At 38.1% G+C, this 144,179-nt stretch overlaps 1 protein-coding gene and 1 long non-coding RNA gene across 3 annotated transcripts; one reads left to right on the forward strand and one right to left on the reverse strand.

The window, feature by feature from the left end:
* Positions 1–42,877: 42,877 nt before the first annotated feature.
* Positions 42,878–83,032, reverse strand: LOC144247727 (uncharacterized). Its single transcript, XR_013341286.1, has 3 exons — positions 83,006–83,032; positions 63,935–64,046; positions 42,878–43,078 (listed from the first exon to the last, which is right to left on the reverse strand). It is a non-coding gene; the product is annotated as an uncharacterized LOC144247727 (long non-coding RNA).
* On the forward strand, positions 52,658–103,847 carry VIPR2 (vasoactive intestinal peptide receptor 2). Of its 2 annotated transcripts, none has more exons than XM_021526532.3 (13): positions 52,658–52,822; positions 55,977–56,079; positions 68,506–68,613; positions 72,308–72,405; positions 81,453–81,550; positions 84,604–84,745; positions 87,416–87,566; positions 88,375–88,435; positions 90,694–90,763; positions 93,745–93,836; positions 96,378–96,507; positions 96,594–96,635; positions 98,245–103,847. In XM_021526532.3, the coding sequence occupies exons 1-13, from the start codon at positions 52,778–52,780 to the stop codon at positions 98,416–98,418; spliced, it is 1,314 nt and encodes a 437-aa protein (XP_021382207.1). In that variant the 5' UTR covers positions 52,658–52,777; the 3' UTR covers positions 98,419–103,847. The 2 variants fall into 2 exon arrangements, with proteins under 2 accessions (XP_021382207.1, XP_021382208.1); XM_021526533.3 differs by lacking the exon at positions 52,658–52,822 and adding an exon at positions 54,006–54,040.
* The last annotated feature ends 40,332 nt before the right edge of the window (positions 103,848–144,179 follow it).

The raw sequence follows: 144,179 nt of genomic DNA on the forward strand, positions 1-144,179 counted from the left end.
TAGCTAAGCAAGTAATAGTTGAATTTTTTACATTGTTTGGTTCATCTTTAATTAGCCCAGTCTACTGGACTTTTCAGCAATTATTGCTAATCTTTGATGTAGCACCTGAATGATCTTGTGGAAGGACCTTGCACGTTTCAGAACTAATTGCTGCCTTACAACAGAAGAGAAAAATGGGACTCCAGCTCCACAAGATAAAGTTGAATGTCAGCTTTTACAGAGCTTCTGATAAATAGCACTCTGAGTCTCTATTGTGTTATAAAGGCCATTTGTCCACTTAAGAAACACTTTGAGAGCATCTGTTGCTGTCTTTGTTTTGCTTCAGTGCACTATGCACTAAAAGCTTTATTTCCACAAGGGAAATTAGAAAATCCACATACAGTATTATCCCTACACCTCCAAGCCAGCTGTAGAATATTCACAGCAGCCTCTTGTTATTTGATTTAGTTCATCAAGAATGCAAAATAAATCCAAACAAAAATAATTAAATAAACCTGTGGGGGTTTCTTGCCTTCCTCTTTGACTGACAGTTACAATAAAACTTGAGCTTCCTCTAATGCCTTTTGCCTTGGGACAAGTCATGTATACTTTTATAAATGTAAAATGTATGCTCTAAATTGACAATCTCTTCTGCTCTGTAAGTGAAACTTCTGCTGGGAAAAGAAATAACTACTAAAAAATCAATTCTGGAAGTGTAGATACTTCATGAACATACTGGTAAAAACCCTCATAGTATTTTCTGAAATCTTGTATATTTGCTGAGCTAGAGGAGATATATTCTACTTGAACACATGTCCTGGGACCTTGGCGTTTCCAAAAGTCTCACAAGTGCTTGTCAGCAGGAGAGGGGACAGCTGCTGAAGGAAACTATCAAATAAGCCAAAGGTCTGTTGAAACATTATGGAAAAAGATGTTTTAAGAAAAGAGTTTGAAGACATACTGGGCAGTTCTGCACATACTTTAAGAGGTTGTTCTTGAACATTAGCAGGGACTGGAAAGAACTAATAAAGCTGCTTTTTGAAAATCTAGCTAGGCACAAGCAAGCCACATGATCTGAACAAAGCCCAAAGCTGGCTTCAGGGCCAAATCAGAAGAAAAATGCTGTTGTTGGCTGGGAAAATTCTAAGTAGCCTTTCTGTCATATGAAAGAGAGGAGGAACCTCAGAGAGAAAATTATCCTTGCAAAGATCTTCTGGTTGTTGAGGGGAGGCATGGGATTTACTCAGTCCCAAGAAAGCATGCCACATGCAGGACAGCAGAGCCTGGATATGTCTGAGTGAATGGATCAGAAACTATTTTAGAGATGTCAGAAGGCAGTGAAGGCCTCAGGTTATGTTCCTGTGTGATCAGTGGCTTAATAGTTCTGTCCACGAGAAATGACAAAAAATATGATGAAAAATATTACTTTTATAGTGGCTATATTGAGCTTAAATGTCTACAAAGAAGTGTTAGAGAGGGTCTAGAACTCTAGTTTAGACAAAAGTATAGAAATTATCCTATCTAACTTTCAGTAGCTGTCATGTAGATATTACCCTTCATAGTGAAAGATGCACAGTTAGATCATCATTCAGCTGCCAGAGAGGTTGTTCTTTAGCACTTGGATTAATTCAACTCTACAGTTCTTTAAATATTATTGGTTTGCTTTTCAGACTACACATACACCCTACAATGGGTTCTTTAGAAATAAATACCTACTTTCAGATACCTGAATCCTAATTGTGGACACAGAATACAGGGTAGACACAAGGGAGAATTTTTGTTTGTAGATGACATTTACATTAAAAAGACACACAGAAATAACAGAGCTGTAGGAGATCCCCAAAGGGGGATGGAAAAAGGCAAGGACACACTGAAGAACACACAAAAAGTATTGTTTGAGAGATAGGAGTGTTTACTTACTTTATGTCAGTAAGTAAAGACTGTGGAGAAGCACAGGAAAGAGGGTTAAGGATAGTGGGTTGAGCATACATGGAAAAACACATTAGAATTGGTCAGTTTTATCTTGGAATAAATAAATCAGGCTTTTTGGGGAAGTGAGAAGCAGAGGCAGGTAAAAGAACATTTTGAGGAATGTGTCAATTTGTTGATAAATTCTTCTTTTTTTCCCCAAAACTTAGCCTCCAAAACTCAATTTTTTTCCAGTACTCTTCCAAACCCACCTGTGAAATGGGACCACAGCAAATACTGCATTCAATCTTGAATCATCAAGCAGAGCATGCAGGTACTGTTCCTGGAGGTGAATAACAGCTGGAGCCAGAGCCACTCCAGGTCCTTAGCAGAACTTTCTAATTCTTTTTGCTTCTCATTGCACTGCTCCAGGTACTTTCTTTCCTCCAAGGCCACACTTTCTAGAGTGTCCTGCTCCTCCATGAAGAAAAATATGGCAAAACAAAATCTGGTTCGTTCACTTTATGCCACAGCTCACACATGGTTCACATGAGCAATGGTGTTTCTGTGAAATTCGTCTCCATTTCTTTTCCATCTCTTCTTGTCCTGCGTATCTTCCAGCTCTGGAGCGTGGATGTCACAAGAAATGAGGAAAGGTTTTCCAGCAGGAAAAATTAAAGTGCTCAGCTCAAAACAGGCAGCACAGATTACAAATCAGGATTCTCTATTTTCAGTATAATAATTAATAATTCATGATTAAGTTTGGAACCAATGGAAGTTGCTGATCCAAAGCACTATCCATTAGTCTCTGAGTTGTCTGGGGTGGGAAGTCTTGGTGGTTTTCTATGATTTTTAACAGACATCACTAATATTTCCTAACACTGACATCTTCATCACTGCAGTGTGAATAAATAGTTTTGTTTCACTTTGATCCAGGCAAACGGGTCTTTTGTACTACAACAAGAATGAAGGATCCAGAGGAAAATTTACTACTTCTCAGCCTGGGGAAAACTCAAGGCTTGCATTGATTCTTGTCTTATAAAAATACTCTGTAGCTGGCTGTAAGCCTACTTGGCAGGGCATTTGTAGGCATTTTCAGATTTGAAACTCTGCTTCAGGTGTTGAGTGTCACCTGCAAATCTTTTGGCAAAAAACATACAGAGAATTTGGATTTTAGGAGAAAGGGGCTTGATGGAATTCCAGAAATAGTAATTTACTTGTATGTGCAGCTCCATTGAAAATTCAGAAAACCATTTAAAAGTCTTCTGCCACTTCAGGGGTTACATTTCCAGTGTATTTTAATTCCAACAAGGTTCATGTGTCTCTTAAAATAGAAATACTCGTTTTTCTTCTTTAGTTCACCAGTGGCCTCTCTGGTTAGATTACTGCCTGTAACATGGACAATGATAAGAGAGTTTTCAGGCAATGTAAGACCCAGAGTTTTAGATTTCTCCCTAAAATGGACTAATCAGGATAGGAAAATTTACAAAGTTTTTGAAAATGTGAATGAAAACAATAATATTTTTTTTAATTAAACCTGCTTCTGCCATGCTGGATACACATACCTCAGAGTATCACACAAGTGCATGAGAACTAACTGATTTACGTCACTTTGGGCTCTAAAATGAGGGCATAATTTTCTTAAAAAGCCAAAATGCATCTATTTTTATACTCATGACTGCTCATGTTATAAATGAAGCAAATTTCAAAATGCTTTTCTAATTATAAAGGAACAGATTATTTTGTTGCATCACAATAGCACTTTCCTCCAAATTTTTCTGCACACTATTATATAACACTGAATGACCTGTATTTCTAAGGAAAATGTTTCAACACATTTGAATCCAGTTCTGTGAATTTCCTACATTAAGATTTATGGCAGTAATTTTTTTTTCTATCTTGTGATTTATCTACATTAAGGTGTCTTTGTGCAATTAGGAATACATTGTTATTACATGTACATGAGGGTAAAACACCATAATAAGGTGCATGTTGTGACTTTTTCTACAATAACATTCCTTGTTTTAACCCTCTTGAGCTCAGATTTCCCTGTTGGTCTGCTTTGGAGTTTTCTGTCACTTGGCTGCAGTGACCTTTGTGATCCTCAGGATTTTAACTGTTTTTTTTTCAGGCTGAAGTAGCAAATCTGGGAGCTGATGCAATGCACACTGCATATATATTATAGGGATAATACAAACTGGTTCACTGGCTGTAGCTGCTTATTTCCTCTTTGCACTGAAATAAAAACAAATCTAGCTAACTTAGGTCACAGAATGATCTTGATCCATTGTTATGTGCAACCATCAGAAATGAAAGTCAGGATTGTTGTAGGCTGAGTCCTTTCTTTAGAGGAAAAGTAGTTTTAAAGACCTGGTGGAAGGTATGGCTGGACCCTGATGGATTATTACACGCAAATTTAATCACCTAAGTTCAAGTCTCCATGAAAAGAAAGGAAGCAACCAAGAGGGGGAAAAAAGATCACAAGAGATTCATCTTCTTTAACTACGTGAAGCAAATGCTGAGAGGGAACATCATGGGTTTGGAAATATATCAAAAGAGAGTAAAAACAAAGAGCTCTTAGGATTACTTAATATAACTAACAAGAGAAATTATGAATCCAGACTGTCTAGGAATACAGGTGGGCTGGCAGTCAGGGTTCCTTTTACTCATCAAAGCAGTGTGGTCTGGAACAACTTTTCAGTACAATAAATATAGCAAAAGCCATAGAGAGCTTACTCTTGGTCAGTTTTAAAAAATCATGCCATAAAATCTGAGGTCTCCAAGTGATATTTTATACAAAGTTTTGAATCTTTAAAATGTCAGCTGGGGCCACTACACAACTGTAACTTCAGACAATGTTTACTGAAGGTTTTTGAGTTGGAAGAAACATCACCTCTGGCTCAGAAAGCCTGTTATTTCCAGTGGTTAGGAAAAGACTATATTTTATCACAAACTAAATAACTTAAGAGCAGAAAATATATAGCAGAATGTAGAAGTACAATCCTATGGCTACACATTTATAGAATCACAGGATTCATAAACATTCTGTGTTAAATTGTTCAAACACTGTAGCAGTTGCTCATTTCTATCTACATTTATAAGGTTTATAATTGGAAAACTTTTGCCAAACAAATACTTCTGAAATGATCTGTGTAACTAGAAGTCTCTAAGATTTTTCTTTTCTTTTCATGGAACACTAGCTTCTAAGTTAAACACATAAATCCTTTCCTCTAAAATTTCTTTTTATTCTCAGTAGCCAAATGTGTATCACTGTTGATACTTTCTTAACATATTACTTTTATGACAAAATACCTCTACCAGGAAGATGTATGGAATGTACAAAACAGGTTGAAATGAGGCCTCCACATGAACAGTATACTTAACAGTATACTTAATGCCATGGGCCATTGAAACCACATGGAAACCTCCTAAAACTAATTTAAGAATAGCACAAATGGGATTTTGGGAAGTTTGAAAGGGCCTCTGAATTGTGTCTCATCAATGGTTCCAAGGGAAAGAAAGAAGATTCTGTATTAGAGAACATATCTATTCCATGAAAAATAGTATGGCGACCACTGTACCAAAAATCCTTATTATTTGAATGCTATTATCCTGAGCATTCTCCTCTCCTGGTGGCAAAGGGAGAGGTGGAGGCTCTCCAGTCATTTAAAGACTTTCACAGTCTTTGGAGCTCAACCCCAATGTGTTGTTTTTTTTTTTTTTTTAGTGTCTGCAATGGGCATTCTGCTTTATAATTTTGAATATAATCACCTTGACTCTCCCAGGTGCCTCCCTGTCTCTCACCACAGAAGTTTTACAATGTAGTCCCAACCACTCTCATACATTTTGCAGTTAGAATTGTCTCTCTTCTACATGGCAAAACTGAATCTCTCAAGAATGTAGTATATACTTCATGCTGAGTTTTCTTAAACAAGTTCTCCCTGCATTACCAATGCATAATAGTCTCAGATTAAACTTTAATTATGCTGCTGTTGCTTTAATTTGAAATAAAGAGATTTTATTTACATCTTTCAATTCCTTAATTTATTTAATCTCTGAGGAATCAGTTATTTTTGGGCACTGATTCATACTTAAATTATCTATGAGAAACACATTAATATTATTATAATAACACTAATACTCTGATTAAGATGGTAGTTTTAAATCACAAATATAAATTGCCTTCAGCCTGAGATTCCATGCATTAACTTTTGGGAGAATATACACTTAGCACAGCCAGATTAGCTCCTTTACAAAAAAAATATTAGTATAGAAAATCTAAAGTGAAAGCCTTAAGTATTTTTTAAATAGTATTGATGGGGGTTTGCAGCCAAGAAATATCACAATGTTGGATGTGTTCAGTGTTTAAGTTCACTAATGCATGTGAATAGACACAAGTATATGCTTATAATAGAATCTTGCTTCAGAGCTGGGAAATGTGTTTGTCTGCATGCACAACAGTTTAAATAATTCAAGAGCAGAGGAAAATGCTGTTACTTGAATAATAGATAGGTCAGAAGACTAGGAAGAGATATAAAATAAATTTTCAGTATCTGAAAATCCCTGTTCAGTGACAATGAAGATAGTTTTGATGACTCAAAGGTTCTCTGCCTTCAGAAATTAAGTGATATGGCTGTCTCAGTAAACAGTGAGCATTTGAGGATTTATAATGGAACCATTATTCTGGCTATTTCACCACTTTTCCAAATGGGAACAAGCCTTGACTACTGATATATTTATAAGTTTAGCTGTTGGTGTTATTTAAAGTTGACGTTTGCAATAGTGGGATTACTTACATGATTAATAGCAAAGTCAAGGATGAGACAGCTACAGCCATCCCAAATGTTTCTGGATAGTCCATTTACCTTATTAGCACCATGCTTCCCACAGCTGAGGTGTCAGCACTATCTGAGACTGGATAGTAAAAATATTCTTGTCATAAAGAAGGTAAAGAGCTTTTTCTATCATAGACATTACTAGCAGACTTCTAATTTAATCACACATGCTAACACAGCTGAATAAAATTGCCATTATATACTGAGCTACCTGACTATGGAGAAGGATCCTCAACACATCTCTGGACATCAGCCCAGGGACCCACAGCTCTGGGGAGGTTTATCTACTATGCTGCTACTTGGTGTGGCTGCTGTTAAAGGAAATACTGGAAAATGTAGGTCTAAATGGGAGAAAATTGTGACTGAAGGATTTTTGGGTTCTCCCACCAAGGAGACCTTTATCTTTATTCTGCTGGCAGGAGACATGTAAAATCAGGCTTATCTACAGAAAGCTTCCACTGACAGATAAAAGCCCAAAGTGTTTAGGTTGGGAAGGCCGGAGAATTTGGTCATGTATTTTAATAAGCACCCACATACTCACTTCACAGCAGTTAGTACTGGGATACAAATGAGTTATTCCCTACTTCAGCGAATTATTCCAAATTGTTCTCTCCTCTACATGTATCTTGAATAACTCATCATTCTTTATAGAATTTTGTAGATCTCTTTGTCCAAACTTTAAACAAGTAGCTCAATGCTGATTCTTATGTAATATCACCAGCCAATTTCTCTCTTCTTAGATTGTTTATGATTTTTCATTGTCACGAGTTCACAAGCCTGCTTTTGATTGAACCAATTTTCTTGTTGTCCAAGCCAAACTGATTTAATTTTCTCTTTAGACTATCATATGCTTCCTTAGCAAATGCCTAAGTGTCTAAAATCCAAGTATATCCATGACAGCTTCTGACTCCAGTTTTCTGCCTAAAAACTATCAAGTTTGTCTGGCCAGCTTTATTTTTAGTATTTTGATGCCATTTTGTTTCCATGACAACAGTCCCATCTATAGTTTGGTGACAGCCCATCACCTGTCACACAGGGACGAGGGGGCTCTGGGACATCTCATGACATTGACAATGCCCAGCCTCACTTGGATGTCCACCCAGGCCATGAGAGTGGGCTCAAGGACTGCTCTCAAAGCACCAAGAATAAACAAAAAGCATTGTTGGCTCCAGCCCAAACTCCAGCCACTGAGCCCGAATGTATGGTGAATGGTTCTGCTGGAACATGCACAAAGGGACATTCTCTCCAAACATGGGAACAGTGAGAGAGTCAGGACTGGGAATACCAGAGGCACATTGCTGCAGGCAGGACCTAAGGGGTCCACTGGGAACAGGACACAGCCCTTAGAAAGGAGGTTGTGTTAGATCTGCTGCCATCCAAGGTGCTCTCCCCATGTTTTTGCCCCCATAAAAACTGAAACCTTACCCCAGAGCCAGGGTGCCTGATGGGGCTGGGTGATTTCAGCTTGGTCTTTCAAGGAATTCAGGTTTGGCTGAAGTAAAGCTCAGGTTTCTTCATGACATATTATGCATTTGGAAAAATAATGAATACTTTTGTGGTATATTTTCTATCATGATTGCTCAAATATGGTAGGGTGTCACTCCACAGTAAGGGAGAGTGTGTTTATCAGACTAATGCAAAGTAATTTAAAACTGCATCCTAGTATATTTTCTGACTTTCAAATATCTCTCTTTCTCACAAAGAAAGTTCTCTGTCCTTTTAAAAAAGGAACCAAACTTTGTATAAATCATATTCAAAAAATGTGAATGTGTATTGAAGCATGTTAAAACCTTCTGTGTTAATGGATTAAATATAATGAACTAGCTGTTCTGTAACAACTGGGCTTTTTCTTCACTTAAACAACTTCAAATTTTTCTTTTACCTGCCCTCTCAACACCATTCTCTGTCAAACACACATACTGAAGTGAAATTCAAAATAAGAATAACAACAAAATACAAATAAAATATAAGATGCTTTTAAAACAGCTTCAACAGCTCAAGGAAGAATGAAAATATATTTCTTCCCATGCATTAGAGAAATAAGCTTTTCTCTTGAGCATAGGTCATTAATGCCTAGCTCTAGTCATATGAGCACAGACCATTATATTTTAGTGAATTTTTTTCAAGCTGTTGAAGTCCTCAGAGGAATTTTAAGTGAAACGTTGACCCAATCTGAGTATTTCACAGTCATATGCCACCTTGTACACAGGAAAACCAACTCTACCAGGTTGGTCAACATGATTGTTTCCCTGATTGGTGAAAAGACAAATTATAACAGTAAAAAAAGTTTGAGCCCAGTACAGTCTCTTAGACATGAAGGAGAAGTGCCTTGTAAACTGGGGGGGGAAACATTCTGAAAGGGCAAAAGTAGTAAGGTCACTCTTTTTTTAATACATTTTTTGAAGTGAAGCAAAAGTCCCTTGTTTTCTAGCCCACATATCATCACCCTGTGGGATTTTCAGTTTCTCTTGAGATTCAGCACAATCTCAAGTCTTCTCTGACTATCATTTATGTGTCTTGCATTTCAGTGTGACAAAACCAAATACATCAGTGTTGACGGTACATACCTGCAAGATGGAAGACCTTGCTTTGAGTTTTCATTGTTTTCAGCCACCTGAAGAGAGAGAACAAACTCAGGACTCCCATTTACCCATGCAGCCGTGTCAGCCCCATCTTCAGGTGGGGTCTGCATTATGAGAAAGGACTGAACAGATACAGCTGGTTAACTTGGTTATCTGCAGGAGAAGGGGCTGGCTGTGAACCCCAGAGTAGCTGTGATGCCTCACACTGTTGGGGAACAGCACAGCCAAACAGGAGAGCTTTGTCTGTGCATTGTAAAGGGAATCTTGAATTTTGAATTTTCCTGTAATCAGGGTCCTCACAAGAGTAAACTGTAAGATTTAGCTGTAATACTTGAATGGTGAAACCAAAGATTAATCGCATTATATATCTTCCACAGAGAGCCCTTATATGCATCAGCCTTTTATGAAAATGAAATGTTTGAGGTGTAGAATAATCTAGCAAGAGCTAACTTATATGATATATTTACAAGAATTATTGCCACTGAAGAGTAATCAGGTATGGACTCATAATGCTCCTCTTACTCATCTTCTATTTAGAAAATTTGTTGTGTCCAAGTTATGTCTTTTTATCTGTACTTGCTGTTATTAGCTCTTCTATGATTTGTACCTTTTATGTTTGGAAGCTACTTTTTCCAGACTACTAGTGAGAAGCCATGGGTCAGACACATTTATATACAAAACCACCACGTGTGGGATGGATAATGGCAATGAAATTACCATGAAAATAATTTAGTCTGAAAGAGTGAAATTACATCTATTGTGCTCCCAAGGAAACAATACATGAAGTGCTAAGGGAAGTGTTATAATCAGATACTTTGATTAAGCTTATCAAGGGAAACGTGAAAAGCTGCTATTATGAGTACCCATTCCCACAGCCATGGGCAATTTTCATATGTTTTCAAACAAACAAACAAAATAAATAAGCAACCCCCTCAATTTCTCCTCTAAATTAGGAGAACAAGTAGTACCAGTTTAGGTCAAAGATAATGTTTGTTTCCAGTACTTGTAATGAGTTAGGTATCAAAATTTTGCCTGTTGGTTTTGTCTTAAACTGAGCATGCAAAGTCTCAGAGGCTTCACTGAGCTTCTTAAATCTTTAAAGCAGATCTGGAAAGACTAAAATAAAATTATTGTATTCATGTTTTGCTTTTTTTTCTGTATTTCTGTAATTCTTCTAATCAAATTGAGAATGTGGCTAGGTCATAAACATTTATCTAACTCTGGCTATTCATTATCTTTTTTTTCATTATGTGAAAGACCTTCTCATTCCCAAGCTGCCCCAAAATGCCACCGAGTTATTTTAAAAACAAATGTTCCTCTTTCCTGAGAACTATTTTCTCCCAAAAAATATGAAGCTGTGTTATCTCTTGGGTCCACTAAATCTCTTTCTGCATTAAAGCTCAGGAATAAGTCACGACAGACCTTCATGTTCTCAGTCTTTCAGCATGTCCAGAGAACAAATGCAGCCTGATGGTCCCACTGAAAGTGGCAGCACTCATTTCTGGAGCACAGCGGGCTCTCCTCTGAGCACTGTGGAACATGGGAAACCTCTGCCTTGAACAGAACACTCAATTTCACATTGAAATTGAAAAGCTGGGAGTGGAGCAGTCAGGATCAGACACGGAGTTGCTTGACAAATTCTGTATTTTAAAGACTTACTAGAGTGTTATCTAAAAAATGGATTGTCTTTCCCTTCCAAATTCTACTTTGGTGTCTGGCTACTAAGTAAACATCTATGCGATTTGTCTAATAATCCAGCCTTAGACTTTCCCCTAGTTTGAAAAAGTCTCGAGTCCCCTAAATAAATCCCCTAAGTCTTGAAGATAAAATGAGAAATTGCAAACGTTCTAATAACTTCTAATATTTTATTTTCATCTTTGTATAAGGCAAAAACATTTAATCTTTCTGCTTTTGCACTGCATAGAATAAAACCACTTCCCAGCCTATTATAGGTCTGACTGAAATTAGGATTCTAAAATTATTTTATTTTATTATTTTTATGTGTAATACTCAGCTGAGTTCAGTAAATCTGTTTTACAGGTAATTCAAATAAAATGAAGTCCTTCTTGTTCTGCCTTTCAGTGGAACCTATCAGAGCAACAGGAAGGTGTAATAACATTGAATAAGTTGACTGCAAAGAGACTCTCAGCCCACTGCTCTGCTTTGCAAGGCCTTTTATTGCTGGGAGCCCACAGCCAAATTTACAGTCCACACACAAATTTACCTGTTTCAAATGCTGGGCAAGTACCAGGTGAAAATTCAGCAACTATGGACTGGTTATTCCTTGGCAGGTCCTTCCATTCTACAACTTGAAAGTTACATTATTGATAAAATTCTTACATACATAATACTAAAAACAATGCCTGCTTGGCTCAAGTGTTTGAAGCAATAATTTTGCTTAATATAGAACTAATCAAGGCTCCATCTTGATGTGATCCAAGAAAATAACTGTCTTCTAACCATCAGCTCCAATGGCATTAGATAATTATGCTTTCCTGCTTTCCCTCTTGCACAATGTGTATTTATAGTGTAGCAGATAACTGCACTGGGTATATTCTTGGAAACCAAGATAATGCCCTTACTTTTCTGCACAAATAATCTGGTTTTCAAAAGCATTAAGATGTAAAAATGATTTTAATAAATATGTTGAAGTAACCTCCAGAGGCAATATTGTGGTAATTTATCAAGTAGGATTTTAAGATGCTTACATCCACAATTTTATTATTTTAAAAAGGCACATTTTGACCTCAAAGTGTTACTCTTGACTAAAACAGCAACCTATGCTTGAGTTTTGCTGAGTCTTCAGAAACTGAGGAAAATTTTAATCTGAACTGAGACAGCCTTCTCAATTCAGGCAACTGGTTTGTCCGTCTCTTCCCAACAAAGAGATAATAACCTTCTGTAAATGTAGTCCATCATCTAGGCTGGAAACCAAAGTGTCCCTAGGCTCTGCAGTTGTTGATTTCAGCTGCCAGGAGATCAAAAGAGGGAAAAGGTTTGCTGCTTTGAGTTTTTTGGGGTTTTTTTTTTCCTTTTGAGGCTTCTCTAAAGAACAAACGGTTAAAATGTCTCCTTTCTGGCAGGAAAAAAAAAAAAAAAAAAAAAAAAAAAGAATGAATTTTTTTTCCTACTGTATTACAGTGCTGCAACATTCAGGAGCTAACTATGGTTATATGTATTGCTATGGTTATATATGTTAATAAGCCCTCATTCACATCAGCAACATAGTATTCAGTATTATTAAATGTCATGGCTATGGAAATGGTTCTGTTTTTCTTCCTGTCAATGGAAATATTCTTTGCTTAAAAGCTTTAATTTCTTATGCAGGAGGGAATTTCTCCAGGGAAAATTGTACACGTTAGTTAGAGGGAAGGAAAAATTTGTACTCATAAATTTTAATGTGTAATTTATTTGCTTGTTTCTGTGGATTAGTCTGAAGAAAAATGTGCAGGGCAAAAGCCAGCATGGCTTGATTAATGGTCCAAAAGGCCTTTCAGGGATTAGGGATTTGGATGAATTGTTTAATAACATCTAGGGTTTTAAGAAGGCCCTTCTAAATGTTTTAATTTATACCAATACCTATGAAAATTGCATAAGAATAACTCATACCATATGGTGAATGTAACTGTATTCCAAAGACCTCTTTCCAATTTGACTTGCTCTGCTTTAATTCTCTCTTGAATCCATGGCAGTATATTCTTGTCATATATACAGGAGGAGATGAAAGACAAATTGGTTACTGGAGGTAAGAGAAATAAACACATGTGCTACTAACTCCTAGTACATATCAACAATACTGCACTAAAAAAATTATTAAATATTTGAAATTAACATGGTTATGGTAATGTCACCCCTCCTGTCTACTGCTTATTGTAACTGGTTGCATCCCCTAGATGTCACTGATTGTAAGGAAAGTGAGATCTCCCTCTAAATTCTAATAAAAATTACATTTCAGTTAAGGAATTGGCAGCATTGGTTGATTTGGCTAAGTATAGATGTACTTTTACTTTCCAGGTTTAAGCATAATTCAGTAGAGTGGGATTATGGAGTGAGGCTCTGTTGGAAAACCCCACATAGCTGGTCCACCATGAGGATATGCCATCTCTTAGTAGCACAGTCTGGTGATTTGAGAACCTCCTGATTACAAACATTGTAATTTTTTAAGTTATGTTTTAAAAAATGTACTGTCAAAGACATTGTGGGAAATAATTTAAAGAAATTTTTAACTTATTAATGACTGACTCCACTCCTGTAATTGTATCTAAATCTAACTGTAGGGAGTTTTCATTTTTAGATTAGGAAAAAAAGAATTTACAAACAAATAAAAATAAAGGAAAAACAAATCTGAACTAAGCAAAGAATCTAGGCAAAAACTTTTCCTGTTTTCACATAAACTCCAAGCCCAGTTTACTTAAATAAATCTCCAGTGAGGTTAATGAGGAACTTCAGACCCAGTGGCTGGGAAAACAACTCAGAATAAATGTACAAATATAGCACGATTTTCCAAACTAGAATGATGCACAGAAATCTGAGTTGTTTCTGGCACAGAAGCTCATGAATTGCATTTCCTCATTAAGAAATACATGAAGTAATTTGGAATTCTCCCAACAGAGCTACCAGGTACCATGCATGTATTGGAAAAAACTTACATGAATATCTGGCTTTGCCACAATCCTAATCCTCAGAACCAAATAAAACAAACTATATGTGATAAAAAAGCAGATGGAACATAAGGAAAAAACCCAAATCTGGAAAAGAGTAATTTGACCATGGAGGACTAAGAATAGCTGCTTACTGCACATTTTCAAACTGAATTAAATATTTCACATGAAGAAAGCTTTGTTCATCACAGGCCATCAACACTGACATCTTGAAGCCTTTTCTCTATGACAGTATCATAAATTCAGGAAAAAATAATAGTTTCCACAGTGGCAATCCTTCAGCATGGGTAGATATCGAGCTCTACTAAAAGAAATCAGCCAAAATACACTTTTCAAAAAAATGTTTTAAAATTCCAACTCCCAATTCTTTACTGTGAAGCAAAATCAACACAGAAAACTCCAAGAGGATTTACATGAATAGTAAAAAATTTATATAAATGTTAAAAGATGTGGTAGTAATTCACAAGGCTTACATACTTCTATAGTATTAAGTTATAAGAGCTAAATAAATTATAGAACTCAATCTAGGAAAAGTTCAATAACAGCAGTTATAAGACAAATAGGTTACTTACAAAAGCATCTTAAAAAGAATGAAAAAAAACTTAGCAAGAACAAGGCTGGTCTTCACCATTCTTCAAGCACATTTTCAGCCATAAAAGACTATGTCAGAGATATATCAAGCAGCAACAAATACATCTTGTTGGAATACTGTGTAAGCAGGAAGAATATTAGATGGTTTTATACCAGGGCATATCTTGCAGAGATGAAGTGTACTCTATGTCAACAACAGTAGCACTGATGTCAGAGAGGTTCTCTCAGTGTGGCATTTGGCTCCGAAAATACAAGTTTTATGCTGAAGTCAGACAGAAAGTGAGAACAGAGTGATCCAACAACAGAACACCACTTATGTTTTCTAATGTCAATCAGCTAACAGGAAAGTGAAACAGCACAATAAGAAAATGTGGCTTAATAAGTAGTCGTAAAAACAATGCAGTCAAACCCAAATATTTTCTGATTTTGGCACTGTGCTTAAGGGCACTGAGTATTAAGACAATTTGCTTTCATGTAGATATGAGAAATGATCAGATGAAAAGCTATGAACTGGAGTTGCATCATTCATTGAGTCAAAAGAAATGTGGTCACTGCAAATTTAGTAACTCAAGACCAAACTAATCCTTGTTTTGAAAATAATTTCCAAATTCATATCTGGATGATTCCATAATTTTAAAAGCTATAGAAAATTCGTAAATACTGAGCAGAGATTAATTTACAACAGATTGATAAGTTTATCCTAAAATTCCTTAATTCCAGCACGTCCTGAAATGAAGCTACAGGGAATATGAGTGCCTGACAGGAAAACGTGGAAAAGGGTCAGAGAAAGTAACCTCCCATGCAGGAAGGTTTGGTGGAGAGAACATAAATGGGATAAAGGAATGGGGAATAGAAAACTTTTTTCTTCTTTTTTCCTATTTTCTGATTGTATGGGACAAAAGCCATTGACTATTTTCACAGTCAGTCCTTTGCAGTTACAGTTACCTTTCATGCCTTGAGGAAAGAAAGAAAGAAAGAAGCTCTTACTCCTCACAAGATCCCTCATTATAGCTCTGAAGTTACTGTTGATTTTCATGAATGCAGTTTCCTTTCACTTAATAACTGAGAAATATTGACCTTGGGTATTTTGAACCTGCATTTGTGAAGCTGATGATGCTGACAGAATGAATCACACAGGCTTGCATTTCCATTTGATTCATATGTCTTTTGAATTGGGCTCTTTTCACACATCATATCCTGAATTTAGACCTTGGAAAAATTGAATTGCTAGTTGAATTATAGTTGTAAGTGGCACTTTGGAATGCCTATAGAAAGTTCATAGCTTTTTCTTTTGGTGATATGGAGTATTAATTTTTGAAATTCATTAGGGTTAGCTTATCTTTCCACAGAACTATTTTTGTACATGACAAACACACCCTCCCTCCCCTCTCCCCACGTACAGCCCAGAATAGTTGTTTTTCCTGGTGAAGGGATAGAGGCTGAGCAGGAGAGAGCCTGAGCCTGCAGGGACACTCAGCTGGTGGATGAGATCCATCAGGGCACTCAGACCAGTTCATTGCAGAGTGGCACAGGCAGACCCACGGTCCTCTAAAGCCACTGTGGGACCAAAACCTGTTTGTTTTGCCTTTGAGCCCTGGGAAGTTGGAGGCATTGCTGTCTTGACAGGACACTGCTGGGTACAAGTCAGGAGCAGGGGTCCTGGTAAGCCCTTCTTCCACCAGGAGCCAATGCTCCCACCTTCTCTTCTTGGCAGGCAAATCTTTGTGCTGCTCTTTAGTTTGCCTCTGACCTCTGACTTTGATTTCTCATTCTTCCTTCCCTCACTTTTCAGCAGGAATCAACAAGTCTGAGTCCTTGTTCCTCAAACCTGGAGCAGGAAAGTTAAAATGAAACGGTGTCTGCCCTGCTGAGGGGCCCTGAGCTGGAGCTGTGAGCTGAAATTGTCTGTGAAGGCACTGCAGACAAGCCTGGCCAGGCTCAGGGCAGGATGGGCCAGCCATGTAGACGATCTGCTGGAGCAAACCGTCCTCAAATGATCCCAGCCTGGACTAAGCTTCATGCCCAGCCAGCTCAGAGCAGCAAAAGCACTTTGAGAATCACCCCCATCCATACCAACCATCTGCTGTGAGGTGACTTGACATTCCACCCCTCACACAGGCCCCTGAATATCAGGCTAGCCTGAGGTCCGAGGCTGTGAGGGGAGGAATATCAGGAGATGGCAAAGATTCCCAAAAGAGGCTCTTACCCCGAAATACTTTGGTTCAGCTCTCTTTATTCTGTAGTGTCCAAGGGGAGAGCGGGGCAAAAGAGCACGAACAGGAAATGTCAGGGGTCTGTATAGACTTTGGACAGGGTGGGCTTCCCTGGCTCTCCGCCAGCCCCGTTGGGGCAGGAAGGAGGGGTCCAGGGATATCTTGCTCAGAGTCACAGGGTCCCGGGGAAGGGGGCACAGAGTGCCCATGAGCTCACTGTAACAGTGACTTCCAGAGAAGCTGTGGATGCTCCAACTCTGGAAGAGTTCAAGGCCAGGCTGGATAGAGCCCTGAGCAACCTGGTGAAGTGGGTGCCACTTTTGTCTGGGGAAGGCGCTTTGGAATTGGGTGATCCTGAAGGTCCCTTCCAATCCAAGTGTTTCTATGATTCCTGAGATTCCATGAAACCTATGTATCAATGTATACATGTCTCACAGGGCAAAGTAGGAGAGCACAATCCTGCTTTTAGCTGTGTTGGAGTAAGTCTGAGGTGGTACCACAGCCCCTCCTGGAGCCACTCCAGTGTCCCACCTGCACAGCTCTGTGCCCAGACCTGGGTGGAATCACTTGAGTATGCTGCCTAGGAAACCAGAGACCTTGTTTCCACTGTCTTTTGTGTCTCTTGTGTCTCTATATTACTGCTGCCATCCCTAAGTGCATCAGTGATTGCTTTGCTAAACAAAAACAAAAACAAAAACAAAACAAAACAAAAAAAAAAAGAGTAGTCTAGTGTTTCATTTCTTAGTACTGGAAGAATTACGGAATAACTATAAATATATATACCCTGCTCCAAGGCTAAGTCCTTTCTGAACATGATTAACCTTGAAATATGTGGAAGTTCTCAGTGCTTTTAAACCATAAATATGTCAGAATGAATCCTTTTTCTGACTTTCTACTATATGAGTTGAATTTGAAAGGATTACTTTTTCAATCTGCCTTTTTCCAAACTGGAAAGACATTTCTGGATATGCATTTATTTATGTACTTGAGTGAACGAAAATTCATTCTCTCATTCTTGATATATGGTTTATTTTATGATTAAGGTTACCATAGAGGGCATTTTTGAAAAGTTTTGCTTTCTTCCTGATAGCTTTTTAAATTTTTTTTTCCCTGTGAAAAAAATTACTTTTAGTTCAGTGAATTCTGTAATTTCTATTGTCTTTTCCATTAAGCTATTTTTTAAAGTGAAATGAGGGAAAGGGAATTCAAAGGAAGAAATGCCAGTTTAGTCAGAAAAAAAAAAAATATTAAAAATTTTGTTGAGCTACCATGACTATCTATCATATTTTTAGTGTAATCTGTTCATAATTTCCTGATCAGCTTGTTTTAAGATTGAGACCTTGGCAGTTATGTCCTGGCTCAGATATGGTTCTTAGAGATAAGCAAGTCAATTTTTTTCCCTCAGCTGCAATCTGTTCCTTCTGCTTGTTCATGTATAAATTCAGATATTATAGATTAGAAGATGGAAGAAGGAGAGAACTTGATTCAGATAAGTTACTTCTAAGGGCTGATCTAAATTACAGTTCCAGGAAAAAAACTTTATATTTTTAATGTTTTAGAGTAGGTATTCTAGATCTGCATAAGGGAATTAAAATAAGCTCTTAAAAAAATCCCAAACCAAAACTAAAAACCAAAAAAGAAATCAGTCAATCAATACTATGATATCTCGTCCAACATTTTCCACCAAGCTCCAAAACGGAAGGTTCACAGAAACAAATTGTGTTGCTTTGCAGTATCATCACATAGTTCTAGGCTGCTTCTAATGTACATCTTATGGAGCTTCCTTTCTTAGCAAAAAACTGCAAAAGGATTTTTGTCATATAACCAACACTCTAGGCTTTCTGAAAGCAAAATCCTTTTTTATTCTTAAATAAATAAATAAATAAATAAATCTAAATGAACTGCAAACAAAAGAAAGTATGCATACACAATAGATTGTACAATATTTTGATATATGGATTTTAATTCATAGGACAAAGGAATCTTGAAGACATTCTAAGCAAATTAGTCTAGGAAATCAAAAGATCCTAGGCAAGAAAGCAAACCCTTCTGGTTGGGTCTCATGAGTTGGTGTAGGATCTTCTTGTTCAGGTCTCTGAAGGAACTCAAGTTTAACAAGTAAATTATGCAGTTCAGGGTGGTTTTCATATCCAAGCAAATAACAAATGTTCAGGAAAAATATCAGCATAACAGCTATCTGTTTCCTAAATTACTAGGTATATTTTAAGAATATTCTCACATCAAGCATAATTTGATGGGAAGACTGGCCCATATCCTGTGTATTATGATTTTGAAAATAGTAGATGAGACAAAACAATAACTAAAAATATAGGGGAAGTAAATATTTTCAGATGTGGCAACTCTGGAGTCAGTACGGAGCATTTGTCATGATGAATTGGTTAAATGAGTGCAAGAAAGCAACTAAACGAGTTAAAGTTAGTAATAGACAGCTGCAGGCCAAAAATTTGTCCAGTTTCTGGGAAGTGGAAAGATGAAAGACAGCACAAACTTTGTTCCTGTACTGTGTGTGTTTCCCTCAAAGAGAGTTAAGAGAAAGAAATATATTCATACATACTTTATTGCCCACAATTCTGTTGACAGTGTGGACAGCTGGCAGATGTCAAGAACCTTAGGAGCTTTTTCTTTCTGCTGTGTGTCCCAAAACTCCAGATTTCTGCCTTTGCATCAATATGGCAAAATCTGTGATTTTCTTAGAAACCTCCTTCAAAAAAATTTTGGCTATGTATCTCAAAACATAGCACCCAAATGAAGTTTATCCACTCTAAGTGTAAGAAAGCGCTTTGGTTTACATCAGGGTAATTCAGAGCCAAATTCAGCCAATGTTTTAAGTATTTCTTTTGCTTAGTTTTCCTGCTTTTTGGAAAGGTCCATCATAGTCTGTTTAGTTACTGGAGTCTCAGTAAGAGAAGATGTTGCTTCATCTGTTTTCTACAGAAGGTTGGTGTTGTTCAGGGATTTAAACAGGGATAGATTTACAATGAAGCACTGGTGGATTTGCAAAAGCAAAATGAGAACTGGATACCCTGCTTCTCCAGTAGTGCTTGCCACCAACACTTTGAAAAATAATAAAAATCTACTGTAGTAGTCTTCACCTAAAGCAAGGATCTGATTATATCATTGCTTGTCTCATCAAAGATTTTGTGAGTTCCAGGCACACAGCCTTGTATACTGAAACATATAGCCCAAGTGAAATGTAGCCACACAAGATGTCCACAATCTTTGTGTTCACAAGATAGAGGCAAAAATTTTAATGAAAATAAAATTTTAAAATAATAATAAAATGGTTTTTAATTCAGCCAATCTTCCCACGCCATCAGAATTTCCAGGGATCCAAGTTCTTTCCTCTTTCCTTACACAGGGAATGAGCAGCTATACAGCTATGATTTAATGCCTGGGCATCAGAGCAATTGGTATTAATGCCATTGTTGTACCTGGTGGCTGGAATTCATCTACTTCTTTGTCTTTTGCAGATAGGAAGTGTGCTCCCCTATATGCATCAGAAAGGGAAAATTAAAACATCCTCTCTCCTCCAACACCAAGTGAGGTCCCAGAATGTCAGAGCTGAGGTCTGTGTCTGGATAGAGTCCAGTCCTCTTGCCACTGATAGGAAATCTCTCATTTTTTCTTAACAAGAAATAGAGGGCCAAACATACTTGACAGGATTTTTGTTTCTTTTCATTTTCAATTGTCTGGAATGAAATTCTGCCTCATTTAGTTGCATGCCTGGTCCTTGTTCTGTCCCATATTTGGCTTCCATATTGTCAAAAATCCCTTTGTTATCCAAAATACTTCAATATTGGCATAGACATTTTCACATTTAAAAATAGGGGATAGAGGACACTACTCTGACAGGACTGTGAATGGAAATTCAGCACAATTAAAGCCAGAACCAAAACACAGAAAAAAAGAGAATGCACTTGATATTCTTTTTGTAAGTTTGTGTAATTAAAGTTACCATTAACTCTTTTTTCCTTATATTAAAATACTTTTTGATACAATAATTGAGAGCCAAGATTTCATATTAAAAAAAAAAAAAAGGTTAAACCCCTTTAATCAGAATCTAAATGCAATTTTGATATTGGTCAGAATATTACTTAGAATGAATGAAGTATTTTTGTAAATTAGCAGTGAGAGTTCACCTCATTTAATAAGCACCATTTAAAAGGTCAGCAGGACACCTAAGATCCCTCCATCTCAGTGGTGGGTCAAAGACACCTCCTGAAAAGAAGCAGACATCCCAGACTGTTGGGATGAGCTTCTTTTTCCCTGCTGTCTGTTTCTATAAATTGCTGGGAAAAGGTGACACAAAAGGTTTTACTCAAATATTTTCCTCTCAGGTGAATTGAGTTCCATTTAAGATTAATAAATTCAGTTAAATACTAAAGTGGAAAAAAAAACCCCAACAAACCAGGCATTCTGCAATGTAGGGTATTTGTGTGCCTTCCCACAAGTAAAATTATGGTTAAGATAATAAATGTGCCTATAAATATCAGGTAGCTATGGGAATTTTTAAAGATTGCATGTTGTTGGAAAGATAAATAGGGACTGACTGCTGGATGGATGGTAATCTTTCTCACTACAAAATACTTATAAGTTGCTATTCACACATGAAACATTGTAGAGGAAAATATTTAAGAAACAAATATAATGAAAATTGGATAGGAGTGATAAGTTTAGCACACTGGTAGGTTTCAGTAGTTAACAGAAACTAGAGCCCATCAGACCCTGGGAATTCCTGAATGTTCTTTGATAAAGTTCATTTTCACCACACAGCAATTATCGCAACCTTAAAAGGCAATTTGTTTCTTGCCTCAGTCTCAAATAATCCTTAGACTACCAAGGCTGTTGGATGACCTTATTTCTTCACACCTCCTGGGATAATAAAATATTATGAAAGCTTTAGAGATACACCTAAAGATTTAGGAACTCAATAGTTAAATGCTTTAATTTTGATCTGCTAAACCTGATCCCAGAACAGAGTTCACTGCACTCACCAAGCTGCCCCAGAGGATGAGCACCCAACTTGTCACACCCACCATGGAGACCCCTCGAGCAGACCAAAACTGAGCTCTGAAGTTACCTGTGGAACACAACCCACCTTGCAGCACATTTCCCAGGGCTGTGCACTCTGTATTCTCAAGTTCTGTAGTCTATAACCACTCTGAAGAAGCATGTGTAGGTCACTCTTCCTTTCTTTTTCTTCCTGAGTAAAACTTTTTTGCTTTTCAAAACATAGGAACCTTCCCTATTTTACACCTTTGTACTATAGGATACACAACCCTAAAAGAGAGAAAGAAATCCAAGCATGTTTTCATCTCAGCACTTCTGCACCCATCTTTCAGGACAATGTCCTCCCTGCAAAGCTGTGAGCTGCCTGGAGGAGTGGTGCAAGCTGCTCCAGCTGAATTTACTCCAAGACACAGAAAGCAGGTAATTAGAAACTACTATATCTTCCATTTTCTCAAACTGTATACTTGGGGAAATTACAAATTTTGGTGCTCCAGGTGTCTTCATCAAAGTTACCAAGAGAGAAAAAAAAAATCTTAGTTGCAGTAAGATTAAGCACACTTAAATTTCACTTGTTTTGCTACAGTTTAGTAACTTTTTATTGTCTTGCCCTTTTGATTATGAAGAAACCTTTTCCCCAAATTTGTGTTTTTCCACAGATATTAACTTTTCCCATAAAAGACACCAACATCTGCTCCCAAACCTTGTCCTTGATATCTTGAATACACTCAGATAAAAGTGTTTTGATGCAAAGTAATATGAGCTACAAATTTTACAGAAACAGGTCTGTAACCGCAGGGGTGATGTGTGTGCTCCTGTCCTGCCTGCCAGGAGTGTGTATGTGTTAAAAGATAAAGGTTGATAAGACATAGATATGTAAGATATCAAATTATATAGGTAAAATATATTTATATCAGCACTTACACTTCTCTTAAATTACCACTCTAGAGTCCTGGCAAACTTTGCATTCCATTAAATAAATCTTTAACCAGTATTTTGTTACTAGAAGTCTGGGAAAATACTGTCAGATAAGGAAATTCCTCCATCATTATTTCTTGATATATATATATATATATAACACTGTCCTGAATTTGTCCAGTGTGAATTAGAAGCCCTTGTGCCAAATGATTTTATCTCTTTCCTTACCAGGAAATTTCTTTATTTTCACAGTGAAAAGCAAAGATAAATACCATTTTCCCTCCCTTTCCATTGTGGGCTTGAAGCTTATCAAAGGATCAGAGAAAATATTAAAAGAAGACTATTGTCCCAGCATTTGCTGTGTATTATTCATAGGTAAATGCAGAGAATGGGAATAACCTATAAACTCAGAAAAAACAAACAAACAACAACAACAACAACAAAAAAACCACCACAATATTTTGACACTCTTCTCTCTCAAGACATGTATTCAAGAGGATTGCTACTCTTCAAGAAGGATTACAATTTTTCCATTCACTTTTTCTGTTTCCTAGGAGTCACCTATGCTGGGGGGCTGAAGTGGGACCTCTCAGCCCCTGAAGGCTGGCTCTGTGTTCAGTGAGATGGTTTCTTTTTACCCTTACCCTGACCTATGACATGAAAATGCAACATCAAGCATACAGCTCCAGACTCTCAGTTACACAACTCAGTCTGCACCCCTGCAGCCACGAATCATTGTACCAGCAGCAGGAATAAAACATCAATTTCTGGTATCTAATATTCAACAGTCTTGCAGAATATTAATATAGTCTTCACTGACCATTTAATAAAAGAATAATATATATACCACATGGAAAATCCAAGTTTTGGAATAAAGGATAAGATTTTATAGACTGAATTGCCATATCAAATTAATAAGTAGCTTTAAAGTCTACCAAAGTAAATTCTCTTCAGGCACAAATGAAAAATATATGGCAACAGCAAAAAAATAAAAGTTTTCCCCTAAAAACCTGAGAAAATAAAGGTCCTTGACATTACCTTACATATAACTAATAACCTGCCAAAATAAGCTTCCAATATAATCTTGTCAGCAAGGTAAATGATTTGTACAAATGGTGTTTGGCTAATGGACAATTTATGTTCCATTTTCTGGAATGAGTCTGGCAGGACCTGGTCCTCAGCAGACACTCACTTGGTTCTGCCACTCTCTTCCCAACAAACTGTTGCACGGAATCCTGAATGTCAGTGTGCTAGGGACAATAAAGACTTTGCACAATGAAGACTGGTTATAATTTTAGTTACCATGTATGCTTTGAGCAGATGTTAGTGGTGATTCTTGTTTTAGCTTACAGGTGGGGGCTTTGGAGAGGTCTGATCTCAAATGTCTGCACACATTAATATCTGTACTGGGACTGTAGTGTGCAGTGAACACTGCTCAATCAGTGTTTATGAGATTGCTTATGTGTGAAAGGAGAAATTTTCTTTCATTCTCACCCACTTTAAGAAATTCCTTATCCTAGGAATGAGCCCACTGTTTACTTCAGAAAACACTGTTTCCAGGCCTGCCATTCCTGCCATTCTTGTCTGCAGGATCTCTGGTAAGGCAGAGCTTGGGCCAGCTCATGTAGTGCTGCAAAAATAGAAAATCCCCTATACCCAGAAAGGAGCAGGATCAATGTGGCTGAAGATCAAAAGCTGTAGTGTCCCTTTTTGATCACAGACCATCAAAATGAGCTCTTGAGCACAACAAGAAGGGTGCTGAACTTCACCTGTTTCTCCAAATCCTGGAGCTGGTGATGAATTCCCTTCCCAGCCTTTCACTGGCTGCACACACAGTGACCATAGGTGTGACTGCTGCCCTGAGCTCTTCAGGCTCTGCCTAAGCCAGACTTCACTGCAGTTTAAGCCAATTCCTAATCAGAGTACAACTGATGCATTTGAATGGGAATCACTACATTTGGCCAGAACTACCATGGAAATAATTTCATTTACATTTTCCAGGCTATGCAAAAGTCAGTAGACAAGAATATTATTTGTGTAGAGATTCTTGAATTAAATGGATGGGTGAGTCAGCATGTCCTTTAACATGGCATTCAAAAAGTTATTTCTTAGACTGTCTTCCAGCTGTTGTATAATATTCTGATTTAATTTATAATATGTGCAGTCAAATTCAGCTGACATCAGTTGTAGTTCATTCCTTATAATTAGTGTATAATGCTCATCTCATGTTTAACACAGAGAAGTGGAGTAATCATTAATTTTTCTAAAATAATAAAGTTGTCACCAAAATATAATGAAGATAAGAAAATTAGACAAACTCTCTTATGAGTCTGAATGAAATTGAAACTGAAAAAAAAAAATTGACAACAGTCTATGTCTGAGTTTTTTCCCAGAAGTAAATAACCTTATTAAAATAGTAAAAGACACTTCAGCTGGTGCCTTGACAAGAGTGTACATCTGTCAAATTAAGAGGAATCCCTAAAACCTTAAATAAATAAATAATTAAGGATATCATAACTCTTATGCCACGCCCATAATTATGTCACTTTAGTAATGTATCACTGCATAAAACAGTAATCTTGGAATGGATTCCTCTGGTGCAGAAGACAGTGCTGACATTTAGCTTAAAGCTACCTTTGTCCCCCATCAGCCCTTCCCTGAGCCTCAGAACAATGAAATTCACATTGGAATCAACAGAAAAATTCTTTGTGATGCTAAAAAGCCTTAAAATAATGCAAACCTCCTCACGTCTGTTCATAGAATGGGCTTGATTGGAAGGGGCCTTAAAAATCATCTAGTTCATCCCCCTTATCAGGAGCAGGAGTAATAATTGTAATGTCTCAATAAAAACAAAACAAAAATTAACATTCTGGATTACTATTACAGTGAAAAAAAAATGAAATTAAGCCTGGGAAAAAAAAATAAAGAGTGAGCGTAGTCAGTTCATTTTAAAGAAGTGGATCAAAAACAGCACGGTCAATGCATCCCTCATGATGCAAAAGCTTCCACTTGTCATTATTTGAAATCTTTTGAAAATCCTCTTTGATAAAACTGTACCTTAGAAAGAAATTTATCTGATTATACCAAGACTAAGCCATGGATGCTTCTTTTTATTCAAGTTGGATTCATGAAGAATATCTATTTTGCAGAAGAGGATCTGAAAAAGTTTTCTTCAAAATTTCTTACTCCTAAATTTAAAAAAAAAATCCACTACTTTTCATTGTTGCAGAAGACCAAATTTGTATATTCTGGCATGTCCACAGGGATGGTTCCATCTTTGCAGATGACAACTGCAAACCCTGTAATGACAGAAAACCCAATGACTAGGAGCATTATTTGTTTGTCTGACTTTGAAGAAGCCAATGATCCGTGAACAGACAGAAACAAAAGACTTATTTACAAGGTAGAGCCCTGTGCACTGAGTTTCTGGCCCAGTTAGTCCAGCATATACAGCTGAGAAATTGCAGCTTATTTTCCAGCTTCTAAACAGGGAAAGACTTGGGACCTGATCCAGATCTCAGTGAAGTCAATGGGCATCTTTCCATATCCTCCAATGGGCTTTGACCTGGGATCGTTGTTCCAAACACTGCTAGTAAGCAAAGCTGGGAGAAAGAATTGTGAGTAGTTTCTCTGCTGAGCAGCTTTAGGAAAAAACTCATCTGTGAGACGTGGCTTTGCACGTGTGAGAGTGTGGGTGTGTATACAAATTATATACAAACAGGAAAATGCATTTTCATAAGCAAAATGCTTTCCTTAAATGACTCCCTCCTGGCCTGGCTATTTTTGACTGAAAGTACTATAAACAGAGCAGAGCAGATATTTGTATCATCCAGACAAGGATTTCTCTTGGGTCAGCATAGCAGCAAACACAATTAAGTCACCTCCTGACTGAAGCACTGGATATGCACAAGCAACCAAAGCTTTCCATTGTTTTTGTGCCAGCTTTTCACATTGACATCACCCATACTGGCCTTACATTCCTTCCTCACCACCAAATGGCCAGTGGCTCCTTGCCATTGCTCTCCTCCCCACCACTGCCCCCAAATCCCACCCACCTTGTGGAAATTCCTGCCTGTGTCCTGGAATAGCTGTCTGTTTCTCCTGGACATCTCTAATTACTCAGAAGGAGAGGAAGAAAAAGCCAATTAGAATTTGTCATTATTTCTCAATGGACTTCCATTGAATCTGCCCATATCTCTCCTAGTCTCTTTTAGCTGTTTTTGCTATACAAGATCTTTGCAAATGCAGACTTAACCTTGTCCAGCTTATTTTCTCCTTTCACTGCCAGGCTCCCTTGATCATCATAGAGTCTAATTATATTTTGGTCAAGATATTCATCTATGCAAAGAGACAGTTTAAGGACTTTGAATTAGCTTAGCAAAGCATTTTGAATTAACTTAGCAAACCATAGCATATTATGCCATAGACACAAAGTAAACATTATCCACACAAGTGATGTGCAAAGAAAACAGGTCCCCAAATCTGCTGTTAGGAAACACAGTGATAACCTCCTTGTGTTTGTCTTGCTGAGCTAGCTGGTAGCTATAGTGTTGCTGCAAATACATAAGATTTGAGCTGTAGCCTAAAAAGGAGATGATCTTTCAGCCTCAGTTTTTTATGCAGGAAATGATGCACTGTACTCCACCAAGGATCTTGTCATTCAGCCTGAAAAGCCCCAAATCCACCAGTTTCATTGCTGCTTCTCATTTTATAATTTTGTTGTACAACTACAGCCTGCTTCCATAAGGCTAATAGTCCAATAATTTCTCCTTCCTAATCCTCTTTAGATTTATAATTAATGGTGATGGGTATGACTACAATGATGGGTATGAACACAATGCAGACTTCTCAATATGGTAAATCAGCCTTTGTTAAGGTCCTTCATACCAGAGTGACTCCACTGAAGGATACCACAACACTGCTGAGTAGGCAAGAATTCCTCTGCTCAAAACTTAGGAGCAAAAGCTCATTTTCATATGGGATTCAGGGAATTAGGGTTGATTGGTCAGTGGACAGGTTTGGATGCTCTTTAGAATCACATCACTGCTTCAAATTTCTGTAAAATTAATTTTTAAAGAACCTAAGGGAAAAACACCTTTCTTGACAAGCTTTTCTGGGAAAAACCTGACTGCAGCTAAAGTCAGTGGGAGATCTGCCACTGAATTTACTGTGACCAACATTGCACATCAGGGACTGTAGATATCTTATAACCCTGCTGGATCTGTTCTTATCACATAGGGAAAGCCTAGAAACTAAAGCACTGGATCATCTCCAATACCAATTCCCCTTTAGCTTCCAAGCAAGGCATGAAATATGAAAATGAGCATTCTTCTTACCTTCTGGACAGCCTCTGAGCCATGTGTCTGAAAAGCCACTACACGGAAGCTTGAAAATTTTCTTTTTTTTCACAATTAACTTTGCTTATGGCCTGAAAAGCAAGTTTTACTGTTGAGTGCAACCATAATATTTAGACTTTCCACAGTGAAATTTCCTGGTTTAGGGCAAGATTTTTTTCCTTTGAAGCTGAAGGGAATATTCAGTACCCTAAACCTTAGGCATGGAGTAGATGCCTAAATCAGAAGGCCAAGTCTAGTGTGTTATCTCTGCTATGGCTCAGAAGAAGATGCAAAGCATGTAAGTTAAGCACCTGTCTCTCTTAATTGACTGTGAAATTCACTGTGTTCAAAAAGAAAGGTAAAATCTACTTCCATGCAGGCAACCCAATCTTGAGAAACGAATCTTGATGTCATAACATCGATACTAAATAGAGATGGTGGTCAGTAAACTATAAACTGTTGAAAAAGCTCAGGACTGAGAACCAGGCAAAAGTCTGGATAGTTCATGGAACTATTAGAGTCTGTTTTATCTGCTAAATTGGGTTAGGCAGTCTTGTGAGAACTGGTTTTTTAGGATTTTTTTCAAAGTACTTTCTGCTTCTGGATAAGCTGTAAATAGCCCAAGAAAAGGCTTTCTCATAGAGTTTTGGCTATTCCCATTCTAATCCCAAGAGAGCTGGGGCAGTGTGAAAACAAAGATGGAAAAAGATTGCCCAAAAGCTTGAAGTTGAAAGAGAGGTGCATTTAAGAAAGTGGAGGAAAGAGGAGTGAGATAGATGATGTTTAGAAGATAGAAGGTTTTTGACTTGAGATGCCTTATTATATCCTAATATAAGAATATAGGATGATAGCTGACAGGACCACAGAAATAAAAGGACAGACCTACTCAGACCAGAGGTTTGTCTGGCCTGATACCTGACCAGATGCAGAAGCCAGGTTAAAAGTATGAGAACAGAACAGGCCCATATCTATCTCTGCTCCCACTGGCTCTTGTATTTTAGGGCTTTCCTGTGGGCATCCCAGTGCTGAGCCCTACTTATGCAGGATGTGAGCTATACAGCCCCTTCCCATGGGATGAAGAACTCCCAGCCCAGAGACCCAAACATGTCCTGGGCTGCATCCAAAGCCCCGTGGGCAGCAGGTCAGGGAGGGGATTCGGTCCCTCAACTCCTCTCTAGTGAGACACCAGCTGGAATATTGCATCCAACTCTGGGGTGCCCAGAAGAAGGACATGGACCTCTTGTAGCGAGTACAAAGGAAGTCACCAAGATGGCAAAATGGATGGAGAACCTCTCCTACAAGGGAAGGCAGGGAGAATTGGGATTGTTCATCTTGGAGGAGAGAAGGCTTTGGGGTGACCTTATTGTGGCCTTCCAATACCTGAGGGGAGCCTGCAAGAAAGCTGGAGAGGGACTTTTTACAAGATTATATGGGGACAGGACAAGGGGGAGTGCATGCAAACTAAAAGAAAGTAAGTTTAGATTAGACACTTTGAAAAAATTTTACTGTAAGACTGGTGAGATTGGGGGTGCCTCATTCCTGGAAGTGTTCAAGGCCAGCTTGGACGGAGCTCTGAGCAACCTGGTCTAGAGGAAGGTGTCCCTGTCAGGATTTTGGAAGTGGATGATAATTAAGGTTTCTTTGAACCCAAACCATTCTATGGTCCTGTGTAATATATCTGCTTATTACAACAGCTTTTTATTGCTAGTAAGGCAGAAATTATGAAAAGGCCTGTAGTAAAAAGAAAAAAAACTAACTTATTTGTTCTCTCACAATATGTCAAATGGTCTCCATGTAGAGTGTGAGGTGGAAAAGGTCTTCCCTAATATGCTGTAAGTGTTAAAGAAGATTAAAGAGTATATATAGCCATAAGAGGTACAACTTTTATCCTTGCATACGTGACTCAAGAAGGGAAGGCCAGCAGAATTAAGAAAGTGCATAAACTCTATGGCATTTATAAAACACCACTCAGCCACACAGTGGGGTGCAAGACCACTGTCCTGAAAGACAAATTGTCCTTCCTTTAGCAGCTCTGCCGCTGGCCAGCAGGGATTACGAACCTCCTTAGTATCTCATGCTTAGCTCTAGTTTATAAATAGAGCCTCAATTATGCATGAACATGGTCTATTCAACTAAGTATCCTTATCGTTTTTCCCTTCTGTCCTCTCCTCCAGGCTCTCCATTTATTTTATTTGTACACTGTGTCTGAATTCAACCTGTTAGCTCTAGAGATCAGAAATGTTTGTTTGTACAATTAGCATAAGAGAGGAGGATCTTGCTCTGACGGGAGCTGTGAAAATAGAAATGTAATACAAATGCTGCTAATTTGTAATGTTAATCTGGTTGACAAAATACTTTTGCAGCTATTTCACTAACAAAGGAATAAGCACTCACTACTGGTGAGTAGTATATGGATTAGAGCACTAGAGACTCAAGCCAGAAATCACATTTCCTCCGAACTTCCTTAGATGATATAAACTGCAATCTCAGCATTCCTTAACTGTTTTTCAGTTCTTGAACTGAAGGTAATTCCTTATTCCTGAAAGCAGTTCACTCCATGATTGCCTCTCCTGCTCTTGTGTATTGAGGAAGACATCAAAGATATAAATGTCCACAGTGAACATAATTATTTCTTGGTAGAGCTCATAAAATCAAGCAATCAGTAGGAAAGAACAAAAGACAAAAAAATTATGCTCTTTCCTTCTTCAACATAAAAAAAATGAATTAAATTTTTTAACTATCAATAAAATGATAGTTAATGAGGCCTGAATATCAGGTCTCAGCCTCTCCTGTGATGAAAATATGAGTGTGATGCTGAGCTCTGTAAACTGAAATTAAGTAATCACCCTTTGTTAGAGCTCTAAGATTGGTTCCTCTGCTATTTTTAAAAGGTTCCCACATTTCCTACCACGTTCCTGCCCTACTCTGCAAGAAGTATAAAATATCAATATTGTCACTGAGACAAAGACTCACTTCACAGGGTGGTTGTTGTTCCTTCCTGTGTGTGGGCATGTTTTGGTGACATAATTTCTGTGATTAGTACAGTATAGTTAGTGGCAGGCTATGCACAGGGGAGGGAGATGCTTGGAAAGAGGAAGAGGTGAATCTAGACATCTAAAGAAGAAAAGGAAATTCATGTTCTCCATTCCTTGGGTGAAATCTGTATCAAAGGATTCAACCTCTTCCAGTATTTTCTGATTCTAACTGATGATTTCTCTTTCACTGTTTTGATCAGATTATCTTAATATAAAGAGAAAATAAGTACTAATAACTTTTCATAGTATGCAATAAGGGAATAATAAGTAATATTTTTCATGAACATCTTCTCTCTGATTTCGGTATGCAATTGTAAGTGTTTTAGATTACTTAAAAACATATTTTCTAGCTAATAAATAGCGGACGTGGGAAAAGTCATCCAATGTTACGTTAGCTACAGATGAACATAATTCTCCCTCTGAAAAAGGGAGACTGTTGTCGAACTCTTCCTGACTCCATGTTACAGTTGTAAAAAAATGACTGTAGAAAAGTAGTTAAATCATAGAATCATAGAAGAGTTTGGGTTGGAAGGGACCTTTGAGATCATCTTGTTTCAATTCCCCTGCCCTAGGCAGGGACACCTTCCACTAGAACAGGTACTTCAAAGCCTCATCCAACCTGGCCTTGAACAATTCCAGGGATGGGACAACCACAGCTCCTCTCAACAACCATATCCTGTGTCTTACCATTCTCACAGAAAAGAATTTCTTCCTAATATCTAATCTACATTCACCTGTTTCATGCTATAGAAACACTTTGTAGCTGTGAATTTACACAGTTCACTAGTGCTCATCTGCACTGATGTCTTTTGCCATATCACAATGCAACCCTGAGATTTTGCAGACAGTTCTTGATATATAATTAATACATTAATACTTCAGAGCACCTGAAGATGTTTTCTACTCTACATTAAATGTCAGAAGAGACATAGTATGCAACCAATGACCACTAGCAGTCAGCAATCCAATATATCTATTTTGTTGTGATTTTTATTCCTTTTGAGAAGGATTACTATAGCTTGAAATAAGTCTTGTAACAAAACTGTTTCATATTACTTCAGGGTATCAATTTTAATTCCTTTTTAGCCATCCTGACTTCTTCCTATAACCCTTCTTTTGACTTCAGGAAGGCTGTGAGAGAAAACTTTTGGGGCCAGATAGCATACGTCTTCATATAAACCTTCACCAGGGCAACAAAGAAAACACTTTGGTTGTGTATGCAGAAACAGCTTGGCACATTCTTGAACTCCAGCAAGTGCTTTAAAATGATTTGAAGTAGTTCAAAAAGCTCATTAATTCACTCAAAACTTGAGTCCACCATTCAAGCTCTGCTTTTTGGTATTACTGGACCCATGGTGAAGACTGAAGTCTTGGCTTGCCATATGGCCATGAAGAGCAGCCACAATGCTGGCTTTCATGGGGAAAACCCACTTCTCACAGACCCTGTGAACACACACTCCTGCTCCTCTACATCCTCTTCTTCTTCCACCCCTGACTGCACTCTCACGCCAGGGCTCAGGACTGGAACAGGCAGTGAGACAAAGTGCTTGAGGTCCTGCTGGCACCTGGAGCTGCTCCATTGTGCCTACAAATACTGCACCATTTCTAATTTGTCACATTTGTGTTCTGCCATGACACTGCAGATACTTTTAAAAAATATGTATATTTACAAACATTCCATCAGCTTAAACCAAATAAACAAGACCTTCCATCAGGCATATATATGTATTCAGGTTTAGTGTAGAGGTGGGAAGGACAAAGGGAGTGGATTTCTAGAGTAACATTGACCAGACCGACTGTGGTAAGTTAGAAATGCATGATTCCTCAATAAGAATGAGCCTGAAACAGACATGGTTTTGAAGACTTAACTATAGATGTAAAAATATTTTTACTCCCTCAAACTAATATGGAATTTACAGGAATTAGCATACCAATGTCTATGTAAAATTTCAATGCAATTTAATTGCAATTAAAGAAATATTAGGGAAGATTATGTGAAATAATTAACTTTATAAAAACATTTAAAATATATAGTTCAAAAAGTACTAAATAATTATGCAAAATTAATTAGATAATCATATCTCTATGGTTGTGTTCTCTGGAAAGTTTTAAATAAATTTATAAAGCTTATTATTCTCTGTTCATAAAGCATAAGGAAAGATTCAGCATGGATCTTTTGCTGATTAATAATGTTGTGTGCTTGGCAATTTCAGAGAGTTCACTGACACTGCATAGGTTTGATGACAATGGTTTGATACTCAGAAATATCAGCTAGAGATGAAACCAAATCAGAGCAAACCCAAGGAGGGAGCTTTGTGCACTACCCTTGAAATGAGAAGATAATTGCTTTCTTGAAGTATTTAGGGATGTTGATTTTCCAGACTCAGTACAAAAAGCCTTATTTTGCTCCTCTTTTGAGCTGCCATGTAATGTGGGTTCACCACTGCAGTCTCTAAAATGCTGAGCATATTCAAGCATTTATGAAACAAATATATTAATAACTGTGAAGCTCTTAACCTCTAGACTGCAGTTTCTTTGTTTCATTTAATTATTCCTCAAAGAGGTACTTACTGTTCCCAAGTCTCTGTAACTTGCCAATTTCCAATGAAACAGTACTACAGAGAAAATATTCAAAACTCGCTTGATATTATTTTGTAATACTCTAAGAGATGGTTCCAGCACTTTCCTTGTCATACACAACTGCAATTATTAACTGTTTAATAAAAAGTGCAGAATACTGCAGATTAATAGGTTTGCTTCCTAAAAGCCAGCAACATGATGATAAGGCTGAAGTAGCATTACAAGAAATGTTTTGAGCACCTCAGGGCTGATCACAAGTAAAATATGTTGTTAAGGGCATTATTCAAATGACTCTTAAACTTTGACAGGCTTGGGAGGGTTGTGAGTGGGTGTAGGAGGTGTGCATGTAACAATTGCACATTAAAACAAACATGAATTCATCAAACTGAATGAAATTAGGGGACCTCTGTGGTTTGGAGGGTTATCCTGGCTTCATTCCTAAGTAAATCTTTCAAAATTTTGTATGTTGTGAAGTTCTGAAAAAATCAGTCAGCAATATAATCTTGTCAGTATTTAATAACTGGGTAAGTATCCTGGGATTTTATTAACACTTGCTATGCTGCAGTCCACACCTGCACAGCTTGAGCTGTTCTTTCCTTCAATTGCTCTTTTTCATGGTGGTGCTAAAAGCATTAAGAAGGTTTTGCTGTTCTCTCCATGTACCTATTGTATGGAAGAAAAAGTAAAGGCATGGGAACTAGGGGAGAGATTGTCTGCATGAAGCACATAAGAAAGAAAGAGAAGAAACAGAGAAAAAATATTCAGGACATAATACAAAAATTACATATAATTAGTGAAATCAGGAATCCTGGGCACATTACAGAAGAGCATGGTGAAATCCATGATAAATACTTCAACCATTTTAAGAGGAATAATCCAAGCTGATGTTAATTTATCATTTTCAGAAATTCATAACATCCAAACTTAAGTAGAGTAATGGATGGAAATTCAGCCATTCAAAAATAAGAAATACAACAAAATGTGAAAAGGTGTCATGTGCACAAGTGTTATGTTGAGGTCCTTGAGACCTAAGTGTCATTGCATCTCCTGCCCACCCAGAGCAATTTCCTGGGCTGGTGGGAGCTCTCCCACACACACCTGTGATGGCTCCAGAGCACTGCAGACACCGACAGCAGGGTGAGGATTTCTCCTTTCTTTTGGCTCTGGTAAAAGCATCTGGCTGTTTTTACTTCTCCACCCAAAAACTTCTCTTCCCTAGCATCTCCTAAATTTGTTGTCACAGTTAGCTCTGTCCTGGGACTTCACAACACCAGGGAGGGAAAAAACATTTCTTTATATGAATTAGTTTCTTCTCTATTTCACTGCTTACATTCTGATGACAAGCTGTACAAATCACCTGTGGACCCTTTGTTATATTTATCACAGGAATATTTAGGCTCAAGACCTTCCTCATGCCACCACTGACACCAGAGCCATGTAAGCTGAATGATGACAACAATTGAGAGTTTGTATGTGAAGAACAACCAGGGGGGTGAGGCTGTTGCATGCTGGAGGTAGAGGTGTGCTGGAGTTAATTTGGTTATTTTCCTAATAATGGTAGTTTTCTACTCATTCAGTTTTATGGGACAAAATAAGCCCTTACTTTGAGCTGAAGGCTGAACTACAAGGAAAGGGAGGCTTGAGATAGGATTTGGTGTCTTATTTATTTTGTTTTCTTAGGTAACAGAGGAAAGTGCTTTTCTGGTGGAAGCAAAGGCCTCAATTAATATTTAAAGATGGTTATCAGGGCTTCTATTTCTACACTCACTGGGGAGATCAGAATTGCTCTGTCCTGAATAGTGTAATAATGGTTTATGTCCCAGAGACCTCTCACATTCACAAAAAGCCATGGAAGCTTGCCCAGCTGCTCTCATTGAGGGACCCTGTGAGGTTCTGATGTGTTTTTTTTTGCTTTACCAGGCATGAAGACTTCCTGCAGGAGGTGGCATTCTCTCCCCAGAGGATGACACACCTGGGGCATGTTGGCAGGCCTGGCTTGGAGTCAAAGCTCTCTCTGTGCTGTCCCTCCAAAAAGCTGAGACCACGAAGGAGTTCTCCTCTCGCAGCAGCCCTTGGGGCAGACAGGCCAGGGAGATGCAGCGGAATTAAGCGGCACCACGGAGGCTGGAGCCCAGCCTGGCTTCCCTCTCTGCCACCAAAGTCTGGCAGGAGCAGGAGAGGCTGAGCAGTGTGGGCATGAGGGGCAAACTCTGCACGTCCTTGCAGGATGCTGGTGAGATTGGTGCCCTTCTGGGAGCTTCTGCCTGGAACCTGGTGTTGATTTCATTGGACAGGCTGAAGCACTCTCACCAAAGTATCTTAAAATTGCAGTTTGTAGGTTGCTGGAAAAGTACCATATGAAGTCCTAAACAATTAAGCTGCAGGCATTTTGGCTTGGAACACAAAATTAGGTAGTCACCTTTTGATCTTCATTTTAAGGTCCCTACAAAGGGCTAATAATGCACCACCTCATCTGGGTGCTGTGAAAATTAATCCATTCCATTTGTGAAGTATCCAAATACTCTGACACTGAGCATAGCAGAACAGGCATTGAGAAAATTGAGAAATCTCTGTTCTAAGGAGGGTTTGGATAGCACAAATTAAGTAAGATGGCTAAGGTCACATACTGAATAAAATAAAAGAAATTATTCTATGTACATGAACTGAATGAGGGATAGACAACTGGGGGGGAAATACCATTATGTAATGAAGGTCTGAATTGTAATGCACACACCCAGAAGGTCAACCGAAAGTTAGATGTAACCTTTAGTCTTCCCTTCTGAAGCTTTTAAATCCTTGTCTTTGCAGCTTTAGTGCTTGGAAATGCATTTCAAACATGCTTTGTTTTCATTCTTTTCCATGAGCCAGGTTACCTGGTTGAACTGCACCTTCCAAGGTGCAATGTGGTCTTTATTCCTCTCAAAAGAATCATAGCAGGTCAGTGGAGAAAAAAGGGAAGTAATCAGTCTCAAAGTAATACATGTCTAGTTGTCAATATAATGATTTTACCCAACCCAAAATATTTCCTATGTGAGTATTTATATTCAAAATCATATTAAAAACAGAAACATAGTAAAATATAGAAAACTGGATATAATAGATAATTTTTTACTATTTTTCTTTATTTTATTGTTATTTTACTATTTTATTTTTGTGTGTGTGTGTCTCGCCCTCCCTATGAAAACAGACATATCAGCTGAGCTTAGAAAGCAAAGGCTATGCAAATTTTAAGTCATCACCTTTGCCAGTATATAGGATCATATAATTTAGGCTGATGCTTAAAATAAAGTTAGACCTGAGGATATATTCTTAGAACAGTAGAATTCAATTTTATCACTTAAAAACTATATCTAGAATAATATTTTTGTTAAATTCCTTTTTTTCTTTGTTTACAGTGGATTTTATATGTATTACCATATAACAAGGAGAGGTTTCTGCATTCAAGTACAACCCCCAAAAAGCCAGATTACCCTATTACTGCAGAAGCATAAATCCTAAGTTACCAGAAATTTTATGAAAATGGCTGAATCAAAAGGGAAGTATTCCATCAGTTCATCCATCCCCAGAGAAAAACCAGTAGTAGTTTGATATGAAATAGAGAATTTATGCAATACAGAAATGTTAGAAATATTCTAAACACGGGAAAAATGTCAGTGGGAACTTTACCCTATTAGGCACTGATGAATGCATTCCTCCCTCAAGATTTTTCTTCCATGTGAGTTCCCTTCACCAATGTTCTCATTTAAAGCTGAACACACTGAACACACATCCTTTAAAATGCTGTTCTCTTCCACTGGTCTAGCAATTACTTTTTTTCTGGTTGATCCTATTTGGATTTAAGATTCTAGGAGCTTATAGATGTCTAAAATAAACGTTTTGTACTTTGGAAAATTTTGTGGCCAGTTTTGGTGGCAACTTTTAAAGTAGTTTAATCAAATGTGTTAAATACTTATGGAAAATGTCAACTCTTCCTTTATGATTTTCTTTGCTAGATAACACAAGCTACAATAAAATTTCCTCTCTCAATAGTACATGGGGTTTAATGAGGTTGCAGCTATCCCTTTTAATAATATGAGCAGACTGTAAAGTCTGTCTGAAAAGATTAGTACAATGGTGACATATTGTACATCAGAAGTGACATCCTGAGATCAAAGGCAGTGAAACTGAAGCTATTCAGACAGAAAGAATTTTCTCTCATACTAACAAAAAAGTTCTGGGTATTCATGGCTCTTTATGTTTTGTTACTTAACTTCAGGAGGCCTTTTGAAAGTATTTGGCATCACATCTGAAAAATGGTATTAACAGATGGTATCCTTATTTTTCAAAATAATAATTAAACAAAGCAAAGTAAGAGTTGATAATTATTGAGGTTTTTTTAAGTTAATAGGAAAAAAAGAAATAAAACCAAAAAATACCCCCCCCCCGCCACTGTCTTATCTTCAAATCCCATTTATTAAGGGATTAGAACATTCATTTTTTAATGAATGTTAGACAGCACATACATGCCACCAGTGTCATCACAAAGGGCTCAGAGCCTTAGAAAATTAGATACAATTTTTGCAGACCACCTTTAAGACAGGGCTTCAAATTTGTGATGTTCAATAAACCTCTTTATCTTAAATCTTAGTATGAGTTCATAAGACATGAAAACTTTTCCTTTTAAAAAGCTGAGACCTCAGCTGACATATGCATTACATTCTATAAATAGACACTTCTCTCCATGTACAGCAAGTGAAAAATATTATAAAGAAGTGCTTATAAAAATATGGGTCAAAAATGAAAATTTCAGGGTAATACTATAGAAATTGGAAACTTGAAAACAGTTTGTATCATTATTTTGAGGTCAACTGCTGTGAAACTGAAATAACCTTAATCAAAATTATGTTGACAGCATTTCAAAAAGTTTCTGCCATCTTTTTAATGCAGTTATTTTAATAAAGTTGGTCTTAATATTTTTATTCATTCAGAGGCAGGAATTGGCAGAAGATATTTTATTGGCTGGGCCTATAAAATGGAGTATAGAAGACAGTTCATGAGAGATATTAAACCTAATTTTGGGAACTGCTGAAAGAAATTTTACTTCTTGTTTAATTATCAATTAAAACATAAGAAACTCCCAGAAGAACTGTGTATTTTCTTGGATCCTGGTATTTTTGGAAATGCAGTAATTTTATTGGTTCAAACTTCCCTCAGGATTTTGAGCAGATGCTGCAATTTAATCTCAAGGAAATTTTAAGAAAAATGTCTCTTGATTTTCCAAGGGAAGACCAAATGTTGCCTTCAGGTTCAGGAAAGTAAAATTCAGCCCCCAGCCCACAGACTGAGTTCAGGAAAGCCATCTCTGAGGAACATTTGAAATGTTTGCAATACCCATTCTGGCAGAACTTTATTTAAAGCTGGTGAGTGCAGATCAGGTAGAAAGACATGAAAGCCATCCAATGTCCAGTATTTGGTCTCACAACCAAGCATTGTTACCAAAGCCTTCAAAGAGAAAATCTGGAATGAGGAATTGGAAACATAGGCCTGTACTAGCATTCAGGAATGTATTTAATTTTCTTTTTCCTGATGCCCAATTATAAGTTTTTATATCTCCATTTTCTGTTTGTGAATGAAACTAGATTATAGTTGTTTTATCTGATTTGTTTACAATTCAGTAGGAGGGATTTGGAGATTAGATTTATCTCCCAGAGAAAGTTATTACAGAGGAATGAATCAGTTTGAAACAGAAATAATAAACAAGGATATGTATTCATCTCAGCAATACTGACCTTGCAGAAAATTATTTTTCTCTTTATATTTTTCTTTCTGGGCAATTCCAGAGAAAATGTTACTAAACAATACACATTTTTTTACTGAACTACATTTTTAAGTATAAACATTTGGAGATAATTAAACAGTTTGAGCATTTGTATTGGGACTCAATCCAGTCTTGTAGTGTTAAAGCTGGTTAGTCTTCACCTAGCAGCACATTTTTAGGATGGGGTCCTAAAATCATAGCCAAAATCTTGCAACACATTGATGCATGCTTTTGGAAATTAGAATCTTCCAGAAAAATGAGCAGGAACTGGCAACTCTTCTCATTGTGGTAGTCTGCAAGTACTAAGACTGAGCCCGTAATTTTCTGAAAATCTTTGTTCTTTTGTCCATTAGCAATAGATTTTGGGGCTTTTGGGATTGTTTCCATTTAAAACTTTCCTTTCCACCATTCTTTGGAGAACTTTTTTTAAACTTATGTTCTGCCATATTTTTCTTGATTCCAAAAAAAATAAAAATTAACTGTGAGAGAGATATGGATAGTCTTTAGAAATAAGACAGTCAAACCCAGCCATATTGTTATGATATCCATACATGGCTCATAAGACTCAAGGAAGTAAGTAGTCCTTTCTGTGTGCACAGAATTTTTACCAAGACACCACACATCTACTTTGGTGTAGCAGCCCTACCAGCTCAAACTCGTAAGCAATGTTGAAATCCATGAAAAGTGTCCCATGTTCCCACAGCAGCATGGAAGCAATTGATTCTTTCTACCCAGTTACTCACCCTGCACTGGAGAAAACAACGTGCTCCCAAATTACTAATTGGTGTTTCTTGAATCAGTTTCTCCCCTGCCACTGATAAAGTATCAACGAGAAGCTCTTCCAGGATGATGTTTACTGACTGTCCAAAAGCACCAGACATTTATACGAGGACAGCTCCCTTCAGGAGGTTTTTCAGTCTTAACAGTGTCTGCAAAAGTCATTCTCTCCTGTGTGCTCTATACTTGAGTTGTGAGGAAGCCTTTTTCTCCCAAGCATGGTTTTACCTGTAGCACTATACCTGAGAGCACCATCCTTTTCTTCTGCATGGCCCCTTGGAAAACTGAATCCTGATTTTCCTTTCAAGAGGTGCATTGTCTCTTTTTGTATATTCTGGCTACTTTTTGTTCCATCACTTAACCTGTGTAAGGAGATGTGTTATATGGACATTCCTTACATTAGTTTGGCTTAAGAAAATATGATATATCACAGGAATATCACATTTGTGCTGCCAAGAGCTAATAAAGACCATCCTGGAAGATCTTTCAGTTCAGCTTCTGAGACAGGCCAGCCGTGCTGCAGTAGCAGGTTGCTAATACAAATTCTTAGGGGAGAGTAGAGAAATACCATGGGTCATTCCAGACATGCTGCAATTCTTTGGAGCTCCAGTTGTGAATATTATTTTAAACTTCTAGCATGAGGGGATCCATAGACTGTATGAGGTATGTTGTACCTGATTAATTTATGAAATAAGTGGTATAAGAGTAAATTTACATGCCAAATAAAATATCAATTGAAATAGATCTTACTGTGCTTGCTAGTTTGGGAACACAGTGTATAACAGTCTTGGCTAACACATAGTTCTAGTTGCTGTTTCTGCCCTTTAATAAACTCTTTTGAGGTTGGTATGATTTCAGTTTTCCATTTCCTTACAATTTAGTGGACACAAAAAGTGCTTAAGCAAACTGGATGACAAATATTATGATAAAAATATTAATAATTTTGCCTGTCAGCAAGAAATAAATGTGCACCTTAAACTAGTATTTACTAATGTGTACACAGTTAATCAAAGTGTATTAAAATCAAAAGGGAAAACTAAACCTAAAACTAGTGTGGGAAAAAAAAAAACAAAACTAAAAGGCAGAGTTTTGATACTGCCTTCCTTTTTCCTGTTATTTGTTTTTTATCTTTCAGTTTCTTCTTACATACTTTGGGTAGAGATGAAGAAGAGTTAAACAGACAGGAATTATTGGTCTCATTTGTTTATCTTCCATGGAGTAACTTCTAATTGCAAATCTTGTGCAGATACAGGTTACTGAGGATGATTCTGGAGAAGGAATCTGCCCTCTTCTTGTTAATTACCTGCAAAATAGCTAGCAGAAATTAATTTGCTTCATAAAACCATTGGAACAAAAGCTAACACCAGGACTCCATACTATTCCAACACGTTGTCTCAGACAGCAGCAAACAGCAAATATGTACAGAAGGGTGTTAAAATGGGACAGTTAGTCTTTGGTGAGTATTCTCCCAGAATCCAGTGATTTGCATTTAAAGTGTTTCCTAAAGCAGTGGTAATATCTTTGTGTCTAACCCTCTTTGAACTTTCCTTCCATTAGTTCCAATTTCTATTCTATATTCATTTTTAGCATCCAGCATCCTCTAGAAATGTCTAATCATCTGTGAATTGTGTGAAAAAGGTATTTAGTAATTTAATTTCACGTCCTAACTAATCTTTGTATTGAGAGTATCAGTAAACTTTCATTATTCATCTTCATGACATCCATACTCCTTCCCTGGAGTACCATTTAAAAGTTTGTATCATATTATCTCACTGCCAGCCTTCTGCACAAAAGATTTAAGTGAAACATCACACACTATTAGCAGCTCAGTTAGCAGCTCAGCTCTTTCACTTGGAAATTCATCTAAGATCTTTTGGGAATATTGCCAGATCTGGTAGTTACTGTTCTTCCTGTCTCTTTAGTCCATAAACTTCTACAAAAATCTTGACTACAGACAGATTTTCCTGAAACATTACTTATGATCAAGGTTCTGCCATGGTGAGCTCCCTATACTCACTCATTCACTGTTACACAGGTGGAATGAATCCATTTGGGGCTTTTTCTAAGGTTTATCTTTTTTTAAAATGTTGATGCATCCTCATCCTCTATTTGCTATGCTGATGTTCCATCAGGTTTGCTGCTTCTGATGTGTGTGGAAAAGACTTTAGTAATTTGGAAGTTCATCTCCTGTCCTGTTCTACTTCTTCATATGTATTATATGGAGTTTTATGATTTTTTTTTTTTGTTATTATCTTTTCAGCTTTTGAATGTTCTTGCATCTATTAACCTTTCCTACCCTTTCTGTCCAGCCATGCTGGATTTCTTTTTCTCTTTCTAAAATGGAATGGCCTGAATTCCCATATGGTGTCTTTGAAGAGCCTTTGCTGTTCACCAGGGCTCTACCCTTTGGCTATCCCTTTAACTGAGCTTCCTCCCCTGTATGTAATTCTTGTTTTTGAAAATAAGAAGTGTGGCATTCTTGTTTATGTACTTGCTACCAAATTTGAAAGTTACACTAATATTTAGGCCTTACACAGAGACAACGTGTGTTCTTTAACCCGGAGGTTCAGGGGCATCACACTCCAAAGAAAGTGACAGACTGCTGAAGATCATCCTATAGACCTTTCCATACTTTAGCATTCCATGAACATTTATTTATTTGATTGCATCATTCCATTATCAACTATTTCTTCAACTTTGTATTACCTCTATGAATTTGATTTTTCCCTTATGCATCATTTCTGCTGTGTCACATCTGCATCTTTCTTCCTTCTGCATTAACATAATCAATGCACTCAGCCCTTGGCAGAATGGCAAATCCTTCATATTTCAGAGTATCTACAAGAGAATAGAAAAACATACCATTAATTTTCAGAAACACATAATTCAGAAATAACTGAAAGGCTCTTAATTTCAAATTCAGCTAGGTAAGTGACCTCTATGAACAATATATTCAAAATAAAGTCGTACTGAAGTTGCTGTGGCTACTGCAGTCAAAATCATAGCCACTGGCTATTCTAAAATCCATATATTGACCAAACACTGCACTCCCAAGTTATCATCATGGCTTGATGAAGGATAGTTGGAAAATGACCATAAGAAGGTGTTGAGGAAAAAAAAGTGAAATTGCTACCAATGTTATCTAGTGTCCAGCCAGTACAAGGCAGACAGGCAGCAGTGGAGAAATCAAACACAGTTTGAGATAATCAAACACAACAAAAATTGAGAACATGAAGCCTGTAGTTCATCAACACTCTACAGCCAAAACACAAACCAGCAGCACAGAGAGATGACTAGCAGTGAAGGGACAGAATTTACAAAGACACAGGGTGAGAGTTTGGGGCTGTTTCAGTAATACAGAAGGAGTATCAAGTATCATTAACATGGAAGCTTAGTACTGCCTGAAAGCTGGTATCAGCATTTGACCTGACAGCCTTTCATGTCTTCCTGTGCCACTGTGGCCTGAAATACTCAGTGAGCAGATGCAGTTAGTTCAAGCATAATGTAATTTGAAGCTCATTTACCATAGAGCAGTCCATGCAATCAAAGCTCTGATGAAAGCTGTTTTTAAAATAAAAAGCATCAACATTAAAGGTTTGTTACCAATTGGCACATGCAAATGCATTAAGGAAAAGCAGGGGAAATTGGAATGACTAGCAAGGGAAAGCGTGAATTTTGTGTGCTCTTGCTATGCTCTATTTGGACAGAATGTCAACATTTCAATCTTGCCTAAAAAGAAAAAGAGTAAACCTTAAAATCACTGTAGACAATTGCTCATAATAATCTTCTAGGACATTCTGAGCCTGTTCCTTTGTTTTGTGTTCTTGTCTTTTTTTTAACTGCTTTGTGCCTTGTGTCATTGCTAACAAGTGTGGAAGGAATATATAAATACAACCAAATTTGGAAAATTAGCACATTATATCCACTCCAGTCATTTTTCTCCAATGTAAATCACTGCACAAGGCACAAGATAATCAAGACTGAGCACCATTGTTCTTTCTATAGCCTGACCTTAATATTAAATCCTATGACTGGTGAGTCAGTTTCTGTCTGGTATTTTGACATTTGCCTCTCACTAATCATTCTGCACAATTCCATTAAAAATAGTATATATTAAAGCAGAGAAATTACTTCTAGAATCAGTTTCTAGGTTCGCAGTCCAAAACAGCATTGCAACAGGGGAAAAGTTCTACTGGCATTTCAATGGTTGAGACTGAGCTAATTAATTGCTGGAATATTTAGTGCATATCATTCCTCAGTACACACTATATGATGCCCCACACTATAGCTGGATACTATAGGATATAGGATACTTTAAAAAGGAAAGGTCTGTGCCATCATTTCTCTGGTGGTCAGAAGCCCAGCCAGCTATGTGCTCACCTTGAAAAGAGCAGCATGATTTATGGAAATTTTAGATTTGAGTAGAATTTACATGGTTTCGCAGCCAAATGCTTGATTTTGTTCCCGGCTGAAGCCAATGGAATTATTGCCATTGATCTCAAGGTGAACAGGGCTGGACCCAAAATTAAAGATTAAGACAATACCCAAGTTTCTCTTGAGGGTTCCTTGATTCCAGTTTGAACTTTCTCAATATCTAGTGCAGCTGCACAAACCCAAGAACTCCCAACACCTCCTTAGGACCAGAGCTAATTACATTCCCAGGGTTGAGTTAGCACTTGTTAAAAGAATAATTGAGGAAATATGGGGCAAGATCTCATCCATGGACACCCATTTTCCAGCAAAATGCAAGCATATAGGGTCTACAAGCACTTTATTTCATCTGTTTAGAGACAAAGTTGTAAATACCTATATTCTGTGTAATACCACAGCAATAAATGCACTTTTCCAGAAAGTGGGAAAGGCATCCAGGGTTATGTAAGCCTGGGAGGTCCAAGCACACAACTCCTGCCTGTCCCATCCACCAGGCTCTGGGCTCAGTGACATCCCCCCTGTGTCCCCCTGAAGCCAGGCCACTCTGCCACCATGGGTCTGGCTCTCATTTTCTATCCAACCCTTTCCAACAACTTTCAAACCAGGTAGCCCATCTCAATCCAAGACACAGTACCACAGATGCAATCTAGAGAAGGACAGAGCACACCTCTGCTCCTAATACTGTATTTTCCAGAGAGCACCTGCTCCCCTGAATGCCCGTCTGTCTTCACCCACTAATGCTGGCAGCCCATAGCACCACTGCCCTGCCTTTCCCTGCCTCTCTGGTGTTTTCTATTTAACTTGGGACCTGAAGTGGGGGGTACTGATTCTGTCTATGGAACATTCCCGTGGATTACAAGGGCTTGTTTTGTCAATATGTATTTCTTTTACCCTCCTGCTATGTAGGAAAATTCTTCATACAAGCCTCAGTAATCCTTTCCTGATCAGAGTGTCATTCAGATCACGTTACACTGGACAATTAGGCTTCACTTACAGTGCTGTTACTTTGCTACATGATGATTTTTTCTTTTAATGGAGACAGTAATTTTAGAGTGTTTAGAAGTTCAATTACATCAATGATGACATTTTTCCTTTCCTATCTCCTGGGTAGGCTTGGCATAAGCAACAGAAACCAAGCCTCATATTGATAACTACACTGAAATCTCATCTCTCCTCTTTCTAAAATTGTTGCTTTATTTATATCCATTAGGCTCAAAGTTTTTGACAGAATGATGTTCTTAATTTCAGGGGCATTTCAGTCTTCTTCTTGAAGTGGCAAAAAAAACCCACCACAGTGTAAACAATGTTCTATCTTAAAGATACAAAAACTTGACAATCAAAACAATTTCGAACTGCAACTTGCTCTGACTGAAAATTCACTATACGTTTACTTGGCTCTACTCCAAGATTTAAAATAGTGAAAAACTAGCACCTAATCTTTTGACTACATAAAAGCAATTTTCCCCTTTCTCCCTTTACCAAGACTAGTGATGGCTGGGATTCTTCATCTCTTTTTTTCAATCATGCTTTAGTACAAATCTAAATGTTTTATTTTTCCCTATTTCTGGAGAAGTGGCCAGTACACGTTTCCTGATACAAATACTCCCAGATTACCAAAAAATGAGGATCCAGATGCAGTTTTAGCAAATTTGCCTAAAATCTGCTCTGCTCCAAGAAAAGGTTCCATTGGACAAAAAAACTTCAGAAAGTAGAGTGTAGTAGAGACTTTTGTTTCCTCTCTAGCGAAAATTTATGCTTGTTTTGAAAAGGCCCAAATAGAAATATTTATCCAAAAGCTAAATATTTGTATTTCTGGCAAAAATAGTTTGACTTTTGATGAAAAATAGAATTTTCCACAAAGGTGTGTACTCTGTATAGAAAACTACTTTTTTCTGTCTAAAAATAAAAAAAAAAATCCAGCTATTGATTTTCTGTAGAACAGTGATTTTTCAGAAAATTTGGAGAAGGACTATATATGACAAAGTAGGATAGGGACTTGGGAAAGACGTAGAGAAAATCACAGTCTATTGTTTGTGCACAGAGCCACAGAAAAATCCTTTCAACTGGCTGATCATGTTCTATCTTGGCAAAAAAAATTCTTTGTCTTTGCTGTTAAAATATTTGTCCAGAACAGGCATCTGGATATGAATCTGCACATTTACTCTCACCTAGCTTAATCCACCCTTTTTTCTGCCAAATTTCCTTTAGTCTACATAGTTCCTTTTCTGATGACATATTTAATATCAATTTACATTTTCACCAGCAATTGCACCAAACATTCTCTTAAGTGCTTAGGTCTTCATTAATATATCATTTATCTGCTGAATTCATCTTTCTTGACTACAGATTGCTAAATTTACATGCAGTGCTTTGGATAAGACCCGACCAGACCTCTGTGTGTTACCTGACCTCATTCATTGCTTTTTAACTCTACAAATCTCTGTCTCATGTGTCCTGAGATCACACTTATTTTTCACAGCCATGTCACATTAATACTCATATTTGCCACACACTGACTGCATACACAGGACTTCCTGCTATTGCCCTTTAGCTTATGGTAGTAATATTTATTTCTTGGTTTTAGCATGACATTACATCTTGCTTTATTAAATTTCCAGCTACTTTTTAGGACTTCATTTTCAGGTGATCCAGTTCTGGATAGTGCTTACTACTGGCAGCACCTTGAATCAGCAGCAAATTTTATTTTGTTAAAAATGAAAATAATTACTGAAAGGAATAAAACAGGACCCTGGCCTGATCTCTGAGGAACTTTACTGCTATTTCCCTTTTTTCTCCTATTTATACATCAGCATTATTAGTCAGGCTTATTTAATCACTTTTTAACCAAATTGATATTTCATTAAGTTAAGCTCCATCAATTCAACTAGCAATTTCTATGGCAGCATATCAAACACATTACTGACAGCTATCCAGAACAAATCTAATGACTTCTCTTCATATACAAAGACATTTTCTTACTTTTTCTCAGTAAAGTATCATCTCTTGGTATATGAGAGGATACCTCCCTTTAATAAACACTACTTGTATTTTATTTTTCATTTATTTTCTCTTCTGCATTTCCTCATCTATTCTTCTAAAGCCTTTAATGCCACTTTATCAGTTAATTTCTTCTGTAGGTTTTGTGTTTTATCTCTACAGTTTTTTGGGAAGATCTACCCTTTACTTTGAATTTAAAAAAAAATATAAATAAAACCAAACATACTAACTAACCATTACAAAACGCCTAAAACTAATGAGAGAATTTTCATGTTTTCATGTTCAGTAAACTCTCAATAAAAAGCACTGACCAAATCCGTAGCTTTGAAACAAATGAGTTAAAATGACATTAGCCAAGTACTTTTCATTATGCCAAATACCCGACTTCTTTATTTTAAATTTAACCTATAAATTTAAAAGATCAAATACTACTTCACCTACACATGTAAATGTAACTGAATGCCTATTAGTTTAATGAGTATAATAAGGATCTGAGTATAATGGAAATCAGAAAAATTGGATACCCTGGCCAAGAAATTGAAGGAGTTCATTATACTAAAGGGATCACTCTTGCTCTTTTGAAATTACATAGAAGTCTTCTAAATTTGAAAGAGTGGAAGAATAAAATTGCACACTTTACACTAAGTACTGTAGACTACATTCTGTGTCTTCAGTGAACGGCATCCCTGTGCCATTTTCTGACTGAAGATTTCATAGTTATAGACCTCACTTTAAGCAGTGCTGAACTTAAAAAACCAGACAGAAAAGTGTCTTTGTTTTCACTGAATTTCTTTGTATTTGTGATCTGCAGAAACATCTTTTTGTAGCCAAGCCACTTGCACATTACAGAAAGACAATTCCAGAGGGTTCTCCATATGCCTGTCGCTGGCTGGGAATCTCTGCGTTGGGGTGCTGATATTGGCAAACTGCAACTCCACAGGCCTCTGCCAAAAAGTGTTTTGTGGAGCAGTTTGAGCCTCACCACTACAAGATGCACCCTCAGCTACATCATAAAGGTACTCTTCATGGCCAGACACAGCTGGACCCTGTTGGGGATGCTCAGAGGGAGGAGAATGAAAAAGCTGAGGTGAAACACTTGGAGACAGCTTTTCCTTAGAAAATTCTGTGTGGTGTTCCTTCTCTGCTTAGAAAACCACACAGGGTTCAAGAGATTAGGAGCACATAATATTATTGGTAATGGTGACAAAATTTTAGAACTTCTGAACACCATCTGGATCTTCAGATAAAACACAGAGAACCTGAATTTCATTTTCTCCTCTTACTGCAGCTACAGTGTTTGATGCTGGAGAGTTGGACAGAAGCATCACTGTGCTGCTTCTCAAAAGACGGTGCTGCAGGCAAACATCCCCTGGAGGGTGTCCCAGGTCTGAAATGCCACTGTCACAAGGAGGACACATACTGTTTGCCTCACTCAGACCTGCAACTGTCTTTGTTGTATTCTCTCTGATCATTGAGGGAGGCTTAGCAAGATCAAGACACTAAAATTTTGCAGAACTTTAATTTTCTCCAGTATAAAAGATCCAAACTGCACATACATTAGTCGCAATCTTTCTTTCTTGGAAACCATTTCTAAAATCTACTTCCAAGGCTGATGGAATCTTTCCTTAAATAGTTGGGCTGCAGGAAAAAATACCCAAACAAACAACAAAATGCAGGATGACAGTAGAGAATGCCTTTGGGAGATTTAGGAATATCTGATGAAGACCTAGTGTCTTTGAAAAGTGTGAACACCTAGGAGGAGCACTCCTTTGGCAATGAAACTTAGTGCAGCATTCCACACAAACTCTCTGCAGTCTGGAAAGCAGGGCACAAAACACTAGAAACAGCTTGAGCAGCTCAAGAGACAGACACGCCTGCAAGGCACGTTGTTCAGGATGGCTTGTACACATGCTTTGAGGGAAACCCTTCAAAACTTTTCATGCAGTTTAGGTATTTCTGACAACTCTATGTTATGTGAGCAATAATTGTTAGACGACTGAACAAAATAAAACTCTTTAAAAAATGAAAGCAATGGATTTGGAGACTTTATACACAGAACATGGAGATTTGTGAGTAAAATACAAATTTTCAAAGCATCTTGAACTCCATAAACGATTTAAATAAGAATTGAGCTCAAAGGAGATCGGTGTCATTACTTCAGTATGGAAACTCTAAATCAGCCATTTACTGCCAGCACTGTATTAGAGCATTCCAAACAGACAGATGGCCAGGCAGCAAGTAATTGTTACTTACAGCTCTACTGGCATGTACCTTTGCTCAGCAGGCAGATTCTTCCAACAGCTGGAACTGAGGAAAAGCTTTTGGGTCCTGAATGCATTGTGAGAGCAGAGAACTTGCTGTACCTTGGCACTGCCTGCCACTGGGTCCATTGCCCATCACTGAACTTTCTATTTCCACTTTTACTGCCCTCTGAGGAGCACCCAGGCTCAGCTGATCCAAAATATTATTTGTTTCTGTCAAAAGGCATTTACTTCTCTACCACCTCTATTGTGATGAATTTCTGTCCATGTTTTGACTCCATTCTCTCTGTGTGTTTGCAGTCCTGTGCTTCATGGATATCTCCACAAAATTTTTCCTTTTGATTTGACAGTCCCTTCTTTGAAATGTCATCAAATCGACTCTGTCTAAATTTATACGACTCATTTGTTCTTTCATAAACCTATCTGTTCTTTGCTGATTAAGAACCTCAGTCTCATTTGTATTTACCTCTATATATCAACAGCTGTTCTGTTTCATTCTTGTTCTTTTTTTCCCTTCTACATCCATTGTAAGAGAGTGCTGAACTGTGATATGTTTAAGTTAAAAGAACTTGAACCATGATTTCTGGACTTCATCCATCAAGAATTTTTTTTCTTCTTAGGGAAAAATAAGCACTTAGCTATATACAAACAAAAATATTAGTATTTTGTGCATCACCTTCATCTGCTGTCTCTTTCATGTCAGAGTCACTGAGAACAGCAACAGAGGAAAGGGTTGAGAAATAACTGATGATATTTCTTTTCACCTAAAAATGTTGATTCATTGAAAACAAAACATCACAAAATCTGACTGTGTACAATCTTCTGATAGAACAGATGTAAGTTTCAAAATTTCTTTGCTAGTTCTAGAATATGTGGACTATTAATATTTGAGATATTAGTTTCTGTCATTCCACAGAAGGAATAATGATGACAGTTCCCAAGACTGTTTCTACACAGAACGTTAACAGCAATTTGTTAATTGGTTTCCCAGGCTACTCAGCTTCAACAGCCTAATGAATTATTTGCTCGAAGAATTAAACACTGGGGTTTGGTGTCTGGCAACTCTGGTGTCCTCAGCTGCTGGGGCAGCCCAGCTGGGGCACAGCCTGCCTGGTGGCTCCTCTGCACAGGGACTGCCCTGGGGTTTATTGCTGGTGACCCTGATGAGCCTTGGCATGTATTAATTCCACTCATGAGAACGACTGCTCTCTTAGCGGGATGCCAGTCATCACAAAGGGGAAGAAAGGACTTCTAAAGAGACACTACTGGAAGGATTTTCCAAAGCCTTGCAGTAGTGATAAAACATCATCTACTTGTGAATGATAAAAGAAATGGTTTTGAGGTTGTGATTTGGGAAAGACTGATAGCTCTTAAGATATTGTGAGGAGCAGATCCAGGCTGCCTGTGTCAACCAAGAGCTTGAAGAGGAATCTCGGACACCGGTTTCAGGAAATCAGAGGGGTTGCACTGTGCAATTCTCCATGTCTAGGAGTTTTGACCTGAGAGCTTGCCCAGGAAGATCAGAGCTAATGGCATAACCAATCTCCTCTGCAAACCAGCTGTGTCAGTAGATGCAATGGCCCTTTAGTCCATCTGTCACACACAGATCAAAGTCAATCCAAAGAGGTACGCTTTCCTGCTATAATGAGAATACTTACAATATACCATCCTACAAGTTTTTCTTTCTACATTAATGTTTCCCTCTGCTCTCAGCATGCAGGTTGTAATACTGTTAATTAGTTTGTAGTATTTCTTTTTTATTATACCAAAGATGCTATAATTAGGTATTTATTCTTAATATATGAAAATAATTTTGCATACACATTAAAAAATTAAAATTCTCTTTAGCTTTTCTCATAGAAGTATCCTTGCTTTGCTTGTAGCTGGTTATTTTGGGGGTCTATTTAGGAGAGTTTTATGTTGCCTCCTCAGTCCCTTTTAGTACATATACATACATTACAACACATATTAAGTCAATGGACAGGCAACTGTAATATATCCCCATTCTCTGCTAAAAGCAAATATATAAATGCTTCTTTTTCTATAACACAAGGTGTGTGCTAACACGTCACTTAACTGTATATTTTCTATGCCTTGTGAGACAAAACTTAGATCCATGCCTGGTGTAAGCTGCCAGGGAATAACATGGAGTTGCCTTAAACTCTTGGTTCTCTGTTGAGAACTCAGAAAAGAAAAAGAGTTGTGGGGAAGAAAGATACAGCTGTTGCTCTACACAGTGGTAAAACGGGCCCTGCCAGGGATCACTTCACTCGTCCCTCAAGTTTTTCGTGCGTGCCTGGCTTGAGGGGTCTGTGTTTGATGATCTTACTGGTTTCATGGGCAAAAAGCACCCCGGTGCGGGCACCGATGCCCTGCCAGGGCTGGCACCCAGGCTCCCTAGGCGAGGAAAGGGTACTCCGGCACCCGGGAGCGCGCAGCGAGGGGTAAGAAGCACGCAGTGCCCGGCAGCAGCCCGGGGGTGGCGGGGGGCACCTGCGGTGGGCGGGGGGCGTCCCGGCTCGGGGCAGCGGCTCGCAGCTCTGATGGGGGGAGCGGCGGCGGCAGCGAGAGGGAGGAGGAGAAAAGGAAGGCGAGGAGAGGGGCTGGGGAGACACGGGCGGGCGGACAGGAGCCGGGGGCTAGAGGAGGAGCTCCGCGCAGAGCGGCGGCGGGCACGGCCGCGGTCGGGCCGGGAGCTGAGGCGTCGGAGCGGGGCGGGCGCGGGAGCCGGCAGCGGCGGGGGAGCCGGCAGCGGCCCCGGGCCCTATGGTGCCGGGCGGGACCCGGAGCCCGCTCCCCGCCTTCCACCGGGGCCCGCGGGGCGCCTGCGAGCGGGCACCAGGCGGGCATGAGGACCCTGCCCGTCCTCCTGCTCTCGCTCTGCTGGAGCCTGGTAAGTCTCACACTCAGCCCGCCCGGGGCACAGCCCGCCCTGGAGCACCGCGGGCCGGGCTGAGCGCTCGGCTCGTACCTGCGGAGCCCTGCGGAGCCCTGCGGAGCCCTGCGGCCGCTCCCGCAGCTCGGCGGGGCGGGCGCTCGGCGCGGCAGGTGCGGGGCCCCGCGCACAGCCCCGCCACGGCGCTGCCGCTCTCCGCCGGCCGCCGGCCGAGAACGCGACGGCAGCCCCGGCGCTCCCCGTGCGCTCCCCGTGCGCTCCCCGCCGGGACCCCCGGCGCTTCCTCTGCGCTCCCCGCCGGGACCCCCGGCGCTCCCCGTGCGCTCCCCGCCGGGACCCCCGGCGCTCCCCGTGCGCTCCCCGCCGGGACCCCCGGCGCTCCCCCTGCGCTCCCTGCCGCATCCCCCCGGCGCTCCCCCTGCGCTCCCCGCCGGGACCCCCGGCGCTCCCCCTGCGCTCCCTGCCGCATCCCCCGGGCGCTCCCCGTGCGCTCCCTGCCGCATCCCCCGGGCGCTCCCCGTGCGCTCCCCGCCGGGACCCCCGGCGCTCCCCGTGCGCTCCCCGCCGGGACCCCCGGCGCTCCCCCTGCGCTCCCTGCCGCATCCCACGGACACGGTCCCAGCTCGCGGAGCCGCCGCTTGATCGCCGCGGTTTTCCCCGCAGCCGGTGGACGCCGCTTGTTTGCGAGGAGTTTTCACGGAGCGCCGCCCGGGAGCGGTCCAGAGGCCACTAACCACCGTCGTGGGGGGAGAAGCCCCATATTCACAACTGCTCTGTAATATGTACAATGGGATTGAGATGTACAAAGTAGTCAGAATATTGAAGTCTTCTTTAGGGCGCCTGCTTTTATCATCTTTATATTTTCAGGCGTTTCTCAAATAGTTTGTAAAAGTCAGTTACATTGATGGAAATACGATACACACAAAAAAACTTAAGCCTTTTAAATGTTTTTGCTACTGTGTGTAACACTAGAAGTCGGGAAACCATTCTGAAGGTCAGTGCAAGCTGCTTGTTAGAGGAAATGTTTATTCATCAAATTGTTGGTCTAGATGCTTCAGAAATTGTTAAGCTGCTTAAAATGCAGAGAAACTCCTGAGCTGGATTTCCAGCTCGGTGTGCACCTTTACATGCGGTTCTGTATTCACCAGTGACTAAGGATAACCTACCACTGGTTAAGCAGAGGGAAATATGGATGAGCACAAGTCCTAAAGAGTGGTGAGTGCCCTCAAAATTTTGATGTTTCGGGAGGTGGTCAGAGTCACATCGTCTGGAACACTAAATCTCTTTAGCTTTGTGAAATCCCTCTGAATGAACTGGATGTATTAGAACATAGTATAGTACAGATTATAGTATTAGAACTGGATGTATAGTACAGTTTAGCATGTAGCCCAGCTGTGAAAAGTAATATGCTGCCTTTGGGTAGTAATGAATTTTTAACAAAACTTTACTATTAATCACTGATATTTCAGAAGTGTCAGAAAGAGAAGTTGTTCACTCATCAGGCTTCTTAATTGCAGTAGCTATTTGGACTTATCCTTCATTTAGTTAACTTTTTTATTTATTGAACCTTCCTTTCCAAGACCCAGTAATTGTAATACTTCTTGATGAGTAGGAAATCCACTGTCAGTTACTGAGTGTTTGCACTTGGAAATGAAAAGTAGACAAAAATTAGTTTTATGAAAGGGAAGTGCTATTAAAAAACATTATGTACGCATGGGACTTTTATTTTACATGGCCACTATCTGCAAAAAGGATTATACATACCAAAATGTAGATATTTTCAGTATAATGCTGAACTTTAAATTACAAATTCTAGAAATCCTCATTTATGTGAAATATGTGTCTTTGAAAGGAAAAGAATGCACTTGTATAATTTCAATACTCAACATAGAGAAAAGACATGGAAAGGGAAGTCAGGTTCTGATGCTGCAGACAGTGAAATGAGACATATGGAGAAGAGACAGATTTTTGTGAGTTTTCATAACAGCCCCTGCTGTTATGCTTATGGCTCTTGCACTGTATTTTTAAAAGCTGTGCAAGTGGTTTGTCCACAAAAAGACTGCAGCATCATCGGGTTCTCAGTCCTAACTCTGGATCCGAGGTTCTGGGCCCAGAATCACAACTTAATTAATTATAAACATTTTTTTAAAACTGCTGTGTCATGCATCAGATATCATTACCAGATTGTGTTATTAAATGTCTCCTAAAATATGTGAAAGACAGAAACTTGGAGAGAGACCACCTTTTTCTTGGTAATTACAAGTGTGAGGTGTGAGGATGACTGAAATGCTGCATATTCCCGCTTTATTTATTTAAGATGTGATTTCATTTGAGCTTATCAAACTGTCCCACCAGCTCCATTGATGTTTCCAGCTTTTCCATTTGTCACCTCCTGCAGTAATTTCTCCCATGCAGTCTCTTTCAGACTCCATGTGTTTCTCAGTACGGCTCTGACTGCCTCTGAATTCAGCTGACCCCAGTACAATTTTCCAGGGTCTCATTTCTCTCTCCAGTACTGCTGCATTCCTGTTTCTTCCTGTGGACATATATAAACTTTTCTGAAAACCAAAGAACTGAGGGCAGGGCTTTGAACCAGTAAAGACTTTAGTGCTTTAATTTTTTAAAAGTGGGGTTTTCTTCCTGTGTAGAATTTGCTTGAATCAACTAATCATGATCTGGGGCCTTCAGGAGATAAAACATACATGGTGGAAAAGGGTGGGAGAAAACCAGAATTTACCATGTCAAAGAGAATGAAGTTTGATCAATTTTCATGTTCTGTGATTTGTATTAAACTTTCAGCTCCCTAGCTTACTACAAAAGGGGAAAAGAGCAAATGTATCTACTCTCCTTTTTCAGTTTCAGCTCAGAGATTTTCTGGAGAAAAAGATCTGGTGGCACAATATTGAGGAATGCATTAGAAAGTTAAATAAATGCTACAGGAAGAAGCCAGTAGATTGTTTCAACATTTTGTTCTGAAAAGTCAATGTGTGAGAAGCTAAAATGGCTTGAGTGTGCCTAGCTTGGGTGAAACGCGTGCCAGTTAAAGTTGTGGATTTCGTTATTGGTAGTTGCATTCTTCATGAAGCATTTTCATTCTAGTTTCAAGACATTAAGACATTCAATTAACAACCCATTTGTTAATTTGACACAGGTGAATGGTGTCCATCCAGAATGCAGATTTCAGCTGGAGATTCACAAAGAGGAAACCAGGTGCATGGAACTTCTAAAGAATGCAAAGCCAGTGGACTACAAGGGTAAGAAGCCTGTAATGTAGAGATAACTGGTGTACTGAAGATTTTCTCTCTTTACCTTCATTGTGGTTGCGGTTTCTGTAGTTGTTTGAACCGTGCTTGGGATTTTATGGTTTTTAGAATTTATGCAATTTTTCATTAAATGTACTGCTGCAGCAAGCATGTTGGTGAGAGGTTTGCAGGTGCTAAGAATGCCCTGGCTGGGACACCAGCTGGGAGCAAACACATTCTTACGTGCTGAGAAGTTGTTGTAGCATTTTCTGACTGGCAGAGCAGCTGTGATGACAGGACCAGCAGGAAGAGCAAATCTGAGGGAAAGCTCAAATCTGGATCCAAGCATCTCTCCCTAGCTATGGCTGAGAGCAAAGTGCTAGTGGCAGGAAGGATCTCTGGGTTTCCCAAGTGTGCAATGTTTCAGACTGAAGGCCAGATTCACACCTAGAGGAACATGGAGTCATGCAAAGGGAAAACTGGACACTCATGTTATGCCCAAAACCTCAACTCTCTCTGTCACTTTATTCTTTTCATTTTCTTTCTGCATGAAAGACAAATATATAGCTAGTGATACAGCAAACTGTAATTTAGTGGAAGGAAGAATAGTAGATGTAGAGGTTTTTGTTACATTTTTGGGCTTGGGGTTTGTTTGGTGTGGGTGTTTTGGTGGGATGTTGTTTTTTTGGGTTTTTAGATTTTATTAGATTTCCTTCCTACATTTTCATGGGAGGAGAAGAAAAGTTTATGGAAAAATAACACTTGTAAGTTGAAGCTGCTGTTAAAGCCATTTGTTCAGCAAGTGGAATAAAAAGGTGACAGATAAATTCAGATTGTCAATACGTGGTTTATTTGGGCTTTTTGTGTCCATTTTGTTTTGAATACACCCTGATGACTGACTGTGGGACCTCAGAGACCTGCCATCTGCATGAGTCTCAGCTTATGATGCTTGTTCCACCTCTCTTTAATTTAAATGTGTAACTTTCTCAGTGCACATCTAATACTAATTTGTATAAAAAAATTCAAAGGGTCATCAACAGTTTGTATTCTGATTTCTCCATTTTATTAATCAAGATCAGTAATTTAAAAAAATGCAAAATATTACTGGAATAATCTAAATTTAAGGCTTTTATTTATATATGAGTGGTAAAGAAAGATGACTGTTACATAAATAATACTAGTGTAAAGCCACATGGAGAAATAATTAGTAGGCCAGCTTAATGAATTAAATCATGAACCAATAAATTCCTTGTTAGCTGTTACATGGCTTTGAAAGTAAAGCTTCCCTCAAGATACACTTTTGTAATCCAGATGCTGGACTACTCCAAAGGTATCTTTGTGCTTTACACCTGTTTTATTTTGGGTTCCCAGAGGAAGAAAGAAGTTTGCTGTCAGTATTTTCTTCCCAGCCTCTTTTCACTGGGAAAAGGGTGCCTCCTGAAGTAAAACTGCTGTGAAAGAAAACTTGTATCTTGGAAGGACACAGGATGATGTTGATTCAAACCTGCAGACAGTGGCAAAAGAGCAGTGAAAGAATTTAGAATATTTTTTGAATGCCCATCTGAAAATAAAGGAATATTTCATTTTGTTGGACACTGGAATAAAGCCCCTGCTTTATGAAAACTGCATGTTTAATAGTACAGGAGAATTTGTTCTATGCTTTCTGTTACAGATACCCTCACCAAGAACCTCCAGTGAGTAGCCTATGTTAAATATATGCATTTACATTTACAAAAATAGACATTCTCTGTGTGCCCTTGTTTTCCTAGTAGGCTCTCTGTAATCATCCAAAGAAGTAAGGACTCTTTTGAACAGCAATACTCTGACTGCTGAAAAAGTAGAATTACTAAAGAAAATTGACAAGCTGGAACTAATCCAAATTGTAGCTCCACGTGTAACTTGTAATACATTTGGAACATAATTCTTTACAATAAATTCCCAAATGCTATTCCACTTTTTCTTGAATGTGGAAGATGGTTGTACTTGTCATACTTTTCTAGCTTTAGTGTGTGCTATCTGACTTACAAAAGCTGTTAATGAAATCTTCTGAAGGAGCTGTCTTGATCTTGAAAATAAGGGTTCCCTGAGCTTTTCCACAGAAGGCTTGGACTGCCATTATCAGAATCAGTGGGAATCTTTTCATTTATTCATTGGGCATCTGGGAAACCTTTGCACCTTTATGCCACATGGTCCAGAATTTGGCTGGCATGCACAGCTTCTGAATTCTGGAGGATCCAAATTGAGTGGGACAAGGAGTTTCTTCTTTGAACTAGATGACAATTTTGTATTAAATATCTGTCGTCACAGGTCCCTGGCCAGGTAATAATTAGCATTGACTCCATGATTCTGAGAAGCCTGATCAATTTATTTATTATTCTATCCTTATTAGGAAACCCACTACTTTTATAGACAGTTACAATACAGCTGGACCTAATTGGTCCTCCAGTCCAAACACCATCATCACCATTGCTAATTAAGAAACCACCCTTTAATAAAAAAATCTTCATAACACATTCCACATGTTCACAGCAACAGGTGCACCAAGTGAAGATAAGAATTGTTTATCATTCTTTGATCTTCTCACAGCCTTCCCCAGGATAATGCCTGGGAAAGTTGTGCCTGTTTCTCTCTGTGGCCAGAGGGCTGCTGCTATGAGTATCTTATCTCATCTTCTCAGCTCCCAGTTAGGGAGGCAAAAATGAAACATTTAAGGGTTATTTGGGTTTCTTTGACATGATAAAATGATCTTACACCTGAGCTGTCTCAAGACATGGGCTGAAGAATTTTGCTGAATAATTTTTGCATTGCACCTAAAATCACTGACTATGAAGGCTATAAAGCACTTCATGGCTTAATAAAACAGTGGTGTGTTTGGCAAAGAAACATTTTATAAAGACAGCATAAGCATCCTTTGAACAATGCTAAGGATATGCTGAAACCAAGGGACTGAGTTGGTCTAAATTCTGTTCATTTGCCAATGTCAAACTGTGAGACACCCAAACCACTTGCTTTGCACCCTTTGGGGGATTTTCAGGCATTAGCACATACTTTTCCATTAGTGGACAGCATTACACTCCATTTAGGGGAGAAGTCACTCTCCAAACTCCTGTGGCAGTGCTTTCCTCTCTGTAGTGCTCTTTAGAACATCTGGTTGTTTATTTTATGAAGACTGCATTAGCTTCTATCCACATTTGTTGTCTTCTTTCCTCCCATAATTTGGTCCCTGAGATGTGGATGCACCTTAGCTGGAAGCCTAGGAGAGGTTCTTCTATCTTTAGGCACATTTCTTTATTTTTGAAAGGCAGATGAATTGCATTCTAACTAGCTCATAATAGCTACAGATTTTTGAGGTCTATATGGAAAAAAAAAAAACCAGATTTGTTTTTTATCAGCTACCAATGGCTTGTCTTCTAACAAAAAAAAAAAAAAAAAGTTCCCAAGAAGAGTGATTTAAAATACGTAAAAATTGTCCTTCTGCAAATTTCTGCCTTTATTGAGTTTTTAGAATTTTTCCTTATAAAGTAACTAGCTCATTTCTCTTTATCTTCAAGTGAAAAAATGAAATCTTGTGGTCCAAAATGTTAAAACTCAGAAGATTTTTTAACACGGCACTACAACAAAAAGTTCTAAAAAATATTTCATTATGAAAAGAAGTTTAGGGACTTTTGTTTCATTTTGGACTGAGTGGCTGCACAGTTAAATGTGTGTTTTCAGATTTTAATTTCCAAAATATGTTTTTGTTAGACCCATATGTCAGACAACATTTCTAATTCTAGATATGACTTTTTAACTTTAAGAAAGGGATGTAGACAAAAAGAAAAATGGCTTTGGAAAGAATTTCATAAACCTCTCAAAGAGAAGCTTCATAATGCAGCTTGTAATAGGAAATTAAAAGAGACAAGACGCCAAAATGATGCTCTCAGTTATTCTTAAGTTTAAAGAAAGAGGGACAAATATTGCTGTGCAATCCAATCTCCTGAATTGCACTGTCAATAGAATTTTCCTCAGTGATTCCAGCACTGAGTTCATGATCTTGTGGGTGAAACAGAGCTCTTCAGAACAGTGGGATGAACATCCCAGTGTCAGACCCATGGCAAGCTGCCCAGAAGTTAAATATCTGACTAGCTTACCTGTTAAGGTTGTTTTTACAGGAAGAAAGGTGCATATTTTGCATTTACACGCCCCCACACCTTTGTGTATAATACACACCCCTCTCTCTTTAGCTACACCAACGTGATCCCTCTACCCCCCATGTCAGTAAAGAGGAGACTGACACAAAGCCAGGTGAGGCCTTTCTTCTGCTACATGAACAGGAATCTCCTCAAGGTTCTCCCTTTCTTATGCTCCCTGTCTCATCAAGGTCTTGCATCAGGTTTTGTTTAGTTTTGAAGCTATTTTCTCTGTAAAATTAATCAGACTGCAGTGGTGCTGGCAGTCCTCTGAGGTAGCATTCAAAGCAGAATTAAATGAGATGGTGGGGTCATGGAACTTCTTTCATGCAGCACCAGTAACTCTTGGAAGCACAGCTTCAGCTTCCTTAAATCTCTGTGCTGCTGCTTTTGCAGGTATAGTACATGTACATTGCTACTTTTTAGTTCACATATTTTTTCTTTTTTTTTTTTTTTCTTTTTTTTTTTTTTTTCTTTTTTTTTATGTTTTGGCTTTCACTGATCGAAGTGTCATCATTAATGACACCACATAAATCTGACCCTTATGGTATTGACAATGTCTGGGCTTTGTGGAAGCTGTTCTTAAATATCTGAGGGCAGAAGAGAGGCAGAGCTCTGTCTTTTAAGGAGGCTTGGTGAGAAAGGTGAGAAAGCTTGAATGAAATGAGTTGCCTACTGGAAAGTAATTTACTGTAAATAAAATTATGAAGACCAAGAAAATGTCCTGATCAGCCTCATTCAAAAATCTCACATAATAAAATTTATTAAGAGTGACAATAACAAACCCTTTTGGAAAGTAAGAGAAGCACCAGATGCCCAAAATTATTTTGAAGACATGAAATTTCTGCTCTACCCAAATGTAAATAGAAATTTGGCGGTAGACACTAATATATGGCATTTGTAGCCCTGAAGAAGGAAAATGCACATCCATAAGTGAATTTATTGTGTTTTCAGGAAGATTCTGAAGGAAATACTGCCCAGCATAGTCTTGCACTTCAGTCCTGATAAGGATAGCTGTGGTCATGGTAGCATATTCTCCATCACATCCAAAGTGAAATACTACAAAGAAGGAATTTTGAGTACCAAAACACTGAAAGAGCTTCAGCTAATACAACAAATAGCACACGGGTTAGACATAATACATACTAGCAGAAATATGCGGTCCTACTTCTTAATAGAGACATTTATGTTTTGTGGTAGGGTTTATATGAACAGGAGATTGATTTTTAATGGTAATTTTCAAGAATGTACAGCATGTCAGAACTGGGGCAACATAAAGATGAAGGTACCTCTTGCAGCATTGGCTATATACACATTAATATATTTGCATAAGAATAGAAAAGAATGTTCTTATGGTAAGATCATCATGATGTTCAGTCAAAAAAATAAATTATCTTGTCTTCAAAGGACATTTTGAGTAATTGGAAAGCAGGATTTACCTGGAAAATTCGGATGAAAATTTGTTTTCTTTTTTGAGAAGGATTTTTTCCAAAGTTTTAGCTGGCAACTTCCATATTTCCCCACAGTACCCTAAAAATATGTAAATTTCATTAAGTACAAGCTAGCCAATATATTTTTGATTGTCCAAAGAGAAACTATTATTCAAAAGGGAAACAAGACTTTTCTTCTGGAGCATTTAATTTCACTAAAATCCAGAAATCCCTTGGAAATCTTGGAAACCATATTTTTGCCATTCCTGATAGTAGAACTGGCTTTTGAAGAACCCACAAACTTCAAATATTTTAGGTTAATATGAAATAAACTCTATTGTTTTCATCATTCTGTTTAAACTAGTCCAACCTGATGTATACTGTAGAATTTCACATTTCTGTTTGCAGTTGTTGACCAGAAATGAAGAATTTTTACACTGGAGTTTCCTCAGTGTTTCTGAGTAATTGGGGCTGCTCCTAGACCCCAGTGTGGGCAGTGTTTGTGTTGTCACAGGACTGCAGGCAGGCAGAGGGCTTTGGGCAGCCAGGGTCTGCAGCTCCTTCCCCCTGGCTCATGGCAGCTCCAGCCCCAGGCAGGTGTCACCTCCCTGGGACAGGGACATCAGCCTGCAGAGGAGAGCCAGGACCCAGCACAGGCACCAGGGCTGCCAGAGCCCTGGGATGGCTGGGCAGGGCTGCAGTGCAGGGAGGGGGAGAGGAAGGCACAGGCTCTGAGGAGGATGAAGGCAGCTGCAGCCCCATCCTGTGGGAACTCAAAATGTCTCTCAGACATTTTTAGAGGTTCCAGGCCTTGGTCAGAGGCTTTCTAGACCCCGGCAGGCAGCTGGAAACAGCTGTGATTTTGAGTTTGAGCTATGGAATGAGTTACTAAGTTTGTAAGTGGAACAAGCAGTCAAAAAAGGTTAGATAATATAGTAAAAGTAGTTACAAAACAGAGGGGAAATTTTTTTTTAGTATTGTACAGGGGAGTTTTAACACTTGTACAGGGGAGTTTTTACTTTATACATGGGGGTCAGAAGTTCTAAGATGGAGGAAAGTGGGCTGATCCTGTTCTTCCTCCTTCTTCTTCCTTGCCTCCATGTTCTTGGTGATGTTGGCACTCACAGATTGGTTTAGAGTAGAAAAGCGCTTTGTAATATAGGTAGTAGGTATTAGAGGAAAACTATAAACATGTAATACGTAATATATCATATAAAAGACAGCAGCAGCCCTGGGCGGGGGGAGAAAAAAAGAAGACAGCAGACAGAGAGGATGTCAGGGTGTGTGTGTCTCTGCCCAGGCCACTGACCAAGCAGCTGCAGCCCAAGAAGACAATCTTTTAGATAACTAACAATAAACTGCCTTGAGACCAAACAGCAAGAGCCTGTGCAGTTTTTCATTGGAAGCAAGGGTTAGAGGAAGAATTTCACCACCACATGGGACCCCAGAGTAAGGCCAAAGTTCTCACACCATCCCAGCCTGTTTGTGCTCTTAGAGCCCTGGCAAAAGCAAGTGGGAAATACCCTCAGTGAGGCAGCATGGGGCAATAGCCTTTTTTGGGACTGTCTCATTCCTATTCCCACTCTAAGCTGTTCTGCTTGCTCCCAGTTTGCTACTTGGGCAGCACCTCCTTTTCGTTTCTTTTTTATCACTTATGTGAAAATGCAGAAGGAATGTCAGTCCATATATGTTCATAAATTCCCATGCGACCTAAGTTCCATGCTGTGGCACACAGACCTGCAGTCCAGAAATCATTGCCCATAAGAGGTGAGATGGCTCCTGCTCTGCCAAGTACAAAAATCAAAACATTGAAAAATAAACCCTAGGCTAGCTGTCGACTTTCTGACTCATTTTCAAAGCACTCTGTTGGTGGGTTTTTTTTTTTTTCATATTTTATGCATGCGTAGACAGTTTTGAAAAATGCTAAACGTCTTTTGGAAGTGACAATTTTTAAGTCCAAATACAAACTGCCACCTAGTGGTTATATATATTTATAAAAGGTGTCTATAAACAAAATTCTCCAGCACAAGCCCCAGTGTTTCATGTCTTTATAGACAAAGAAGCACACGTAGGTAAGTGAACTTGCTGCTCAAAGACTGGATCTCAAAAAGCAGGATGATGAATGTGGTGGCAGCACTTATGTAAGCTGAAGAAAATGGGAAACAAAATGTTGTTTATAGTCTGTTATGTTTCCTTTAATTATGAAGTATCTGCAAATGCATGACAAGCATTAAAGACCAAACATTCAAATAAAGTAAGTGATCTCACTGAAAGCTGACAACAGCATCTGCAGCATCCTCTGGAGGAGCAGGAGAAGAGACTTTTGGGCGAGTCGCTGAGCAAAGGTTTTCAGGGAAGTTTGGTTGTTTCCTTGGATGTCCTGTGAAGAACACATCAAAGAAATAAATGGTGCAGATGAAGACATTGAAAAGGGATCGTTCTATACAGGCTGCAGGACTGTTCTTCTTCACACCACAGAATCAGGGATCAAGAACCGTCTTTCTTTCTTCCTTTGCTCATTTTGTTAACAGCTGTTAATGGCTTAACCCCAGAGATCAACCCAGACCCTCACAGGCACTCTCTCATCAGCAGGACTGGGGAGAGAATTGGGAAGGTAAAAGCTGGAAACTTTTGTGTTGAGCAAAGGACAGCTTAACAGGGAAAGCAAAAACCCACTGCTCAGCACAAATCCAAAACACAGCCCTGTATTAGCAGTTGTGAAGAAAATTAACTCTATCCCAGCCAGAACCAGCCCAATAGTTAAAGAAAAGGCTAAAGAATATAATAATAAACATGCAGAAAAAGTTGAGGAGCTAACACAAATCTAAGCTGAACTGACTTTTTATGTGTGCGTATCAAAGTGAAAGGGCAAAAACACTCAACACTTGAGAAATTATTGAAGCACGGTGAAAACATGGAGACTAAATCTAATAATGAACATAAAAGAAAAAAATATGTACATTAAAGTACGTCTGGGTACTTAGAATACTTTAAAAATAACATAAATAAAAATTACAGACATTATAGGAAATAAACATTGGAGCAATTAGTTTCACCTTAAAAGTGAGCTACAGAAAGAAATAGAAAGCTAACTATAGAAAGTATAATTTTACTGGTAAAATTGTTATCAGAACTAGAATGTAAAAGTTTATTTAAACCTAAAAATATGAATATTTTTTTACCTGACTTAATATCCTTCAGAGACAGTAGGAAGCAGGTCTATATATGTGAGAGATGGGTAAAATTTCCAAAAATGAGACCTTAAATAATGATTTTATGAGTGATGCACTGATGGATGACAGTCGAGAAATCCTAACACTGAATGAATTAATGTCTGGACAGAGAATTGTAGAGTAGAGAGGAGACTACCAAGTTGGATCGAGTTAGATACCCTATGTAGGGAAACAGAAACATTTAACATAGCATTTACCACACCTTCACTTCTCAGCAGAGTGGGAAGCATAGACTAAAATAAAGCACATAAAGCACCATAGACTGCTTTGTGGTGGCTGGAAAGAAACAGGCAATTGTCGGGAGCAATTAATCTGGCCTAATTTCATGTGTTTTAAGGTGAAGTCAAGTTACTTGTATCCCACCTCTGCATAAGGATATGTTTTCCTAAGAGAAAAAGAAGATATATGAATGCAATATTGTTAAAAATCTGCAGTAATTGGAAGAAGGGTGAAGTGAGGGAAGGTGTGATTTGAAAGCCCAGAAGGTGCATTGCTGGTTAGTTGTAATTCTAGCAGTAATTACACCAGTAATACCATTTCAGCATTCAGACTAGACCAGTTTTCAGATGCCCACTGTAGTCATTCAGTGACTATGAATGCCTCCAGGACATTTCAGCAGTTTTCTCAGATGTCCTGTACCATTATCAATAAGCCCATAGATATACATAAACTGAGGCTTAATGTTCTTGGAGTTCTGGTGACAGCCACTTCAGTTTCACTCACATGATTTGTGATACATTTAAATGTAGTCTACATGTGGGAAATACGTCTTTGGTGTTACTTCATCCATTTGATTTGAGGGATCTGAAATGCTACCACTCTCTCCTGGGCCATAGATGCCTGTAAAGTCCTAAATACTGAGGAAAAATAAAGGAAAAAAACATTAGTGACTTGTAATGTTTTGAACATCAGAAGCTTATATAATGAGTTCCTTCCAGCAAGCTTTGAGATGTGATAAATTGTGTTGATTAATTTTGGTAGCAAATGGACTTTAACTTCAATTTTTCTATATAGCATTCCATGCAATTGAGGCTTGAATAAGATTTTCAAGTGTTTTCTGTGGAAAACATAGCAAGGGAGCTCTGAAGTCCATACTGTTCAGCTGCCTGTTTGGCAAAACCTTAGCCCAGTCAATATACAGCAACATAGGAAAAATTTATAAAGGCCTCTGAGTTGCTTGCAAATTACTGTAACAAGCCCAGCGTTTTACAGAGAGTGGAGTAAACAAAAGGGAAAATTTCAGAAAGTCCTCAGCTTCCATGGGTGTGCATGAACAGTTTCATGACTCATCTTGGCTCTCACTGTTAGTAGAAATGGCATTGAAATAAAAATGTCTGAAGTCTTACAAGATGATAATTATTCTTGTGTACTCCAGGGCTTGTTTATGCTGGCTCAGGCGGTCCATCAATCAAAGCCAAAATAATTTCATTTTGTCACTGTAGTTCTGAGTGCTGGCAGATGAACCAAATAGTTTCTTTGTCTTTCTGATTACTTGTATGTCGTGTTATTGATGTTGGTTTTGGCTTAAAATCAGTTGGGGAGGAAACATGACCTGAATTGGTTCAGGTGAAAGTTCTTTTACTTTGAGTAAGTGCTTGTGCTGCATCATAGAGATTTGAGCTTGATTTTGACCCAGAACTGCAGCTCAGGAAGGACCTAAGCATGTTGGAATTCCATTTCAAAGGCTCTGAAGGTGACCTGCTCAGTGTAAACCTCTGAAATTGTGTACAGATGGCCAAGCCACAATCAGAGATCTCTCAGGGATTCTGTTGGTAACGCCAAGAGGGGCTGGTGCAGGACACAGGGCAGTGGAGGATGAGGCATTATGGTATCTATGCATAGAGACAAACTTTGTGAAGTGTTCTATTTAGTAATCCCTTATTTTTGGTATAATATTTCTAAATATAGAACAGATGCTGCATTTAGAACTGTACAATCCTAAGAGGAGTGAAGACCCAATCGCCATAAGCAAGTGAATCCTCTAGAGAATTGCACTTCCCTGGGAAACTGTATGAAGAGTACTCTGTGGAATTGGTGATCAAATGCAGAATTTTCCCCATAATCCTCCTCTTGTCTTCATTTATCATCTCCAAACCTTGTTCTTGTGCCACTCAGAGGCTCCCTCACAGCTATCACACTTGGGTGGATGTTTCCAAAGGAAAGCAAGGCCCCTGGGAACACTGTGCCACTGGCTTTCCTTCTGCAGCTAGGACATAGCCCTGGGACAAATCCAGCTGCTGGTCCTGTTACACATTCTTTGCTTCTCTAGTTTATGTGTGCTTTGAAAGTAATTTAAACTTTGAAAGCAGGATGCTGCATATTTTAAGTCAACACAAGCTGTCCAAGTTTAATCGCACTAAAAAGTTTTCTACAAATACAGAACTTCTAAATATTCCTTTTCAAGTTTCATTTAACTCATGTGGCTTGATTTTGGGCATGACCTCACTAGCACAGAATAAACTAATAATGAATTGCTAATACTAGAAATATTCTGAAGAATAATATGGCTATGAGTGGTTCCCAATCCAGGTTTTATGTTCTCTACTGAAAGGAACAAACTGTCCCTTATACTGCTAGAAATCTTATGGAGATAACACCAGTGGTATAATAGTTTGATTTCTGTCTTTAACATTAATTACAAATTAAAATTTTTAATTGCCTTATCTGAAGACATAAATGCCCAGAATTTGGCACAATTTCTTTTTTGTTAAATAACTTGAACTGAGATAATATGAATAACATTTCCTTACTTCTTTGTCCTTCAAGGCTTGTGTTGACCAACTTTCATAGTTCTTTGCTTAGCTGAGAAGATAAGCATTACAAAAATATCTATAAAAATATAAAAAATATTAAAAATGTCTTTATTTTTAAAGAACACCTTTAAACAGGGCATGATTGAGCCAAATGCCTATAGCAGCTATAGGAAGATTTACACTCATTCACAAGACACAGCCTTTGAGCCACATTGATATGGATATCAACATGGGCAAAGCTGTAGCAAGTTACTTTCTACTTGGAAGCATTTGCTGCCACTAAAATATGTCTATGAGATTTGAAGGCCCCCTGCCCTTCCTTAAACCAATATATAGAAGAATTCTTTGTTCAAATGTCTGGTTTTCAGTTTGAGAGATTATTCTGTAAATCCATGCCTGTTGTTCCAAACACTCTCCAATCAGGATGAATAGCTATCATATATGGTGCTGAGTCCAATGACCTACTTACATATTTATTTGTGATGTTCAATCTGCTTGATAGAAAACTCCATTTTAACTGTAATTAAGAAATTCTCAAAATGTTACAATTCTTAATAATCCATATCAATGCTCAGGAGTTACTTTTTAATCTTTCTTATTTTTTCTTAGCATCCTCACATCACAATGACATTGTTTTAATGAGAAATTTTGCAAACAATGTATTAACTGACTTAAAAACTGGCTGGTTAATTAGCAGCCTCTTATGATTCCTTTAAAGTTTTCATGGAAAATAGCATCTTTGCAGCTTTCTTGAAGGAGTCTAATATTTTTTGAACCACTTGTCCAAAGCTTTCACCAGGTCTTTATAAGGTAAACCCATCTTTCAAATCTGTTAATGCTGGTTTTGTTTCAGGTTGTGTTGGAATTTGGGATAATATCACCTGTTGGCGTCCTGCGAAGATTGGAGAGACTGTCACTGTCCCTTGTCCAAAAGTATTTAGCCTTTTTTCTGGAAAACCAGGTATTTTATTTTAAGGTGTATTTTCACTGGCTTCTCTCTGGTCTTTTGTAATATAATGTGCTAAAAATTATTTATTTGGGGGTTTAATTTTCTTTGTAGATTAAAAATTCTTGTCAGAGCTATTCAGGATACACCGTGAAAAGACCAAATTATCATCTTCGTGTTCTGTGCGGTGTTATTTGAGTTAGGTTCTAAGCATATTTCAGTATTTACAGTGACACTCACCAAAGCTGCCGACGTTGCTTGCTCTTTTTTGACTTATTTTGCTAATTATTAAGGCAGCTGAGCCTGACTTGCATCTCTAACAGCTGCCAGCAGGCCACATGTAGGTTGTTCCCTCTGTGTCTCAGGAGGGGAGCTCTGCCTTGCCATCATGAGAATAAAGAGCTCACATTAACAGATAATACCTAAAATTACTGCTATTGCAATCTAAGGCAGTTATTATGAAACCTTTTATTCTGCTTTTTAATGGAACTTGAAAAGAGCTGATCAGTGTCTCAGACTGCTGAAACATTTAACCAGTTTAAGTCTCCCATCTTCTGCACCATCTCGTCAATACATCATCTTTTGCCCTGTGGCATTTAAGTGGGGTTTTGAAAACAGATGATGCACACAGAGTATTTCACATGTATCTCAAAATGCTGCTGAAAAATCTTATCCCCATTGCTCAGGTGGGAAACCATTGTCATGAAGAGCTGGTGAGAGGTTAAAAACTTACCACAGTTATGTAATTCTTTTTTGGAGGGGAGGGGAGAGGGGTTGGTATTTCCATGGAGAGCTTTAAAAATATTACTTTTAACTTGGAGGCTAATCTGGGGTATGACAAAAATACCTTTAGACTCAAAACTGTTAAAAAAGTCTTATTTCAGTAAAAAATAGATAAGTAAAACAATCTACAGATGAGCAAAGGTTTTCATTCCTAGAACTGGTGAATCTTGATTAGTTTATCATGGATAGTCTAAACAATTTGTAAAGGGGAAAGTATGTGTAATCGTCACTAAATGTTGTGAAATCTATAAAAGTTTTCAAATTACTCAAACAAAGATAATAATGTGTTTTCATGAGACAAGGCAAACTAATAAATATCAAAAATTCAAAATCTGAATTAAATCACACTGCTTCTGTCTATTTGCCAAAAACTAGATTATGCACACTCTCTCTGGAGTTTATTTCACAAACTTTGGTTATATTACAACAATATTTTAATTTTACTATAGAACAACTGCAATAAATATTTTTGTCTGAAACCTTCACAGTGCATCACAACCCTATCTCACTTCACCATGGTGTCAGCAAGACTGAGATATTTCTTCATTTTATAGTTTGCTATAATTTTCCTAGATCCAGTTTTTTTTCATAGCTACCTGTTTACTTCCTGCTTGTGGAACTAACAGGGTTGATTTTTAGAGGTTCCTGTCCACTTAAGAGTGTTTTTTAAACCTTGTCTTTCTAAAATTTCAGAGAAGAAAGACAACAAACATTTTGTATAGTTGATTCAATTAAGAGCTAATGAAGCATCTTGGTACTTTCATAAGTTGATTATGCTCAGGAATATGTAATTTATTAATTAATACACAGCACATTACGAATAAACTTCATTCTTATGGTGGAAAATTATGAAAATACCTTCAAACAAGAAATTTCACTCTTTTTATTTAGCCAGGTTTGTGAGATATATGTTTTAGCTTTTAGTGTTTAAGAGGAGTTAAAATTCTACTTCAGGATGATCTAGACTACTTTATTTTTATGCAAATATTCCAAACCTTAAGTAGGTTTTTAAATACCATCAATTTCTTAAAGGATTTCCCAGTTTAAATTGTGAATTTTAATAAATAGTTGTCTTCTTATCTTCTCATCTTTTTGGAGAACTGGCTCTAAATTTCTTCTGTGGTGCTCTATGTTATAGTTAAAGCATATTACATGATTAATTCTGTATTGAATTTTTAGTAACTTTTGATTAAAAGAGTTTTTACTGTAAAAGCAATCACATTATCCTATAATGTTTTTTCTGTATTTTACAAGTTTATTAGTCTCAGAAAGTTATTCTGTAAAGTTTTTATTCAAATGTATGTGTCAAGTTATGGGTTTCAAATAAGGTTGCCATCTGAAATATGTAATTGCATGAAAAGATGATATAGAAGTAAATATTGCCTTCAATAGAACATTGCCCAACTCACTTTAGGTTAGAAGGTATTGCAGGATTTGAAGTAGAAAATACTTCAGCATCTTGAGTACATTGAATTTTTTATTGCAAAACTGGCTTTGACGCAATTGTGGTTCTGTTAACACATTCCTCTGCTCTGCCTGGTCAGAGAATCTTGATGTACTTTTAAAGTGAAGACTCTTCACAGTGTATAAATAGGTTACATTTTCTTTTTAAAATGTCATTTCTATGCCAAACTGCAAAAGTGGTCCTGTTGTTTGAGAAGATCGTGGGTTCAGGTCAAGGCCTTTTTATTAGCTGGAAAGATTTGGTTGTTGGCTGGTGAGCCACTTATGGGATATTTACAGCTTTCCACTGAAGGCTTTATACAAAGAAGAAATTCCAGTAACCAATGAAGAAAATTAAGATCTCAAAAGTTTTAGTTTGGAGTGTATATAAACAAGTTTGGTTATTCTTGACCAACACTGACCTATGGCACATAAATTTATTTTTCTATGGAGAAAACCAGGCATCTTTAAGTCAATTATAGACCAGTGGTAAACTCCAAACCAATTCAGTGTATTATTATAGATTTCAAGTATCATAGATATACAAATTGCTCTAAGAAATATGAGGGCAAGTTGGGTATGAATTAACATTGTAAGAGTAAGTTATAATAAATATGATGACTAGTCTGACATCAGGTTTTTCTGTTTTGCCTTCTTGAAATTGTTCCATACTGTATGAAAATTAATTCATTTTAATTAGATTAAGAAGCAGAATCATGGGTTGCCCCCATCTCATCTGTGTGACTTCATCTCTGGAAAGAGACAACTTTTTCTGTCAGCTCCAAACAGAAACTTTCTGAGATAAATATATGTTCTGTATTCCTTTCCAACCATACTTCCACATGTCCTGTACATTCCCTGTACGACATTGTTTCAACAGTGGTTCAAAGAGTGAAATTCAGCATACAAGTTTACCTCATTCTTCAGTCCATGACATAATTTGTCCTTTAAACTTCATTACCAAACTTAACCAGTATTTGTTGCAACATTTGCTGTAACAGAAAGTGATCACCTCAATGTCTAAGAGCTTTTGTAAGTCTTCAGTAGATTCCTCAGTATTGGCTTCTCAGAAGGCTTAAATAGGAGGTTAAAACAATACTAACTGAAATAACTTTTCTTTCAAATTACCTACAAAAAGCCCCTTTACAGAGTGAACTGTATGGCTCCCTTCTGAGTATTTTAAATGAAACAGCAGAACAGTTTAGGCTTTTGCAGAGGTGTAACAGAAATAGCTGTTACACCAAAGGAAAAGTCTCAGGTTTACTGCTGTTTTTCTGTAGTGCAAAGACAACTCCAAGGAAGAGTAAAAGCCAAAGTAATATGGATGAAAAGAACATGAAAGGAAACGGCTGGGAAATAAAGGAAACAAAGGAAAAAGATCTAGGTTGTGACCAGCTAATGACACAGTTAGATAGTCTAAGGAGTCATTGATGAGGAGAGTTTTGAATCTTTCTGATTTAAACTCTCTAATGTTGCTTTGCAGGAAACATTAGCAAAAATTGTACGAGCAATGGATGGTCGGATATATTTCCTGACATCTTAAGTACGTGTGGATATAATGACTACGAAGACGATTATAAGGTAGGAAAAATACTTTTACTATTCATTTAGATGGTGGTGTTCAGTACAGCTATCAGATATAATCTCCTTCTAAATAAATCCCATTTTAATAGAATAAAAAACCTATTGAATGAAAATCTGTAGTAATTTTTCATATCATTGGTTGCAATATGCTTGGATTGCAGTTGTCTAATGAGATAAAATCAGGAATCTAGAACTCAGTAGCTGTTTGAAACTCAAGGCTATAAACAGTTGGTAATTGCAGTGAAGCATCTGTATATCTAATATTGAAGTGCTACTCAGCTGATGCACCATATGTTTTGCATCGTGAAATTTGTTATTTCAAAAGAGTATTTTTACAAAGTTATCACAAAACCTAATATTAATAATCTGTTTTAATATGTTAATATTACATGCACCACTTGGTTGATGCTATGTGTTAAAGTTATATTGATTTAGGTAATTTGAGTTATTGGCAGATTTATATTGGACTTGAAATTGTGCTAGTTATTCAGAAAGCTATCAAGGTATCCTAAATGCACTATGCATGGAAAAGTTAATTTGTTCACTTTGCAGATACTATCTCTTTTTGTTGAGGGAAAGGTTTTTACCATCATGTTTTATTTATTTTCTGTCTGTTTTCCTGCTTAGGCTAACAGAGCAAGAGTTTGTTTACAAGGATGAGCTCATATTGTCAGTAAAACTGTTATTACCTAAAGTGGATTAAGTTCTCTCATGAACAAAGGTACTTGGCCAGTTGGGTTTTTTCCCTGGATTTTAGTGTCCACGGAATAGCTGTTCCAGATCTGTTCTGTCTGGCTTGCAGAGCTGCCCTGGTATTCCAGCCAAGGCAGGAAGGTTTTGGCATTTTTTCTGTACACAAAACCCCAACCATATACTGTAGTTGAAAATAGAGAAAAATTGGGAGAATATATTGTTTTCCCAACTTTTCCGAAGACAAATTCTAAAATATATGTGTCATCTGACAGCTTGGGAACACACATGTATTACTTTTAAAACAGCCACTTTAAACATTGTCACTTAACCCAGGAATTGCCATGTGGTTGAAAATGGGTCAAAACATAAAAATTCAAATTAACAAAATATAATATTCCAAGTAGTGAAAAACAGTCAGAAGATTAATTAGTATAATAGAAAAGCACTTCTTGTTTGACATATTCATTAGTAAGTTGAAGGAGGTGAATGAAATGCAAATTGAGTATACTTGCAGGCATTAACCTAGACAGCTTGAAATAAGATACAGCAGCAACATTTGCAAAAGCCTTGAAAAAAGCAAATAATAAAAGTGTGAGGATGAAAATCAGGAAGGGATGTGGAAAGCAGGTACTGGAAAATATTGGGAAACATACAATCAATATAATATCATACATACAATATAAATCAATATATACATACAATATAAGGCATAGAGAAAATAGAAAAATGCAAGTATCATGCAGTAGTGAGATTTCAGGAGGTATTTGAGGTTCTGCAGCAGCTACTTGTTTTCACAGAAGATGTTTTCTTGAATTCAGATCTTGGTGCTCAATGGTAGCCCCTCAAACCAAAATCTTTACTCATCATAAATCAGTATAGTTTGTTGGTTTTTAAAAAATCTAATCTTTCAATTATGAGAACTAAAAATAAAGTCCTAATATTTGGATACTGAGTATTCTGGGCACAAAAATGTCACACAAAAACATGTTCTGCAGTATGGGGTATGAAGTATATTAGATTGACCTCAAAGTTACATTAACTCATATTTTAAGGAAGGTGGCAAAATAGTTTTCCTAGAGTGAGTCCTAAGTGTTCTTTATTTATGTTTTGCTTTGAAGACAATGTTAAAGGAGTAGAAACTGTCTTTGGTGCAAATTTGGTGCCTGCATCTTCACTGCTGAATGAATTTCTATTAGAGATCCAACTAAGTATTTATTCCTCTGGGGTTTTTTTTCTGTCTTTTAAGACACAGACTTTTATCTTTAATCTAAAGGGGATTTATTTCTGTACATATTCTACATATTGTATATATATATATAAATGTACACACACAGGCATATATCTCCTATATCTCTCTGCAGATATGCATTTATTTTGGGCAGTTTTGAATATTCTAGAGAAGGTTTAAATAATAAAGATCTGTGAGCAAATACTGAATAATTTGTTAACAGGTACCAAATTGCTATGCTTAAAAATGCACTGAAATGAGGAAGCTTATTAAAAAATAGCATAAACATGTCACCTCTTATTTCCTTACTGAAAGATCTTGCATGCTTCCACAGTTTCTATTGATTTTATATTCAAATTTAAATGTTCCATTTTTATTAATTTTTAAATGATATATTAGCAGGGTCTATAAAAAGAAACTATTTGCTTAACATTTTGAAATAAACTGTAACTGCTTGATACAAAACCCTTGGTTTACCTTATGTTATATCTTAGTGTTCTCTACTGCTCTTGCCATTATAAATGTGAAATCAGTTTGATAAATATTACTGCCCTGGATTCAGCTGGGATAGAGTTAATTTTCTTCCTAGTAGCTGTGTTTAGATTTTAGTGCGAGAATAATGTTGATTATTTGGTATAATTTGATTATACTGGTGGTTTGCTGCTGCTAAGAGGTGCTTAGCCTAAGTCAAGGACTTCTCAGCTTCCCAGGCTCTGCCAGCGAGCAGGTGCACAAGGGGGGAGCATGGCCAGGACAGCTGAGCCCACCTGGCCAGAGGGACATTCCCCACCACAGAATTCATGTCCAGTATATCAACCAGAGGAGCTGGCTGGGAGCTGCCAGCTGCTGCTCAGGAATGGGCTGGGCATCGTTCAGGGGTGCTGAACATGGAGCTGGGCATCACTTGTCTTCTTATCCCAACCCAGGTTTTCCCTTCCTCCCAGCTGTCCTCCCCACCCCATGGCAGGAGGAGGAGGGAGGGAGTGGTTGTGTGATGCTTTCTTGCCACTGGCATTAAAGCACAACAATGATAATGTCTGGAAAAAATATTTTATGTTGTTATGGTATCAAAGTGCAGATCTAAACCTTTATTATATGCTTCCAGACCTTTTTCTGTAAGTAAACTAGTTACTGCTAACCTTCAAGATCACATTTTGGGTTCATCTTAGGTATTCAGATAAATATATTTTTTTTTCCATTTTATATTTCTGTAGCAGTACAACACACAAACAGCAAAAAAAGCAAGCTTGATTTGACCATGCTAGAAACACACATCAAGGTGTGTTAACCAAACTCAAGCTTCACTGCAGTCTTTCCTTGACATACTTTGACATCTTCTACCCAGACTGAACAAGCTGGAGATATGTCCTTGCTGTTGTCAGAAGGTATTAAATCTGTGTCAGCATTATCAATATACAGCAAGATGTCTGGTGAATGTAAAGCACTGAAATGTGTCCACTTTATTTAAAATAATGGCTGAATCAGTTAATACAGCTTTGTATGCCCTTAGGCCCAGGATTTATTAGATCACACAAAAGCCCCACTATATATAAGTTTCAGACTGTGAGGTTTGAATGTGTAGTGTCATACAAAGAGAAATTCTTGGAGAGAAAGGTCCTCAGGGCTATTAAGTGTGCTGACCCTGTTGCAGCTTGTGCCTTTAGTAGAAGCACCATCCAGGGAAGAAGCCTCCCTCATTTGCCCAATTCCTGGAGTATTCTCCTCACCCTGGATGAGCAGAAGCAGCTCCCCAGACAAGGGGAACTGAGGCAGTGCAGGCAGTGACACCAGCAGTGCCTTGGCTGTGGCTGCCTTTAGAAAACAGATGTTTTGCTGCTGTCTGGGGAGGGGATCACTGCTCTGGAATAATGCATTGTTTGCAGTGAGTCTAAATGGAATCTTTGCCTCCCACCAAAATCTGAAACAAGGCACACATCTACCAATGTGTTTCCTTGTGCCTGTAAGTCATACTAAATTTATTTATGTTATGCTGCATTTTTCATTAATATTTTTCCATGAGGTGTGATTAAGAGACCAGTATTCCTTAAAATAAAATCTTCCATTGACTTCAAGTGAGGACTAGGACTCAAATATTAGCTGATATTCTCTCTTGTAGAGCACGGAGAGAATTTGCTTTAATCGCAGAATATTAATAAACTGCTTAATTCCAGTGCATGAGGGTTCACATTCACAGATTCATCTGCTGATACATGCTTACACAGGAAAATGTGGAAGTTTGTGCATTTACAATGTTGTTATCTCTCCCGTTATGGTTAGGGAACATAGAATAAGAGGAAATTCTGACTGGCATAATTAAAATTAATGATGTCACTATTACTAAGGGATACTTATGGCAATGCTGATCTCATCTTTTTTCTGGGTGGTATTTAGGCTCAAAATGAATTGAAGGAAAAATGCCTGAAAAAGGATATCATTAATTACTTGTATAAAGATTATTAAATACCATGAGGAATACAAATTTTATTGTGTGTCTTTTAGTAAATTCTATTCTTCTCTACATACATTCTTTTAAAATGTCTAGAAGTATCCTATAAGAGAAAATTTAATTTTCCACAACATGTAATACATCTCTTTATCTCAGTTTATATTTATTCTTATGTAAGTACAAGATTTAAAAATGGCTACTGCCTTGTTGAAGTTAATTTTGCAGAAGGAAAGAACTAGAGTTCCTTACACCATTTCTATTTGCATTTGCTCATTTCAGTGTTTCTAAGGCACTCAACTCATTTGCAAGACACCGTTCTTATTTTTCAATATACAGTTTAAGATTTTCTGATATATTTGAATATGAATATTCAAATATTATGAAATATTCAAATATTGACACATGGATCATGAAAATTTAGGATCACAAATTTTAATACAGTTTGTAAGTCATTATATATGTATAGAGGAAACTCCTAGATGCAGTGTTACAGGATCTTAATATATAGGATTATATAGAATCCTATATATTAAGATAGGATATAGATATCCTATCTTAATATAATAAGATAGGATATCTATATCCCACAGAATAAACAAAATGAAGAGTCAGTTGGGATGATAAGGGTCATCTATTCCTTAGCAACGATAAATTATATTTCTGAATGAAATGAATAAAAATTCGAGGGCTTTTCTTTTACATTGAGGGTGAATTCTAGTCAACAGCAAAACCCTTTGGACAAAGAATCAAGCCCTGAAGTCTCTCCAGTGTTTCCTCCTTCAGCTCTGAGGAACCTTCTCACCCCTAGAGGTCCGTCCAGACCCGAGGCTGGCGGCTCTGCCCGGTGACTCCAGCTTTGCCTAGCCAGTGTCTCTGCTCTCCTGTGCTATTTCATAAAGAAACAGAAGAATTCTGTCTCCTGACATGAGTAAAAATAACGTGAAACTAAATTTAAAGGAAATGTTAGCAGAACCATGTGTCTTTTCTAAGAAAACAAGCCACAAGAGTGCCTAAAATAGGCTTTGCAAAAAATTTATTGAAGTTAAGACTAATTAAGCAAACTTGTACTAATCCAGTCGCATTTTATGTGTGGCTGTTTGTGCCCTTCTAATACTTATTAAGCAGCTGCAGAAAAAGAGGAAACATTTTAGGATTAGCTCTTTAGGAAACATTTACACTTCCTATAACCGTTTCCATTGTTTTTTTCAGAAACTCATAAGCCACTGATTTTTTTCTGTGCCTAACCATCTAATGACTTTGTCTTAGGGATTGTAATTTTAATATTTTCCTCAGAACTTTAAAAATACATAATTGTATTTCATTTTACAAGTCAGCATTGCTTAAACAATCCTGTGACTATTTTGCAGAGGCCAGCTGTTATTACTATGTTCTGATTTTGTTATACCTGCAGAAAAGTTCATGTCATTTCAATTTTATAATGGGATTTCAATTTCATGTGTATAACTTGAATCAGTTTTTCCTTTGAAAAGAGCTATAAAATCTGAAGGGATTATAATATTTTTTTCTGTGTTAAAATATGTTGAAAATATAATTTCTGAAATACTCTTTTGGTCAATCCATACCTTTGTTGCAGTCATTTTATTCCTGACAATCTTGCACATTTGTATTTTAAGTTTAGAGGTTAAAGCTAAATGTTACTTGAGACATGGGTAATTACTGTTTACACAGAGCAGTAAGAAATAAATAAGACATCCCATTTTGTATAAAAGTCACTGGTTTTTTGTGCTATCAGATTTGGCATTGCTTTGCCTGTTTCTTTTGCACCAATAACATACAAAGAGTTTGTTTTTAAAAGGTACTAGATTAAATACAGATGAGTGATAAATATTTAATAGCTGTGATTAAGTCAATATTAGTCTAATGAATTTCCTGGTCTTCAATTGCCACAGCACAATGTGGAATTTAATTCTTTGTCTTTATGAAGTTTGTGTGTTTAAATGACATATAATTTGAGAACCCCATTTACTAATTTTTTTTTTTTTTCTGTGGAGTCACTAGGAGTTGTAGAGGTCTTACAGGCAAATTAAGACACATCTTTTATGTTCATACAGGAAATGTAAGGAGCAGTATGATTGCAGCATCTTTGGTGCTAAATCTGATAAAGTGCTTCATGCTAATTATCTAAAGCATTCTAATAATCTAATTTTTTTTTTGGAAAATCAAAATATATGAATTTGAATAATTGTCATTTTTGATGCAATTGATTCACATGGGTTAGTGTTTACTTACCTTTGCAACAGTTGGAGACACAGGGTTAACTTTTGATCAGTAGGAAAATTTGTAGCATCTAAGATTTCTGTCCCTTATAAAACTAAACCACTAAAATGTCAGAGAAAAAGGGAAAGGTGTTGTTGTACTATGACACGAAATAACTCACAGATGCACATTAGATGTAAAAGAGGGAAGAAAAGAACTAAAAGAGAGATTTTATTTTCTGACTCTGCAATATATAGGATTCCAAAAGTGACAGTGGATTGGAGGGTAAAACTGCCACCTCTCCAACCATATTGGTTAAACTAACAGTCTATCCATTCTCTCCACTTAGGTAAAACAATAATTATTTACATGAACATGCATGAGAACTCCAATAGAAATATGTAAACATCAGAAGGCATAGAAAACTTTTAGAAGGACTTTAAAACTCTCAAAAGAACAGGGCGACATGGTGTTAATTTCTACCATTTCAAGTATAGAATAACGATAATTATTATCATATGATAAAATAATTTCTACTGTGTAATTATTTCTTATTTTCTTGTGCTTAGCTTGAGTTAATGACCTTGGTCATTAAGGTGATGTCCAAGCACTCTTGGCTGATTAATTTCAATCCTGAGATAGTTCCATGCAGTTATTTCACATTCATCTGTGGCCAAGGCATGGCCAGCAGGGAGACTCAGCGCTGCTGATACCGACAGCTGTTTGCTGGGCTAAAACTACACAGGGTTCTTCTTTTGGTTTTAGGCAGACTATTTGTTGTAGGGGTCATGTGTGTGTACAGAATGCCAGAAACATTACATGAAATAGTGTGGTATTTTCTGGCAGAAGACAACCTCTTCTGCTCTCCCTAGCAGGGCGAAGTGACAGAGTCACTTCATGTGCAGCAGCCTGACAGTCTCAGACTGCATGGCCAGGGGATAAATCCAAGGCAATGTTACAGCACTGGGGCTGGACAACTGATGCTTTGTTAGTAAGTTCATGCAGGGTTTCCACCTTTTTTTTTTCCTTCATTTAGGAATTCTGAAGCTGATTTCAATTTCCAATTTCAAGAGGCTCAGTCAGTGGAGTTTTCCTGAAATCAAATCTGGACAGAATTTTCAAAGTGGTGGGGAATGATGAAAAATTAAACCAGTCCAGCTTTTTTGTTGGGCATGTCTCAATCATCCCAATGCAGTTTGAACAGCTACTTCTTTATACCAAAGTACCGACGACAATTTTTACAATCTAATGGTTGAAATATAACACAACAATTGCTATAAATGCACTTAAGATCCATGGCAGTTGCTTCCCATATTTTTCCACTTTAACCATATCTTCAACAGCGCAGTTGCAAAATTCTTCATTGACTTCACTTTTCATTTTACCTTTTTCATATCTGTATAACGTTTGCAAAGGGACTGTTCAGCTAATTTCATCATGAATCGGGATTACTAAAATAACATCCTTACTTGGCCTTTTGAGTTCTATGAAAATAAATACACTAAAGTAATTTGACATTCCTTTGGCTATGTTAGTTTAATTAAAAGCATTGCTTCCTTGTTACTTTTTACCAGTCTCATTTGGGAAGGCAAATGACAGCCATGTACACTAAATATTTAAATTCAGTCTCTTATATGTAGCATGGTCTATGTTGCTTTTAAAATCCTTAATTTAATAATGTAATAAAAAACTTCACTGTTTTAATACTTTATTTAGCTTGATGGAAACTAATATCAGATTAATGACTTTGTTGTAGGCATAAATGGAGAAGCAGTTTAATCCTGAAAATATTTGGCCCTATTTTTCTTGATGTTGTTATTCAGAGTAGGATTTAATGTAGTGTGTAGCTGGTGAGTTTACAGATATATGCAGTTAATCAGCAGACTGTGCATTACAGCCTGCTTTTCCTCTGTTGAAAAACTTCCTTTCCAAGTTTTAGCAAATAACTTTACTAAAGAAAGGGTTTGTGTCACCATTTAATAAAGTGTTAGAAAACTTAGAATGAGAAAGTAATGAGACTTAAACATATCTTTAAAATTAAATTCATGTATAACTGCATAGCAAAGTACTCTAGAGCAGAAAGACTGGGGGGAATTCTCTCTTTTAGAGATAATCCATTGTTTCAAAATTACTTGCTCTTACCAGTTAGTGTTCATGGAAATTGATTAATCTGATACTTTATTTGACCTCATTGACATGGTGTAATCAACTGGAATGGTACCAGATTGTGTGTCTAAGTTTTGAGTTCCTAAGGCTGAACTTTCTACTGAAGTCAATTTTCTTGAGATGTTGCCTTGCAAAATGTATTGGAATAGAGATGTAACATTCTCATCATGTACTGCAGAGCAAAGATGAAAATCATGCTATAACTTTCAGAGCTATTTAATGGACAATTACATCATTTCACAGACAATTTGATGTATCAGTAAGTAGTTTCTGCATATATATTTTTCTGTGCAGGTCAACTTCTATGTAAGGGTGAAAGCAATTTATACCCTTGGACACAGCGTATCTCTGATTGCTCTTACAACAGGAAGCATAATTCTTTGCCTTTTCAGGTATGTGTTTTTCATGAGTAAATATTAACAGTGACAAGACATCTTTAACCTTTGTCTGATTGCTCAGCTATTTAGAAAAAGGAATTTACACTTTTTACAGTTAAACAGCTGACAGTAATGTAATGCTAACTAGATTTTTGCTAGCAATGATCATATTAACAGTTTTCAAATAATTTTACAAATTTACAGGCATTACAGCCCATGTAAGAAGGAACAATAAATTAGGAATGATTACCTAAAGCATTTTATATTTGGTTATTTAAATCAACACCTTGAATTGCTCCTGTGAATTATTTGGGTGCTGACCTTACCACTGGACAGGAGTGCAGCCGTGTTTTGCAGAAGCTTCCCAGTGGTTTCAGGGGTATTGTAATCAAAGGCAGTCACTAATTTGTCCAACTGCAAATCACAGAATCACCAAATCCCCAAGGCTGAAAGAGACCTTCAAGATCATCTACTCCTACCATCAACCCAGCACTGCCATAATCACCCCTAAACCATATCCCCAAGTGCTGCATCCAAACACCTTTTAAATGCTTCCAAAGACAGTTGACCCCACTGCCTCCCTGGGCAACTCATTCCAAATCTTGACCACTCTTTCAGTGAAAATTTTTTTGTCTAATACCTAATCTAAACCTCCCTGATGCAACTAAAGGCCATTTCCTCTCATCCTCTCACTTGGATCATGGCAGAAGGGACCAGCCCCCACCTGGCTGCACCCTCCTTGCAGGTGGTTGTGGAGGGCAAGGAGGTCTTCCCTGAGCCTCCTCTTCTCCAGACAAAACAACCCCAGTTCCCTCAGCTGCTCTGCACAAGACATGTTTTCTAGACGCTTTACCAGGTCGTTGCCCTTGTCTGGACACCCTCCAGCATCACAAAAATGTCCTTTTTGAAATGAGGGGCCCAGAACTGAACATGGTGCTCAAGGTAAAGCCTCACCAGTTCCAAGCACAGTAGTAAAGGTGTGGGTAATTGTGCTGGGTCTGCAATGTTTTTGTTAGGCAGTTTGAGGAAAGGCAGTACTGCCTGCTCTTTTTGCCTAGTTCCTGTGACTTTTCTCAGACTGGAGGCAATCTTCAACTAGTAAAATAACTTTTTAAATGGTCTTATCACTATCACAGTTTTTCTGAGTCCCTCCACCTTCATGCCTTTATGTATCACTTCCACCTGTCTAACAGAACAGCCTTTATATTCTCCAGTATGAACTTCAGTATGAACAGCTTTTCTGCTCCACTTAGGACCAAGAAACTGCATCTCACAGTTTTGATAGAAAGGAAATACAAATAATACATAGATAACAGCATATTATTTGTTTGTCATAGCCTCATTCCTCTCATGAAATATTTCTATGTAGCATTCTGTAAGCCTTTTAGTCTGCCATCAGATATTCTCAATATCTAAATCTTCAGAGACCATTCAGAGCAGATACATAACCCATAATTATGTTTGAAATACCTTTTAAAAAAATGAATTGAGCCAGTCATGGTTATCCTCCTCCTACCAGCAAATGCTCCGGCAGATCCCAATGCAGATTGCTGCAGTTTCAAAACTGCTAAAACCTAAAACCACATTTAATACAGAGAATTACAGATATCTAAATGTCACCCATCACCAGAAGTCAGATGCAACAAATCAGGCATTTAAGAGGTCTTCAATTCAAATATCTAACTAGAGATATTTTTTTTTCCCAGTCTTCCAATTGAGTCAGGGAAAAACAGACTTTTTTTTCATGAGGCAACATATGTTCTTCTAAGCCCCACTTCAAGAAGAATCTTTCTCTGTTATTTTCAGGGAACACTGGGGCCTCTCAACATAGTGAGTTGAATTAGGAATCAATTTCTGTCCACATACTCCAAAATAATTGTTTGACAGTCTTGTATATATCCAACATTTATTATCTACTAGAGCTACTGAATGGGATGAATGACTAATCATCTACATGAGTTATTAAAGAAAAATAGTTTCCTCCTATTTGCAGCTTGCATGTATCTCTGAGTTCCACCGGAACACGTGATGCAATCCAATACAATAGTGGTATTTCAGCAAAGGACGTGCATGTCCACAGCATTTTTGACAGCTGTTTAAAATTCAGCCTGGTATTATGTCCTTTGCCAAATTCAGGACTAGCATGGCAGATCTGTTCTTCATTTCCTTACGCTTGCTTCAGTAATTTCAGAATGGATTATGTATGTTTGATAAAGCTCACAACTGGAAGAACACCTGTAAGTTGCCACTGCACACTGCCATTACGCCTATTGCATCTTCTTTTCAGTACTCATGCTTGCTAAAATACTTTGGATTCTGCTCTATTTCCAGGTGCAGCTCAAGGTGCTGGTTGTGACCACAAAAACCTCTTAGCACTTTGGTTTCTAGGGATTTTCTATTAAAAGAATCTTTTAAATAGGAAAATCTTTAAGGGACTGTATTTTAAGGGAAAAGCCATCAATATATAGCTTACTTCCCCTGAGTACTCATTCATTTACATGGAATATTTAATCTGTCATTTGTTTGTAAGGCTTTCACATGGCTGCCAGATTCAAGTTTTGCATTAATTGGATAGAAAGGATAGGTGATCAAATGCTCTGAATGCATTTTTAATTGCTCCTGCAAACACCATCATCATAGGATCAAAAATCACTATACAGCAAAATAAAGGAGTTAAATAAAATAATGAAACCAGAAAATAATAGGTGAGAGCACATCTGAAATATATCCAGGACAATCAAAGTTGTATTTGCAAGAAAAACACTGGAATGAGTGCACACACAGAAGGATACAATAGCCTATGTTTATTGTCAGCTTATTATATCAGTTTATTTCAGTTTATTATGTTATGTTAAAATATGAGAGAAATACCACTGGGATCTTTTAATCTGTGATACTGAGCAGAAGTAAGAGATGAAAGAAAGCAGCCCTGGAAAAATGACTGAAAAGGAAAGAGTATGCTCTTACTCAAGGCTCATATTGCTAAGAAATGTCCACAGAGTAATGGAATCCTGCTCAACAGTTTCTACATCATAATCTCAAATGCTTATTTTTAAATCTCTTTTTAGAAAACTTCATTGTACTCGGAATTACATCCATCTGAACCTGTTCCTCTCTTTCATTCTAAGAGCAATCTCTGTTCTAGTCAAGGATGATATTCTCTATTCCAGCTCCAACACGGCTCACTGTCCAGAGGATCAAACCTCATGGGTAATAAACCTCATTTGCTACCTAGTTTAACACTGTTTTGTCACTGAATTTTCTTTCCTCCCTAATCCTTTTAAATATTTGGGAGTAGCAAGATTTCAGAGTAGACAATTCTGAAGAGAACATGACTAGAAGAAAGGTGTGATATATGTATCCAGATAAAGAATGTTTCAGCACAAGTTGGAGACCTTAACTTTGTTTGCATGTCCATGAAGGACAATTTGTCATCAGCCAAGACAAATCATATCCAGATACAGCTCAGAATAAACATGACCACTGCATTAATTAGCTGGGAGGGTTGAAGACAAACAGGAGTGCCATCAGCTGGGAGTGATTAAAGGCAGATCCTCTGGAAGTGTTCCAACAGCTTTATCAGGGATCCAGGAACTGGACAGGTATCAGTGGAGGGAGGGAATAACTCAGGAAATTAAATATTTGCAGGAGTTGTCTTCATTAACTCTGCAGTACTTCTGGGCTATGACAGAAGTGTTATCATCTGCATTCTTGGCAAGCTAATATGTTTATTGCATTTTCATGTACAGGGTTTTAAAAAATCTCATCTCGCTGTTAAAAGACTGACCTCTATATGATATGCCCATTCATTGCCGTGTAGTTTCAGTCAAATACCCCTTCTAATTTTAATTAAATAGTTTGAACTTGTGAGAAAAAAATTGGAATAAGATATTTGTGTCTTGATGAAGCCATATTGAAAAACATTAAATTCTTAGTAGTGAATACCAAGCTGTATATAGGAATTCATAATCTGGGATATTTCTAATGGAGAAAACAGCAATTGTGTTAGACCCCAATTAGGCAAAGTAGATAGTAGACAGATTACCAGGGGTAACCAGAAGTTCTTAAATCCTTGAAAGACTGTTCAGTGGATTCTCAAAATATAACTTGGTTTCTGCAATTTAATTTATTATCCAGTTATTCTTGGCTACAAAGCCTTATACTTTCCTATTTAAATATGTCAGATTTTGTGGACTTCTGGCTAATTTCTGTTGCATCGTACCTGGGATGATCTGGCAGCAGCCTGTTTTGCACTGGCTTGGTGCTGCCTTTGACACATAACAGCACTCAGGGTTTGCCCCTTTTGTCACATGTGTGTGATGTTCCACAGTTCTGCTTCCCTCACAGGGGTCTAAAACACAGTTCTTAAGGCTCTGTAAGTAGGTCCTGGCTCTGGATTACATGGAGAATTAATTTTGGCTAACTTTACTGATAGATACCTTCACTGTTCAGAATGGGTAAATACAGCTGAGCCAGGATTACCTGAAGGAGGAAGGGAAAATACTTTGATGCAGGTTTCTGGTATGTAAATTCAGAATGCAATGCAATGTAATATTGAAATTCATAAAAGATTACAAAATTTTCACTGCTGATCTGATTCTAAAAAGTCCTAAGCATAAAAGCAAATTTGAACTTGCTCAGAAATTTCAACTTTTCACACATTTTGAAATGCTTAATTTTATCCGTCTTACATTTTCTGGCCCATTGCTGATCTGCAGTGGTCCCAAAGTTCAGAGGTAAGATCAGTCTTATCAAAGTTAGCTAGCTTTCAAACTTTGGTTGTAGGCAGCTAAAATCAGGTGAAATGAATTCAAGGATGGAATCAATTCATGGATACAAAGTCTCCCTGAGGAGGTCTGTGCCTTTCTGGTTTAGCAGCTGGTGACTGCATCTCACTTCTTAATAAACATTTATGTATAGAGAGAGGAATCAATCACTGAAAATGAGTAAGTTACCTGCTTAGGTATCTGGTGTACTTGGAATTTTAACAGAAAAATGCAGGTATGAAGGGTATTTAAAATGGAGAAGTGAGTTAAGCCGGTAGAGATTTTATTTTTTAAGTGAGTTAAGCTAAGAGATTTTATTTGGTACAGGTTGTGTAGTCTGTTATATTCACCATATTATCACATTTCTCTGCACATTCTCAGTCCATATGAACATTTCCATATTCAATTGTCACATCCCAAATTCCTGCTGGGAAGTACCAAAGTAGCAGCAGCCAGCACTGTGGAACATCAGCAGCACAGACATCTGAAAATTAATTCTGAAGAGCAGCACACAGTCCATAAGTATATATTTTTGATACCTGTCTATGTGTTTTGTTAACTAAGAAACTCTAAAACATTTTCTAAAGGGAAAACATTATTTTTAAAAGTTCAGCCAACTTTTTTTTCCAAGTTTACTGAGTCATCACATAAAGTTATATTTTTCACTCAGTTTCACATTTAGCTTTGAAAAAATTATGAAGTAGTTTCTTTTTTAAGTTTTACTGTGTTAGGAAGCCTTGTGAAGGTTTAATACATTTATTAGACTCTGAGTAGTCTGAGTAGATGATCATTTAATTTTATAGCCATTTATTAATAAACTGTTGCAAAAATGTGCATTTATTGATAAGCACTATGTTTTTCTATATTTATCCTATGAAGTTTTCAAAATTGATGAATGAATTTGCAATGAGAGCCATCCAAATAATTTTTAATAATTCATTTTCTCTTAATATATACAGTAACATTTATAATGTTGCAATTTGCTAGACTGCAGATAAAAATTTCTACTGGACCTGGTTTATTGATACTACAAAGACAATATTTTTGGCTGTAGTAATAAAAATAATATGGCATCTTTCCTGTGACAAACCTGATCTTTTTTCTCATATTTCAGGTGGGCTGCAAGGCAATTCTGGTGTTTTTTCAGTATGGTGTTATGGCAAACTTTTACTGGCTCTTAGTGGAAGGACTTTACCTCCACATCCTCCTTGTGCTGATATTCTCCCCCAACAGACACTTCACGATCTACCTGCTGATAGGATGGGGTAAGAACTCACACATCTCCCAGTAATATTCATTTTTGTCTGTGTGTGTGTTGGTCAGGTTCAGTGTTTCATACCAAGGTGGTTGAGCTGTCTCTGGTGGTGACTCCTCAGACTCACAGATTGCTCAGCTCAGCTCCAGCACAGGTTACAGCTGCTGCAGCATGGCACAGAGCAGGCACAAAACTGCTGGAACAATTCCTCACTGCTGGCTTGATCCCCTGCACAGCCATGAGCTATACTATGCAATTTTCATTTTTGAAAAGCACAGTAATACTGTCCATCTGGTTTTAAATACATATGTTCCTTTCATTTACAGAAAGTGCCATGATATTTATATGAAACACTTTAATACTTTCAGTAATAGGTGGTCATAAAACATTTGGGTGCTGCTGGGAAATGGGAATAAACTAGTGTGTGGACAAGGATCCTTATGAAATGATTTATACTTCTATTTTATATTGCAGTCCTTGGAGGTGCATTGGGAATGCATAACTTGTATCTATTTCCCTGTAAGTCACTCTGACACCTTGTAAGAAACCTAAGAAAGGCATGTTTTTGTGTATCAGTAATTATGACTGCATTTCTATGAGAAATAAACTAATTTCCCTGCAGTCTTTGTTTGTTATACATTGCTGATGTATACAAGCTATCAAATAGTTAATCAGATGGACCCCTCCTTCCACTCACTGAACTGTTTAGTATATGCTGTGTATTTGGGGAATAACTGCTTATTAGCAGACTGAAACTTTTTTTTTTTGTGGACTTGCATTTTTGTCATCATCCTCCAAACATCTTTGGCATTTTTCAGGAATCCCTACAATATTCATTATCACATGGACAGTGACACGGATCATTCTAGAGGACACTGGGTGAGTGTGTGTGGGAGAGAAGGCTTAAATCCCCCCCATGCCTGTGCAATCCTTGCCTAGGGAATGGTGCTGCTCACACAGAGGTGGTTTGCTGCTCTGGAGAACTGAAATTTCAGAGATGTCAATAGAAGGGTAGGTGTCTGGGAGCTCTTCGCCTGTGGTTTCTGCTCAATGTTTATTTGAAAAACTCAGAGAGCAGGAGACAGCAAAGTTATGACTACTGTTACTCCTTGGCACCCACATCTGGAGCTATCTGCTTGGGAAGTCGAAGTAATGTTTGAAACAGCAGTGGTGTCCTTGGGCTCAGTGCTGCAATGTGCAGGAAGGCACTGGCCATTCTAATTTGCTAACTGGCAGCTCAGAAGATTGAAGTGTAGACAGCTTTGGGTACATATAAATTACATTCCCAAAAGTGTGTCAGATGCACATAGCCAGGTAAAGTTAAAGCTAACTAGAGCTAAGCCTGGCTCCTGGTATATGAAGGGGAACTGAAACAAGAACTCTGTAGGAAAATCAGACTTGATCCTGCTGCCCCCAAGGAATGGGAGAACATTCCTAAGTAGTGGATTAACAGTTTGCACAGTCCTGTTTTATTCAACTATTATTTTTCAATTTGTTCTGTAATTAAACTGAAAAATCATGTCCTACATAATTTCAAGGCTTTCCTTGCAAGACCTCTAACGTGTAAACCAAAGACAAACTCCTTTTTCCTTTGTCATTATGATTACAGAGGAAGTCTGAAGGGTAATTAATCTCTAATCTGACTAACCTTCCAGAGCACTTAGAGTATTTGGATCAAAAGGGCTGAGCCCAGGATGAAAATTAAATATTCAATTTTTCATACAGAACTTTAGGTTCAGTCTCACATTTTCACAGACAAGTTCCAGGCATCTATAATCTTCATATCCCACAAGAAATTACGTAATTTCAATTGCACCTGTCAGTTGCTTTAGATCTTCCTGCTACCCAGAGGTCAGCATTAAGTGCACACTGGAGAAGTGTCCTTAACACAAAGTGAAACTGGGCTTGGTTCCCACAAAGGTCAACATCCTCCATGATGTCTAATGGATGTCTAATGCCCAGTGTGCTTGATGTTTTAGCTGATTTCCTAGAATCATAGAATGGATTGGTTTGGGAGAGACCCTGAAGACTGGTCAGTTCCAACCCTGCTTGCCATGGGCAGGTTACTCAGAGCCCCTTCTGGGCTGGCCTTGAGCATTTCCAGGGATGAGACATCCACAGTTTCTCTGAGGCCATGCCCTGAGATGTGTGTCCAGCTCTGGGCCACTGCAGGAAAGACACTGAGGTGCTGGAGTGTATCCAGAGAAGGGCAACAGAGCTGGGAAAGGGTCTGGAGCACAAGTCTGCTGAAGATCACCTGAGGGAGCTGGGGATGTTTAGTCTGAGGAAATGGAGGCTCAGGGGAGACCTTATCACTCCCTACAACTGCCTGAACAGAGGCTGTAGGCAGGAGAGGATCATTCTCTTCTCCCAGGCAACCACTGACAGGACAAGAGGAAATGGTCTCAATCTGGGCCAGGGGAGCTTCAGTTTGGCTATTGGGAAGAATTTTTTCCACTGGAAGGGTTGTAAAGCATTGGAATGAGCTGCCCACAGAGGTAGTATAGTCAGCTTTCCTGGAGGTGTTCAAGAAATGGCTGGATGTGGCACTCAGTGCCACGGTCTAGTGGTGCTTGGTTGAAGTTTGGACTCAAAGATCTCAGAGGTCTTTTCCAACCTAAATGATTCTGCAACTTTATGAGCAAAGAATTCCTTCCTAACATCTAAATCTCTCCTCTTTCATTTTTAAACCATTCTCCCTTGTCCTATCACCACATTCCCTGGCATGCCATCTTCTCTCTTTTTTATAAGTCCCCTTTCAGTGCTGAAGGGTCACAATGATTTATCCATGGAGCCTGGTATTTTCCAGGCTGAACAACCTGGACTCTCAGCCTGTCTTTGCAGGTGTTCAGCCCTCTGATCATCTTTGGGTGATCACCTCTGGACCTGTTCTAACAGGGCCACATCTTTCTGATGCTGAGGACTTCACACCTGGACACAGTGCTCCTGGTGGGGAAACTAAGTGTGCATATAAACAGGAATAAAATTAATAGCAGGAAATTATTGAATGCCAAATTCTAGGCTAGAGCAGGCATTATTTTAGTGTGCTTTGACTTGTTTATAAGAAATACTTCTCATAGGTCTTGCTTGCCAGGTGATATTAATGTCAACATGATTTTCTCTCTTTTTTTTAATAGCTGCTGGGATACAAATGAGCATGGTGGTCCCTGGTGGGTTATACGAATACCAATTTTAATTTCTATTATAGTAAGTAAAATTTGAAGCATGAATTATAGATCTGTTCAGCATTGTGCAGTGCATGTAGCCATTATTCTTTACTGCTAGTTACAGGTAGGCAAGAATTCTGTTTTAATGAAAAGAAATTGTGCTGCAGGAGAAATGTTAAACAGATGCCAAGGCCATTAAATTTTGTTGCCTTCAAAATTTATCTGCCTCCTATTAAATTAGCAGTAGCTTTTATTTGTGTGTTGTTCTTTCTTTAATATCTCTCCTGTTTATAAGCCTGGGGGAAGGGAAAAATCTAATTATGCTTCTCAATGAATTGCAGATTTGATTTTGTGTGTAAATAGATAGTCTTGCAATTGAGAATCTGATATTAGTCAAAAAAATTATGGCTGTGTATATATTTCTTTAATTGGTAGCCTACTGAAATATATCTTGAACATGAATTATTTGCAAAATAATACCATTTGAGAATGTTTCACAAGGGTTTTTCCTGTTTGGAACTCATTAGAATTTCTGGAGTAGTGTAATAATATTCCTGTTCACTGTAATGATTGTGTAATTAACTTTGGGCATGATATACTATGGTTATATGTCCATTTCTGAAAATAGTCAGAGAGCAAATGAATGTATTTTAGATATCCTTTCTTCATTTTTAAAATTGGAGGCAGAAGATCTGGGGCATTATTAGATTACACAAGATTTCAGGAGTCTGCATTAAGCTTGGGCTTGCCTTTCAATCTGTGCCTGCTGAAAATCATTTTGGGAGAAATTCCTGTCATCACAATCCAAGTGAATTCTGCAGTTTGAAGAGACAGAAGAGTAGACCATGTGTGTGAAATGACATAAGGTAAGGCCTTAAAGAAGTTTTATATTATGAAGAAATGAGCATACAGAAGAACTACAGCAGGAAGGGAATACTTGGACCTCAAAGGAGCCGGAGAATGGGAAACAATCCAGAGTTAAGAACATATGTTGGAAGATGAAAGCAAAACAAACCACCTGGTGTTTACAGGAAACCCTGTTCTCTGGATGCTCAGTTTGAACAGCTCTCTGAGGCTTCATGTGCCAGAAGGCTCCATGTGCTCCTCCAAAGCAGTCCTAGAGCTGGAAGTGGAAGTTATCCCAGGGCACATTGGCAGACCTGAACCACAGCTGGATCTTAGCCTTGGCATAGAAGTCAAATGGATATTTGGTCAGGCAGCAAAGTTTGATCTGTCCAACAGCATTGCGAGAGCAAGTTCTGATACCATTGTGCACAGTGGGAATGGCTTCAGTTAATTCAGTGTGTCAGAACCCTCCCTGGCATCTCCTCCTGGGAATTTTGGCTTGAGAGAAGTCATTTGGCAGACGCTCACACTTCATGCTGTACACACTTCAGAGTTACTCAGTTGGATGTGGCTGTTCCAAATGAATGTGCTGTTACCCCTGTTCTCTCCTTGTCCTGTGATACTGGCTCCAATGCCTATGGCAAGTTAATATTCCCTGCTGTGGGCACTCAACTGCATAAAGTCTGCAGATAAAATCTGCAATTACAGTTTCTGTCTGTTACTTTTATAGGTAAGCCTCTAAGTAATCATCTGCCTGAAAAAATGCACGTTATGTTCAGCAAAAGCCTATATTTTCTAACATTTCTTTTTTATTCTTTTTTTAAAAAAATAGATATAATTTTTCTAAATTTTTATTTCATCCCTGTCTGTTCCTTTCACTAGCTTTCATCTGTCATTTCAAACAAAATGTTAAAAACTAAGGATCATGCAGGTGCTATGACCAGGGTTTATTTATTAGTATCCCAAATTCTATAGGCTGTGTTATAGAAGACACAGAAACTAATTGAACTTGAAAAGCTTGGAACCAAATTTTTAGGAGAAAGAAGAATTCCACCAATACATGAAGACAGATTTATAGCAGTGAGACAGGCACTGTCTGGTTAGGTATACCCCACCTCCTGATTTTCTGCTTTAGGATGGGGTTAGTTTAAAACAACAAAATTCTCATTTTCACTGTGATACAAATTTTTCTCTAGATTAACTTATTCTGTGTACAATTTCATGCAGCTGTTTGTGTAGCTGGAGTTGCAGTTTTCAGAACACATTGTACGTATAAATGTGTGGGTTCCAGCTGTTCCCTTATTTCAGCATGGATGTGCTGTATTTAGTGTGCACTTTTCTAGACCACACCAAAGAATCCAACCCAGAAGGGATGGTGACCAGAGGAAGCTGAAAGTCAAGGCTGAAAAAATAAAGGGAGTGAGACTTAGGTTATACTGAGTTTTGTACTTCAATTTTCTAGAATGATTAGGTCCTGATCATAATGATTTTTTATGCAAGTGCCTTTCTGAAAAATAAAATATGAAGTAAAATACAAAATGAGATGCTACACTTCTGTCTTAGAGGGCTGTCATGAGAATTAGGCTGCAGGGATTCAGATGGACTAGATGATCTCCAGAGGTCCCTTCCAACCCCAGCTGTTCTGTGATTCCTTCATTCATAACATCAGCATCAATATCCAAGACAATCAGCTTGTTGTAGACAGATCAGCTGTGCACAATTTTCTTTAATTCTCTAATTCAGACAGAAAATACTGAAAGTTGAGGTGAGGAGCAAGGGAGGGTCAAAACTGCCTCTGGGCTTCCAGTTGTGAATCCAGGTGACCATTTAGGACAGGGCTTGATTGCAGAAAACCACATCCAGCATCCCATCCTGCTGGGAAACCTGTCCTCAGCTGAAGCAGTGCAAGGAGGACACTTCTGAAAGTTGGGGCTTTCAGAGACTTTTGCCAGCCAGAGCTGCAGTGGTGGGCTTGCAGTGGTTGCTGGACAAGGCAAAAGTGGTGCTGCAGAACACGAGAGGTTTGGCACTGCAGAGCTGGGGGGGTCTGGAGGGAGGTGAGTGACTCCCACGCTGACCTGGCTCCTATCTGACTTGGTAAGAATATTTGAATATTTTTTGCTTCAGATTGAGCAGACAGTTCAGAGATCACCGTTATATTTGTTTTCTTTACAGGTGAATTTTATACTTTTCATTAGCATTATAAGAATCTTACTGCAGAAGTTAAGATCTCCAGATGTTGGAGGAAATGACCAGTCACAGTACAAGTGAGTCATATATTTTTAGATATTATAGACAGAACCAAAATAATCTCTTTAAGATTCCATCTGCTGAAAACCAACAACTGCTGTGTTTCTATAATTACATTTAATTTGGAACTACTTTTAGATATTGTTTAATAAATACAACTATGCTGAAATGGAGATAAATGTATTTTTTATCAAACACTAAATTCAATAAAACTATTTAATTTAGAAAGACCAACAAGCTATTATTGAATTTAAGTTAATCCATAAATGAATATGCTGATACAAAATATATGGAGAGTAATATTTTCCTTTTAATATATAAATGCTTCATTTTGACATAAGAAATGTTTAAAATACTTTTAAATTATTTTCCTTCAACCTCTTTAAAACCTTTTCTTCTTAATTTCTATAATACTTACATATATTTTAATAACTGAAAAATTCTGATTTTTACAAAAAGTTTTAAAATTAAATAGAGCGTTTTATACTGATTTTACATAGCATCTTTATATTTTTAGAGGAGATCAGTTGTTTCTGGCTTAGAACAACTTAATTTCTGTTCAGACTTACCTCTTTTGTGTTTTGGTGTGAGCATCAAATACTAAAATATCTCCACAGCTTTCAAATCAAGGGATACTGGGGGAAAATTCAAATGCATTGCTAAAATTGGTTTTGTTCTTCATTGCCATATCCACAGTTATTGTTGTTTATTATAAGAGCTGCTGGATAAGTAATAATCTGCAATAAAATCTGTTGCAGAAGGTTTTATTTTAAAGCCCAGACACAGACTCTGACAATTCAGAGTCAATATGATACTTAAGTGACAAAACCTCACATGAACACTGAAAATTCAAACTTTGAAAATTCAAAGCCAGGAGAGTGGCCTTTAAAAGTGCTCCTGGATAACACCTTCCCTTCATTTAAAAAATACTGAATTCCTGTTCTAATAGCTGACAAAACATGGTATGCAGAAATAAAGAACATCCTTAAAGCCAAGAGAAGCAGGACCTTATGTGTTTTGTAGACAATGTGACATGTTTGATGCAAAAAGTAAAAAATTCTGGTATGCCACAAAAAAGTCAACACAGCTGGATTGACAAGCACATTTGTTTTGCAGAGCTACAAGGGCCTTGTTTTGTGTTTGCTGATTCAATTATCTAAACATGTGGGAGAGCTTATTGAATCTACATGAAACTGCAGTTATCACATTATTGTGTAGCACAATGGCCAACCTATAGGCAGGAAATCCCTTCAAGTTTACTTCTTGTGACATAAAGTTTTCTTTACTTCCATGTAGTATTTATTTAATTTTTGAAAATTAGGAATTCTCTTACTTTCAGACCCACCATTTTCCACATCTTACTGTAGCACTTTATAATATGAAATAGTCACATTAATAGCAACCTTGTCCTTCATTATTCAGCCCCGTAAATTCTTTTTAGCATTTGATTGTCTGATTAAGTTTGTATTTCTGGTCTTTAGCCAATACCCATGGGAAAGTAGATTAACCTCCTCAAGAAACTGCATTTACAGAGCAAATTAAAAGATCTGAGAGGTTCATTTATAAAACTGCAAATGCATTTTCAAAAATGCAGAGAATCATAAGGCTGTTTTGTTTGTCCCTTTCCTTTTCTGAAATATAAGTGCAGTATAGAGAAAGTAGCATCAACTAAACAAAAATTACTAAGCTAAGCATAGAGTGAAAGTGAAATATGAATCTAAAATGAATACTATTTATGCAAGTCACCATTTTTATTCCCTTCCTCTGAATATGCTTGTAGCTGGTTCCATTCTTTTTGTTCTTCATTTTACTTTTGCAGTGGACAAGGCTAAGTTCAAATAAAATCAGTTTTCCATTTCATTTGGGAAAGCAGGAAATTTGCTGTCAATGTCATCTCCTCCAGTTGTAAATTAATTTATTTTTCCTGCTTTTGGTATCATCTTTAGATGTGAAGGGTTTGCTACTCTTGAGAAGCTTTGCTGTCAGAAGTTAAAATTTCCCCATAAACAGATGCATCTCTGAGACCATTATGAAAAAAGCAAGTCTATGAAGACTGACACAGAAAAAATAAAACTACTTGAAATACCTTTTCTGTTAAAATAGTTGAATTCACAGAAACATCCTTTCATTGTTGAATCAAGTTATATTCATCAATATAGTGATGAATTATGGAGCTCAACATATAACTTCTCAAATTTTATCAGGCATCCAAAATTGGCCAATCCATGTCTGGCCCTGTATAATATATAAAACTGATGTTATTAGAGTGAAATAAATTACACATAAGGTAAAAGTAGCAATTTATCATTCCAGTAGTTTCACAACCTGTTTGTCAGGGCAGTTCTGCTTAGTAATTTAAAGTTCTGTTTCCTTAACTTCAGTAAGGAAACTTAACTTCATGAAATTCTCTTAGTTGAGATGATTCTGGATTACATTCCTAGGTACTGTTTGCAAAATGTGCATGTGCAATGTACAGACTAACCCTAAAATTACACATTCATCTCAGTAAAACAAGAGCTCATAAATAAATTTCAGCTTTGTCTCTTTCCTTTACCCAGGAGACTTGCAAAATCCACGTTGCTGCTTATTCCTTTATTTGGAGTTCACTACACAGTGTTTGCTCTGTTTCCTGACCGCAGTTCCAACAATTATATAATAATCTTTGAGTTGTGTTTGGGATCTTTTCAGGTAAATTTTAAGGTTTTTATTCAAAATAAGTTTTACTGACCTAGATGAGTGCTGCAAACTAACTAAGGAATGTTGTCTCTTTCCAGGGGCTGATTGTTGCAGTCCTGTATTGTTTTTTGAACAGTGAAGTAAGTCTCATCTTTCCTACTGAGAATGTTAAATATTGGTTTTAGTAAATGTATAAGCGCCCCTATAATTCTGCTCTGATACATGAAACTGTTTTAGAAGATGTCTGCATTCCTATTAGTGGAATATATTTTTTGACAATTTTTATACAGCAGGAGAAATCAGGGTAGCTGGGTGAGAAGCTTTAAGAGCTGTTTAAAATCTAATTCCTTGCAAACTGTGTTAATGTCTTCTGCTATTTAATGTGCAAGGGAGGTGCAACAGGCCTGAAAATTCATCTGGAACTTGAAATACCATTTAGTAAGTACTTAGGGGTAATGTCAGTTCCTAATGTCAGGTTCTGTCAGTACCTAAACCTCAGAACAGCAGCAGATTTTCAGAAGTGCTCAGCACCTCATAGTTTTCATAGTCTCCACTGAGAAAGATGCAAGGAACTCCTTTTGATTTCAGCCACTATGCAGTGTCTGACAGAAGGAATGTGTCTGAAAAAGACATCTGCACAGACAATTAACATTCAGCTCTCCTGAGTGCTGCTCTGGTCTTTGATATTCATGAGATGCCTGATTTTGGGGTAATCATTTGATTCTATGCCTTAAGTGCATGAGATAAATAGCTCCATACCAAAACCTAATGTTGCAGTACAAGTGATACAAATTTGATTTTTGAAAGTGGCCTTAGGGCACCTCTTCACACACAGTGTAGGCAGTCTTTGCCTCAGTTAGGTGACCTTTGTAAAACTGCTTGGATACTCTAGATGGAGTATCCAAATTGATTGGATACTCTAGAGGGAAGGGATGCCATCCAGAGGGACCATGACAGGCTTGTGGAGAGAGGCAAAAGAACCTCAAAAGGTTCAACAGTGCCAAGTTCAAGGTCCTGCACCTGGGTCTGTGCAGGGCTGACTGAGGGATGGAGGGGTTGAGAGCATCCAACAGAGAAGGACTTGGGGATGGAGAATGGACTGTGAGCTGGCAATGTGTGCTTGTAGCCCAAAAAGTTTAATGCTGAACTTCCATTCAGCATTCAAAGAAGCATGGCCTGCAGTTCAAGAGAGGTGAATTGTCACCAGTACAAGAAAGACATGGACCTGTTAGAGCAGGTCCAGAGGAGGCCACAAAAGTTATCAGAAGGCTGGAACACCTTTCCTGTGAAGACAGGCTGAGGGAGTAGGGATTGCTCAGCCTGGAAAGGAGAAGGATCTGGGAGGAATTTATAGCACCTTAGAGTATATAAATGGGGGATTATAAGGAAGATGGCAAAAAGCTTCTTAGCAGGGCATGTAGTGTCAGGACACTTTTCAACTGATATGTGGTAGATTTAGGAAGGAAAAAATATTTTCTGTAAGGGTGGTAGAGTCACTGTAAGAGGTTGCCCAGAGAAGCTGTGGTAGCCCCATCCCAAGGCCAGGCTGGATGGTGCTCTGGAGCAACCTGGTCTGCTGGAACGTGTCCCTACCCATGGAAGTGGATAGAACGACATAATCTTTAAAAGTTTGTACCAATCCAAAATTATTCTGTTCCTAGAGATCCCCATGTGACAGCAAACAGATATGGAAAATTTCCTCACATTAAAAAAAAAAATGTTCAGCTTATATTGTGCATTTTCTTTTAGGTGCAGGGGGAGCTGAAAAGAAAGTGGCGGAGTCTGTGCTGGAAGCAGACAGCAGGCAGAGATTACAGACTCCACAGCTCCTCCATTTCCCGAAATGGGTCAGAAAGTGTTTCCCAGCTCCACAGGAATTCAAGAGCTCACTCATTTATGCAGACGGAGACCACCATGATATAAATGAGCTGGGTCCTCCAAATAATGAAAAACTGTGGGATATATCATTCATTATGCAGCTTGATGTGATATTTTATAATGTGTACAGTTTAGTGCTTTGCTTTTCTACCTGTTGGTATTTGGGGAATTGGTTTGTGCAGCCAACCTATTAATAACAGAGAAGCCTGCTCCATGGATAATTTCTTTTGTTCAAATGGTATTCATATTAATTCTGATGTTCTCTTGCAGTTTATTAGCTGTAACAATTCAAAAATTCATTTTCCATAAAGGTCCCTTTACCTTCCAAAATGGCTACAAGATCCATGCAGGGTATCCTCAATGCAGATTTCTTTGGCACATGTAAGGGTTAAGATGGGAAGCAAGAAAATCTCTTACACTTTATTTATACTTAATGAGACATTGCCTTAAGGATTAGGAAATTCTTTTCTAATTATGGAAAATAAAAAATAAAACAAAACGAAGACCATAATTAACCACACTGGGAGTTCAGTGTGCTAATCCAAGAAATCATTAACATGATTTACACAGAGGGAAAAAGGTAGTATTTTTAGGCTAATGGTGTAAATTTCAGAGGTTACTTTCTACAGAGTTTGATTCCAATCCTGTTATTACTTTCAAAAGTGCCTGGTTTTATGTTTGGTGCAGAGTGTATGGCTACCTTTACAGGCCATATACTATATTACTTTTGAATATAGTAGTTCTCAGTTGTTCTCTTCTGTTTAAAGTCAGAGATTTGTGATTTTTCATGAAGGAATTTTCTGTAGAGGTATGTTCTATTGCTAAAGCAGCCTGGCATAGGATAAACAGCCTTGGATAGCTCATTACACATTGAAAACACCATTTTTTTACAGTATTATCATTGAAATCTGTCTCTATCAACTACATATTTGATTGCAAAACACAAATTTGATTGCAAAAAAGGAATATTGCAGTGAAACTACAAGTCACATTTAACAAAATATGCAAATGCTTTTAGGTTTATTCAGTTCTATATCTATTGGAAATTATTTAAAATTTAGTCCTGACCATGACTCCAGAAAAAAAAAAATAGCCATAATCCCTAAAAATTACCATAAAAGGCATAAAGAACGAATTTTTAACAATGCCAAGGGACTTATGTAGCCATGTCAAAAAAAAAAAAAAAAAAAAAAAAAGGCAGGGAACTGACAGTCTTATAAAAATATACATAACATTTCCACTCTTTAAAAGAAATAAACCCAGTGATGTTTCTCTTCCCATGTCAACATTTAACCATGTCCACCCTACATTGCAAGTGGGAATAATATGCATTTGCATGAGTACCTCCACATTGCCTTCATATTTCAGATAACAAATTTTATGGAGCCAGCAGAATCCAAGGTCCTTACTCTTGTCAGGTAAAGGGAAGAACAGCAGCAAGGGCATCTTTTGGCAGGCATATTTGTACATCCTTGAAAATATTGCCAGTACTGGGAATATTGTCAGCAGCTGTCTAAGTGTATTACAATCCTTGGTCTGATTTAATCCAGCTATTTATCAGTCAACACAATTTGTTTTACTGGGATTGCCATGGAGTCACACAAAGTTTTGTCAGACCAAAGATAGAAAGGGCCCCATGGTTCACATGATTACTGCAGAACCTGGTGAATATTATGTGACACCAGTAGGTATCATTCGAGTTAAACAATAATCACTCAAAGAATTGTTACTTACAGAAATTGAATTTAAAGGAGCTATTGATCACTTCCAGATCATCCATAATGTTTTCTGTTTGGCAAAGTAACTATGAGATTCTGGATGGAAGTAGGCTGACCAAGAACATTCCCATGGGGTCTAAAGATGTGCCCTTCCACATGTATTTAAACTCAGTATATTCCCAAAGACTTTAGACTGAGGAAAGACTGCTAAAATTTAATATTTTTCCTGGATCTCTTGAGAAACTTATCAGAAGCTCTTAACTGCAAATATATGAAGACCCACTGGAGCTCTGGGAGCTGCTTTTACACCTAAATTAAACACATCTGTGCACATTAGGATTCTTTGTTTGCAGTGGCATTGGGACTGCTCAGTTCCCTGAGATGTGACGTGCAGGATGTTCTTTTTTCCCCTTAATTTCTGGGGTAGAAAGGCACATGTGACAAGCATTCAAGTGTGCTCATCTTTGTGCTCAAATGAGGTTATGTGAGTGAGTTGACACACAGACAGAATGATAGCTCAGAAATAGATGTTTCAGGCAATCATTTCCATCAGTCTGTTCTGCATGATGCATCACCAATTATATGTGTTTATAACACATTGTATCTTAGAGAAAACTGTCTTTGTTCTAATTAGGTGAGCGTGAAAAAAATCTGCATTTTAATTATTTCTGGGTTATAAAAAAGAAAAGCCTTAATAAGAAAATACATTTTATATTGCAACAAACCATAATTGTTTCCTTTAACAGGGTGCAGATGCATTTGGGCTTGATTCTACTTTTCATGTAGGGTGAAATGCCACATGAGAATTTTGCAGTGGGAGGACATAGAGGTACCACTAAGTTTGTAAAGGACAATGTGGACATGCAAAGATTGGCACACAGGAGAGAGAAGTGCTGTATATACTTTTCTTTCAAACCAGTGAAAAGTACAGGACTTCGGAGAACCTCATCCCTTTATAAATAATATAAAAGCAGATAATCTAAATACTATTTTGGGAGACAGTTTAACTTCATAATACTTTGTCCAAGCATTATCATGGCAGTAAAGACAGAGGGCACTGTGCTCACTTGTTTTTACTCCCAGAAAATTTCTGATTTCCAAATAATTTTATGCAAAAATATAGCATCAACCCTATCATCACCAGTTTGACTTTCAGCTGCCTTTTCATGGGCAGATATAAAAATATCAGCAAAAGGTGCAGAACAGTGTGGCAAATATAGAACTTGATCAGTGTTTTTCATCTTTACAACATCCATAACAAGACAGCTTCTCATGTCTTTGTCTTTCATTGCATTTTGCTGAGGAGTATGGGATTAAATGCTCTTGCTCTGTGCTGTACTGGCTCTAAAGAGTCCAAACAACAATGCAATGAAACATCCTTTGGCCTTCTGTCATCCCTAATCCTAGTTCTCACTCAGTCCTAGCAGCATCAGGGGAGGAGGCAGAGGTTGCAAGACAAGCATGGCCTTTCCCTGCACCTCCCTTTTTCATTCCTTTACTGCCTTTTTCCCTTTGGTTGCATCAGGGTCCAAACTGAGTTGTAAAGTCTTCAAGGCAGGAAACTTGGGGTTTTTTTTTGTCCATCCTCACTGAAAATCCAGAAGCACAGCTTGTACTTACTGAACAAGAATGATAATACATTTCAATCCCAGTACTATGGTTAATTGTTGTAGTTTACCTCCTCCCCTGGAGGCACCATTAATTCTGAGTGATTTCTGTCAGCATTACCTGCTGCTGATGCCTGAGAAACACAGTGACAGCTTGCTCTCCACTTGCTAACCCAAATTAAAAAATATATCTGGACACTGACTTAAATTTTCCTCTGCAAAGCCAGTTTTAACTGGGTGCTTGATAAACTCAGGTGAAATTCATCTGCCCTGGTTTTGGTGTCTAAAAGCTGCATGTTTGTCTCTGAGCTAAAGACACTTTTAAAGTGCCTTCCACAGTCATCACAGAGAAATAAGCACTAGCTGAAGATGACTCCTTCCATGTTCAGCTGGGCATCTGAGGCAGATCAGCTGGACCTACTTTTCTCTGTACTTATTATAAAATGAGCCTGGGGTAGCTGGTTGGTACTTATATTTCTCACTCCAGAGATAGAATCAGCTGATGTATCCCTCCAGAAGAGATCATTAAACTCTCTGGGTGATATTAGACCGATACCCTTTTAAGCCAATTACCTTGGGTTGCCCAAAGTTATCCTCCAAGAAATGTGCAGTGTAATTCAAAAGGTCAGGCAGTGGAGGATGCCACAGTTCATTGGGTCAGGTCTCCCTGCCTTCCATGATAAAGCCCACAGCCTTATGTCCCATTTTGATTTGCCTGGCCTCAGCTTCCAACCAATTTTAGTTGTTTTGGGTAAGGTGTTTGGATTTTGCCTTTTGTAGGAGGGGCCATATGCTAAAAGAAAGAGTTTTACAGTACCCAAAATTTTCTTTATGTTGTACTGCAGGTAGCCAGCTGAAGAATACCCAATTTAAGATGTGATGGGGTGTACTGTAGCAGCAATAGATAATTGGTGGCAAATAGCATTACAAAAAAACCTTCTACAGTCAAGTAGCATCTCTGTAGCATCTGCTTCATATCCTGATTCACCCTAGGCTTCCCTTTTCTTTTAACATGCCGAAGGGGAAAGCAACAAGCACAGACCCTCAGCAAACCAGAGACTGTCTGGGACAGAGATTGATGAAATAGGGCACTGCCAGGTGCAGGTATCACACAGTCCATGTGCAAAGACTAAGATAAATCATCTGCATCATTTGTCCTCTATTTTTCTAAAAATCATCTTCTGTTAACTATGAATATGCCCAGTCCAGAAAAGTTATTGAGAAAGTCCAAATTCAGTCTATACAGATTTTTTTTCAGACATCCTTAAGGAAAAATCAAGCCCTAAATATGTCTGACAAAAAGAAAGGACTGGCAAATAACCTGCAGAAAAACTTGCTATGTGTATAAGGGTTATTATCTGAGCAATTACTGTCTGTGCACAGTGATACAGGAAATACTTTTACCCACAGAAATACCTTCATGTTACCATGAGTGCCTATATCATCTGTGGGCTGTCAGTACTACCCTGACATGACCAAATACAGAAGTTAGGATGCAATGCTATTCTGTTGCTTAAAAAAAAAAAAAAATTTAAAAGTGTTCTAATATGTATGTTACAAGAGTACATCAGGATAACACTTAAAAGAAGAATTCTGTGATATGGTTTTGCCACTCTGTTGAATCTCGTTCTGCCCAATGATAGCAGGTGTAGTTAAATCTAAGTCAGGAACATTTCCATTCTCAGCTAAAAAAAAAAGTGACTGAAATGTCCCAAATCCCTCTGTTTCCAAAAGCATTGTAATAAGTTTATGATTACCCGCAGCTTTTGAGTATCACTTCAAATTTCTCTTGTGTCATCTTTGTTATAACTTTATATCTGTCAAGTATGGTAAAAATTAAAGAGTATGTAAATGAATGTGATTATTTTTTACAAAATGTACAGATTATGATGTTGTATAGATTAATGTGTGTAAATAGGTTTCATACTGTAATTCACTATAGTTTTCTTCTGGTTTTGCTCTTTTGCTCTTTTCTGGTTTCAGTTTTTAATGTCACAAGCCTAACAGCCTTCTCTGAGATGTTATATATAAAGCTGTGAACAAATAAGTGTTTACATCTTTATGCTATTACAGATAATATTAGTCAATAACACCATAATGGACTGAAGAGGAATCAGAGAATAAAAATTTTAAAAGTTTTGCACAAAAATTCCATTACTTATGTTTTTTAAAAATTCTGTACAATGATACAGTTTTCTTACTGATTCAGTGAGTCATGGCCATGCTGAAGGATGTGGCTAAGTTAATATCTCAATTTTTAATTCAGCAGCTGTTAGACACAAAGAAAAACAGCCCCTAGCTTCACTGAGGAATATGTAGCTCTCTGTAACCTAGATGTGCTTACAGGGGCACACAGCTAGAGCAGAACCAAATGATCCCATATGCTGTGTATGCCACCATCTCCATGGCCAGCAGCTATTTTTCATTTATCACAGTTTGCTCAAAACTTGATTGCACAGTTATCTGTCAGAAGTACAGGTGTCTGTCTGGAGTACAATATAATGCAGTGAGAGCAAAGGAAAGCTGTGATGTCTCTCCTGTAGAGGCAACACCATATATCATGGGTTTTTTCCCTAAAATATCTGTGTCTGTTTCTATACTTGTAATGGGAATGAGCACAGGAAAGAGACTGGCAGTGGTGTGCTCCTGATGGGGCCAGAGAGGGGAGTACATGTGGGGGAGAAGGTGGCACCTTGTGGGGCAATCCTGCCTGGGCAGTGACACCAAGCTCTGTACTTGTAGCCACTGGCCCCCAGGCAGCTGTAAACACAGCACAAACTGCATGTGAACACACACACTCCCCTTCCTCTGATTGCACCAAGGAGCTTCTAGCTGGGACACTTGGAAAGGTAAAGGAGATCCGTGGATGGGAGGGTGGAAGAGTCAGAAAGAGCATCTGTCTTCATCTCTGTAAGAGAGCTGAACCAAAGAACTGCAGCACACAGAGGAAACGTATTGCACACTCTGTGTATGTGTGTGTGTTCCAGTTTGGTGTGGATTGTAGAATGAGGTTACTTTTAGAGAACACCTTGTTTTCTTTCCCCTGGCAGTGCATAAGCCAAATCCCACTTATCTCCCAGTCTGAGTGCTAGACAGCCCTTAGGAGGCAGAGTGACAACCTAAAAGGGGGTGACACAGACTGTGAGGAGGAACAGGGCACTCATGAGAGCCATTGCTCAGGAAAAGCAGCATCTCCCCCACACCCTGCAGCCTCTGTGCAGAGGCCAAATCTGAGTGTGGCCCCTGCAACACTGCCCTGTCTGTGGAGTCTGGGGGTAAGTTTTTAAAGCAGTCACTCTGGTGAGGTACAGGTCACTCCAGTTTGCAAATGGGTTCCCTGCACAATGTTAAACAAGTCCTAAATAATCAAATTGTATGTGTCCAACTGAATAAAATAAAATGCTACCTGTTAATTAAGTTCTATTATTTACAACCAACTATATTTTAATGTCCTTAACATAGACTGTGATATATTATGAGCTGGCTGACATGCAATAATAAGTATATGTTGCATCAAACCATTAAATAACTGTGTTGCATCAAAATAGTTATAGATTTTCCATACATGTATTTATTTATATAAATAAATATTTTTCATATAATAGCCTACAAATTACCCTAGGATATTCCATTAAATATGGATATTGGATTTGGAAGGCAACAGAAATCGAAATGAAGAGCTGTGCTTTATGTTGAAACCCTTCTGGATTTCTCAGTTGGTGCCTTTGTAATTGAGACTCCTTCTCAACACAATCTCATTAAGCTGTGAAATTCTCTGTTCAGAAAGGCTTTATTTAGTAATAGCCCTTGGCTACTGCTTATCCCTGGTTTCCTGCTTATATTCTTCACCTGTTTTTAATTAATGCCTTGGGCTTTGCCTGCCTGTCTCTGTAGGATATGAAAAAATACTGAGGGAAATAATGAGGGAATTAGTAAGCAAGTTTATAACAGTATAATTAATAATGGACTCTGACTACAAGGGGACATTTTGTTACACAGAACTGCATTCACAAGAAGCAATTTGAAAATTAAAGCATAATCTGAGTAATACACAAAATTGTGCTATAGAGGATTTTTGTGCCTTAGCCAGGTGATGAATTGGTCAATTTAATAATTCCTGCAGATTATGGCTTCTGTTAGTCAGATAAGTACCAAACTCATATGGCCTGTTTCAAAAAACACTTAACCTGACCTTATTACTCAACAACAAAAACATGAAGAATAACACTGTTTCTATCAAATACACAACATCTTTTAAAAATCATTTTCATTTTGCTTTTGAAGGCCATAACATCCTGTTTCTTGGGCTAGGATAATTTATCAATTTAGACACTCAAAAGTACCTTTTTGTCATGAAACATATGGAATTAATATTTTTAATAAGTAGGGAGTTTTAAAAAACCTTTTAAAAGCCCAGTGTATGCCCTGATCAATGTAGAGCTCTGGTTGCTTGTCCCCAAACATAAGCTGAGAGCAGCTTGAAAGACAAAGAGAATATTGGGATTTTTTTATCATTGAGGCCTAGTCCATTTCTGTCTGACATGAAATAGCTCAATTAAGGTTTCTATTTATAATTCCCCTTTTGACTGAATGCAAGGCTAAAAACCCAGCCCAAGCACTGCTCCTGCCTCTTGGACATTTCATGGCCTGCTCCAGAGGTGCCTGGTGCTTCCAAGGGGCTGCCATGGGCAGTCCCATGTCCCTAGAGAGGCTCAGCAATTCTGCTGCTGCCCCTCACACAAAATTCCCCTCTCATTGCTACTCTGCCAGGGCTGTGCCATAGATATGGGGAGGTTTTCTCACTCTTTCAGCAGCTTACAAAATCTGAACCTTAATTTAAACCCTGAGATCCCTCATTTAATTAATCCACTCTCATGATATCCAGTAGGAAAATACTTTACAACCCTTTCTGGTTTCACTGCAGTGAAATATAGAATTTAGAGCAATGCTTTCAAACATAATAATGGATTTAAAGGATTAAAGTTGAGTTACAACTGTTCCTGGATGCACAAAAATCAGCAGCAGGTGTTCTTTATGGTTCTGGTTCCTATGCAAATTTATATATAAGAATAAGTCAAATATTGACTGGCATCACAATAAACTGAGGCTGGAAGCTAGAAAGTTATTTGCAAAAAACAGAGGAGTGAGTTTTTTAAAAAGCTTCATGGCATCTCATGAAAATTCCACTTTTAGATTCCTTTTTACATGACTTAGGAGGAGTAACATGTTAGGAGTCTAAAACAACAGGGAATTAAACCTCATGACCCGTACACTTATACTTCCTACACTCCCTTCTGGCTATGGGATCTTAACTGCATTAGTATGTCCAAAGTTTTGGAAAGAAACAGGAAAAAATTATAAACTTACACAAATCAGAGAGTTAAGACAAATGAACTAGTCACAAAAATCATTATGTTTTACTCTGTTGTCAACTGCTATTATAAAACTTGCTATTAATGCCATTTCAGTCCCTTATTTCAGCTGTAGATTCAGTCTGGTGCTGCTCCATTGTGCCTGGATGAATGGAAACTGCTGTGACGTAGATACTTTGGAAGAAATGTGAGCCCTATAAAGAGACTTTTAGTCTCAGTTCATCTTCTCCCTCTATTGTGCTCTGTATTCATCACAAGCCTAGAAGAGTTCTTCCAATTTCCTATTCATATAACGATCCATGAATAGTACACTGTACTGCTATATATGTTCTCCAAATGCCTGTGCTGAATAGTTTATTTCCTCTGAGTTGTAATTATTCATCTCAGCATTTGGCAGTGTTTACAAGTGGTTTTAACTTTCCTCATGCAATGTGTCATCAGGTTTCAAAAATAGTATTTTCTTTGGACAATCTGGGTACTGAAGTATTTGGTTGGCTTATAGGGTGGAAAATGGCTTCTAACCTTCACAACTAACTTGTGGTTGACTGGATTTTCAGTGTTTTAGCATATTTCAAAAATTCACATTAGTGCAAAATGGTAAATTAGAAGAAAAACATCAAGAAAAAGGATGTAAAGTTGGGGAATAAACTGAGGTAAAAGTTAGGATCTAACTTTGAGGAAATACAGTCATGCTCTGGGACAATGGAAGTGGAAAGGGTGGGTTGGTTTGGGGAGGCTACATGTAGAACAAAGTGGGTGGAAAATAGGTTGTGATAGGAAGCAAGGAGCTGTGCTGAAGATCCCATTTGAATCAATCACTACTTGAGGACCATTTTCATGAGGAACTGTGAATGATCTTGCTGAATATTTTCCATTGTGCATGTGTGAAGATAAAGTAGAACCTGAATTTTCAGAAACATGCACTGCATATAAAACCTTTCCAGTTTTGCTCCAGTTGGCAGCTAAGAAATACAGTCTGAAAAATTCAGGTTTTGGGGTACAATCCACCTATCAACTGATGGTCTACCTTCCTGTCCTTTTACATAGAAATTTTACAAGTTTTAGATTACATGAAGGCTATTTTTTGGCTCTCTACAAATTAAAAAATGAAAACTTTTCTGAGTAAATAAGAGAATTGGAAAGCATTGATTCATCTTCTAAGAGAGAAAAGGCAAAAAACCTTCACACCACAAGAGCAAGAAAACATTTTTCCACCAATAAGTTAATAAGGTAGTACATTTTGGGGCATTAAACATAAATAATGAATCTTGATCTCATTACCAAATTTAAACACTGTGGTATTATTTGTGTCAGCTGATAGATTATGTGCACTGTGATTTCCACAGCCAAAGTCACTAATGAAAAAATAATATTCTCTGTATTTTCACATGTCTTGAATATTTATTTTATGATTCTCCCAAACCAAAACACAATAATTTTGGCTTTCAGTCTTCCACCAGTATCCAGTTTTAATTGCAAATGCTTCACTAAAGGTACAGTCCCAGTAGCCAGCAGGTTGCCAACTACCAAAGCATAGCTCAACACCAGCTAAGTAGGAAGTCAATTTTTGAGCACAACTGATTAATTTGCCCTTCCATTTTCTACTTGAAAATAGTTAGCATTTGGTTTTGTTATTAATACAGCTTAAAGTCTGCCATCTGCCTTTGTAAAACCATGAATTTTGGACATGCTGAGTCAAATTCCTGCAAGATGACCTGTGACCTATCCCAGCCTTAACTATGTCTCTGCTATTCCTGAAATATTTATTCAGTTTGTACTTCATGTCCCTCAGCAACAGGCACTGAACAATTTAAGAGGGCAGAAATCCTCTCAGGGAAGACTTTTGTCACAAGCTTTGGCTGGAGAAACACCTGTGCTTTGTGTACAATGAGATCCACAGATGCCATTGCACATAGTAGTCATTTGAAGGACATTAATTGCTGCTCTAAAATAAGTCTTCTGCAATATGTTTTAGTTCATCTTCTACAATGAGCCAAACCCAAAAGCATCTGGATATCTGTTTACCATAAATTTTTATTGCTTTTAAGTATTCAAATTTTCAGCTACTATATTGTATCTGTTGGGGGGACAAGTGACAGGCTGGTACCAGCTAAGAATATTGGCTCATTTCCTACAAAAGAACCACATTCTCTCAGGCTCACTCAGGTATCCAGCTAAGTACATCTCAAGCTTTAAGCTTATACTTAAGTTCTGAGACATCAGCAGAACTTAGGATGCTGATCTGGTGTTTTGCTGGTCATAAACACAGTTTAGAGCAACAGTGCTTGCTCATCCTTGCCTATGCTTTATGATTTCCATTGTGTAAATTATATATGATCTTGAGAATCCCTTACCAATACTTACCCATTTACAGCATATTTGTACTTCATCTTTTGCATTTCACCAAGGATGCAGTTTGTACTTTTACAATATTGTGAATATTTTACGATGTTGTACATATTTCCCTTTAATTTATATGGACATGTTTGCTGACATTGTTATCTGGATACAATATTTATTGTCTCTTGATGTTTTTTTCAGAATTTTTATGGCAGGAGGAAAACAAGATCACAGCAACAGCTGAGACAAGACAGTCATGACACCCTTCAGGGAAGAAAACAGATTGGAACACGGAGCCAAGAGTGCCAGGGCAGGGAGCTGGAAGAGCAAAGCAGCAGGAATGAGCCTTGAGCACCCATCCTGCCATGGGCAGAGCCAAGGGATACCACAGTGCCACCCACAGAGGGGTCTGAAACCCTTCCCTAAATGATCTTGGTGTTGACATAAATTGACAGCCCACTAGAAGAGCATCAGGGGAGAGCTTGGATCAGCTGCAGCAGTGCTAAGGGAGGCTTTAGATGACTTTTGAAGGCTTTAGCTGCCTTTTTTCAGTGAGTGACTGAATCACCCTAACCTTGTCTGGGGCCATTGGACAGCAGTGCAGACAGCCCCAGATGTGCAGTATGACCTCCCAGCTGTGGGTTCCATCAGGATTTCTGGCTCACACATCAGAAAGTCTCACTGTCATTGCTCAGATTTTCTGTTTATTCTTTCAGATATCACCTCGCAAATGTTTATTTTAATTTCATGGCAGTTACTTAAATCAAGATGGTTTTTATCATAGTTAATTACTAAGAACTTGAACTTAGGAGATACTTTGAATACTCCTACCAGGCCTATGACTTTGTTACTGTAGAAGAAGAGATACTGAGTAAATTAAAAGCAGTCTCAGAGTTGGAGGATGCAGAACCAGCCAAGATGCAGACAAACATTAGGCCCAATGTTGTTTCTTCTTTTCTTGGTGAATAATAACTTGAAGCAAGCTAGCTGAATTTCAGTTGACACTACACAAGTAAACACTTAGACAAGTCCATCTAGGTCTCAGTATCACTTAGCATTCTTTAAAAACCAGACATTGTACTGTAGATGAGGAGTTCAAACAAGTGGAGAGAGAAGCCTACTAGGTTTTCTTTGCAACCTCCAATGCAAGCCTATTTTTAAAATGTTTGTATGTTGTGGATGGACAATAACAGTAGTCTATAGCACTGTTTGTACAGAATAGTAATCCTAAATGACATTTTATATTAATTCCTAAGCTTTATTTCCCATATATAATATTTCTTTTGTCTATTCTTGTGTCCCTCCACGACCCCAGCAATATTTTTTGTGATTTATGACATGATGTTTTAGTGCCAAATTTACAAACCCCAGAGATGATGCCTGAACACTGAAAAGTAGGATTTAAATCACTGACACAAGACACTGAATTAGTGCAGAAGTTTCTGTGCAATTAATGAGTGCACTTGAGAATGGTTGAGTGCATTTAAAGTACTCAAGGATCTCCACTAAGTCACAAAATCCAAGTGCAATAATTGTTGCTAAAGCCATGTCTTGGATGGGGAAAATTTAGAAAGCTTGGACTTCACTTTCTCAAGTCAGCAGTGATGGAAATACACAGATTTGCTTATAAATAAAATTAGTGTTCCAGAAATAGACAATTTTATGGGCTTAAAAATGAGGCTTTCTATTTATCTGTACACTGTTGAGATGCTCATAAATTTACTTCAAACACCATTTTACTCTGAGAATCATTCAACTGGGTTCTATGAGATGTCCCTACAAAGAGAAATAATTGGTGTAAAATAAAGACTGTAGCTGCATGTTATAAACTGAGTATAAACTGTGTGTATGTCTGCAAATTTTCAAGAGGGCTTTTCTGTTTATTTATCTATTTAGAAACATTTCTGAATGCATTGCTATATCACAGCTAGTGGAGCATGCCATACTAGAGCAAATCAATGGCCACATATAGCAAAAGCTTCAGGAAAAACCCATCAACCTTTCCTTGCTCTCTTTCTAACCCAGAGTTCCCAACTCACACCCAGACCCACGAGACACCAGCTCCTTGTGCTGCCTTTCAACTCTTCTCTACCACTCTCCTGAGGCTGATTCTCTGTTTGCCAATCCTACCCACTGTAGACTTTTAAATGGTAACTTTCTTTTCAGCTCTGTTTATTGAGCTGATCAGTGCATTCTCCAAGTTCCATAGTTCTTTGCTGTATAATACAGTGGCTACATTAGTCTGAAGTCTCCAAATTAAGGTATTGCATTTCCTTACTAAATTCCAGGCAGAAACACCTCCCTGTGCAGCTCCATGCTGCTTTCCTGCACACCAAGACATTTTCTTGCTATTGATGATGGCTGGATGATGCCCTTTGCCCTTCTCCAGCCCTTAGGATAGCAGTTCCCAGGCTGCTTACATAGATGAAATCAATCCCATGCACCGATGATTTTCTTCAGGATTTCCACTCCCAGGAGAATAAAAAGCTTCAAGACACATCAAATAGCTCAGAAACCTTACAGGTATGCAAGAAAAAATAAAATTGCATAATATCAATTAAATGTATTTAATTATAAAAGATTTCTTTGACTCCTTCATCACAATGTTAATGAAGGTGGAATTAATTTTGAAAGTTAGGATGAAGTTTTAAGACTCCTGCCTTCTCTTACTTTTTTGTCCTCTATTAAACAGGACCAAAAGCCAGAATTTTCTTTCATTCATGCAAGCTAGAAAGCCTTGTTGTACCCATTTGTCTGCTACAAAACCTTGCTTGTTTGTTTCTGGTTGTTGTCCTACGATAATTATTTTCCCAACAAGGAAAATTTTCTCTTTGAAACTGTGAAATAGTTCCCATTTTATACTTTTTACTCAGCTTTTTTTTTTTTTTTCTTTGATATATCATGTCCTTTTGAAAATGGTTAGTAAAACCTTTTGTAACATCATATGAATAATTTTCAAAGCACATTTTTTGCCAGATTCAAAGCTGTTTTCTGCCTGTGAGGCTGGAAAAAGATCTAAAGATACCACAGGTGGTGAAATTGAAACAAAGCTACTTCATTTGACTAATATCCTTTCCCCTAATACATGGTGTTTAGGATTGCATTCATATCCTGTTCTATTCATGAATAAATCATGGGCATGTTGGCTTGGTTATGGGTTGCAACTCTCAGCATTTATTTCTGAATCCAGAATTCAAATAATGTGGCATACCCCAAGTATTGCCAGCTCTGAGTGATTTTGTGGAAAGATCAGCTTGCTTCTTCATGGAGCTGGAAGGGACAATTGAACTGCTCTCGTTGGAGAGGAGCAAGACTAATCAGGCAGTTAATTAAACAATCAAACGGTTTGGTTAATGATCCTCAAGGGGCTGTCAGTCCTCATTACGTGTAAGATTAGTTTCACTGAAGTGGAGCTGAAATCTGGGGATGGGTTTCTGCCTCTGTCTTTAAAAGCAGGAGCTGGAGGTGATGCAGAGGAATCTTCAAAGGCCCTGGCCAGCAGGCGAGGGAAGGGAGTGGCAGTGAGTTTTAGCACAGACACAAGAGGTGCTGCTGACCAACTATTGCCCTGTTCTTCTAAAAGTTCTCTATGCCTTCTGATGTTTACATATTTCTACTGGAGTTCTCACACAGTGTTCATGCAAATAATGATTATTTTGCATTCTTCTTTGTGGAAGGAGAGAATTGATGGATGGTTGGTTTGACCAGTGTGGTTGGAGAGGTGGAAATTTCATCCTCCAATCCACTGTCACGTTTGGGATTCTATATATTGAGGGGTCAGAAATAAAACTTGCTCTTTTCCTTTTTTTGCATCTTGAGTGAATGTGTGAGTTGTTCTGTGTTGTAGTGTGACAACCAGTTTCACCTTCTCTTTGTTACCTTGGCAAAGGCAGCATTCTGTCCGTGGATGTCTATCCCAAAAGAAAATCACCCAGCAAAATATGGTTATTTTTATCTTCATCATCTTCCCCTGCAAATGGTTAATTTGACACACAGAGTTGTTGACAAAGGAAAGGAGATGAAAAAAGGGGGCCAGAATCTGCAAAAAAGAAAGACTTGTCACTCTATGCCCATGTGTGGGGACAATATAAAGTCCTACCTGTGGCCTTTCAGAGGACCTGCAGTTTGAATCTCCATAGAATAGAAGCAATTGGTAAAGTATTAATATAGGGAACATTTAGTAACTTCAAGAGAAAGGGCTGGAAAATGAATGATGAAGAGACAAATCGAAGAAAATTAATTTTACCAAGTGAGAAATAAGAATATACTAATATTTAATAGTAAAAATGTGGAGTGCATGAATAATTTACACTCCTGCCAAGAAAAAGAATAAGTTCCAGGTGTAGACACTATTTTATGCACAGTAATGAAATATATTTTATATCGATTTTTTGTGACTCTATACTGTCTCAAACAAATATGTCAGAGTATTTGAAAAATATTAGTTAATAAATTCTCCCAGTTTATTACCTTGATAGTACTAATCACATTTTTCCTAGGAGAAAACTGAATATTTCTCATATGGCTGGATCATGCAGGAAGTCAGTGGCAGTCCAGGATATAATCCAGATCTTCTGAATATCAGCCCTGTATTTAACTATAAATTCAGCTTTCCTTAGACTTGACTTGAGTCATATTTTGTAATCCAAAAGAGCTTCCTTCTCCCTCCTCTTTCTTACCACTGCAACAAAAAGAAAACAAAAACAAAACAAATAAAACCACAATAAAAAACCCCAACAATAACAAAAAAATAATTAAAAAGAAGATTAACAGTATGAATTTTTGCAGCTCTTGGTGAAAATTTGCATGGACATGACCCCAGATCTACCCACAGACTGGCTGTCTTAACACTGAAAAGGAAGAGAGAGTGCAGAAACTTCAAGAATGATACTGACATTTTTGAAAGTTTTAAATGGACATGTTGCAGGGTTGCATGCAAACTGTACATGATGAGACATCATCTATTCCCTTTCTGAATGACAAGGTCAAATCAGCCATTTGTCTGCTGGTTTTCACCTGTTCATGAAATATGTGCTAGTTTACTTAAACTTTTGTAGACTGACTTGGACTATTCTTGTGAAATCTTTCTGAAGAAGAGAGAGATAGTCTGTGTAACCTGCTTTTCTTGAAATATGGAATTTTTTACTCTCTACTCCTTCCTTACCTGCCATCAGTTTATCAAAGCTGGAGTCTCTCAAATCTGACATTACTAAGAGCTTTGGAAGAAAAGTAAAAACATAACATTGCAACTTATCCTATAGTCCAGACTGCAGCCACCCCAGAATCCCTTCAAAACTGGGTTTCTTGATATTTCACTTCTATCTTACTTTTTAAAAATATTAATTTGTTATAATTATTTCCCAATCAATCTTGAAATTTTGTTGAAAAAACACCAAAATAGTTTTTGTTTTATGACATTTTCTACAATTCAAAGGTCTAGGCAGGTACATCCCAAGTCCTGGCTGACTCCTAGTCCTATCATGCTCTTTTAGCACATTATTAAAGTTAAAATTCCTGAGCACATCACTACAGCAGCATAAAACATCTCACTTGGAAACCCACATGTTCTGAAATCACTGCTCAGGTGTTTGGACAGTGCTTTTGGGCCCATGGAGTGCCTCTTGGGACTGGTTCTGGCCAGGAGCTGGGCTCAGTGATCCCTTGCAGCTCAGCAGATTCTGTGATTCTGTGATCTGCTGCTGTCTGAGCTCATCAAGGTACTCCCCATGGATTCCCAGAGCCTCCTTTGCCTTTCTGCTCCCACTGCCTTTTCTCTGCTGATCCCAGCTGCCCTTCCCAGTTGTGCTGCACTGGAAGTGCAGTGCAGAAGACTTGGCAAGCTGTCTGTGAAAGGGATGCATTCCACCCTAAGGAAAGCAGGAGTTTATCATTAAAGACTTAATAAATAATGATTTGCTCATAAAGAGCAAAAATGGAAGCAGAATCGCTTGGAAACTCATGAACATTTGAAATGGCAGGAGCCATGTTACCAGCATCTGAATTATATTTAAATTGCTGTAAATGTTGAGGATCAAGGATCACTAAATTGCATACTGGAAGAAAGCTAGTGATAAAAAAAGTAATGAAAAGAGCCAGAGCTGAACATTAGTAATTTTCTTCATAAAAAGCAAGTTTCCATGACTCATTCATATACTATCAATTACATGTGTTTAGAGGCTGAAGTTTAAGATTAAAATAGTCTACTAAATTTAACTGAGCCATTATCTTTATATTTTTGCAGCAATGTTTTCCCCTGGCAATTGCAGATAATAGCAAGGTGGTTGTGAGCTTGGGTTATGATAACATCCGCTCAAAACCTGCATTTACTGCTTATATAAATATGTGGATAACATTGAGGATTTTTCCATTCTTCTAAATATTTGCTTGCCAAGGTGACACTGTTTAATTCCCATCTCCAAAGAGCTTTAGTTTTACAGATGCATTATCAGTCTTTTCTTGGAGATGTTATTTATGTGCAGTCTGAGCTGAGTTTCTTAATGTCCTGGAGTGTGATGTTTCATGGTGGCTGCAGCCACACCAGCATATCCAAGACATGATGATTTTCCCTCCCTCAGTCTTGCTTTGTGCTCACCTGTTAAAAACTTTGTGGAGAATAAGAACATAAATGCCATATTATATTGACTCAGGTAATTAGATCAGCCCAGGTAATTAGTTTGCCTCTGGCAGGAACTTGTGGTGGGTGCAGGAGGAAAAAGGAATGGGGAGAAAACTGTGAGTAAATGCATTCTTTCTTGAGTCTCTTCTCCCAGTTTCCAGCTTATTATACTCCTGGAAACATCCTGAGTCAAAGTTTTATCCAGTGTTAGCACTTAGTGTTAGCCTTGTCCTCCATTACCTGAACACAATTATATCTTTTTGACTGCCACAGCATCCTCAAAATCTGAGTACTACAATTCTGCTATGTATTTTCAGAAAATGTAATTATTTTTATTTTAGCACTGTAACTTAATTATTCAGTTGTGTGTCCCTTAGGTTTTCTGTTATGGGAAGTCAAGAACACACTTCCCTTGTTGCCTCATGAGCTGGCTCCAGAGTGATGAGTGTCTCTGCAGTCACCACTCTTCTAAACCATTTAGTGCCTGCAAACTCTCCTGGGTTTGGCTGAGACTGAATGAATTCTCTTCACAGCAATCTGTAGGGCGCTGCTTTGGATTTGTGACCAAATCCTGTTGCTGATAACACAGGAATGTTCAGCTGCTGCTCAGCAGCCCATCACAGCATCAAGGCCTTCTCCAGTTCTCACAGGGGCTCACCAACGCGGGCTGGGCGTGCACAGCAGGATGGGATGGGATGGGATGGGATGGGATGGGATGGGATGGGATGGGATGGGATGGGATGGGATGGGATGGGATGGGATGGGATGGGATGGGACAGCCAGGACAGCTGAGCCCAGCTGACCAAAGGCACATCCCACACCACAGAGCTCAGCAATAAAAGCTGAGGGCAGAAGGAGGAAGGGAGTACATTTGGAATTATTGTCTTGCCAAGTCGCTGTTATGTGTGAAGAAACTTTGCTTTCTTGGCTATGGCTGAACACCTGCTGCCCATGGGAAGGGGGGGATGAATTCCTTGTTTTACTTTGCTTGTGCATGTATGGATTTTATCCTGCCTGTTAAGCTGCCTCTATCTGAACCCATGAGTTTTCTCCCTTTCACCCTCCTGTTTCTGTCCCCTTCCTGCTGAGGGAGGCTCAGTGCCTGGCTGTGTGGGCCTCTGTCTCCTGGGGTCAATCCACATCAAATCTTTGCATTCCAGTGCAGTAGAAGATCTGTCCCTCTGACCCTTCCTTTTGCCCTCTTTTTATCATCTCTAGCTTTGCTGCATCTCCTTCCCAAAAGGAACCAGAGATGCACATAGTGATAAAGAAATGGCTCCACCACTGATTTCTATGACTTAGCTATGATTACTGTTTGTTAAGAAATATGTACTAAGGGATCTTAATTGAAGATCCTTATTTAATATTCTCTTTGACTTTTGACTAAGCAGCAAGACAGCACTTTTACAAAATTATCTAAAGGAACCTCTCTGAGAGAACACATTTGCTATATTTGTGGATCATTTTATGCCATATAGACCTACAGCTGGGGGTTTTACTGCTCATCGTTCAACGGGTATACCTTCAAGAACAAAACTGACTTAAAGCAAAATGAGCCTCAGAAAAGAATGCATCAGGATTCTCTGAATCTTGTTCAGAATGTGTTCAATTTCTTCTTTTCAGAGCATGCTACCTTGAAAAGTTTACAGCACAGAAGTCCTGTGAATTTACATGAAATATCTGAACAAAAATATCTGAATATGAATCTGAATCTCTCTGTCAGTAGAATTTTTTTTTCTGGAACATTTTGTTTCTCTTTTCATTACATGACATAGCAGAAATGTTTTGAGTTGATTGAAAAGTAATTTATAATAAATAGAAAACAGAATGTAAAATGTTGTATATAATATACATTTATTTTCATACACATCTTTCTATGAGCATCTCATTTTTTTTTTCTTATGTGGTTTTACCCCTGTCTTAGGAAATACTGCAATTACAGTCCAGTAAAATCAATGCACCCCTTAATTAGAGCAATATGATTCCTAAGGAAATTTAAAACAAAAAAAAAACCAACCAAACCCACAGACCAAGGTAAAACAAAACCAACAAAATTAAGAAAACACAAACAGACAAACAAAAAAACCCAAATCAAACTCAATTACTGAAAACAGTTATTTCAACTACCGATTTTTGGTGTGGTTGTATTTTCAGAGGTCATAACAGAAAGTCTTTTCCTTTAATATAAATGGTTTTATTTCAATAAATAAAACCATAAATTCTAATTCTAAAATACTAGCCATAACTCCTATTCATTGGTCTTTTCACTTTTCATCATGATCAGAAATGCTTAAGAGACTATGAGAGGAATTTCAGTGAAAAGCAATTCATGCTTATTAGTTTATCATGAATTATCAGAACAGTTTAGAAATGGAAAAAACATGAGCAGGAGAATAATCTCATAGAATTCTTTTTAGTTAAATCAAATTAATAAAAAATATCTAATGAGGGACTTTACTAAAGAGACGCATGGTCCATGGTTGCTAAGTGTTTTAAACCCAACAGAAATCCCACCATTTTTCTCTTTGCAAATATATAATTACTAATAATAAATTAAAAAAAAAAGGCAACATCCATCCTATCTCAGTTTAACTGAGTGCTAATATCAGTTTGAAAAACACTGTGGCAAATGAGTGTCTGTGTTGCTTCCCCTCTCTACCCAGTCCTGATGTTCTCGAGCCCCAGCTGCCTTTGAAGGCACTGACCTGCCAGAGCCAGCCCTGACGTGCTGAGGAGACACCTCTTTAATCACTGTTATTTTGACTAGCCACTATCCATCTTGCCAAGTCCTTCCAAAGTCTGCCTTAATCATGAAAACACTGGGTTTTTCCATTCTGTTTTTGTCTCCACATTTACTTCCATGTTACAGGTTCTTTCCTTGTTATTTGTTCTTTTTCTTTATAGCTACGACTGATGATCTTTCCAACACACACTTCTACTGCTGTTCTGATTTTGGCTTTCTCATAATTGCAGCTCAGGTACAGTTATGACATTCATAATTTCAGAACTTGCAAGAAACAAACTTTGCAACAACTAGAATGGCATTTTCTGCAGTAACATTAAGAAGGAGGAATACAGACTTTAATATTCCCTTTTTCTATAATTGGCTTAAAATTTACATTATTTTATTTGAGGGCACTTCAGTCATTTGTTGCTGATGTTTAACTGGCTGTTGTGTATTTTGTCATTGCACTTACAATGATTCAACATTTCAGAGATTTTAGTACCACACACTCTAGTGTAATTAAATTCTCTGACACAAAAAATTTTAATTCTCCTTTTGTGCTTTTGCAATAAATAATTCTTGCAAAACCTTCACTTATGGAAATAATGGGCTCCTTTTCTCTAGAGTATTTCCCAGTACAGAAAGCATAACATGCAGATAAGCATTTCTCAGAAGAAGCATACCACACTATTGCCATGGAAGTGGCTGGCATCATCATCATTACCTTCATCTTTGTAATGAAAATCCTCAAATCAACTTTACATTTTCAGTTTTTAATTTGTATCTTTCAGCCACTTGACTATCTGAGATATTTTTCTCATTTCTGCAGGGTTTAGCAGCAACTGACTTATCTGCACAACAAATCTTAATGCTATACTAATATCTTAAATAAAATGTAGTGATCTGGAATTCCTATGGCACTTTCAGTCTTTTCCATAGAATCAGGGGATAATAGAATATTGTGAGTTGGAAAGGACCCAGGGATCATTGAGTCCAGCTCCTGACCCTGCACAGCACCATCCCCAAAAGTCACACCCTGTGCCTGAGAGCATTGTCTAAATGCTTCTTGACCTCTGCCAGGCTGGTGCTGTGACCACTTCCCTGAGCAGCCTCCTCCTGTTCCCAACCAGCTTCTGGGGGAAGAAGCTTTTCCTAATATCCCACCTAAACCTGCCCTGACACAACTTCAGGCCATTCCTTTGGGTCCTGTCACTGTCACCACAGAGCAGAGATCAGAGCCTGCCCCTCCTCTTCCCCTCAGCCTCCTCTTCTCCAAGCTGAACAGACCAAGTGACTTCAGCCACTTCTTGTTTCTCCCTCAAGGCCCTCACCATCTTCATGTCCTTCCTTTGGACATGAATTTCCAATAGCTATTCCTCCTTATATTGTGCTGCCAAAACTGCACACGATGCTCGAGGTCAGGCCACACCAGGGCAGAGTAGAGCAGGAGAATTCCTTCCCTGGATCAGCCAGGGATTTTGTGCCTGATGTATCCCCAAGGTCCATTTGGTCGTTTTGGCCAATTTTTATCTAATTCTCAAATAAAGTCTTTAAATCTTCACTGATTTATCTGCCCACTCAGGCTCTGTTTGCAGGCAGAGGGTCAGTGCCTTGCGGTCTGGCTCTCAGAGCCATGACAGCCTGTTTGTCCTGGATTTAGTAAGGATTATTCTTAAACAATGCCAGATAATAAATTTCCATCTTAATATGATTTTTTTTTTAGCCTTTTTCATTAAAAGCCCCTCACAGTGATCAAGGTTCATCCTCAGTTTGTCCATTAATCATGTGTTATGCCTTAGCAACAGCTCCCAGGAGTGGATTTGCTTCATGAAGGTTTCCATCAAAATGCAACTTGAACATGTTTTTAACAGACATTTGTCTATAAATATTAGCACATGGTTACTCCAAAAGTCATCTATGAAATGTCTCATCTGCTGAGTACATCAATGAAGTAAGTCAAGGCATAAAGTTTCAAAGTAAATAAATCTGTTCAGAAAAATCCAAGTCTGCCTGCTCTGACAGTTTTTAAACAAAACCTGTAATTGTGCAATGTCTTGTGGTCTGCAGTTGTGTTTGCTGTGTGCAATTTGTAGAACAGGTAATTAAATTGCTTCTTGGACAGTCTCAAAATTTGCTCAATGATTTTAAAACAAAACTTGATTTTGCAATTATTTCATATCTCAGCATTAAGAAGATTGTTGTGAGATCAAACATCAAGGGAAGAAAAAACACAATTGATTTTTTGAAATAATTTTATTCGCTGCTCAAAGAAAATAAGTGGACTATTTGGACTGTTAATCTCTCATTCAGTAGCTCCAGTAAAAGACATGGATTTGTAAGGACACTAGGGAAAATCAATGAGGGATGATAAAGATATTTGTAATACCAGCTGAATTGCTGCTGGGTTACCAAAAATATATTTAAGTTAATTTCATGTCACAATATCCATGGTTTAGTGTATTCAGTGAGTTAGTATTGAATAAGTTCAAGTTATAAGGAAGTGCCTCAGAAGCCAAACAGCACAAAATAATTACCATTATGTGCTAACAGGATAATCTCTTTTTTTCACAGACCTTGACTAAGCAAGTCACTCATGTGCTTGCTTTGCTGGAAAAACACATTTGATTAAGAATCCCATGAACATGAAACATGTGCCCAAGATGCAGCATGAGCAGTCATCACCTGATTTTTCAAGAGATTTAAATAGACTTTGGATCAAATCCCAGACTGCAGTGGTCTACTTCCTTAAAACAAACACTATCGTAACTAGCATGAACTTGAAAAGATCCTGACATTTTATTTTATAAAAGCTACGTAACCAACAGAGTAAAGAGAGGGCATACAACACTCCATATGGTTAGTTATTAGAGGTCCTGAAAATAATATTATATACTGTTAAAATGTTACCTTCTGTTGGTTTTATCTTCCAATTTTTTGAGTTTGTGGTTTGACACTAAAAGTAACACTCAAAATAGGGTGAGGTGTTCATTGGGTGCAAATGTTCAGTGTACACCTCTCAAGCTGCTTTTTCTCAAGCAAACTGGAAAAATTTTATGGTTATAATTAATATTTTTGCGTGTCCTAGAGCACAGTTCAATTATGCAAATATTCATTTGCATCATTTACATGACTCAGTGGTGAAGGCTCTTGAAAACATCACCTACATAGAGCTTAAAATGAAAGAAGTATCAGAGAGACTTACAGAATGACATCAGTAACTTTTCACTCACAGTAACTGTGTATTGTATTTCTATCACAACCAAATAACAGATGCAAGAACTGTTTCCTTTGTTATCCTTCATGTAAGATTTTCTACAAACACAACACTGAGTGGATACTTTAAAGAAAATCAAGTCATTTCACACAGTGCAGTCATTTAAGTGTTCATTTATTTAATCTTATTAAGAAGTACAACCCTATCCTTCCAGTGGGGAATTAAATTGATCTCTTTTGCCTGTTTATCTTGCTGCTTTTATGTTTGAGCTTTCTGACATCAAAGGGATGGATATCTTTAGGCAAGAGACAATGTTTGGAGTTCTGCAGCTAAATAGCTGTGACCTACGAATATGTCAGCACTGGCATAAGGATCACTCTATGAACAATAGCAGAAGTTAATTTCCTCCAAGTTTTGTTTAAAGAGTTATTTTAAAATGTTTGATATATGGGTGGTAGAGGCTTATATGTATGATAAATTCTTCTTTAGTCACTTCTGGTCTTTTTTATGCCCTGTATGAGGCTGTCAGCTCTCATTAACATCAACAATGAAGCTTTGTATGTCTTAGTCTTGGAGTTTAACAAAACTGTTAAAACAGGGAAAACTAACCTTTGCCATTTGTTTCTACAAAATGGACTATTACAAAATAAGATGGGCAGTAGACTTCAACACAATACAGCATTGAATGCCTTTTGGCTAATATGCTAACAAGCACTCCATGCAGTCTCAGAACCCTGAGAAATGGAAGATACTTGTATCCATAGCAGCAATTCACAGTAACCAGTCTCTATTTTTCCTTTAATGTCTGTTGTGAGGAAACGGCATAAAATGATCTGCTCAGCAGGGAGGAAGGAAACTAGCATCCCATTTACTGTTTTATTAATAGGAAAGTGGAGAGATTAATCATTAAAGAACAAAATGTAATATATTTTGTGGGAACAGTGATGTTATCAGTAAGAGCAAAACAAAGGGCACCTACAAGAGTAACAAATCCACATTTAACAGTGTTGAGGATTATGGCATTTGGGATAAAAGTCAAGATGGAAGCCCTAGTAGTTTTCAAAACTATTAGCATGTTTCAAATTTCTATTGAAGTGTCTTTAGGTACCAAAACATCTTCTACAACCTCTGCAATCAAGCTTTTAAATATTTTAAGTAATATTTATTCCCTCATTAGAAGAGTTGTTTTACCCTGCTAAGTCTCAGTGTTCAACTATCCCAGGCTCCATCAAAAGAAATGGGACATTTTGGACCATGAGGGATGAAGCAGCCCTCCCATGGACACACGTTGAGACTTGGGTCATTCAGCCTGGAGAAAAGAAGCCCCTAGAGAGACCTTAAAACACCTTACAGCACCTGAAGGGGCTACTAGAGAGAACTGGAGAGGGACTTTTCACAAGGGCATGGAAGGATAGGGCAAGAGGCAATAGTTTTAAACTGAAAGGGAGTAGATTCAGAATAAATATTATTAATAAATTCTTCTCTGTGAGGGTGGTGAGGCCCTGGCCCAGGCTGGCCAGAGAAGCTGTGGCTGCCCCATCCCTGGAAGTGTTCAAGGCCGGGTTGGATGGGGATTTGACAAGCCTGGTCTAGTGGAAGGTGTTCCTGGCAGGGGACTTGAAATGAGATGGTTTCTAAGGTCCCTTCCATCCTAACCCACTCTGTGCTCAGTCTAGAAGAGTATTTCAATATCCTACTGTTAATGTGACTTTCGGGTTTCCTCTCATGAGTTGTTTCCACCAGATCAGGTGTTCTGTGATTACTGCTACAATGGCAGACCAAGCACACAAAGCCAGCAGGCACTCAGAGAAGAAGCAGATGATATGCCAAGATGGTAACTCCTAGAGCAAGAGCCCAGGTTGTTAGTTCAGTACTTCAGGGTGGAATCATGATGATAGGCCAATGCTCCCTTATCCTTTAAGCTGAACTGAAGGCTGGGATGGGATTCACCTCCTGAAAAGCTGCTTTCAGAAAACCATGTAGAGAGAGGGAGATACTTCTTTTCTCATTCTCTGCAAGAGAATTTTCTCTCTTTTTTTTTTTTTTTTTTTTTTTTTTTTTTTTTTTTTAAGACACAAATGTAGAAATGGAGGTAATAAGATGGACACCAATGTCAGAATGACAGGAATATTGTGTCTCTGGCACTATGGCCTTTCTGTTGTCCTCATGAGCACAGGAATCCCTGGACCTCAATTTTTTTCATGGAGCATTATAGATCTTCAAAGAAATTCTGAGTTCATAATATCTACAGATTAAATATTAGTAAGAAAATCTTCCCTGTAAGGGTGGTGAGGCCCTGGCCCAGGCCAGCCAGAGAAGCTGTGGCTGGCACATCCCTGGAATTGTTCCAGGCCAGGTTGGGAGTTTCTTTTCTCCAAAAAAAAAAAAAAAGCCAGAGGCTTCTTTTCTCCAGATGGAACAGCCCCAACTCTGAGTTTATAATATCCAACCCCATCTCCATCCTCCAGTTTTACCCTCAGGAGCACCATGTCCTTGAGTACCAACATCTGAAGTTGGATAGGACAAGTCCCAGGGTTTAGACCAGGTACAAGTTTGGCAGGGATCCTTCCTTTCCTAGAAACCATTGGCTCTGGAGTCTCCATAGCATGAGAAGACATCAGGGATATCTATTCACTATACTGCTCTGGGGCATGCTTAAGTGATGAGTTTAAATTATAGCAGCCTGGGAACTGCTCGTGTTATCTATCTGAAAAGACAGAGTAGCAAGCTTACAAAGGACCAGACGTAATTGTAATATTCTCTGGAAAAGCACTTCAAAGAGAGAATTCTTGGAAGAAAATCATGAAGTCACAGGCGATAAATCCAACTAATGTTTTTAAAATATGTAGCTTTGAAACTACTGAATGAAATATGCTCACAGAAAATCAAACACAAAGACCTTTTGTTCCTGGCATTAGGATTGTTTGGCAATCCAAATGAAGTGTGGGGTGAGGGAAATTCCCACTGTACCAAAGGCAGGAGGTAAACATGTCTTTATTGTAGGAATGGGATGTCCAGAGTCATGGCTAGGCTTTGAAGCAAAAAGAAGATGAGGCAGTGAATAATTTGGGTTCTTTGCTCAGGCTCATAGCATTTCTCACACTCTTGAGTAAATTATTATGCACCAGATCTTTTCTGAAGATGCAGATATTCCTAAGGGTTTTCTGTTAATCAAAGTTCAGAGCAAAATTTTGCACATTGGGTCTAGCTGAGAGCTGAGACGTCCCTCTCTGCCCATGTGCAAATTCAGACTGAGACATGGCAGGTCCAAAAGGTTCTGCCCAGTGAACCAGGGCTTGCTACAGATGAGAGGAGTGCTAAAACAGTTTTTTTCTCAATTTTGTCAAAAACAGTCCTATATTGGATGTATGGGACATAGGGGGCTGGGGATATAAGTGTAAGATACTGGCATGGGGAAATCCTTTTCATTGCAACCTCATGTGGGGACCTTATTTCTGAAGATCTTTTCATCTACTGTTGACTCTGGGGGTGTTAGGAAGCTTTCAAAATCCCTGTAGTTTATTTGGTTTGTTGGTTTTTAACTGCAAAACCTTTATGCTTGTTAATGACCTGAAAATAAAAATTGAGTTTGGTCCCTACCAGGTAAGTCACATCCCCTGGAAGAAGCTGTGCCTTCTCAGTAACTCTAAACTGCACCACTCCCACCCCTGCCACCTCTTTTTCCCAGAACACTCACCAGAAATCATGTACCCTGCCTGAATCAGGAATCCCATGCTTAGCAAGGATGTTGCAGGGCATTCTGTTAGTGATCGGATAAATCTGCTTTCAGTTAAGGCCAGGCAGATTTCTGAACATTGAAGCAAAGTATTTATTTATCAAATATAATTTCCAACATCCATTACAGAAATCTCAGCTTTTAAGCTGCTGATACAGAATGGTTGTCTACTTTCATTTATATATCTGGATGTTGTATATTCACAACACAAACACATGCACTACCTTAACAATGGAAAAACACTACTTACATGCAACAAATGGTTTCTTAATTTTTATTTTGTTTTGTTAGTAAAATATCTATTTAAGCAAATAGCAAAGCCATAATTTCTTCAAGATAAAAAAATTGCATGATAGTCTCTATAAAGTAATGGAAATATTAATAAAATAATGCAGCCTCATTAATGGCAGAAAAAGAATTGAACATAATAATCAGTTGTCATTGAATGAAGGGCCACACATTCCAAGGTTTTGTCTTGGAAATAACTTTTACATGAAAAACAGAATAGAAATCAGAAGAAATCAGAAAGAGAAACACTATGCTGCTCAAAATTCAAGAATATTTTCTGCAAGAATCAGTGATAAATGTTTCTTCAGAGCTATTTCTGCCTGCAGGAGGGAAAAAATGTCTAATGAAATACAAGCTGCTGCATAGAAAATTAATGAGTGGATTCATTGAGTAGAGAACATGGCATATATAAAAATGAATCAGATACAGACAGATTAGCACTATATTTGCATTTTTGTTTACATACAAAAAAAGAAAGAGAACATCTCAGTGATATATACACAAAACCTAAAAAAAAAATAGAAAAAATATTAGAAAATTATTAGAAAATCTGTTCTAGTTCTACAGACTTCTGCCTTGTTATTTTTTTCTCAATTTGACTGGATTTTAAAAAAATACCAGGGAATCAAGGAACCCTCAATCCTCTGTAAAAGACCTCTTGAAAATAACTGACTTACAACTTCTGTCCTCAAGGATCAGCTCAATCTGTACCATTAGTTCATAATTTTTGTGAAGACTGAAGGACTTCTCCTGATAAACCTTACTAAGCAATTTCTGAAACATGTAGCTTTACCTGTATTAAAAATCTTCCATTAACAGAACTTCATAGAGTTACTCGGCAACATTCTTACCAGCCTATTTCTTTTTATTTTTAAATATTCAGTAACTTTCCAGTGAGTAGTCCCTTGATAAACTATTTTCTGCTCTAATGGATATAGCAGTTTTCACTCAGAAGTGAATGTATGCCATTAAATAACTTTAGGGATCTAGTGTACAGTTCGTTTTTACTTAATTCTGAATTTTTTAAAGAAATATCAAGTACCAACTGCAATGGAGATGGAAACCTTCCTTAAATCATGCCATATTATTATCCCATAATATTTCCCAAGACATTTTAGTTCTGCTCATTTTTAAAATCTCCACAGAAGAGGGGAAAATGAAACAAATTATACCTTCTTAAATTTCTCACTGCTTAATTACTTTCACTGACATTTGCATAGCAATACTTTTCACATATTTCAGTTTCTTCAGTGCAGGACTGTTTGAGAAAATCACTTAAATAATCATTAGATCATTATCCCCATTCAGAGAGAAAGCATTTAAAATGTCATCACACCACTTATCCCATAAATAAAGCACTCAAAAACTGAGTACAGTTTTATGAGGGCCAAGCAGTATTTTGCAGTTAGTAACTTTTGTGACAATGAATATAAAGGGACAGCTCTGTAAGGGTCGGAGATAGGTTTGTGTTTTATAGAAATTTGATCTGTATCACTGCCATAGCTTGACTGTTCTCTAATTTAAACTAAATTGGCCAGTGCCTTGTTAATGGCTGCTCTATTCTTACATTTACAGCTTGCTCTTGGCTGTAACATACATGTCATGTATCTCCCATGACACCTGAAGGGATGCTACACTTCCCTGGCACTTTTCCACTGTAGCCAGGAGCCAAGGACAAACATTTTGTCTTTTTGTTTGCCTCCCTTGGTTTTGAGGGTTTCTCTACAGAGACAGAGCTCAGCCAGTCAGGACAACCAACTCATCCATTGGCTTCCCCTGTCCCTGAAGTCACTCCATGCCTTTGCTGTCCCTTGTTCATTATAATTGCATTTCACAGGAACAGCCAAGTCAGCAGGTTACGCAGTGAAAAATTCCTCCCTTGGGCAGCATTTACTATCATTTCAAGTAATATTAAGTACTAATTTCTACATTGTGATTGTTAAAGGGGACTGGGCTTTAGACCAGGTCTGGATACAAATTTAACCAATGGTGTATTTCTGTGGGAGAGGAAGAGGAGCAGAGAGTTTGGTCTGAGTGAGTTTGGCCATTATGGCAATAAGATAGCGCGGTTTGGAATGAGAAAGCATTAAAGAATTTTTTTTTTAGACACTGAGTTATCCTCAAGTGTTTTGAATTTTGTTTCCCTTCCACCTACCAAGGTGATAATTACTTGGGAGGCTGTCAGAAGTGCAGCAGTGATTGCTTTTAGACAGTGCTCCTTTCTCAGCAAAGTAGCAGCATCCATCTCTAGAGAGCACTCCATGTCCTTAGGGACAAGGCTCAGTGAGAAATGACTGCTCTGCCCAGTAGAAAATCTTCCATTTCCTTTGTTATCCAGCCACTGTGGCCAAGAACTCTGTGTTCAGCCATGGACACACAGTGCAGGCCTGCAGGAAGGGGAAGATGCATAATTTGTGCTGCGAGCCAGGACAGCGTCTCACACACTTTAAAACAAGCACTTCCTATTTCATGACTTTGGCCAATTCCACAGCTGGAGATGTCCTACTGCACATCAGCCTCCTGTGCATTTCAAAGTCTCAGCACTAGAGCACAATTTCTACACCTAAATGGAAACAAAAATTTCCTTTTTACTATCATCTATCTCCAGCTAAATGTTTTTTTCTCTTTCAGGCAGTTGCAGAGAATAAGTGCTATCAGAGAAAGGGAAGGATACACCTCTTGGTCCAGGTACAAATTCAAATCATTGGAGAGATTCTATTCTCATCTTCAAGAGTAATTAATCTTTGGGAGGACATAAGCACTAGATATTTCTTATTGCTCTGTTAGACCAGGTGTCACTCCAGCCCCAGCTGTGGCATGTGCAACCCTCCCTTGCCACCCAGTGAAGTTAGTCAGGACAGGAGCCTAACCACTCAGTGGCAGACATGCAGCTATTCAAATGCAGACAAGTTGCATTTCAATTTGTCTTTGCAAGGCCACAAAACTTGAAAGATGATGTCGGGACTTAGGGTAGAAAATAAATCAGGATTAAATGATAGCCATCATAGCAGAAAAACTGGTCCATTTTTTCCTCTGCAGGAGCCAAATGGCACCACCCAAACTGATGCCATTGGAAGTGTCTTGCTGGATGGGAACAGTAAGAAAACAGAGAAAAAGGACAAATATTTTTTGAATTGTCTTTTAAATAGTAACGTATAAAGTGGTGCTGTATTACTGGCAGCAGGTCAATCAATGACAGATTTGCTTTACTTAGTGAGAATTGGGATAGAAATAGTTAATGGCAATTTGAAATAATTTTATTTTTTAGTGCAAGTCATTCTATGTTTACATTCCCTTTAAACAGTTCAATTTATTTCACAGTGTTGTTGCTATAGTACAGCTATTTGCCCTGGATATTTCACTTAACATTCTAGAAAAATGAGAAGCACTAGAGGAAAAAAAATAAAAAACCATAAACATTTAACTGCAAACTGTCTGCAACAATTCCATCATTTTCGTCTGTGGGAACACAACCTTGTTTTAAACTAAATTAATAGTCTGACTCTCTGTAGTCTGTAAAAGCTCATCTGACCAGACATGACAGCTGTGAAGTATTTTCCCTGTTTCATATAAGGCATACTGGGCTTGTGCACCATACCTTCAGGTCCTTGTTTGGAATATAACCAAGCTGCCAATCTTTGTTGGCAGTGGCTGTGTTTGGAATAACTTCAGAAAGTCAATGGGAGCTAAAAGTCCCTCCTTAGTTCCCTTACTGGCCCTTGATATGCTCATTAAAATGGCAGAGCAGCCCTGTGCAGGTTTATACACTTCTCTCACCCCCTCTCATTTCCCTGCTCCTGCAGCTCTCCTCTGCAGAGTCAGCCCTGCCAAATGGCCCAGCCTGGATCTCACCCACCCACCCCAGCAAGCACTGAAGGAGTGACACCAGGTACCACACCAGGTACCACACCAGGTACCACAGCTGCCACCTCCACACTCCTGCCTGCCTTACCTGTGACACAGCCCGAGGCAAAGGCAGTTTCCATCACCATTATTTTGGTCAGTTTTCAATACAAAACCTGCTGCTGGAGCTGACTATGCTACTGGCCTTTAATTCTCTACCTAGCAGTCTTTTCAGGATGTCACCCACCATTTTCCTTTCTTACCAATTCCTGATGTCCCAGAGTTTGAAAACGAGTGGGATTTCCAAAATGTGCAGCTTGATCAAATTGGTTTGGAAACTAAAGAAATACTGTGGTATTGACCTCACTGACTTTCTCACTCTCTTAAACCCTCCTAAGGATCCAGCATCACAACCATGTATTCCCTTCAGTTGCACTCAGCCAGTCAGAAGTATCTACAAACTTCTCTTCATCCTCCTCAGCACGCGTTAAAAAGGAATATTTGAAAAAACTGTTCTCTTCTCTAAGGCTCCTCAAGATGCTGTGAGATGCTCAGAAGACTAACATTTTCTTTCAGCATTCCTGGGTATGTTTTACTGACTCCTTTTTACTTTTAAACTTTCTATTGTCTTTCTTTTATGCTCTGTTTGAGCTCTTGACTTCAGTTTAAACTGGTATGTCTGCACGCAGTGATGTAAACCTCAATTATTCTAACTTTCCATTACTTACTGTTGTTTATTAATACATTCATAGCCACTGCATTATTCTCTTGAATAACTTTTTTTAAAGTCTACCTCCACTATTTTTAGTACAGATAATTTAACTAGAGCTATATCAAAAGGTTTCCCACATGTTATTTATGAATTTCTGTTCTAATAATTTGAGGTACAGACTCTTTACAAGGTAGGAGATGCTATTTTTATAATTAGCTATAATAAATATGCAAAGGTCAGCTTGGCTAAATAGTGTCTTGATGATGGAAATTATCAAATAGAAATACATTAAATCCAACATAGCAAGTTAAGATGAAATTGTAAACAGCAGTTTGGCATATAAAAATAACCATCCAGGCCTGTAGATGATACGTCAATAATAGACCAAAATAAGGTGAGCAGAAACTGAGCCAAGTTAATAGGAAAATATTGTTGGTATTTTTAAAGTAGCCAAACAAAAAGAATAGTGTAGAAAGTATTTTTCATTTTAGAAGTGGTTACTGCACTTTTGAATTATAAAATACTGGAAAAAATTGTTCTAGAGAAAGACATTGCAGGACACATATGAGTTATGAGGTCACCTGGTTCTTAATCAAAACTTGTGACTTCCAGAAAATATGCAAACTCATTCCACAAAATTTGAACTAGCCTTCCCATCTCTTTACTGTAACAACAATTTAATCAGTAGGAGAAAAATTTGTCAAATTTGCACACCCAACTGTTTCATATTTCTCTGCTTGACTTTCCTTCATTATTCTCTGGGATGCTCTGTAACCATCAGAAACTGAGCTACTGCTGCTTGTGTCTCCATCCATGTCCACAGAGCAGCTGAGCCAACACTTGCCTTTTACTTACCTTAACTGCAGAGTGAAACGAGTTTGCTTTTACCACCTGACTTATCCCAGCACTCTGGGACAGCCCCAGATTCAGTAATCAATTAACTCCAGAAGGCAAAATTTGCTTTGCTGTTTGCACATGCAACGTGACTTGTTCTGATGCAAGGACTATCCACATACTCAGATTTTTTATCTTCTCATGATCCTTTTACAAGAAGCAGATGCTTAGACTGATTTTTTGCTTTGAACGCTCTGGCCCATCTGTGACAGCATTGTTTCTCCTGGGAACAGTCCACACAAACTGCCACCATGGCTATGAACAGTGAGATAAAGAGAGGAGGCTTATCAGCTGACTTTAGCACATGCAAAACTATACAGAGACAACTGGTCTGTTCTGTCATGGTGAGGCACAGCCAGTTTTGCACCAAGACTCTGCCCTCCTCACTGTCCATGCAAAGTATGAGCTGGTTCACATTCAGGCTCCTCTCTGCCAGAGGTCAGAGAGCTCCAGGCAGGGAAATGCAGCTAGAATGGGAGATTGGATCTTTCAGGGGTTTCTATTCTGCAAGCAGGATGTGTGTGAGTGGTGACCAATGTACAGGAGCAGTTATTCTCTCTTGAGCAGAGAAAAGCCCTAAAGCCACCTAGAAGAGACTCAGAGATCTGGTTGAGGTTTGGTTCTTTAATAGAAACCGAGCAATGATTCAGCCAGGCACAGCAGCTCATACTTGCTTTCAAGGGAATTCTGAAATTCACCCTCAACCAACAAAGCCTGAGTCATCAAGGGTTTGGTGATCCTAACCTAAATTAATGCCAAAGAGAGCTAACTTGGCTCTGAGGACTGAGAAGGAGCTAGAGAAAAATGTATTCTCCGTTGCTTTTACGCAAACCAATTTTTGCATACACTAATGAACTGTACTTTCAAAAAGTAATTGAAGGGTTTTACAGAGCAATCCCAGCCAGGCACTGATTGTGAAAACAAACACTTATGTACAGATATTCAAGGTTCATTATATATTTCAGCTTGCAATAATGATCAGTGATGTTACCAAGCACAAAAAAAAAAAAAAAAAACAACACAAAACAAACAAAAAAAAGAAACAAATAAAACAAACAAAAAAAACCACTTGAAATTATATCTGTGCTAATTGTACAGACAGCAGCACACACAAAACAAAGGCAGCTTAACTTATGTCCCTGAGTCTGCAGTGACTTCATCCTTAATAATTCATGTTGAGCTTATCTAGTTTTTGTTTCTCATACCATATGACCAGTCTCCAAAAGGGATCTGAACTTTTGCTGGTGTCTTTGGGCTGTTCTGTTCTGCCACAGGCACACAGGATCCAGGACAGTTCCCAGCTCCTGCAGGTCTATGGAGGAAAACAATTTACAGAAGTTCAAACACCAGCAAGAAGCAGAGGCACCATGCTGTGCTCCTAGCAGGAAGTGTCAAAAGACATTTAAATGATACTTCACTACAGCTTGTACTGCAGGGTGGTGAAAAGCTGTGAGCTGAAAACAAGTGGGCTGACCCGTGTGTTATTTTTGCAGAGGGAGGAATTTCAGCACTCAGCAGAGCATCATGCAGCAGCTCTGTGTGATAGAGAGTGCAGCACTATCATGGCCAAGAGGGGTGGTGGTGACATGCAAAATAAGTGCATTTATGACTTCAGACTATCAACAAGTGCTATTCCCAGAGACAAGCAAAGGCCACTCTCACTGGGAGTAAATTGGGTATGTGCAAGCAGAGGTTACTCACTCCACTTAACCCCACTTCCCCAAAGGAAAAAATATTCCTGAGTTTCAATGGGCCTGAATTAGGAGCCCATGATTAGCCTAGCAGAGGAGGATTTGGGTGTGAGAAGTCAGATTAGCTGACTTTAGCCACTACATTCTAAAAGGGTGTGCTCAGTTCCAGAGCTCCTTCCCCTTGAGCAGTCACCAGGTCAGGTCGTGCCCCTCACTGTCCTCTGACCCTCGGGCAGAAGTTTCAGAGAAACAAACCAAATTACAACCTCACAGCTGGAAATCTCCCATGATGCTGATGGAAATATCTGGAATTTACTTCAAATTGTACCCATGCATTTCAGAGGTCTTTTCAACACTACTTACCAGCACTTGTTTTGCTGCATTTGTATGAAAACTGAAAAAGTCCTTCCTGTGGCTTCTCCCTCTATGTTGAGGTTCACTTAAAGAGACTCTTATCAGCTCCACTTTCCAGCCTCTCTGAAGATGTTAAGTAGTGTTTTGTCAAGTTAGGAAAACATCCTAATTCTTCTTTGTATTATCTTGGCATTCTGGTTTCCAGGAGGGTATTGAAAAATGAAAAGAAATGTAATTTGTTATTAAAATGTTGCCCATACTTTCACAGATGCAACCTGGCCTCTGGAGGAGACACTCTGATTTCACCCTTCTGAGGCAGAAGGCACAAGAACTTTTGATAATCATCATAGAGATGTGAGGGAACCATTTATTCTGTCTTAGAGAGATGTTGAAAGATACCTCCTTCCTTCCTTGCTTTACTTAATGGGATCAGCATTTATCTGCTCTAAAAGTCTTTTTGCTTTGTTCCACCTGACAGTGGATCTACTCCAGGTGTATATTTTAGACTATTGCAGTTTATTTAAGGTTATTACTGATTTTGCATGCATTTCCCCCCTTATTTATAGTGATATCTTCAGGCACAGCCCATATAATAGGCACCATTCTCTGGGATTTGGTTCATCTTGGCATGCAGTCTCTCCCCTCTGGTTATGATGCTCAGAGGAAAGTCCTGTACCCCTCAGTCTCTGACATGTGAGTACAAAAGGCTGGTGCAGGGATAATGTGGGTAAAGGAGAGCAAATCTCAGAACTGTCCTAAGTGACACCAGAAATAAGTTACTGGGTTTTTTTTTTTTGTTGGTTTTTTTTTTTTCATATTTTAGCATGACCTGGCTTTGCAGAAGGCTGTGGGATGCATGATTCTTCCCACTGAGCTTTGGGTCACTGGGGCTTTGCTGATGTCAGTGGACACCACAATCCCTGCAACTTCTCTTAGCAAACTTGCAGCTCTAAACTTTTTGTTCCAAATGCCAGACAGCTTTCATCATGAAACAGGTGCAGCCAAGGCATCACACAGCAACACAGCATGTGCAAAATTAAGTTTAATTAAAAGCTTTCAAAGTGAAACTCTAGGAGAAACCAGAAAGAGTGAGTTGTGCAGGTCCAGTAGAAAATGTCACTGTTACTGTTGGCAACTTGACACCTCTCATGATCTTCTAAGTATTGGTGGTACCTCTAAAATGGCACAAAATTCACTGAAATGCTTTTGAATTTCCCACCTGCTTTTACCTGCCCACCACTTCTTCTAAACCAAACATAAGAAAACTGCTTTTTTCTGTCTTTCTCCAATTTATCACTTCTTTTTCAGTTTCAAGGTCATTAAGATAGCTGTTTTAAGTATTGAATTGCAAACATGTTCTGCTGTCTCTGTTGTCAGCAGCTGCTCCAGAGTTGCACTCAGTGCTCTTGCAGAAACAGAAAGAGATGGCAATAATCCAAGCAAAGTCACTGCAAGAGGCACCACAGGGAGCTGGCACCCACCCATTCCCAGGGAATGGCTCCTCTGCCAGCAGGCATCATGCTGGCCCCTCCACCAGCTCAAAACACCTCCATTCTCCAGCATTTGAAAATCCCATCATAAACATTAATGAGTACTGTCAACCAGCTTCCTTCCTCCTCAAGATCAGTTTGCATAGCATTGAAAATACTTTGAGGTAATTTCATTATAACAACATGTTTAATTACTTCAAACATTTTAGAGTGTGGGTTTCAGCACAATTAATTGTTTTACATTATTCTAGTTATTTGTGACAATGACACAATTTTTGGTGATAAAAGGTTCTTAATCACAGTTACTTGGTAGGCAACTGCAAAGGAAGAGCAGCTGTCATCAGAAAGAAAGGCAGCACAAATCCTGCATGTCTGGGATTGCAGGTGAAGGAAGCCACATGTATGAAACCAGACCATGAAGCAGCTCCTCTCTGCCTGCACAAGCTGCTTCTTCCCCTGTGTTCCACCTGCAGAGGCTGGGAGGAGGAAAACACCCATCCAAGGGGAGTTTTCCTGCATGCAGGTCCTTCCCTGGGTGTTTTCTGATGGTTGAGCCAGTGTTGGCCCCAGGAGCTAAAGACAGGAGTGTTGTGAGAGCATCCAGGTGTCCCCATACTGAATACCAACAATTCTTCTTTCCAGGAACCTTATTAGCTGGGACATAGAAGCACAAATTATTTTAATGAAGGATTGATGATTAGGCTTTCCTGACTCTTGATATGTCAAGTGGTTAATTGGATCCAGCACATAGCCATGTGCCAGTTTTGATTTACGTTTAGTTAGTGCCTGTCAGGATTCAGGTTTTTATAAAAAGTTTCATGTTCCCCCCAGTTGAACTTATTCCTTATGTTTTTTACTAGAATACTTATTTCCATCAGTTCACATTAGTATTCTTTGACTGCTTCAATTACCAGTAAGTGTCCATCTCCTGGTCAAGACTGTGCATTTGCTCTTTGATTATGGATTTTCCTGTTTCTTACAGATAGAAAGTTGAAGTAATCACCTTATGCCAAAAAAAAAGTGACAAAGGAATGTGAAATTAAATCCCGTGACTGCCTCCTGGCCCTGAAAATCCTGCAGGGATACACAAGAAATGATGGCCATGGAATTGGGGTCAAGTTAGTACCACAGGTATTTCTATCCACTTCTGGAAAGGGCACTGCCCCCAAAACCTCCTATCCTTTGCAGCAGCCCAGATGTGCAGCCAAAGCTGGCATAGTCCACCGTCCAAAGATGTCTGCATGGGTGATGGAGTACCAATGGGTTCTTCTATGCAAGCTGAGTGGAAAAAGTTCCAGGAGAGCTGCACTGCTGATAAGCCATTGGATGGTGGCAGTTTTTACAGCTATTCTAATGCTTTTGAATCTATTAGCATTTTATAAATGGAAATAATGCAAACACAGAAAAACTCAGAGGTGAGAGACAGGGCTTTTTTATCTGTGCTCTTTTATGGAACCAGCCCTTGATCCTGCAGATATCTGTGTGCTATCCATAATGTATTTACCTCCTGAGGCTGCAGCCCTGAGCTGGCAGCAGCAGCCTTTTGCAGGAGGTACCTATCACCTCCCCTTTCCAGCTGAGGCTGAAGTATCCCAGCAGGAGCTTTCCCCTAGCAGAGCAGCAGCCCATGCCAGCCTTCACTCAGTGCTGCTGGGCATTTCTGGGGTGAGAATGAACAGAATATATTGTGAACTCCCAACAAAAGTCATGCTCAAGCTTTGCTCCACGCCCCAGATGCAAAAGGCTGCCACCACTGCTAACCCAGAGATAAAGTTTCAGGCTTGAGGCACATTTAAATCAGCAGATCTCAGGAGGGACATCTCTCTCACTCCATAGGTGGAGACTTGTGAGCTTGGGTGGATGCCTGAAAGTTAAATACCTGTAACCTGAAGGCAAAAGCAAAAATGTATTTAAAACCCTTACAGACTAATACTTGGAAAATTCTGGATTGTTGATGATGGAAAAGCACTGAATGCCCATTATGGAATTCAGCAACAGGCTGAATCTGCTTTTCACTGAGGTGAAAAAAACCATAAATTTTCCATGTGCCATTTGCAAATCAGAATGGCAACTTCTGATTTACCTCCCAAATGTTGTCTCATCCAAATTCTCATGAACACTTTTTATCTCTTTGGACAACTTAATTTTTCATCTACTTATTTTCATTGACGTCAAAGTAATGGGAACAGAAAAAAGAAAGATCCAAAATGGTGAGAGGATAGATTGTAGTCACTGTAGCTGTATGGAAGGAGAGGGCAGATTACATCTTAGAGGGTTGTTGGCCTCATTTAGACTGACTGTGAGGGTGGTTGGAGGATGCTGTGGAAAGGCAACTGCCAGGTTTGGGACCAGCCTGACAGGCAGCATGGTGACACAATGTGCTTGTGCAAGAAGGTGGACTAGGGAGTGAAATCTGGAATGAAAGACAAAACGAGAAGGCAAAACGATGAGTGTGAACAAAGAAAACTGCTGCCCAGATGAGAGAATAATAGATACCAGAATACTGATGTGCTGAGAAAATAGACAAAGAACTGAATCCTGCCAAGCCCATAGGCCCTGATCTGTCAGTGCCCACCTTGTCTCAGCCCTTGCATTCCTGCAGAACTAGAGGAAGGGAAACTGGTAGAATTTTATGCTTATTTGCTACTTATTTGTAGGTATTTTATTCACACAGGTGTGTGAAAAATACCATTACAGCAGCACATTCATATTGCTCAAACACCTGTGCTTAATTATTTTCACAGGCTCACAACCCAGTGCTTGGAAAGACAGATTCAATCAGCAGGGATGACTGTGCTGCTCTGGAAGAGTCTTTTGAGGCAGCTGTCTCCATGGTGTTTAAGCATCAAATACAGTGAGTGACATTCCTGAAGCTCCTTGCAAGGTGGCCAGGCTGTCACTGCATTTAGGAGTTGAAAACATAATAACTTTTATTCAGATGATAGTCAAAAGTTTATCAGACAGATGGAAGAAAAAGAATTCCATGATGTCACTGCTATATTTTAGTTTATATATCTGTCAACACACATGTCACTGAACTCTAAAACCCTCTGTGGGCAACTTTTTGTATTTGGATATATCTGCCTATCCTTGAAGAAACCTAGATAAAATACTTCCCCTTCCTTTCCTTCCTGCTGTTAATGATCTTATTCTGTGTTAGAAGCATTTTTAACTAGCAATAGCAGCAATGCTATTGCTGCTATTGCAAATTGATAGATGTGCTCTAATGCAAACAGCTTGTGAGACAATCTCTGTGCTTTTGACAATATTTTGAAGACATCACAGTAATTGTTAACCGGTCCATTAGGGATGTTCTTTTAAAATTTATTTATTTAAATTACGTATGTTAATGTACCTATCAACATTACAAATGTAGTTTGCAGCAAACTGCTTATAATATATGAATGATAAGCTATAAATAATAACTTGGCTGTAAATTAAATTACTTGATTAAGCTGCAAAGATACACTCTAATTTGGAACAGAAAATTACTTTGAAGTGATTTCAGAAGCTGATAATTGCTTTAGAGTAGCTGAGTTTTATAAGCCATAGTGCTCTTCAAGTCAGGCATCAAACTTTCTGATTTTGCCCACTAACATGGTTACTTGGGTATTGCTATGCCTTGAATGCAATGGGTGCAACAGACTGACAAAATAATGAGTGACAACTATTTTAGCCAAAATATGAAAGTGCTTGAAATCAAATGCATTAATTCTTTTCTGATAGAATGTGAATAACCTTGGGCTGGGTGTCAGCAAGAGCAAAACCCCTAGAAGAGTCTTAATTTTGAAAGACAGCAGAGACAGCACATAAAAGTTGCAGTTACTTTGGAATGTTTTAGTAGGCACAAATAAATAATGGTATTGTAAAACCCCCAAAACCTTCAGCAGAATTTAATATGAGGCTCTGAAATACAAGCTGAACAGAAATGCAATGCTTGACCTCTTCTCACAACACGTCTTACATTGTTGGTACAGTAGATTAGATTCTGGATGAGTTTCAATAGATAGAATAACTAAAAATAACTTACCAAACATGGACTTCTGTACCCAAAAGCTGCTTTGATAGTTTGCACATATCTAAGTGGAAAGGGATGAAGTTGTGGGAAAGCACTGAGAGCCTGGTGTTCCAGGAGCAGCGAGCCTTTTCTGCGTATCCCAGGAGAAGTGCTGCACCTGCCTTAGGACCACAGAGTAGAGCCCAGCCCTGGTGAGGCACATGTCACTGCTCAAGGCTTGCTTGGAGCTCAGGGCAGTGCCAGCACTGCTGTGTATCCATGAGGAGCCTCCTTCTCAAACCTTCTTTGCCTAAGGACACCCTAGACACTTGCTGGGGCACGTAGATTCCTTGGGGATTGTTACAGAGTAGGGTTTGTAATTTGTGTAATTTTGACTCCTTTAGGGTCACCTTTAGCACACCCGAGGCAAGTGCACACCAGCAATGGTTCATCTGGGCTGGATGAGCAATCAGAATTCTCATTACAAAGTGACAACAAGAAGGCACTGATAAATTAAATATAAAACCAATTCAACTTTAAGGCTGGTGGGTACTTCCAGCAATTTTTTTTATAATCCATTATTTCTAAACATCCCATCTATCTGAGGCTTGGAGTCCATCTCCTTCTGAGTTCTTCCACTAGGTCTCAGCTCATACATTTGTTGCTCTGAAAGTCAATTTCTAGACACTTCAAGTGTAGGTTGTTTTTTTCCCCTTTAATAAATGCAAATGATGGGAGATGGTGTGATCATGCATCACAGGATGATGAAGTATTCAAAGTGTTTCAAGTAAATGGGTCTTGTTTGATCTCTCAGCCTGATATTACAAATAATTCAAGAGAAAGATTTGGCTTTTTAATTATAGTTTGATTTCTCCTCTGCTAAGTCTGCTTGGGCAGAGGTGTCTAAGACGTAGATACAGAGAAATATATATATATATATATTTATATTGTTCAATTAGCATTAATATTTAAAACTTCCATTTATTGATATAATTAGCTTGAGGCTAATTTCAACACACATCTAAACAAGGATCTTTGGAGCAGGGTCTGATGCAATTTACAGGTATTTCCAGGCATGACTTACAGGAAACACCTTTGTAGCTGAAAGCGAGATATTTGAGCCTAAATCATAGCTTAAATGCAATTCACCTCAACATAGAGTTGAATTTGGAAAAGTTTCTCTATGAGAAAATTAGAATAGAATTTTTAAAAGCAGGTAAATAGACAGAGATAATATAAGAAATAAGAATATTTCTACTTATTTCCTGGTAACACTTTTCAGATAATACAAGATGAAGGATGTAGTTAGCTAACTGATCAGCCAGCAGGCTTGAAACAGAAGTAGTTATTTACACAGTCTAATTATTTGGTGGAATATATTGCCACAAAATATTTTAGAGACAAAATAAAAATAGTTTTTAAAAGCTATTGGATGAATCACTGTGAAAAAAAATTCCTTCCTTTCTCTTAAGCACAGTGATCTGCTACCATCTGAATCAGAAAATTCCTCTGCCACCAAGGAACTGATTTCCAGATTGCCAGAAGCTTGAGAGACACACCATACTTGGAAGAAAAGTGTCATTGCATGTTCCTCTTGCTTCCCCTGTTACTCTTTTTCCTTCAGCAATTGCTCCTGGCCCCTGTGGGTAGGGTAAGATCAACCTGAATGAATACAGCTGTTTTCATGTATGGATAGATTTTTCAGAAAGACCTTAAACTTCAGAGATTAGTAATGACATTAAAGAATTTTTTTGTTGTTGTTGTTTTAAAGACATGGATGCAATGATATGAAGAAATGTAGTATAATGTAAAATCCTTAGTTTTGTAAAGTATGAAAAGAATGCAAATCAGAACTTAAACAAATGAAAAATATACTGAATGTCTTTGAAGATTGTGGACAGGTAGTTTTTGATAGGATCATGCAACACCCACATAATTAGTAATGAATTTGCTTAATGAATCAACCTCACACAACTCCCAAAATGCTAAGTATGGAGCAAGTAAAGCAAAAGCCTCAGGGAATTTAGGGAATCTACAATAATGTAGTGCCTAACCTATGTCCTGTATTCCACAGCACTGATGAAGGAATTTCCTTCTACTCAAAGTGAATTTCATCATTTTGGGTGACTTAATCTTTAAATGAGGCCCTTTGACACTGTCTCATAATGTGAAAAATAGCTGGATATCTAAAGTAACCTAAGTAATTGTTAATTTTCTAAGTGAAGGTTAGAAGGGCAGTTTCATATCAATTTTTTTCTTTATCTTGCATTTCTGGTATTAATCAGCTTGTCCTTTGGCTCAACTGCATGGGCATTAAGAGTAGCCTATCACCATTGCAAATAAATGGAGAAATCAAATAAAAAATCTTTTCCACCTACCTCATATAAGCTCTGTGAGACAAAGACTTTTCTTGGTCACTTATTTCAATAGTGCAATAGAACTTGATTCCCAAATGATTGATAAAAGTAATTCCAGATTAAGAAAGTTTATTAAATTTTTCTCTTAATTCTTTGTCCTTAAAATATGGCATTAGAAATCTGGAGTTCTGAGTGCAGTCAGAGTAATGCACAACTTCATTTAACTCACTGTAAGGGTTCATTGTTTGACTCTGCTATCTCAAAATTACAGCAAATGTCTGATTGTGGATTTATGGATTGTTCTTTATGCCTCTGGAAGAATTCCCCTGTCTCCCTAAACAACACTTTTTTACCCAACTCTTTCATTTTCTCTCCCCCAAGAAATAGCAAGCAGATTAAAAATGTGGCTTTTAAACGATGTGCCTAGCAAACTACTATGTTATGCCTCTCTTTTTTCTATAACAGAGAGAAAACATTGCAGTTGGAGGTTGAGGAAAGTTATGAAATCCCTGATGTGCAACAATTGTGGGGTAGACAAGTTCAATGGTTTTGCCTGGTCACAAGACACACAATGTAAAAGAGGAACAGCAGTGAAATTATCAGCTGGTGGAGCAGAGCTTTTGGCTAAGACCTCTTAAGAACACTGTAGCACTTCAAGGCCTGACTAAAAAGGCTAATAATATAGTCTACCTGCTTATTATTTACTGTATTGAACCTATTCAGCAGCAACAGATTGTCTGACCTGTGCATGGGATTAGTTTCCAGTGGAGCTGTTATATTTCAGACCCCTAAAAGTAAAACCCACTTGACATCTGGGAGAAAAGGGGCAGCAAATATATCACAAAATTTAATGAATGCAAGGGAAGCAAGGGTTCAACTAAAGGTGAAAAATAATCATGTTTTAAATGTCAATGGGTAGTACAGACTATTATGGTATTGCTTTACTCCTGCTTTTAATAGGGTATCATTGCAATTTTCTGTTAGGTTGCACCAGTGTAAAACTGGGAAACAGAACCCTTAGGCTGCTTTAATTTATAATAGGATATAAATTATTTGGAGCTGAAATTCCATCAGTTCAGTGGCACAGTGTTAAAAAGTTTAAGCTACATCCATGAAAAGTACAGATTTTTCTAACTATGTGCAAATGTTAGTGCTTTTGAGTGTGTATTTGACACTATGTCAGTAACCCATATGAAGAAAAAAGCACAGATCTCCTTGTGCTCAAAATCGAGCCCATCAACACTACCAATTTCACTCTTATTTGCCTCCCTCCTCACAGCTGAGGAGGCTCAGAAACACAGACAAGCAAGCAATTGTCTGTAAATAGAATATAATAGAAGATAATAATGAAAATATGTCTCATTAGCCATTTCCTTGTCCTGGTATGTTCACAACTTTTCCTGGTTTGTATTTCATGACTGATGGCCATGCTCTGGTTACATCCTAAGTGAATTCTACATGGGCCTATTCCAACAGTCTCTGCAATTTAATGACACTTCAGTATTTGATTTAGTCCTGCCAGTTTCTACACCTAACACAGACCTAGATAGACTTTTCAACTCCTCAGAAGAAAGCTTCTATTTTACAATTTAATTGTGTACTGGTAAAAATATTGCAGGTTGCAGAATATTCCCTTCCTTTGGAGGCTACAAAACACCCATATCCTTCAATATGACTTAATTAAATGACAGCTACACTTAATTAAGGCAAAATTGCATTGGGTAGGATGGTCACCTTCAGTACAAATAAAAATAAATGTTCTGGGACTAAAGAAGAGTCATTCTACTCCTGTTCTTCCAAGCTCTGATGGAAATATAGCCTAACAGGTTAATAGAAGCATTTCTAAACAGTTGGAAGAAATCAGCCACCTGATTCAAGAATTCTGTTCCTTGGTTAACTTCCTATTCAGCTACTGAAAACTTGATTTTCCCATCTGTGAGGTGACAAAATGGAATGAAAACAGCATTAATATTTATGTTCCAAATAAAAAGGCTTTCAAGGCATGTTCATAAAGTGGAAAATAAAAGCACCAGTTTATCCAAAACTTTCTGCCCTTTTGCAAAGTTAAAATTTATCTTCCTTTCTGCCAGGATTTGTTGGTTTAAGAGCAAGCAATCATATTTTATAGAAGTTATTAATATAGGTGAACTTCTATATCATTGAATGTTCTCTATTATGTGGATTAGTTAATTACAACTACAGTTCATACTGTTATGGGTATTTATTCCAAAATTGCCCACAGGTGGGAAAAAAATATGTTTACTGAGTCTGGTTGAAATGTTTTGTGATTGCAATGTTTATATCCTACATAAAGATCATTCAACTGAATGTGTGTGCATGTGAACTCATCCCAGAGGTACCAATAAAAATTATATCCATATGAAAATACAGTGAACTTCTTTTTCTTTCATAAGAGACTCATTTCTAATTAATCATGTTGCCTTCTTATGAATAAAATCCAGTAAAACTTGACAATCATTAGAGGCAGCTGATGGAAAATTAAACGTTTTGTTTGAAACAATTTCTTAAATCCTTATGCCAGGAATTGCTTCCTTGTACTGTGGCCTGCCAATACTTCCCACTTTGCTGCTATATGCTCCACAGAGGTTATATCCAAATGTCCAGCTGCTAAGACTGCATGGCCTGCACTCCAGTGATCTGCACTTACCACTGAGAGCAGGAAAAAAAGGACAAAATGTTTTCCTCACATTCTTGTAACAGCAACTGTCACCCCAGGATACATTTATCATTACTGATATTCTTATATTGGTTTCCAGTTCAAAAGAGGAAAATCCTTTAGACAAAAGCACAGGCCCACTGCAGGAACTGACTCTCCAGGCAGTACAAGCACA

The sequence above is a fragment of the Lonchura striata genome, chromosome 1 (assembly GCF_046129695.1).
Source record: "Lonchura striata isolate bLonStr1 chromosome 1, bLonStr1.mat, whole genome shotgun sequence".
In the NCBI taxonomy this organism is placed as follows: Eukaryota; Metazoa; Chordata; class Aves; order Passeriformes; family Estrildidae; genus Lonchura; species Lonchura striata.

Coding starts and splice junctions, on each gene's coding strand:
- VIPR2 (XM_021526532.3), top strand. CDS start 52,778: ATGAGGACCCTGCCCGTCCTCCTGCTCTCGCTCTGCTGGAGCCTG. Junction 88,436..90,693: donor ATCATTCTAGAGGACACTGG/GTGAGTGTGTGT, acceptor TTTTTTTAATAG/CTGCTGGGATACAAATGAGC. Junction 90,764..93,744: donor CAATTTTAATTTCTATTATA/GTAAGTAAAATT, acceptor TTTTCTTTACAG/GTGAATTTTATACTTTTCAT.